The sequence below is a fragment of the Pan troglodytes genome, chromosome X (genome assembly GCF_028858775.2).
Source record: "Pan troglodytes isolate AG18354 chromosome X, NHGRI_mPanTro3-v2.0_pri, whole genome shotgun sequence".
NCBI classification, from domain to species: Eukaryota; Metazoa; Chordata; class Mammalia; order Primates; family Hominidae; genus Pan; species Pan troglodytes.
Window position 1 is genome coordinate 127,615,227 of NC_072421.2, and position 144,179 is coordinate 127,759,405.

The following is a 144,179-nucleotide window of genomic DNA, read 5'->3' on the forward strand; positions in this document are numbered from 1 at the left end:
AGTGATCCAGATCCAGTTTTTCCATGAGTCCGAGGCGCGGAACCTGGCTTCCCAGATCCGGCGTGTACTTCCATCTTTTACCAGTTGCCGGCTCTTTCCCACCCAACCCGTTTCCCGGACAAGTAATTCTGCGCTCTTCTTCCCGCCTGTCACCTTTATTTATTAGTTCAGTTGTGTGTCCTAGATGCTGTATACCAGGTGCTACAGATACACACAGTCTCCTGCTGTGGTTTCCGTGCTTGGGAGCAGGATGTTAGCAAAAAGCGTTCGTGCTTCTCGGACTTTCTGGGAAGAGAAGTCTTCTAAGCAGAACTTTCAGTTATGGGAGTAGGGTGAGGGGCTGAGTGTAAATAAGTGTTTTGACTCTGCCAGATATAAGCTAAATTGGAAATAATGTTTTGGCTGCATGCAGAACATACAATGTGCCTGTTTCAAAGATTCAGCTTGCATATTCATTTAACAAGTATTTATTGAGCACTTACCTCTTGGATTGTACTATAAAAGGGGCTCTGTTGGGTATGAAAAGTACGGATGGTCCCCGACTTACCCCTCACAATGGTTCGACTTACAATTTTTCGACTTTATGATGGGTTTAATGAGACCTAACCCCATGTCAGTCGAGGAGCATCTGGACTTAAGCATGGTTCAACTTACGGTTTTTTGACTTTATGATGGGTTTATCAGGGTATTAAATGCAGTTTCGACTTACGATATTTTCAGTTTACAATGGGTTTATTTGGACGTAGCATCTATATAGGAAGTGGCCACTGTCTAGTTGGGGAGATGACATATACCGGTCATTGAAATAATATCTGGTGTAGTGCCGGACAGAGCAAGAGAGAAGACTATGGGATGGAATCGCTATGGTAGAACTTCATATAAGAAGTTATTTGAGTTGTGTCTTGAAGGATGAGTAGTAAAATTCAAACAGTGGAGGAAAAGGATTGATATTTCAGATGGTGAATACTTTCGGACCAAAGATAACATTTTTCATTGTTAAACATGTTGACCTTGGATCCAGACCAACCCACATTGAATCCTGGCTCTGCCACCTGGGCAAGTCACTTAATTGTGCCTCATTTTCCTCATCTACAAATCTCAGGAGGGTGTTTGGAAGACTAAATGAGCTAATATTTGTAAAGTGTCTTAGAGGAAGCACCATGCTGTTTGTTAAATGAAAAGGCTTGGAACTGTTTTAAAAAACCAAAACCCAGCACATTTTCGGGGGACAATGATAGAGAGTACATACTAAGAAGTATTGATGTGGTCAGGCTCCGTGGCTCATGCCTGTAATCCCAGCACTTTGGGAGGCCTAGGCGGGTGAATCACTTTAGGTCAGGAGTTTAAGACCAGTCTGGCCAACATGGTGAAACCCCGTCTCTACAAAAAATCCAAAAATTAGCCGGGCGCCATGGCATGCGCCTGTTATCCCAGCTACTAGGGAGACTGAGGCAGGAGACTCGCTTGAACCTGCCAGGTGGAGGCTGCAGTGAGCCAAGATTGTGCCACTGCACTCCAGCCTGAATGATGGAGCAAGACTCTGTCTCCAAAAAGAAAAAAATAAAGAAGTAGTGATAAAGACAGGCAAGTATGGTGGGGGGCCAGATTTGAACTGGCAAGAGTTGGGCCCTAACTTTGGAGGTAATGAAGTTACTTTTTTTTTTTTTTTTTTTGGTGGAATGGGGATAGAGAATGAAATTACAGGGCCGGGTGCAGTGGCTCATGCCTGTAATCCCAGTACTTTGGGAGGACGAGTGGGAAGATTGTTTGAGGCCAGGAGTTCCAGACCAGCCTGAGCACATAATGAGACCTCATCTCTACCATTTTTTTTTTTAAATTAGCCAGGCGTGGTGGTATGTGCCTGTGGTTCCAGCTACTCAGGAGGCTGAGATGGGAGGATCACTTGAGCCCAGGAGATCGAGACTGCAGTGAGCAGTGATTGCTCCCGTGCACTCCAGCCTGGATGACAGAGCGAGACCCTATTTCAAAAAAGAAAAAGAAAGAAGTTACAAAGATACTTTTTTTTTTTTTTTTTTTTTTTTCTTGAGACGGAGTCTCCCTTTGTCACCCAGGCTGGAGTGCAGTGGCAGGATCTCGGCTCACTGCAACTTCTGCCTCCCAGGTTCAAGCAATTCTCCTGCCTCAGCCTCCCGAGTAGCTGGGATTGCAGGCACATGCCACCGCGCCCTGCTAATTTTTCTATTTTTAGTAGAGACGGGGTTCCACCATGTTGTCCAGGCTGGTCTTGAACTCCTGATCTCAGGTGATCGCCTGCCTCGGCCTCCCAAAGTGCTTGGATTACAGGCATGAGCCACCTCGCCCGGCCTACAAAGACACACTTTTATGAAGTTTAACCCAGGAAGTAGTTTTGTTTTTTGGTTTTCTTTAAGAGACAGTCTCATTACGTTGCCCAGGCTGGTCTTGAACTCCTGGGCTCAAGCAATCCTGCCGCCTCAGCCTCTCAAAGTGTTGGGATTACACGTGTGAGCCACTGTGCCAGGCCTAGGAAGTAGTCATTATGTGGTGAAGATGATCCAGGGCTCCCTTACCCATTAAGCAGAGTAGATCAGTGTTCAGAAATTCAGGCAATGGGTGACATTTTATCTAGAGCTCCTTTGGATAAATATTGAAAATGTGGTCAGGCTCTGTGGCTCATGCCTGTAATCCCAGCACTTTGGGAGGCCGAGGAGGGTGGATCACTTTAGGCCAGGGGATAAATATTGAAAGTATCAATTCCAGGCCGGGCACGGTGGCTCATGCCTGTAATCTCAGCACTTTGGGAGGCCAAGGCGGGCGGATCACGAGGTCCGGAGATGGAGACCAGCCTGGCTAACACAGTGAAACCCCGTCTCTACTAAAAATACAAAAAAATTAGCCAGGCGTGGTGGCGGGCGCCTGTAGTCCCAGCTACTTGGGAGGCTGAGGCAGGAGAATGGCGTGAACCTGGGAGGCGGAGCTTGCAGTGAGCCGAGATTGTGTCACTGCACTCCAGCCCGGGTGACAGAGCGAGACTCCATCTCAAAAAAAAAAAAAAAAAAAAAAAAGTATCAATTCCAAAGTAAGGTAAAAATTATTTATATTTACTTAACATTTTAACAGCCTTGCATTGATTTTTATTGATATTTGTAAAAACCAATAATCATGGATTGATTAAATACAAAGTTAATTATATCTGATGGCAAAAGAGACTGGAAAACACTGTCAAAATCATGATAATCAGGTACCTATGAAAACAACTGCATGTATTTGAAAGTCAGTAATTTAATAATGCACAATTAACACAAAGGGCATTGTACAGTACATTTAATTTTTTTACAATAGGTACAATAAGGTAGTTTTCCTGTCCTTTTAATTAAAAATTATATTTTTATCTTTTTTCAAAAGCAATATATACTCATTGAATTAATTCCAAAAAATATAAGTGGAAATCCCCCAAAGTCTCACCCCACAGAAGTAACAGACACCTTTTATTAGGGCAAGAAGCCCATTTTGAGATATCATATTTTCAGAAATCAAAGTTTCTTCCTTACAAAAGTAGACTCAGTGACAAGTTTTTGCTAGAAGCTTACATTGAAATAATCTTATTATGTACATATGTTTTTTTTAATATCTCTCAGGAAGTTAGCATTAATTCTAGCTGTGAATTGGCAAAGGGCAAAGCCCCTTTCTACTTTGTGTACAGGATGTACCTAATTAATAGTTACCCCTCTCCACCTTAAAGCTATTCTGTAGATAAAGATCATCAGGGGCATTAACTTCCAATACAGAGGGGAACGATCCAGCAAACTAGGCATCAGACTAATCAAAACCAAAAATACTGTACAATGATGATTGATACATAATACAATGAAAATTGGTATTCATAAGGATGATTTTGGATTAGCCAACTAAGAGGAAATCCTTATCTGGGTAGTTTTAATGCTGAGTAGTATAATGTAGGGTTTTAGAAATGGGCGACCCACATATATGATAAAAGGGTTAGCTGTAAATATATCTGCTAGCTCAGCTAATAAACTTATTAACTGGAAGACGCCATTCTGAGTAACTTGGACGTCCTTGAGTAGTCACATTCCAATTTGCTTTCAGGTATATCACTGATGCACTGAATTGTTTTTCTCTCAGCAGAAATGGATTTGGTCATGTTTGTCTCTTCCTGCAGCTCAACCTCCCAAATAAGATGGCAGCTCAACTGTGCTGTTTGAATCCCTGACCTTAATGGCATTAGCAATAACTCACGAGTCAGTGCTAGTGACATGTGTCAGTGTTACCTTAGCTTATGAAATATGTAGGGGGAGAGGTAAAGTCTTAAAAGAAACAAATGGGTGCACTTTATCGTATGTAAATTGTACCCCCAGTAAAGTCGATTTCAAACAAATTCTGAACCCGCGAATGACTAGGGAGAAGGAATACTGGTCTTGACCAAGATGTGTGTGATGATTAGTAAGCTTTGGGCAGCAGCCCCCTAATACTGTAAGGAGGTTGTGTTCATTTATCATCTTCCAAGCATAATCTAGGCTTCTGGCAAATTAGACCCAACCACTTTGTTCTACATTCAGCTGCAGGGGGAGGTGAACCCTCCTAGGGATTCCCAACTCCCTCTGAAACTCCAGCGTTCTGGAGGGACTTATGGTTATATGGAGGGCTTGGGAATGGAAGGCACTGTGGAGCTTATGCCATTGTCCCAAGATCCTCCACCTGGGCCAGTAATGGCTAGCCCCGTAAACAAAGTCCCCTTTTGCTGGAACTGCCACCACTAGCTTCCCCCCCTTCTCCTAGCCTCTGTGTGGCCCTCTCCCGCGGCGGGCCTTCCCCATTGGCCAGCCAAACACAACCGACTGCGGCAGCCAATAGGAGCCGCTCTCCTGAACATTCAGAGGATGGGTGCGCGTGGTGTGATAAGGGGATGTTGGCGCCTGGTACGCGCCCCCCTACATCTGGCAAGTCTGTAACAGAAACAGTTACACCCCCTACACACGCACACGCGTGCCCGCTGGCTCCCTCCTCTCAGCTGTACAGGCCCCGGACAACCCACTGCGTGTCTTGGCAGCGGCCTCCCAGGCTGCCTGGGGCCCGCGAGTGCACCTGCTCACTCATTAAGACAGAGCATCCCTTTATCCCAAGGCGCGAGTCGGGTAGAGGGTGGGGGTAGAGGGGACGGGGTAGCGGGGACCGGGAAGGCGCGGCTCAGTTGTCCGCTGCTCCCGAGGTGAAAGAGGTGCCTCCGCCCCCACCCCATCCCCGCAGAGTTGCGTTGCTCCAGGGAGGCCGAAGTGATCCAGTGATGTCTTAAGGTGCAGCTCTTTGTCCTCCGCAGCTGTGCTCCCTGCCCGCTGACCCCGTGCGCTCGAGCCAGTGGGGGTGGGGAGCCCGAAAGCTATAACATAAACGGGGGCAAGGAGAAAGAAGTCTATCCCGGGGTGGCGTGTGCCGCTGTCCCCACCCCGTCTCTTTCCTCCTGAGGCTTCTTCCCTCGGGTCCGTCCCGGGAATGCAGGCAGGGGAGGGTGTGGGCCGAGGCGCGGCGGCGGCTGGAGCAGCGCGGTAGGGTCCTTCGCCAGAGCATCCGGTCCGAGGGCGCACACAGGCAGAAGGCTCGCGGCTCGTCCACTCTCCTCCCTCTCTCCTCCTCTCCCTGGCTTTTGTGTTGGTGCCTCCGAGCTGCAAGGAGGGTGCGCTGGAGGAGGAGGAGGGGGGCCCGGAGTGAGAGGCACCCCCTTCACGCGCGCGCGCGCACACGGTGCCGGCGCACGCACACACGGGCGGACACACACACACGCGCGCACACACACACGCACAGAGCTCGCTCGCCTCGAGCGCACGAACGTGGACGTTCTCTTTGTGTGGAGCCCTCAAGGGGGGTTGGGGCCCCGGTTCGGTCCGGGGGAGATGGCGCAGCCCATCCTGGGCCATGGGAGCCTGCAGCCCGCCTCGGCCGCTGGCCTGGCGTCCCTGGAGCTCGACTCGTCGCTGGACCAGTACGTGCAGATTCGCATCTTCAAAATAATCGTGATTGGGGACTCCAACGTGGGCAAGACCTGCCTGACCTTCCGCTTCTGCGGGGGTACCTTCCCAGACAAGACTGAAGCCACCATCGGCGTGGACTTCAGGGAGAAGACCGTGGAAATCGAGGGCGAGAAGATCAAGGTGATCCAGGGGGTCAGGTCCAGGAAGGGTGGGACCCGGGAGGGGACCTCGCCCGAGGCATAGCTCTAGCGGTTGTCGTCGTCCAGCGTCCAGCGCGTGGCAGTTTCGCCTCTTGCTGAGCCGAGGACCCTCGGCTCCTCCTCACCCCTTTTCACCTCTCTCAGCGGGGCCCCGTCCCCACCTCACTCAGTTTTTTAGGGCGGTTGAGAATGGGGTTGCATTCTTACCCTTAGCCCCTGCCTGACAGGTCCTGCCAGGAAAAGCATGTTGGATTCCCATCCATGACCCCTACCCCGAGCAGCGGCACCTGTGGGCAGAGGGAGGCAGGAGGCATCTGTGGGTCCTAGTCTCTGGGATGGATCCCAAAGCACTTTACACATCCTGATGTCTCTTCTACCGCTTGGGTGCCGATAGGCTGCAAAACCCCACTTTGGCTAAGCCTCAAGGCGTTAGAGGGAAGGAAATGATGGAAATCCATGGAGAATGAAAAAGCTGCTTTATTTTAAATTGCAGTTTATAGTTAAAAAATTAGGGCTGAGTTGAGATGGCGGTGGAGTGGGGTGGTTCTGGCAGAAAGCCATGAGCCCTTTTAAAGAAATTGAGGCAGGGTCCAGCCCTTCGTAATAGACAAAACTTGTTTTTTTGTAACAGCCCCCCTGGAATGATATCTTCTTTACTTGTCTGGGGTATCTAATACATGAACTGCTCCTTATTCATTCTGTTGGTATTGTCTTCAGGTCTTTGTAAAAATGCAGTGACTTAACCGAGGGCCAGGGGAATGTTCAATCCTCCCCCTCCATGAGTTTATGTAATAGGCTAAGTGCAAATATTCTTGTCTGACCATTTGTGCTCACCTTTAATTCAGAAAAGGTAGAAACCTGATATGACAGGAATATGTCAATGTGCAGGGGATGGCGGGAGGGAGGACATAACAAGGGCAACTTCTTGTGTCAGGGGAGCAGAGGGGGGCCTCTATAAAGGCACTGGGATCACTGAAGACAACTCCTCTAGGCTCACAGCTGGCGTTTCCTTGAGCGTATGGTTGGACCTTAGACAGAGTCAGGGGTGACAGTAAGCCTCCTTCTTGCTGGTCAAACTGCCAAAGTGACCACAAGGCCCCTCCTCTGAGTGACGTGGAGAGAAGGGCTGAGTAACTGATGAAACTGATGAAACACTTGAAACTGTGCGAGACTCCTGACTCCTTGATTATTAAAATGAACGTGTTCTAAAAATGGCTTCAGAAACTAGGCCAACGCACTAGATGTCAGGAAGATGGACAGCTCAGTACTGATAAGGGAGAGCCCCAGGGTAGGAAGATAGAACATTATTTTGAAATCGTGATCTTTTTTGCCCCTTGCATTTTGGAAGGGAAGTGCTACATTTCCTTTTAAAGTCAAAGGCGGTATCTGTCTCTGTCCTTTCCTGGGGCTGTTGACATTTGCTTGGTTAAGACTTCCTCTAGTGTGTCTAGCTTCTTTAATGTAAGGCTATAAGATTCTAGAATTTCTAAAACATGCCTTTGTAATCCAAAGTAGAAATATCTTTACAGATGGGCTCTTAAACCTCAAAAACCTAATGCTCCCATTTGCTTAAAATGAAGTGCTACAGTGAGCCAAAGAGTTCCCTGGATTTAAAAGGTGGGAAATAAGTCCATCTGAAATTTAGATGGAAAAAATGAAGTGTTTGGGAATCTAAAGAAGAAGGGAGGAAGAAGCTAGAAAGTGAGGGATGACAGATGAACACGAGTGGAAGAGTCACCACCCAGTGGCCTTGAAGGAATTTTTAAACTATTCCTTCTCTTCTAACACCCCAGTACTTAGCCAAACTGGACTTTACAGTCTCTGGCAAAGATTCCAGACTTTTTCCCAGAGGGCAGAGCCTGTGACAGTGTGACTCACTAGAAACAGAGCTCAGCACAACACCACGTGCAGATAAGTGCTTAATACAGGCTTTTTTGGGGAAGATGATATTTTCAAGAGGACAAAGCCTTGTGACACTGCTCATGGAGGAGTCCTCTGAGGGCAGATTCCGAAGGAGCTCAGAGTGGCGTGTGGGAGTGGGGAGATGGTGACCCTGCTTCTTGTAAAGCTGCTGCAATCTCAGGACCATGCTGGCAGGCGAGAGACCAGCATGTCTGTGGGAAGATGGCAGAGCCTGGCGGCTAGCACGTGATCTAGATAAGAGAAGATTTGGCCTCGCACTCTGGCTAGCCTGAAGTTGTTCAAGGAATACATGCCAAAGCCATGCTTGGAGATGACTGCCAAGGGCTTCGTCCTTTGCGAGAGAGAGAAAAGTCCAGTGTGACAGTCCGAGGTCTGGCCTAGACCATGGCCAGCAATAGAAGGCTTTTGGGCTGTAACATACCAGCCCTTGGAGGAGAGTGGTAGAGAGGTCTCAGCCAGCTCTTCTCAGTCTAAGAGCAAGGGTGTGGCCTCTTCTGGGCTGCCTGCCTGTGTCCCGGGGTAGCACATACATGAACCCCTGCTAGGGACAACTGATTTGGTGTAGTTAGAGCCACACTGTAATTAATTATCAAGGCCATCCCTAGGGTATTGAAGCCCCATTTGCTGTCTCCAATCATTATGTTCCCCACCCTCACCCCATCAAAGCATTTACAATTGAGTCCTGATGAACTCAATTGTATGAACATCAAGAAAAGCCTCCAGTGAGTAGGCAATAATAATAATAATAACAACTATGTATTGAATAAGCAAAGAGCCCAGGCTAGGCACTTTACATGCGTTATCTTATTTACTCCTCACAGCAGCTTTATGAAATCAGCAGTATTGTTATCATTCCCATTTTATAGATAAGGAGACTGAGGCTAAGAGAGATGAAATAACCCAGTGGCACATGGATCTGAGCTTCAGCCTTTGACTCTTGAGCCCAAGCACTTCGCCACCTCACTATCCTACCTTTCCTGTTACAGGGCCACGATTTCAACCCAGATTCAGAGACCATGCCCTTTACCACTGCATTTCACTCTACAGGGCAATATTCAGTCCCCTAGATTGGGGGAGTTTGACAGGGGGAGATAGAATGCCAGGCAGCCAGTCTTGCTCTTTCTTCTAGGCCAGGGACTTAGGGTTATAGCCCAAGGCCCCCAGGAGCCTTTCAAATGTCTCCTTCAATTTGTATCCAGGACACACAGAACTCAACTGGGTTTACTTTTTTTTTTTTTTTTTTTTTTTTTTTTTGAGAGGGAGTTTCACTGTTGTTGCCCAAGCTGGAGTGCAATGGCACGATCTCAGCTCACTGCAACCTCGGCCTCCTGGGTTCAAGCAGTTCTCCTGCCTCAGCCTCCTGAGTAGCTGGGATTATAGGCACCTGCCATGATGCCCAGCTAATTTTTATATTTTTAGTAGAGATGGGGTTTCACCATGTTAGCCAGGCTGGTCTCGAACTCCTGACCTCAGGTGATCCACCTGCCTCGACCTCCCAAAGTGCTGGGATTATAGGCAGGAGCCCTGGGTTTACTTTTTGCACCTTGATTATCTCAACTCAGGTGTGAGATGCAGAAAATGTTCAGAGATAAAAGAGATGTTACAGATTCTGTAATCCAGTGTCCTCCTCTTGCAGATAGGAAACTGAGACTCAGAGAGGGAAAGTGACTTGCCCAAGATCACACAGGGCCAGGCCTAGAACTCATGTCTCCTAATTCCCTTTCTGGTGCTCTTTCCACACATCATGCTGCCTGGCACAAAATCCTCTCTCCAGCCTAGCTCCATGGTCCATCCAACCCACAAGGCCACCTATGACAAGAATCCGGAGGGACATCATAAGAGATAGCTGACAGTCTTTCCTGACATCAGCCTAGGAAGGGTGGAGGCATCCCCCAACCCCCAAAGGAAGAGTGGAGCTTCCCTTAATGACTATGATGTGTCTGTCACCTACAGATGTAGCTAAATTTATTGAGTCTGTCTCCTAAATGCATTGGAAAATGCCGAATAGGGGTGTGTGTGTGTGTGTAGAGAGGGAGGGTATGTAGTAGAGGGGAGGCTAAGAAACTAATTTTTGAATCATTCTTTGTATATTTGCATGGAAGCTGCACTTCTGTCTATAATAGTTTGGTTCCTCCCACAGGCTGGGCACTCCCTGTGCCCCAGCCCTGGGGACAAGACAAACTGCAGGTCAGCTGTGGCTATGGGCAGGTACAGCTCAGGACTGTGAGTTTCTGTTCCTCTACTGATCACTGGGGGAAAAAAATACCTTCCTGTGTTACATTATCAAGTGGATGGAGGCTGAGCTAAGTGTTCCTTGGAAGCTGCCTGCAGTCAGAATGACATCATTTCTTCCTTAGGGCTTCTGAGCTTCTATCTTCTGCCAGTTAGCTTAATGGTTAATTATCCATCAGTGTGAGTTTCTCTGTCTCCCTTGCTGCTTCTTTCTGTGTGTGAGTTTCTCTTTGTCTCTGTCCTCCTTTGCCATTCTCTGTGTCAGCTTTGTGTGTGGATCTTAGATGCAGATGGGACAGTCCAGCTAGTTGAAAACAGGTTTCTTTTAAACTTTTCCCATCATCCACTGGGGCATGCTCCAAAGGTTACAGATGTATTTGTCTCCTTTTTTTGCACTTCTACCCTCCCCCATCGGCCTCCAACAAAAGCACATTCATGCCTCATCTATAGAAAGATGCCAGTTAATGTTTCCTAGGGAAAAGAAATCCCCCTGTCAGCTAAGAGCACATGCAGGGGGTTGGGGGCTTGCTGAAGCTCGCCCAGAAAATAGTTCAAAAGGTTAGATATCTCTTTGGCAGTTCCCCATGCTGTGCCCCTCCATCCTCCTCCAGCACCCCATCAGTTCGGGCCTGCCCCCGGCCACCCATGGCATGTTGCCAGTATTCCTCTCTCCACCCCCTCCCCACTGGATGGCCTTTAGCTCTGTCTCACCTTCGAGAAGCCAAGCTTTCTGTGATTTCCAGGATGAGAGACCAATGGACCCAAGGAACCATACCGACAGGAGAGGGCTTGATGGCCTTTCTGAGACCAGAGCAACAACTAATATTTGCAGAGTGCTTGACATTTTCCAAAAGTCCTTTCTCATGTGTTATTTCACTGGATCATCCCAGCAACCATAGGAGGATCAAGGTCCCATTGCAGAGATGAGAAAAACAAGGCTCAGTTCAGGGAGGTTAAAAGACTTGTCTGGCATTTACTCAGCTTCTGAGCAGAAGAGCTGGGATGCTTGCTGCCTTTCCAACAGTGCTTGCTCAAGTTGTTGCCCATCTAGACTTAATGGTGGAGGTTTCAGGCCATGAAAGAAGGGAGAGTGTATATTAGGCACTGGGTCACGTACTTACAAGGACTACTAATCCTCATAGCATCCCTACCTGATTACTATTGTTATCATCACTTTCCAGATGAGGACACTGAAGACAGAGAAAGTAACTTACCTAAGGACACCTAACTTATCTAAGGACACCTAACAAGTCATGTACTAACATGACTTGGGCCGAGATCTGCACCCAAGTTGATTTGACTCCACTATACCCCATTGGCCATCTGACAGAAACAAGGATCTGGGGTACATGTATGTGGCTGTGGCTAAGAGGCAGTCTTCAACCCCATCCACTGTATGGATATGGTGCCCACAGGAAAGGAGGAAAGGGTGAGAGGAGAGGCAGCTGCGAAAGAGGAAGGAGATGCTTTCACTGCTTGGCGGGGGCCAGGGGTTTATGAAGATGCTGAGAAAGGAACACCTAACTCTCAAACAAAATGAGATCACTGCTAGGTAAGGTGGCTTGCCAGCACTTTGGGAGGCCGAGGCAGGATGATTGCTTAAGCCCAGGAGATCCAGACCAGCCTGGGCAACATAAGGAGGACCCCATCTCTATGAAATAAAAAAATATGAAAATTAGTTGGGTGTGCTGGTGCGTGCCTGTAGTCCCAGCTACTCCGAAGGCTGAAGAGGGAGGATTGCTTGCGCCTAGGAGGTTGAGGCTGCAGTGAGCCATGATTGCACTGCTGCACTCCAGCCTGGGTGACACAATGAGATCTTGTCTGGAAAAGAGAGAGAGAGAGAGAGAAAGAGACCAGGCGTGGTGGCTCACACCTAGAGTCCCAGCACTTTGGGAGGCCCAGGCGGGCAGATCACTTGAGCCTAGGAATTTGAGACCAGCCTGGGCAACATGGGGAAACCCCATCTCTACAAAAAATACAAAAATTAGCCGGGTGTGGTGGTGCATGCCTGTAGTCCCAGCTACTCGGGAGGCCAAGGTGGGAGGATCACCTGAGCCTGGGGAAGTTGAGGCTGCAATGAGCCGAGATCATGCCACTGCACTCCAACCTGGGTGACTGAGTGAGACCATGTCTGATTTTTTAAAATTAATTAATTAATTTATTTATTTATTTATTTTTGAGATGGAGTCTTGCTCTGTCGCCCAGGCTGGAGTGCAGTGGCGCGATCTCGACTCACTGCAAGCTCCGCCTCCCAGGTTCACGCCATTCTCCTGTCTCAGCCTCCCGAGTAGCTGGGACTACAGGCGTCCACCACCATGCCCAGCTAATTTTTTGTATTTTTTAGTAGAGACAGGGTTTCACCGCGTTAGCCAGGATGGTCTCGATCTCCTGACCTTGTGATCCACCTGCCTCGGCCTCCTAAAGTGCTGGGATTACAGGCATGAGCCACCGCGCCCGGTGATTTTTTTTTTTTTTAATGAGATCATTTCATGTGTTTAGGGAGCCTGCCTGCTGTGATCTTCCTTTCTGATGGTTCTGAGGCCACACCACTGGTTCTTCTATTTTCTGCTGCGAGCAGCCTGCTTCCTGGCTCCCCTCTCACGACAGACACATCTGCAAAGAACTCAGGGTGGGGTTTACAAAGAGCTGGAAGGGAGCAGTGCCTGCAGTTTAAATTCGGAGCCTCCAAATAAAAGCTTCAAGGCTCCCAATAGCGTTGGAAAGACAGAGGAGGTCTCCAGCAGAGAGGGCCCTCCTGGCAGTTCCGGCAATTTGGGCGGCATACGCAATTATGAAGCCAAAGAAAAGCCAAATGGCCAACCTCACTCAGCCTCAAACACCTCACACACTCCCACCCGTGTTCCTGCTAGTGGCAGGTATTTTTAGAGTCCTGAGCTCATGGTGTTAAAGCATCTGCCACATGCCTGAGGGCTGGTAGGGATTCAGCCTTCTTCAGAGGCAAAAGGCAAGAGTGAAGACTCCTGGGGGGTGGGGGGAGTGGGGATCAGGAGCCAAGTGGTAATGATATTCCTGGGCTATGCCTGCTGTCTTCCTACTGACCTCCATTCCTCCTGTGGTCTGCTCTCCCTTTCTTCCTGTTCGGAACACCACGGAGAGGTGGAAGAAATGAAAGTATTTTCTGTCTCTTGCTTGCAGAAGCAAATCAGTCTTTGAGGACTTATGTTTTTTCTGTGTGATCACAGTCAGACGTTCTCTCTGAAATCGCCTTGGCACATATCTAGGATGCCAGACTGCTTGTAGTTTTAGTGGTTCAGGCCATCACTGCCTTTTGATAATGTGTCTGCTGCTGATAATGATGATGATGACAACCTCAGTGACGAGTGTGGTCTGATGCAGGAAAAGACTGCTTACAGTCTTGCTGGAGAGATGCCAAGAGCACTGACGAGACAATTAGAAAACATAAATCTATTCAAAATGGTATGATGCAGACTCAAAGTGCAACAGAGATTCCTAAGAAAAGAGAATTGAAGGGAAGTTGGCGAAGGTTTGAGGAAGAAGCCTGAGGCATGAGCTTAACCTTGAAGAATGGGTGAGATTTGGATAGGGCAATGAGGGGGCAGCTGATTCTATAGGGGAGGAGTGGACTAACATGACCCAAAGTACAGAGGAGGGAATCAACCAGGTGTAGCTGAGTAGTTTGAAACCAGGTTGGGAAGGGTCAAATTATGGCAGACAGAATTCCACATGTGGAATCCATGTGATGCCACATACAGTAGAGGGCTGCAGTAGTTTCCTGAAGAGGTGAATGGCATGCTGATACAAGCAGGGATTGAGTAAAGCTAGTCAGAAAGCCAGTATTCAGAGATCAGGCACTGGGGCTCACGCCTGTAATCCCAGCACTTTCAGGGGCTGAGGCAGGTGGATCGGCAGTGATTGGGCCTCCCAACATGCTGGGATTACAGGAGTGAGCCACTATACTCAGACTCCAATTTATTTTTATTTATTTATTTTTTATTTTGAGATGGAGTTTAGCTCTGTTGCCCAGGCTGGAGTGCTGTGGCACCGTCTCGGCTCACTGCAAGCTCCGTCTTCCGGGCTCATGCCATTCTCTGGCCTCAGCCTCCTGAGTAGCTGGGACTACAGGCGCCTGCCACCACACCCAGCTAATTTTTTTGTACTTTTTGGTAGAGACGGGGTTTAACTGTGTTAGCCAGTATGGTCTCGATCTCCTGATCTCGTGATCCGCCCGCCTCGGCCTCCCAAAATGCTGGGATTACAGGCGTGAGCCACCGCGCCTGGCCTCCAATTTATTTTTAAGTTCACTTTTTTGTTACCTAAGGTCAGGAGTTCGAGACCAGCCTGGCCAACACGGCAAAACCCCGTCTCTACTAAAAATACAAAAATTAGCCAGGCGCAGTGGCACACGCCTGTTATCCCAGCTACTTGGGAGGCTGAGGCAGGAGAATCGCTTGAACCTGGGAGGTGGAGGTTGCAGTGAGCTGAGATTGCACCACTGCACTCCAGCCTGGGCAACAGAGCAACAGTCCATCTCAAAAAAAAAAAAAAAAAAAAAAAAAAGCAAGCAAGCGAGCAGTGTTCAGGAGACCCTGCAATGGAAACATCCACAATCCAAAATACTTTGCTCTAGTCCAGGAGTGAGGAGAGGAGAGGCTGGCCGAGGGCCGAGGGACACAGAAATCAGAATAGAAGAAGGGTTCAATCTGAAGGTCTTGCCAGAGGAACTTGGAAGCTGTGTCAATAGAGGGAGATGACGGGGAGCCTGGACAATGAAAACTGATATTCGGAATGATGACTCTAGGGCCCTGTAAAATCTTCACTCAGCCGACAGATTCAATTATATTTACTAGATTATACTTACTGACTGCTAACTCCAAATAAAGGCTATACTTCGTTTTAAGAGCCATAGCAGTCAATTAGTGGCCATAATCAAATTTTCTTTGATAACTGAGAATTGTATAGGGCCTTGGGACCATCATTCTGAGCATGAATCTCCCTTGTCCAAGACGTTGGATATATAAAGGGAAATAGATTGGGCTGAATGTATATCTCCTGGGAGTTATGTCTTTGCATATGTTACAGATAGCAGCTTTTTCTTCATAATTTGGCCTTTATCCCAAAAGCTGAGATACAGAAGAAAAATCCAGTGAATTAAGTTACCTTTTACATAACCAAAAAGTGAACTTAAAAATAAATTGGAGGCTGGGCATGGTGGCTCACGCCTGTAATCCCAGCACTTTGGGAGGCTCGATCGTTTGAGGTCAGGAATTCAAGACTAGCCTGGCCAACATGGTGAAACCCCATCTCTACTAAAAATACAAAAATTAGCTGGGCATGGTGGCGCACGACTGTAATCCCAGCTCCTCAGAAGGCTGAAGTGGTAGAATCTCTTGAACCCAGGATGTGGAGGTTGCAGTGAGCTGAGATCGCACCACTGCACTCCAGCCTGGGCGACAGAACAAGACTCTCATCTCAAAATAATAAATAAATAAATAGGGCTTGAAGGTGAGATTTTAATACTAACTTTGTTTTCTTTAAAAAGTTATTCAGGCTAGTGGCTCATGCCTGTAATCCCAGCACATTTTGAGGCCGAGGCAGGAGGATTGCTTGAGGCCAAGAGTTCGAGACTAGCCTAGGCAACATAACAAGATTCTGTCTCTACAAAAAAAAAAAATATATATATATATATATACACACATACACATATATATATAACATATATACACACAATATATATAACATATACACTATATATAACATATATGTAATATATATAACATATATATGCATACTTGTAGAAGAAAATATGGAAAAATATTTAAAAAGAAGAAAATAAATATCACTATAGTCTCATTGCTGATAAATAACCATTAATGTTCTGATGTGTACACTTCCAGTCTGTGCTTTGCATATGTTTATGTTTAACGTTTCTTTAAAAAAATTGGGACCATAGCATATGAAAACTTTTGAGGCTGGGCGTGGTGGCTCATGCCTGTAATCCCAGCTCTTTGGGAAGCCGAGGCAGGCGGATCACCTGAGATCGGGAGTTCAAGACCAGCCTGACCAACATGGAGAAACTCCGTCTCTACTAAAAATACAAAATTAGCCGGGCGTGGTGGCACATGCCTGTAATCCCAGCTACTCAGGAGTCTGAGGTGGGAGAATTGCTTGAACCCAGGTGGCAGAGGTTGCAGTGAGCCGAGATTGCGCCATTTCACTCTAGCCTGGGCAACAGGAACGAAATTCCGTCTCAAAAAAAAAAGAAAAGAAAAGAAAAAAGAAAAATTCTGTATTCTGCATTTTCACTTACTTGTATTTTGTGAGCGTTTCTCTTACAATTTAGTCTTTGAAAACATTATTTTTAATGGCTGCATAATATCCCACTGTACAGATATATTTTCCTTTTTATTTATTCTTTTTGAGACGGAGTCTCACTGTGTTGCCCAGGCTGAAGTGTAGTGGCCCGATCTCGGCTTACTGCAACCACCGCCTCCCGGGTTCAAGCAATTCTTGTGTCTCAGCCTCCCGAGTAGCTGGGACTATAGGTACACACCACCAGGCCTGGCTAATTTTTTTTGTATTTCTAGTAGAGATGGGATTTCACCATGTTGGCCAGGCTGGTCTCGAACTCCTGACCTCAGATGATCCACCCGCCTCAGCCTCCCAAAGTGCTGGGATTACAGGCATGAGCCACTGTACCTGACCCCACTGTATAGACATGAACTTTAGCTATTCCTTTTCTGATGAGCATTTAGGTTTTTCCTGTTTTAAAAAAATTCTCAGTGGCTCAAGCCAGTAATCCCAGCACTTTGGGAGGCTGAGGCAGGCGGATCACGAGGTCAGGAGATCGAGACCATCCTGGCTAACACAGTGAAACCCCATCTCTACTAAAAATACAAAAAATTAGCCAGGCGTGGTGGCAGGCACCTGTGGTCCCAGCTACTTGGGAGGCTGAGGCAGGAGAATGGTGTGAACCTGGAAGGCGGAGCTTGCAGTGAGCCGAGATGGCGCCACTGCACCCCAGCCTGGGTGACAGAGCGAGACACGGTCTCAAAAAAAAAAAAAATTCTAAATAACACTGTAAGATATTAGTACAGAATTTTGACCACATCCCTATTTCTTTTGTATAGATTTCTGGAAGTGAGATTTCAGGTCCTAAGAGTTATGAACATTTTTGAGGTTCTTGATAATATTGCCGAATTGCTCTCCAGAAAAGTTGACCAATTTACATCCAGTTTTTCAACTAAAAATCTTAAGATTTTTTTCAACTCAAGATTTTCAGTTAACAATCTTAAGAAAAACTTGACAAATCCTGAAACTTCTCTTTATGCTTTGATAAGTCCATTCTGCTCATCTGTCAAAGAACCACTTCCTGTGTCACGGCTTGTCACTTTTTTTTTTTTTTTTTGAAATGGAGTTTTGCTCTTTTTGCCCAGGCTGGAGTGCAATGGCGTGATCTCGGCTCACTGCAACCTCCGACTCCCTGGTTCAAGCAATTCTCCTGCCTCAGCCTCCCCCGTAGCTGGGATTACAGGCATGCACCACCATGCCCGGCTAATTTTGTATTTTTGGTAGAGTTGAGGTTTCTCCATGTTGGTCAGGCTGGTCTCAAATTCCTGACCTCAGGTGATCTGCCCGCCTCAGCTTCCCAAAGTGCTGGGATTATAGGCGTGAGCCACCGCACCCGTCCTGTCACTTCATTTTTATAGTGCTACAGAACCATGTTTTCCCCTCTCTGTTCATGTTCCCTTTTCTGACTCCACCTTTGGGTTTTTGTATCTTCCAGGTTCAGGTGTGGGACACAGCAGGTCAGGAACGTTTCCGCAAAAGCATGGTCGAGCATTACTACCGCAACGTACATGCCGTGGTCTTCGTCTATGACGTCACCAAGATGACATCTTTCACCAACCTCAAAATGTGGATCCAAGAATGCAATGGGCATGCTGTGCCCCCACTAGTCCCCAAAGTGCTTGTGGGCAACAAGTGTGACTTGAGGGAACAGATCCAGGTGCCCTCCAACTTAGCCCTGAAATTTGCTGATGCCCACAACATGCTCTTGTTTGAGACATCGGCCAAGGACCCCAAAGAGAGCCAGAACGTGGAGTCGATTTTCATGTGCTTGGCTTGCCGATTGAAGGCCCAGAAATCCCTGCTGTATCGTGATGCTGAGAGGCAGCAGGGGAAGGTGCAGAAACTGGAGTTCCCACAGGAAGCTAACAGTAAAGCTTCCTGTCCTTGTTGAAACCAAACGGTATAAATACAAGATAAATTATCACTGGAGTTTTTTCTTTCCCTTTTTTCTGTGCCTGCATAATGCTGACACCTGCTTGTTTCCATACAAATTGATATCAAAATAAAATTTGTATAGATTATCACATGGCTTTTTGTCTTGCTTTCCTCCAAGACATTCCTGATTGTGATGAGCAGAACAGGCAGTTTGCCCTACTAGAGTGATATTCTCCATGCCAGTGGCACACTCCCTACCAGCTTTCTAGGCTCTCTGAAATTTTCATCGTTTGAGTCACTTCTTCAGGACTAATTCATTCTCTCACTCAGTGTAATCAGTGGGCAGAAACACCCGGTGGGGTTGGGACACAAGCCCGATATGTTTTTCTAGAGAGCAAGTGCAGGTGGAGTGATAGAGAAGTCTTGAAAGGAGATGTGGACTCATCAGTATTTCCTAGGTTCCCTAGATATGTGCCTTGAATGTCCAGATAGACTACTCTCTCCCTATTTTCCAGTTTAAAAGTAAAAAGTATGGCCGGACGCAGTGGCTCACGCCTGTAATACCAAGACTTTGGGAAGCTGAGGCAGGCAGGTCACTTGAGGTCAGGAGTTAGAGACCAGCCTGGCCAACATGGCGAAAACCTGTCTCTACTAATAATACAAAAATTAGCCAGGCATGGTGGCACATGCCTGTAATCCCAGCTACTCGAGGGCTGAGGCAGGAGAATCACTTGAACCTGGGAGGCGGAGGTTGCAGTGAGCCAAGATTGTGCCACTGTGCTCCAGCCTGGGTGACAGAGTGAAACTGTGTCAAAAAAAAAAAAAAAAAAAAGGAGAGTTGGTCCAGTGGGCCCAATTACTTCCAGAATAGTTAGATTCTGCTTCCTATTTTTCACCAATCAGTCTTGAACCCTAAGGCTGTTCCGACTGTGACCCCCACCCCCATTCTTTCTTGGATGGGCAGGGCTCAAGCAACAAATATCTATCATGTCCCCAGACCTTTGCTAGGTGCTAGGGAAGAAATGTTACAAGAGGACACATTCTCTATGTTCAGAGACCCTATGATCTATTTGCAGGAACGATGTACACACTGAAAGTACGTGCAAACAAAAACTAGACAACAACATCACCAAGTGTGAGGTTGTGCCACGGGAAGTGAGAGCATTATGTATTCAATATCAGGGAGGGCTCATAGGAAAATACTTAGATTTGTTTTGTTTGTTAAATAATGTGTAAGGTTTAGATTGGTAAAGGAGAGGGAAGCGGGCAAAATCGGGGCAAAATCAGGGGGGCAGGAATGACCTTGGAAGTTGGAAGAGAGGACAACTGGGGGTCTGGCCCAAGGAGAGCTGAGCAGTGCTAACAGGAGCCGAGGTTGGGAAGGGCTTGTGCATCAGGCAGAACAGTTTGGAGACTTTTTTTTTTTTTTTTTTTTGAGACAGAGTCTCGCTCTGTTGCCCAGACTGGAGTGCAGTGGTGCGATCTCAGCTCACTGTAACCTCCACCTCCCGGGTTCAAACAATTCTCCCTGCCTCAGCCTCCTGAGTAGCTGGGATTACAGGCACCTGCCACCACGCCCAGCTAATGTTTGTATTTTTTAGTAGAGACAAGGTTTCACCACTTTGGCCAGGCTGGTCTCAACTCCTGGCCTCAGGTGATTTGCCTGCCTCTGCCTTCCAAAGTGCTGGGATTACAGGCGTGAGCCACCGCACCGAGCTCGGACTTACTTTCTGAGCCGATGAGAGCTCTTGGTAGTTTTCCAGCAGGAGAGTCCTATAGTTATTTCTCATACATCTGGTCTTATTATTGATACGAAAGCTCCTTGTCCAATTGTGAAAGTAACTAAAAGTGGCTAGTAAAGGCTTGTCTACAATAGCTCCAGGTGGATTTCTTTGCATGAAAGATGGTGTGCTCCTTTAGGGGTCTCTCTTGTTGGAATCCCGCTGTGAGGGGGTCTCGGGAAGACAGCTCTTGAACACTTTCCTCTGTTAGGCATATGGAGCTCTGCTCCTAGACAGCGAAGGGTAACACACACCAGATGTTCTTCCCACCCAAATAAAGAGCTTGTCTAGTCCTGCCTGGCTCATCCTTGCAGCCCTCTCCACCCCATCCCATCCCCCTCTGGCCTCAGACTCAGTTCAGCCCCCAGTGGCCTCAGACTCAGTCCAGCCCCCAGTCTGGTTCTCGTCACTTGACTTTTGCCTGGATCTCAGTCTTTGGAATCTGCCTAGCACTCCAGTTAGAGCTGCTTTTCTTACTAGTTGTCCCCATCCAACTCCCAGCCCCAGAATCTCCCCCAAAGGGCTGGGCTCCCACTGTCTGTGGATGAGCTGCGTGCTGGAAGCCTGGTTGCTATACCTCTCCCAGATGGAACATCCCATGACCTTGTCTCACACTCCAGACACTGACTCCTTGCTCAGGACACAACCTGTTGTTGTGTCGCCTTTTGGTTGCCGTCACCTGGCTTGCAGACCTAGGCTACTGCTCAGTTACTACAAGTGCATTTGTCTGTCCTAATGGGTGCATTTCAGTTTCGGTCCAGGCCCCTCTTGGTCAGGCCTCTTTCTTCAGTTACAGGGGCCAAGGATGACAACATTCCTAGTGTTATGAGCCCTCTAACCAGGATTGCCTCTGACAACTTCTAGGCTTCTAGGCTTTCTTTCCTCCCCTCCCCTCCCCTCTCCTCCTCTTTCTTTCATTCTTTTTTCTTTCTTTCCTTCCTTCCTTCCTTCCTTCCTTTTCTTTCTTTCTTATTTTTTTTTGACAGAGTTTCACTCTCGTCGCCCAGGCTGGAGTGCAATGGCACAATCTTGGCTCACTGCAACCTCCACTCCCAGATTCAAGCAATTCTCCTGCCTGAGCCTCCCGAGTAGCTGGGATTACAGGTGCCCACCACCATGCCCAGCTAATTTTTCTATTTTTCTAGAGACGGGGTTTCACCATGTTGGCCAGGCTGGTCTCAAACTCCTGACCTCAGGTGATCTGCCCACCTCGGCCTCCCAAAGTACTGGGATTACAGTCATGAGTCACTGCGCCTGGCCACCTCCTAGGCTTTTAACAAACATTCACTGAGAGCCCACTATGTGCCACTGTTCTGAATCCTGGGGTTACATACATGAACAAAGTCCTGCTCTCCTAAAGGAGACAGACACTAAACAAGAAATGAGGACCCTAAATAAGCTCATTTGAGAGAGTGATAAGGACTCTGGGAGCCACAAAACAGGGTAAATGAATTGAAGGTGACAGACGTGGGGGAGGGTAACATATTGCTGGAGTGGCACAAAAGACATCTTTGAAGAGATGCCACTTGAGCTGAGAACTGAATGAAGAAAAGCAACCAGGGACAGGTGCAATGACTCATGCCTGTAATCTCAGAGCTTTGGGGGGCCAAGATGGGAGGATTGCTTGAGCCCAGGAGTTCAAGACCAGGCTGGGCAATATGGTGAGACCCTGTCTCTAGAAAAAAAAAATTAAAATTAGCCCAGTGCAATGTTGCGTACCTGTAGTTCCAGCTACTCGGAAGGTTGAGGTGGGAGGAACCCTTGAGCTGGGAATGTGAAGGCCCCAGTGAGCCAAGATCACACTAGTGCCCTTCAGCCTGGGTGAGAGAGTGAGATTCTGTCTCAGAAAAAAAAAAAAAAAGAAATAAAGAAAAGAAAAAGGGAGAAGAGAACCCCAAGCAGCAGAAACAGCAAATGTCAAGATCCAGAGGCAGGTGGTGTGACATTGGCGTGTTTGAGGGACAGAAAGGGGGCTACTATGGAGATGGCTGGAATAGAGCAAGCAAAGGAGAGAGTGGCAAGAAATAGGTAAGGCCAGGTCTATGGGGGCCCTATGGGCCATGACTGGGAGTTTTCTTTTCTTTTTCTATTTTATTTTATTATTATTATTATTATTTTTATTTGAGACAGAGTCTCACACTGTTGCCCAGGCTGGAGTGCAGTGGCACAGTCTCAGCTCACTACAACCTCTGTGTCCCAGGTTCAAGTGATTCTCCCGCCTCAGCCTCCTGAGCAGCTGGGATTACAAGTGTACCACTACACCCAGCTAATTTTTGTATTTTTGGTAGAGACGAGGTTTCACCATGTTGGCCAGGCTCAAACTCCTGACCTCAAGTGAGGCCTTGGCCTCCCAAAGTGCTGGGATTACAGACGTGAGCCACCATGCCCAGCCTCCTATTTTATGTTTTTGAGACAGGATCTCACTCTGTCGCCCAGGCTGGAGTGCAGTGGCACGATCTTGGCTCACTGCAGCCTCGACCTCTCAACCCAGGCAACTCCCCCCTTCCATCTCCCGAGTAGCTGGGCCTACAGGCATGTACCACCATGCCCAGATAATTTATTTTTAGTTTTTGTGGAGATGGTGTTTCTCTATGTTGTTCAGCTCGGTCTCAAATAGCTAGTGAGATCTCTTTTGCAGCCCCAGAACTGAATGATGGCAACAGCACGGTTGTATGATGGTGCTCAGGCCTCCCTCAGATTGAGGGAGAGGATATGGGAATAGGCTTGACCCACAGCATACCCAGTAGAAGGGGACCCAGGAGGCCAGAGAACCATGAGACTCTTGTTTCTGTGAGGGTGGTGAGGAGTGGAGGGATTCAAAGGAAGGACAGTGCCTCCAGCATCATTTGGCCTTACTGTGTCTCTGGAACTATTCATGTTGGTCCCTGCCTTTCTTCTATGGCTCCCCTTCACTATCTAGATCTGTACCTTTGGGACTTTGCCTGTGCTACAGACAAAGAACCTGGAGAAATAATTACTAACATTTGAATGCTTATAATGCACCGGGCACCGCGCTGAAACACTTTACATTCATTCACTAGCTCATTTAATGCTCCTTCAACCCTATGGAGTGGAATAATGATTTCCATTTATTTATTTGTTTGTTTGTTTGTTTATTTATGTTTTGAGACGGAGTCTCACTCTGTCGCCCAGGCTAGAGTGCAGTGGCGTGATCTCAGCTCACCGCAACCTCCGCCTCCAGGGTTCAAGTGATTCTCCTGCCTCAGCCTCCCGAGTACCTGGGATTACAGGTGCACACCACCACGCCCAGCTAATTTTTGTCTTTGCTTTTTTTTTTAGTAGACACGGCGTTTCACTATGTTGGTCAGGCTGGTCTCAAACTCCTGACCTTGTGATCTGCCCACCTCAGCCTCCCAAAGTGCTGGGATTACAGGCATGAGCCACCACGCCCAGCCTCCATTTTAATTTTTTATTATTTACTTTTAGTGACAGGGTCTTGCTGTGTTGCCCAAGCTAGAGTGCAGTGGTGTGATGACGGCCCACTGCAACCTCAAACTCCTAGGCTCAAGCGATCCTCTTGTCTCAGCCTCCTGAGTCGCTAGGACCACAAGTGTGTGCCACCACACTTGGCTAATTAAGAAAAAGTTTTGGCTGGGCGTGGTGGCTCACGTCTGTAATCCCAGCACTTTGGGAGGCCGAGGTGGACAGATCACCTGAGGTCTGGAGTTTGAGACCAGCCTGGCCAACACGGGAAAACCTCATCTCTATTAAAAATACAAAAATTAGCTGGGTGCGGTGGCGCGCGCCTGTAGTCCCAGCTACCCGGAAAGCTGAGGCAGGAGAATAGCTTGAACCCAGGAGGCGGAGGTTGCAGTGAGCTGAGATGGCATCACTGTACTCCAGCCTGGGTGACAGAGCAAGACTCTGTCTCAAATAAAAAAAAAAAAAAAGAGAAAATGGTTTTTGTATAGAGATGGGGTCTTGCTGTGTTGCCCAAACTGGTCTTGCACCCCTGGGCTCAAGTGATCCTCCTGCCTTGGCCTCCCAAAGTGTTGGGATTACAAGAGTGAGCCACCATGCCTGGCTGATTTCCATTGTATGAACAAGAACATGGATGCACTGAGACTTAGTGACTTGTCCAATGTAGTAAGCGATGAACGGGGATCTGTCTCACATCAAGTCTAGGCTCTTTCTGTGATATTACACTGTCTTTCTAGCCAGTTCCCAGCTCTGGGACTCTTGTAGGGATGCCAGGTTTACCCCAGCCAGTTTCCCTGACCCATGGGGGCCTGGCCAGCAGGCCATTCACTACCCAGGAGGCCCGTCTAGGACATTCCTCCCTGAATCAGATGCCGCAGACTGGATACCTCCAGGAAGCCCAGTGGGTTGACACTTATGTCAACTCTGGGCCAAAGGAGTCTCCGGGATGTCCTTGCCTTGGGCAGAAGCTGGGGACCACACAGCCAGCTGACTCTGCTGCCCTGCCTTTGGGGCTATAGCATCTTGCCACTGGGCCCCCCAAACTATCCTTTCCCTCAATATCTGCTCATTTGCTCAGGCCCCCGGATCCAGCCTGGGGACTGTCTTGCCAGGGTCCTTCCATCAGAGAGCCCAGGACCAGATGCTGCTCTGAGCACCACCACCTAGAGTAGTGCCAGGGAAGGATGCCCAGCCCAGAATAGCTGGAGCAGCCCCCACCCCTTGAGGGAAGCTGACTCAGCCCACCCTCAGTGTGTGCTGGGGGCAGAGGGGGGCATGCAGATGTGCTGAGAGCTCCCTGGAAAGCAAGGCTCAGCTTCTTCTGCAACTGTCACCAGCAGATGCAGAGAGAGGTCAGTATTTATCCTCTTGTAACACCTGAGGGGACATAATTCTTCCTTACCTTAAAGAGGCCCCTCCTTTATACAGCATCCCTCATTGCCTCACTGGAAGGGGCCTTGCTCCCTAAGGGCCTCCCTAGTCTCCTGAACCACTTCCAAGTCCCTTGAAAATCCCAGCATGATTCAAGTGGCACAGCCACATGAGTTAAAACCTTGTTCTGGGCCGGGTGCAGAGGCCGAGGTGGGTGGATCACCTGAGGTCAGGAGTTCGAGACAAGCCTGGCCAACATGGTGAAATCCTGTCTCTGCTAAAAATACAAAATTAGCCAGGCGTAGTGGTGCATGCCTGTAGTCCCAGCTACTCGGGAGGCTGAGGCAGGAGAATTACTTGAACCAGGGAGACAGAGGTTGCAGTGAGCCAAGATCACACCACTACACTTCAGCCTGGGCAACAGAGCAAGACTCCATCTCAAAAACAAAACCAAAAACCAAAAAACAAAAAACAAAAAAACCTTGTTCTGATTCCAAGTCCCCTTGACTTCTATGCCCCTAAGAGGCTGTGCTGGGGCAGGAGGACTGAGACAGGTTCCCAGAGATTCCCCTAGATTAGTGGTTCCCAAATGCCAGTTCACAGCTAACAGCATGAAACCAGTGAGGGACTTGTTAAAGTACAGACTCCTGGGGCCGCAGCCCCCAACACTCTGGTCAGGCAGATCTTGGGGGCAGGCCCAGGAATTAATTTGTATTGTTAGAATGTCCACAGCTGATTCTGATGTGCCTCTAGGTCTGGGGTGGGGGTGGGGTGGGGACGGGGTCGTTACCCCTAGGCTTCCTAGTGAGCCCTAAAATCAGAAATGACTTTTCCTGAGCCAGAGCTTCAAAACCAGCTGTATGAACCCCAGGGCGATCTGGGTAACCAGGGAACTCAGCCTGATAAAGTGGATCTTTTCAGGCCCTAAACTTAGGGTAAGTGAAACGGTTCCAGTTATACCCAACGTCCTTGGGTTGTTTCCTTGAAACTAGAAAGCAAGAGCCTCTTATCTATAAGAGACAACCGAAGACTAATCCCGAGTATAACCTGAGTATCAACCTCTCTGGACACAAGGCTCAAGATGTGAGAAAAAATAGATTACATGTCTGCCGCGCGCCTCCTGCTGGTAAGACTAATTAGTGAAGGCAGGAGGCAGGAAAGTTTATCAGTTTTTTTCTGACCAGTACTGACCATTTCCCGGGATGGACGCTCAAACAGAAGGCGCTAATCCTGGTCCCAATCTGTGCATTTAAACACCTGGAACTAGAGGGGTTACTCATAAAAGGGAATGGGCTGGGAGTGCCCTGCAGCTACCTCTGCCAAATCACTAGGGCTTAACTCTCCTAAGGGGAGTCTGTGAAACCTACTAGACTGGTAGAAGGGAGGGACAGAGAGGAGACATTGAGAAACACCTCACCTGCCCAGGGAGACAGATTTTGAAGCTGGGTAGGTAGGCAGTCCTGGTAGTCTTTTTTTTTTTTTTTTGAGACGGAGTCTCCCTCTGTCGCCCAGGCTGGAGTGCAGTGGCGCAATCTTGGCCCACTGCAAGCTCCGCCTCCTGGGTACACGGTGTTCTCCTGCCTCAGCCTCCCAAGTAGTTGGGACTACAGGTGCCTGCCACCACGCCCGGCTAATTTTTTGTATTTTTAGTAGAGACGGGGTTTCACCGTGTTGGCCAGGATGGTCTCGATCTCCTGACCTCGTGATCTGCCCGCCTTGGCCTCCCAAAGTGCTGGGATTACAGGCGTGAGCCACCGCGCCTGGCCAGTGGTCTCTCTTAAAGACTACCAGGATTGGCCGGGCGCGGTGGCTCACGCCTGTAATCCCAGCACTTTGGGAGGCCAAGGTGGGTGGATCGCGAGGTCAGGAGATGGAGACCAGCCTGGCCAACATGGTGAAACCCCTGTCTCTACTAAAAATACAAAAATTAGCTGGGTGTGGTGGCATGCACCCATAATCCTAGCTACTCAGGAGGCTGAGGCGGGAGAATTGCTTGAACCCGGGAGGCAGGGGTTGCAGTGAGCTGAGATCTCGCCACTGAGATCACGCCACTGCACTCCAGCCTGGGCGACAGAGCAAGACTCCGTCTCAGAAAAACAAACCAACCAACCCACCAGAGGGCATAGAGAGAGGCCCCTAAGCCATGATGTAGTTGAACTAGAATGAGAAATGGACCTCATAACCTGATTTGAATCTATAGGTGGTACTTAATCCCTTCCCCATCGATAAAGTAGGTACTGTGACCCTCTGAATTTAATCTTAAAGTACTGGAGAAAGTTTCAGGTACAAGCATAAATAAAAAAACCTGGGCCAGGCACGGTGGCTCACACCTGTAATCCAGCACTTTGGGAGGCCGAGGCGGGTGGGTCACCTGAGATTGGGAGTTTGAGACCAGCCTGGCCAACATGGTGAAACCCCATCTCTACTAAAAATACAAAAAATTAGCTGGGCCTCGTGGCCCTTGCCTGTAATCCCAGCTACTTGGGAGGCTGAGGCAGGAGAATCGCTTGAACCTGGGAGGCAGAGGTTGCAATGAGCCAAGATAGCGCCATTGCACTCCAGCCTGGGCGACAGAGTGAGACTCCGTTTCAAAACAAAACAAAACAAAACAGGCTGACCTGACCCCTACTCACCAATTCCAGGTAGAAACCCTGGCACTTCAGATAAAGGAGAGGTACCCCAGGCATTGTTGTTCTCCCTGTCTATTTAGGGAGATCACCAAATGAGAAGGATGATATCAGACCACATCTAGTTTTCAGTCTCGATGCTTCCAACCGAAATAATGACAATTATTAATAGCAGCTAACATTTATCGAGTGCTGTGTACTACTAAGTACAATGTTATATGCTTAATGTGGACCGTCATGCTTAATCCTCACATCACAATTACCCTCTGAGGTACAGAATGATGAAAGCTTCCTGCCGAAGGCCACATGACTGCCAAGTGTTGGAGCAGACTACAACTGAATGGTCTGAACCACAATGTTAATTTCCCTTATCTTTCTCTATTTCTCTCAACCCTGAGAGGAGGATGTGCTCCTGGGCCTGAAGTTAATGGTCCCATCTCTGCTTCATTTAGGATTAACTAGTAGATTAGATGGGAGTTGATGTTAGATGCCAGATATTATTTTATTGAAATTCAAGAAAATCCTGTAAAAATGATTTTCAATTCCATTTTGCAGAGGTGGAAACTGAGGTAATTTGTCATTCAGAAAAGAAATGGTTATCAGGAAGTACTGACCTGTTCACATTATAGAGCACCATTTTCCTTGCCCTGGTTTTAATCAAATCAGAGCATTTTCTTTAATGGAAGGTCTGTACTATTCAAAGCTGACTTTTGATCTGTCGACAAGTAAACAATCCTTATCCGGAGTTCGACAACTTCATTCCCTTCATTCTTAGCTGAATTCATTCTTAGGTCAGGCTTGGGCCCAGAACGTGGGGGTAAGGGTTGAGCAGGCTCCTGAGGAACAAATCATCCTCCCAGGAGGGGAGGGCAAGGCAGGGGGATGGAAAGTCTAGGAACGGATGGGCCAGCTTGAACAACTGAAACTTTTAAAAAAGAGGTATTTTAGAGGAGCTTCCTGCACCATTTGAAGGATGGGAAGAAATGACCTCCAAGGTCCTTTTCAGTTCTCCATTCCTCTGAACAACAAAAATAGTGATTGTGCACTGGTTTCTATGGCCATATGCATGTTAAGACAGCTATGAAGAGAACGAAGTTTTAGGTCTCTAGATAAGGATTGTTTACTTGTCAACAGATCAGAAGTCAGCTTCGAATAGTATAGACCTTTCAGTAAAGAAAGAAGGGAAGAGGGATTAAAACCAGAGCAGGAAAAATGGTGCTCTATAGTATGAACAAGCCAGTACTTCCTGATAACCATTTATTTTCAGAATGATGTTACCTCAGTTTCTGCATTTGCATAATGGAATCGAAAATCACCTTTATGGTATTTCCTTGAATTTAGATAAAATATAAAATGTATTTTATGCATAAACATTTGTGTATTATTCCTTATCCAATTCCCCTGACATAAAGGACACTTGTAAAGAATGAAAATGGAAGATCATTCATGTAGCGCCCAATCATTCAGTTTTAAAAATGAAGCTGTGCTGAATATGTCCTTCTTTTAAATTATTCAAAACTGAGGTAACTTGACCGCAAAGCCACTTGGAAGTTACCAAGATAACTAAATCAACTGTTTGAAATTACTTCAAATTGTGGCCTTTAAGGATTTGACTCAATCAATAAGACAACTTGTTAAGTAGCTGAGTTTTCCAAGCTTGGGGTATCTACTAATTTATCAAGGATTCTTATGTTCTGAGGCACTGAAGATTTGCTAGATAGAAATACCCTATTCTGTTATTTTATCAAGAGAAACACTTACACAACTTAACACTTTCCTTCGATTCTGTGTTATGATAATCTAGTTAGGAGAACATACTGGAGAAGATAGACGAGGGGAAAAATGGAGATAAGGGGAAAACAGAAAAGGACGATTTCAAGACTGAGTGAAAATATCCCTACTCTCTTGAGAAAGCAAGGTATTTCTCAATCATTTTAAAAGTCCTACAAAAGGAAAGAACACTTTACTACTGCTATTTAAAATTACATGTTTTTGGCCAGGAACGGTGGCTCACGCCTGTAATCCTAGCACTTTGGGAAGCTGAGGCGGGTGGATCACCTGAGGTCAGGAGTTCGAGACCAGCCTGACCAACATGGGGAAACCCCGTCTCCACTAAAAATACAAAGAAAATTAGCTGGGCGTGGTGGCGGGTGCCTGTAATCCCAGCTACTCAGGAGGTTGCGGCAGGAGACTCGCATGAACCCGGGAGGCAGAGGTTGCAGTGAGCCAAGATCGTGCCACTGCACTCCAGCCTGGGTGACAGAGCAACACCCTGTCTCAAAAAAAAAAAAAAAGAAAAAGAAAAAGAAAAAGAAAAAAATTACATGTTTTCATATAATTAATTGTATTGAATAAGTACCCAAGATTTCATTGATTCAAGATTCCTTTATTTCTGGAAGTGAATTCCTGGTAATAATGAATAAAGAAGTTTCTTTTAAAGAAGGGTCTTTAGCACAAAAGGAATGCTTCCCTCCAGAGCAGACAGGATTCCGTAGTAGTTTTCAATAAGGCAGTGTCATTTCGTAGTCCTTAGACAGAAAAAGCCAGAGCTACACTCATTTCCGACATTAGAGAATTATGCCATATGTAATTGAAGCACTGTGATAAGATGTCATCCACCCGACAGTTTGAAGGAATGTACTTCAAGACCTGGGAATTATAAGCCAAAGTTATGAATAACCACAATGTTGATGGATTGCCACTAAAACTGTCAGAGAAGATTCCACTGATGTGTTGTTTCCAGGGTCTCAGCAGTAGTGATAGTAACAGCAGTAACAGAATTAACAGCAATAACAGCTGAAGCAGCAGCAGGAGTAGCAGTAACATCAGCATTGTTTATTCATTGTCTACTCTGTCACGCCAGAGCCAAACGTTATACATATATAATATACAGATGGTCCTCGAGTTACAATGGTTTGACTTATGAGTTTTGTTTTGTTTTTTGTTGTTGTTGTTTTTTTGAGATGGAGTCGTGCTCTGTTGCCCAGGCTGGAGTGCAGTGGCGCCATCTCGGCTCACTGTAACCTCCGCCTCCCAGGTTCAAGCAATTCTCCAGCCTCAGCCTCACAAGAAGCTGGGATTACAGGCACACGCCACCATGCCCAGCTAATTTTTGTATTTTTTTTTTTTAGTAGAGACAGGGTTTCACCATGTTGGCCAGGCTGGTCTTGAACTCCTGACCTTGTGATCCTCCCGCCTTGGCCTCCCAAAGTGCTGAGATTACAGGCATGAGCCACCGTGCCCGGCCAGACTTATGACTTTTTTTGTTGTTGTTGTTGTTGTTGAGACAGTCTTTCTCCCTCGCCCAGGCTGGAGTGCAGGGGCACCATCTTGGCTCACTGCAACCTCCGCCTCCTGGGCTCAGGTGATCCTCCCACCTCAGCCTCCAGAGTAGCTGGGACTACAGGCGTGCACCACCACACCCGACTAATTTTTGTATTTTTAGTACAGACGGGATTTCCCCATGTTGGTCAGGCTGGTCTTGAACTCCTGGGCTCAGATGATTTGCCTGCCTCTGCCTCCCAAAGTGCTGGGATTATAGGCATGAGCCACCACGTCCAGCCAACTTATGATTTTTTGACTCTACAATGCTGTGAAAGGGATACACACACCTTCAGTAGAAACTGTACTTCAATTTTTTTTTCTGGGCTAGCAATATGCAGTAGGAGATTCTCTCGTGATGCTGGGCAGTGGCAGCGAGCCACAGCTCTCAGGCAGCCATGAGATCACAAGGGGTAAACAACCAAAAACACAGTGTACTGTGTTGCCAGTAGAGTTTGCCCAACTGTAGGCTAATGTAAGTGTTCTGAGCACATTCGAGGTAGGCTAGGCTAAGCTACGATGTTAGGTAAGTTAGGTGTGTTAAATGCATTTTCAATTTATGATATTTTCAATTTAGGATGGGTATGTCATAATGCAACCCCATTGTAAGTTGAGGAGCGTTTGTGTATATATATTCCTTACAACTTTGCAAGAATATCACCATTACATGCCTCTCACTGATGAGGAAGCTGAGACTGAACAAGTTCAGGTAATTTACTCAAGGCTACACAGCTGTTTAGATACAAAACCAGGATTGAAACCTAGGACTGTTATTTCGAGGCTACACTCTCTTCAGCAGCCCCCCAGCCACCGTATATCACAGTGGTATGGATAAACAGATATTTTTCAGTGTGGAGGATTAGAAACAGTAGAAGTCATGCACAGCAGCCTCTCCAAGTTTGTTGATGATAATAAGCTTTTTCAGGTGGTCAAATACCAAACTGACAAGAATCAGACTGCAGAAGGGTTTCAAAATCAGAGAAGAGAGGTATATGAATATGAGCATGAGGTGAACTATGGTGTGGCCAAGTATAAGGTAGTATAATATAGGGGAAATATCTTAATACTATTAGATTGGTGCAAAAGTAATTGCGGTTTTTGCCATTGAAAGTAATGGGAAAAACCGTGATTACTTTGGCACTAACCTAATATTTATAAATGACAATTACGACTAAAGTGAACCCAGGAGCATTAATAGACATTCCTTAAAAATATTAGTCTGGTGAGCTTGAGAAACCAAGAAATATAATGGTATGCTTATCTTTAGTACTATGTGCTTCAACAGTGACCCTCAAGAAAGCCACTGGGTTAGGAAAAGAGAGTTAATAGTCATTGATTGCGAAGGTGGTGTGAGGAGGCTGGAATGAAAAACTGGGTGAAGATTCGAACTATTTCTATCTGAATAAAATTAAGACAAATAAAATCAGGAAAGGTAGTCACAATGTAGCAATAATCCTAACAATGTTGGATTGCATTCCTGTGTGCCAATCACTGTTCTAAGTGGGATATACATATACTGTATTAACTCAATTAATTCCCTCAATTCTGAGTAGATGCTGTTACATGCAATTTACAAATAAGGAAAATGAGACACAGAGCCTAAAGTCACACACACAAATCTAATCACTGGTAGGGGAGGAATTCCAACCTAGGCAGTCTGCTGCAGAGCCTGGGCTCTAACCACTCCACTGCACTGCACCTGTAAGGGTGCAGAGAGGGTTTACTGCAGAGTCAGGTATTGAATCTTGGACCTTGTAATCCTAGTATTAAGACACTCTCTTGAAGCTGTTTAAACAGGAAGTAAGACTTTACAGACTAAGAAACTCTTTAATGGATAATAGGCTGAAAATAGTTCCAAGAAAAGTAGGTAGATTAATAAGCCAAGCATGAGTTACAGAGAAGCTAGATACGATTAAGTCTGAAACTTCTCGAGTTTGAAATCATGTAAAGTGACTGTCCCAGTTATGTATTCCTTAGATTTTATGAACACAATGGCCATACTATTTTTCCTGATATAATTTCTAAAAATATGAAAATGATTTTTTGAGAGCCTTGCTCTGCCACCCTTGAGTGCAGTGTGTGGGTTTATTTCTGGACTCTCATTCTATTCCACTTCTGTTTTTCTACCCTGTGGCAGGACCACACTGTTCTGATTACTTTAGCTTTGTGCCAAGTGTTTTTTCTTTTTTCTTTCTTTTTTTTTTTTTTGATGGAGTCTCACTCTGTCACCCAGGCTGGAGTGCAGTGGTGCGACCTTGGCTCACTGCAACCTCCGCCTCCCGGGTTCAAGTGATTCTCCTGCCTCAGCCTCCCAAGTAGCTGGGATTACAAGCGTGTGCCACCACACCAGGCTAATTTTTGTATTTTTTAGTAGAGACAGGTTTTCGCCATGTTGGCCAGGCTGGTCTCAAACTCCTGGCCTCATGATCCACCCGCCGCGGCCTCCCAAAGTGCTAGAATTACATGCATGAGCTGCCGCGCCTGACATGAAAATGATTATTGCTAGCCTCCAGTTACATGTTCCACCTTACAAGTGGTTCATGAACACCCTCAACAGTGTCTGTTGTTGTTCCCTTGTGTTCATGAGTTCTCATTTTTAGCTCTGAGAACATGTGGTATTTGGTTTTCTGTTCCTGCGTGGATATTTCATATAAACGGAATCACACAACATATGACCTTTTATCACTGTTTTCTTTCACTTAACATAATGTTTAAGAGGTCCATACACACTGTAGCAAGTATCAGCACTTCGTTCTTTTTTGTGGCTGAAAAATATTCCGTTGTATGGACACACCATAACTTTTGAGACAGAGTCTTGCTTTGTCACCCAGGCTGGAGTGCAGTGGTGTGATCTCAGCTCACTGCAACCTCTGCCTCCCAGGTTCAAGTGATTCTTGTGCCTCAGCCTCCCCAGTAGCTGGGACTTCAGACACCCACCACCACACCCAGCTAATTTTTGTATTTTTAGTAGTGACGGCGTTTTGCCATGTTGCCCAGGCTGGTCTCAAACTCCTGATCTCAGGTGATCCACCTGCCTCGGCCTCCCAAAGTGCTGGAATTACAGGCATGAACCACCGCGCCCGGCAACACACCATAATTTATTTATCCCTTTATCTGTGGGTGACATTTAGGCAATTTCTATCTTTTGGCTATTGTGAATAGTGCTGCTATGAACATGCATATACAAAGTATCTGAGTCTCTGCTTTGGATTCTTTGGAGTGAAACTGCCGGGTCATATGGTAATTCTACACTTAACCTTTTTGAGGAACTGCCAAACTGTTTTTCATAGTGGCTGGACCATTTTACACTGCCACCAGCAATACATGAGGGTTCCAATTTCTGCTTCAGGGCTTTTGCACTTGTTTCCCCTCTCTAGAAAGCTCCTCTGACAGATACCCAGGTGGCTCACTTCCTCACCTCCTTCAGGTCTTTACTCGAATACCATCTTCTCAAGAAGGCCCAACTTGACCATCAAATTTAAAACGGCAACCTCCCAACCACCAACCTGTATGTTGCTATCTCCCTTATTTTCCTCCATAGACTTCATCACCATTAACATACTATACGTTATTTACTTTCTATTGTCTGTCTCCCAACACAGAAATGTAAGTCCCATGAAGGCAGAGATTTCAGTTTGTATTTCCAACAACTACAACAGTGCCAGGCACATAGTAGGTAATATTTACCGAATAAATGAGACTGAGGGGCTGGGCGCAGTGGCTCAAGCCTGTAATCCCAGCACTTTGGGAGACCGACGCGGGCGGATCACAAGGTCAGGAGATCGAGACCATCCTGGCTAACATGGTGAAACCCAGTCTCTACTAAAAATACAGAGCTTGCAGTGAGCTGAGATCGCCCCATTGCACTCCAGCCTAGGCGACAGAGCGAGACTCCATCTCAAAAAAAAAAAAAAAAGAAAAAGAAAAAAGACTGAAAGAGGTGTTTTGCCAAAATGTGACACAAAGAAGGGCAAGAATCTAAGTCTTTGTCATTTAGTGTTTTTTTAAAAAATAATAATAGTGATGGACTGAAACTGAGCCAACCATACCTTTTATTCAGTTGAAAACAAAAAAGGACACAAGCATGACATGGCTATTTCTGAATCAGGTGAAATAACTAACAGTCTGAAGGTGAAGAGGGATCAGATTGTCAAGCTAAAACTCACTAACACCTATTAAAACTCAACTGCTTATAACAAGTAAGCTTAGTACTGACTGCATAAATAGTTTTATTTAAACAAAGTTTAAAAAGTGATGCTATGGGACACATAACTTCCAGAGCATTAAACTTTAAAATAACTTGATACATAGTATAAGAAACAGAATCCTATGGAAGAACACAAAACTGTACCTCTACCTAAAATACTGCTATAGCAAGAATGTGGTTTTCTGTATTTTTGAACTGTGATAGAGACAGAGAAAATATCTGTAAATAAAAAGAAGACCAATGCTAAAAATGCAAATAAGTTGTTATTTCTGGGAAAAAGTTTAAAACTTAAAGTTGGGTGTCATTAATGCTGCTGAATGAAAATGATTTTAAATGGCAAATTTCATACATTTTACCACAATAAAAAAAGTAAAAAAAAAAAAATGGGTAGAAAAATGGTGTTTGACAAAACATCCTAGAGAAAGGTATGGAAAGAAAAGGATTACCAAGTCCACGACTATGACATAAGCCCCTTTTGGAGATTTGGGAAAATCATTTAGAGCAGAAATCTGTTTGGAAAATTAAAATTAATGGATTCAACTCCTGACTATGAATTGCAAGGAGTATACTACATAGCAGTGGCCAATGACACTGGCTTTCAGTGTTTCAAAGTATATCAAAGCAGTTTTAATTTTCTTTTTTTTTTTTTTTTAAAGCAGGGTCTTGCTTTGTGGCTTAGGCTGGAATGCAGTGGCATGATCATAGTTCACTGCAGCCTCAAACTTCTGGGCTCAAGCGATCCTCCTGCCTCAGCCTCCTGAGTAGCTAGGACTACAGGCATATGCCACCACACCCAGTTTTTTTTTTTTTTTTTTTTTTTTTTTTTTTTGTGGTAGAGACAGAGTGTTGCTATGTTGCCCAGGCTGGTCTTAAACTCCTGGCTCCCACCTCGGCCTCTCAAAGTATTGGGGATTACTGGCATGAGCCACTGTACCTGGTCCAGTTCTAATTTTGGAGTTAAAAAACACCCATATTGAGTCAAATGACTTCAGAGCCTGCCCACCTTCATGATTATTAAGATCACAAAGGGGGCTTTTGCTAGCTGCTCAAGAAATTAGTAAAGTGTAAATAGTTTGCTTTTAACTGTGCTGGAGGAAAAAGTACAAGATGTGCTCAGCAGATAAAGCTTTCAGTCTGCAGGTCAAGCAATCAGGCTCCACGGAACTAGGAGCAAAGCAATGCTCCTATAGTTATATGATAGCTTTTATATGAAGTTATTTATTAGAAATTTCCAAGGCACTTTAACAATACAAATTTTATTAAAAAAATAACATCAAAACTGTTCAGCAAATCTGTATTCAATGTAACCAAAATAAACACACAAGAAATTAAAAAAATATACATCTATATATATATGAGCAAGAAACAAGTGCATTTTTTGGTCCCAATATTTTTTGAATATATTATCTTTATCCAGAGGAATTACATTAATGGCTAAGAAGGTATTATGTATTAGATGTATAGAAATGTAACTTTAAAACTTGTTTTAAGTTCTGTAAGAAGAGTTTTGCCAATTCTTTATGTCTTTGAAATCAGAATCCCTAAGCTAATGTTAATGATAGGCCCAAGACAGAGCATGTAATAATGTCTAATGGTCTGGACAAGTATGAAATTAAGAAGCTACCAATAAGTAGCTACACGAAATCTGTAGGCAATTCTAAGAAATGTCTTGGAGTTTGTAATAAGAACAAAACAAACACAAAGAGAAGAGTTCAAAAGTAGACATAAAATGGACATCAGCAAATTTCATGAATCTGGGACAAAGAAGTGATGGAAAAATAAAATAGAGTAAAATAAATTTAAGAACAATATAAAACCAAGCTACCAAAATAAAATTAAAAAAAATGTTTAAAAATGTGAATATCGGTCGGGTGCAGCGGCTCACACCTGTAATCCCAGCACTTTGGGAGGACGAGGCGGGCTGATCATGACGTCAGGAGATCGAGACCATCCTGGCTAACATGGTGAAACCCTGTCTCTACTAAAAATACAAAAAATTAAAAATTAGCCGGGCGTGGTGGCAGGCGCCTGTCATCCCAGGTACTTGGGAGACTGAGGCAGGAGAATGGCGTGAACCCAGGAGGCGGAGCTTGCAGTGAGCCAAGATCGCGCCACTGCACTCCAGCCTGGGTGACAGAGCAAGACTCTGTCTTAAAAAAAGAAAAAAAATAAAGTGAATATCAGTATTGCTGAAAATTCCTAGAATATTGGATAAAACTTTAAATGAAAACGTGAATAACTGACTTTGGGAACTGTAATGGTAGAAATTTTGTTTTTCCAAAAACAAGAAAAGTAACCTTGGTTCCCAATACAACCAGAATTTTGATATTCCTTGGACTGCATGCCTGCTAGAGGAAGATTAAAGAACAGCAGCCAAAATGGCTAAACGTCAGCCTGGATGTTGAAGCACTGATCTAAAAACAATATAAAACCAAGCTACCAAAATAAAACAAAATAAAATGTAAAAAATGTTTAAAAATGAGAATATTAGTATTGCTGAAAATTCCTAGAATACTGGATAAAACTTTAAATAACATGAACAACTGTGTCTTTGGGAACTGTAATCGTAGAAATTTTCTTTATCCAAGAACAAGAAAGTAACCTTGGTTCCCATACAATCAGAATTTTGATATTCCTTGGACTGCATGCCTGCTAGAGGAAAATTAAAGAGCAGCAGCCAAAATGGTTAAACGTCAACCTGGATGTTGAAGCACTGATCTCATGGACTTTTCTTGGTTAGAATCGACCCATAAGCTTAAGATCAAAAGCCAAAGCTCCCAATGGGAAGCTGTGCTCTATTTGGTGGGCCTTGAGGTCATCTCTGGCCAAATCAGTATCAGCCTTATGGGAGGTCAGTCAGGTAGGAAGGGACTCTCCCCAAGATCTGATTTCTGAAGGCCACAAACTAGAGGAGGTCTCACAGTCAAATAATTCACATTTCTTGGAAAGAAAGAACAGGTATCAGTTGTGTCCATCAAAAGGGGACACTGTCCAGGAGTACCCTGGATATTTTTTGAAACTTATGTGTTGCTTCTTCATTTGAAAAATATGAAAAATAGAACAGTAATGAACAAGGAATGAAGAAAAAATGGTTATCTGACCTAAACATGTAAGACTTATAAGAAATTAAGAAAGCAGACAAAACAGACAGAAAAAGATGAACAGTCATATTACCTGGAATGTAATATTCTGAAGGCAAGTCAAGTATAGCAGAGAAAAACAAAAGGCATTTTTGGAGAGAGCCAACTGGAGAAAAAAATATGTTAAAGATATGTTAACCTGACGCAAAGATAAGGTGGAATAACAATGTAGTGGCATCTGAAAGCTGAAAAGGGCTGAATAATGAGAGCTAGTGTCATAAACTTGGCTGTTTAACTGCCCTTTGTGTGAGAAAATACTTCAGAACTTTGAACTTAGGAACTTCCAACTTGTCTTGCACCAGGTTGCATGAACTCCATGGAGCAGGAATCTATTTCAATGAGCAGCTTTAAAAAAAAAAAAAAAAAACTTTAATATTTTTCATTTATATTAATATTAATGATTCATTAAAAAATACAACAGTGCTAAAGTCCATCAAAGCAAAATGCACTGAAGGAAAATTAAACTTACCCAGTAGTGGGTTCAGAAGTTGAGGTACTTTTGGAAACTGAAATCAAAAGAGTTTTACATTTACAATAGCATATATGAAGAGTGAGACTATCAATTTAATACATGGGTCCATATGGTGTCCGATCAAAAGTACTGAAATAAATATCAGAAAATCAAAGAAACACAATTATATATACGTACCATTCTCTATTATAACTTGGCAAGTATGAGTTTTACGTTGACTTAAGTGTTTAGCCATACGATCTAAGCCAGAAGAATCAGCTAGGAAATCACATTTAAGGCACACTAGAGTAATGCCCCTATGAAAAAAAAGAAGACAGTAAGAAATATTCTTATCATTTATGAAAATCCATATGAGCTCAATTACTTTTCCATGTACTAACTTGATTTGCATTTTAGTCTCCACAACCGTCATTTTCCAATTTTGTTACATAAACTTGATATATTTAAAATAGTTCTCTAGAAAATGGCATCGCTGGCCAGCGCAGTGGCTCACGCCTGTAATCCCAGCACTTTGGGAGGCAGAGGTGGATGGATCACCTGAGGTCAGGAGTTCGAGACCAGCCTGACCAATATGGTGAAACCTCGTCTCTACTAAAAATACAAAAATTAGCCAGGCATCATGGCGTGAGTCTGTAGCCCCAGCTACTCTCAGCTACTCGGGAGGCTGAGACAGGAGAATTGCTTGAACCCAGGAGGCGGAGGTTGCAGTGAGCCAAGATTGTGCCACTGCACTCCAGCTGCGAGACTTTGTTAAAAAAAAAAAAAAAAGGAAAAGAAAATGGCATCGCCACATTCAAATTACGCTAACATTTAGTGCTTTATAAATTGTCACCTCTCAACTTGTTGCTGAAAGCTAGGCATCAAGAGACTCAAAGCCAAGTCTCCCTTAACAACTTAAGTAATGTGTGCAAGTTATTACTTACAAAGCAAGGATATAATATTCATTCACTGAAATATATAAATATTCATTTGCTGACAACCTTCTTCACCCACACTGTACTACTAGGTATTGTAGATATAACAGTAAACAAAAAAGGTACAGTCTGTGGATTCTGCAATCTAGTATCTTAGTCAAATGAGGATAAAATTAGAAAAGAAATGTGAAGGTTTTAAAATCCTGTAATTATCAGTTTATTAACAAAGCATACATATACTTCTGAAGTTCATCAGATACTTTAAATATTTCACCTCTATAGGAAACCAGTGCATACCTTGGATTGACTTCTTTAGTTTTTTTTTTTTTTTTTTTTTTTTTTTTGAGACGGAGTCTGGCTCTGTTGTCCAGGCTGGAGTGCAGTGGCACAATCTTGGCTCACTGCAAGCTCCGCCTCCCGGGTTCATGCCATTCTCCTGCCTCAGCCTTCCAAGTAGCTGGGACTACAGGTGCCTGCCACCACGCCTGGCTAATTTTTTTGTATTTTTTAGTAGACAGGGTTTCACTGTGTTAGCCAGGATGGTCTCAATCTCCTGACCTCGTGATCCACCCGCCTCGGCCTCCCAAAGTGCTGGGATTATAGGCGTAAGCCACCGTGCCTGGCTACTTCTCTAGTTTTAACAACCTGTTGTGGATTTACACCTAGCCAGAACTCCTGCACATCAAAAATTATCTTCATAAAACTGGAATCATGTGCTTTCCCCATGAAATTTAGGGGGAAAGTCTCTTTTATGATGCCATTTCCCTAATACTGAGGCTCAAATATGTAGTTATCTCTGACTTTCTTCTTACGTAAAACATTCAATATTTCAAACGTTTTATGATGTTAACGATTTATCGAGTACTTACTCTATGCCAGTCTGAGGGTTTTAGACATTATTGCCTGATCTAAATCTTATGGCAACCCAAAGAGATAGGTGCTATAATTATTACCTTTTTACAGAGGACAGAATTAGTTTCAGTAATCTACTGAGGCCAGGATCAGGTTGGAAATGGAGCCCTTTGATTCTGAAGCCCATGCTCTTAAATATGATGTGATACCACCCCACCACCTCAGCCCAGGGCATTATTAAGTAAGTCTTAACCACTACAATAGCCTTAACCAGCCTATGTGTCTCATGCAGCTGCAACTCATCCTGTATACTCCTCCAAAGTGATCTTCCTTCTGCACCCTTGATTCTACTCAAAACATCAATGGCTTCCCCAATGTCTTCCAAATGAAAATTAAGCCCAAACTCCCTAGCCTTGTTTTCAAGGATTCAACAATCTGCATCTAAGTTCAAAACTATCTCCCCAGACTGATCTTTTTTTATTTTTGGAATGGAGTCCCACTCTGTCACCCAGGCTGGAGTGCAGTGGCGCGATCTCGGCTCACTGTAACCTCCACCTCCCGGGTTCAAGTGATTCTCTTGCCTCAGCCTCTGAGTAGCTGCGATTACAGGCGCACACCACCATGCCCGGCTAATTTTTTTTGCATTTTTAGTAGAGATGGGGTTTTGCCATGTTGGCCAGGTTGGTCTTAAACTCCTGACCTCAGGTGATCCACCCACCTCAGCCGCCCAAAGTGCTGGGATTACAGGCGTGAGTCACCGTGCCCGGCCAACTTTGATCTTAATATAATACTATGCTATATGAACTTTGTGCTTCATCCAAATTTTACTCCTAGTTATTCACTGTGATTCCGGAGAATAGAATGTGTATAGTTTCTGCATTTTCCTTTCTGAACTTTCATTCATGTTATTTCTTCCAACTAGAATGCCCTTGTGCCTCTTCTTGTAAGTAGAAACCTTTCTCCCCTTTGAAATCTGTATCTCTCACTGCACTTACTAGAAACCTCTTTGAATTACTGTAGTTATTTATGTTCACACCTTATATCCATACCCCTTTAATAAATTGTACATTCCTTGAAGGTTGGTACAAGCCTTCTTCATCACGGTCATCTGTATAGGACTTCCTACGCTGTGTTATACACGATAGGTACACAATAAATAGCTAAAGAATATTTCATTTTAACAAAATAGTAATTATGAAAAAATTGTTTATAGAAATACAAAATGCTATGTCCATACACAGATTTTTTTTTTTAAATTTTTTGAGACCGAGTCTCACTGTGGCCCACGCTGGGGTATAGTGGCGCAATCTTGGCTCACTGCAACCTCCGCCTTCCAGGTTCAAGCAATTCTCGTGCCTCAGCCTCCTGAGTAGCTGGGATGACAGGCATGCACCACCACGCCCGGCGAATTTTTGTATTTTTAGTAGAGACGGGGTTTCACCATGTTGGCCAGGCTGGTCCTGAACTCCTGGCCTCAAGTGATCCACCCGCCTTGGTCTCCCAAAGTGCTGGGATTACAGGTGTGAGCCACTGCACCCGACCCATACACAGAATTTGACCAATTTTCTATTTAGATGTGAGATCCACTCAAGTTGAAAAAAAAGCACCTCAGATCTTTCAAATCATACAGTTAATTTAAAAACCAAGCATACAATTGAGCTTGACCATAATGTGGTAAAAATCAAATCGAAGTCTCATCTTTAGAATTAAATCTCTTTTCATTCTTATAAGCATTTTTCAGTAAAGGTAACACCTAATATATTTTACTCTTTTCTAATTCCTCGAATTCAATGCTTTAAAAATAGCATAATTTTTTTTTTTTTTTAGATGGAGTTTTGCTCTTTTGCACAGGCTGGAGTTAAGTGGTGCAATCTCGGCTCACTGTAACCTCTGCCCTCCGGGTTCAAGCGATTCTCCTGCCTCAGCCTCCCAAGTAGCTGGGATTACAGGTGCCTGCCACCATGCCCGGCTAATTTTGGTATTTTTAGTAGAGACAGGGTTTCGCCATGTTGGCCAGGCTGATCTCGAACTCCTGACCTCAGGTGATCCACCCGCCTCAGCCTCCCAAAGTGCTAGGATTACAGGTGTGAACCACTGCACTTGGCCTAACATGAGTATGTTTTAAAAATACAATAAAAATTTCCTCTATGAGCTGTTGGTCCAACATTATCCACATAATTCATTTTCAACATATACATTAACTTATTCAACAAATATTTACCAAGTGCCTACTATGTGCCAGGTACTATGTGCCTGGCAAACATCTGTCAACATGAGCAAAATAATTAACAAAGGAAGATGGAGTCAAAAGATAACAAAATAATGTAAAAAAACAGATGTTTAGTTGATTCTGAGCTAAATGTGTGTGGTGTAACCAATGGTAATTATCAATGCCTTTAGAAATATTCATCAATTTTTTTCTGTACAGTAAACAACTTATATACTTTAATTCTAAAAACATTAACAATTATGAAGGCTATATATTGATTTCAAGTATTATGGTATTTTCATAAACTTACTTCTATTCAGATATGGTTGGAGAACCTTATTTTTGTTATTTTACAAACACAAATGCATGAAGGTTTCATCTTAATGCTTGGCACTACAGAGTTTAGTCAGAGATGATAGGCTATCCCTCCAACTTTGGTCCAAGGACATAATAAACAGAACTCTATCATTTCCAAAGCAGGCACTCCAACATCAAGTTTTAAAAAGTTACTGCAATATTTCAATTGAAAGAAAAAAAAAAGATCAATGATTACCTGAGAGTTCCTGAATGCTTCTTGAAAATACAAAACCGTTTACCTGGATGGTTGCTATGAGAGCTGGAGAAACACGAGACAAACAAGATTTTATTAATTTTATTATACAACGCCATATTAATTTTCTGACATTTCAAGCCAATGCTTAATTTCTTAGTTTTGAATAAAAGATCATGATCTAAATAATAAAATTCTGTTGGTTAAAGCTATAATCTGAATTTCTGTGTCACCCCAAAATTCATATGTTAAAATCTTAACCCCCAAAGTGATGGTATTAAGAGGTGGGGCCTTTGGGAGGTGATTAGGTCATGAGGGCAGAGCCCTTATGAGATTAGTGCACTTATAAAAGAGATCCTAGAGAGCCAGTGTGCCCCTTCCACCATGTGAGGACGCAGTGAGAAGGTGCTGTCTATGAGGAATGGGCCCTCACCCAGACACCGAATCTGCCGGCACCTTGATCGTGGACTTTCCAGCCTCCAGAACTGTGAGAGATAAATTTCTGTTGTTTATAAGCTACCCAGTCTATGGTATTTTGTTATAGCAGCCTGAATGGACGAAGACAGTCATCTCTGTTTAATTCAAGAATTTTAACTTACATTCCACTTTACCTGTATATTTTCTAATGACATATTTCCCTGAGAATTTTCTTAGATGATCAGTACCTCACCATTACTAAAAACAATGCTTGAGTTAAAAATGCAGTGTCAAATTCAAGTTTTTTAACTATTAAGAGATCAGTTTAAAAGATATTTGATAATGTATTTTGCCATGATAGAAATTGTTATAATAATTATTATTTTTTGTTTCAGACAGTCTTGCTCTGTCACCCAGGCTGGAGAATAATAATTATTTATTACATTTTAATCTTAATATGTTTGGGGAGGGGGATAATCTGAATGATCCTGGAAGTAAACACTACTTGAGATAAAGGCCATTGCTTAATTCAATAAACATGAAACATTTAAAGAGTCCTTTGCAATTACCAGGAGAACTTTCAAAGAGAGCAAATTAAGGAAAGCAGAGCTCATGAATTAAAACAATGCTTCTCCTACACACAGATCAGAAAACCACTAATCAAGCTTCACAGCCAATGGTAATAGCTTTTATGCCTCCCTTTAAAATGATAAGGAAAGCCTTCCTGTGTTAGACAACCAGGCAAGATTAGCCAGGATTAGCCTAGCACAGTATTACTCAAAGTGTGGTCCATGGACCAGCATCATCAGCATCACCTAGAAGCTTGTTAGAAACACAAAGTTTCAGGCCTTACTGCAAACATAGTGAACTAATCTCTGGCAGTGGGGCCCAGAAATCTGTTTTCCCAAGTTTTCCAGCTGATTCTTATGCAAGCTAGTTTGAGAAGCACTAGCCCTATCTTGCACTGACAGACCCAACACAGCAGGTCAACAGTTACCCTCAGACACAAGGTAACCATCACCAGCTTACTATATATGCATGGGAAAATAAAGATTCTGGCTAGCTGTAATTCCAAGAAAATATCCTCAGAATAGGCACCATGGTGAATACAAAGAAAGAGCTTCTTTCTCAAAGAGGTAATAGAGACACATGTGAGGCAGAAGAGCAGAATGTTACGGAACTCAAAGAAAGGAATGATTCTTGTGACTGGCTGTGCTGATCAGATACTTCACAGAGGGTGAAATGAGAGGAAGGAGAGGGGCATTCCAGAGAATAATCAAGAATAAGAAAAAACTACTTTAGATACTGAATATGAAGAGCCTATACATTGGGGAAGATAGATCAATTTTGAGGGCCTGTCTTCTCACAAGAGTTGGCATAGCCTGGGAATAAAGGTACTCAACCTCTGAGAAAATGAAGCCTCTGAACATACAGAACTCAAACCTATGACAAAAGTCCACACCGAGTAGGAGTGAGGGTGCACCATTCAGAGGAAGGTACCTGAAGCAATGAGGGAAACAGTGTACCCTTGAAGTAGGGGAAAAGCAAAGGGACCTACGAGGCCCTTAGAAGAGTAGAAGTGGAAGCTTTCAGTTCTAGATGAGGTTAATGATGAGTAAGAGCTCAATGTGTGTGATGACAGTGCAGAGGCTCACCAGAAATTAGGAAAATGTTATGAAGGTAACTTTAGGTCAATTGGGAATGTCTGGGGATAGAATGGGGCTGAAGGTTCTACAAGACAGTTGGTGAGCCTATGGAAAATGGGAGAGGGGAGGACGGAATGACACATGGGTTTAAGTAATGCCAAAAATATTTTCCAATTTAATCCTCTATAAATTAGTGGCAGAATTAAAGCCTCACTAGGGCAGCCAAGTGTTTAGCACAGAATAAGAGAACAATATTAATCACAGCAGTGTACTGGGGGAAGGGTTGGCTAGGGTCTGCTTTAGAGAAACTGGGGTATAGGTGCAGAACCACTGTAGTAGTGGAAGAGGCAGACTGGTAAATTGCAAAAGGTGGACTCTCCGGAAGCTAGGATGTATAGTGGCAGATCAAGAGAACTCCATGGGCTTCAGAAACTTGGGATAGTAAATTATTTCTAGCTGGTGCTTCATGTTTATGCAAATGATGCCCTGAAACAGACTGAGCTTAAAGGGTATTGAAGTAAAAGTGGTTTGAATCCTAGTTAGAAACAAACAGTTGGGTCTCAGGGAAACTCGGCTTTGAAATCAGAGGATTTACAGTTGAAAGGTAAAAGATAAAACTTTAAGAATGGTTAAGGTACCAAGAAAGGGATTATAAGGGGACAAGAACAGTTGAAGGGAGAAAAGATAATTATATAGAGGAGGAGTAGCCAAAAGGAAAGAAGAAAAATGGTGGTAACAGTTTAACAGACAGAAGTTGAGAAGAGTTCCAAAAGTAAGTGATCAAAAATGTCAAATACTCTGAAGAAGTCATAGAGGAGTAAGAATGAAAAATAATGAGTACATCCAGTAGTTAGGATATGACTGATAACCTTTAAAGGAGAAGCTTTAGCTGTATATAGGTGGCGTTGGGGGGTGGGGGGGTGACACTCAAATCACAAAGAGTCAAAAAATGACAAACAGGCTAGTAAAGAATACTCTTTATAAATGTTGATGGTAAATGGAGGAACAAGAAAACATGCAAAGTAAAGGCAGATCTTCCTCATCCTAAAAACAAGCCTGAAAATATCTACAGACACAATGAATGTGGTAGAGAGAAAGAGATGAACTGAAGGTCCAAAATAATGAAATAAGGGTGTGGAGGAAATGCAAGAGATGACGAACAGGGTTAACTTAAAAAAAGTGGGACATGTCTGTTTTTTGAGATTAATGTCTGAAGGAAAAAAAACCTTGAGACAGGAAAAAGTTAATCTTGAGAAAAACGAAAAGTATGACCTCTGAGTAATTATTAGGCAAGGTTAACAACTGAGGGACTAGAATAAAATCTGACAGATGTTGTAGATAAAAACAAAGTGGTATTTTTGGCTGGGCGTGGTGGCTCACGCCTGTAATCCCAGAACTTTGGGAGGCCGAGGCGGGCGGATCATGAGGTCAGGAGATCGAGACCATCCTGGCTAACATGGTGAAACCCCCGTCTCTACTACAGATACAAAAAAAATAAAAATAAAAATTAGCCGGGCGTGGTGGCGTGTGCCTGTAGTCCCAGCTGCTGGGGAGGCTGAGGCAGCAGAATGGCATGAACCCGGGAGGTGGAGCTTGCAGTGAGCCGAGATCATGCCACTGCACTCCAGCCTGGGTGACAGAGCAAGACTCCATCTCAAAACAAAACAAAACGAAACAAAAACAAAGCGGTATTTTTAAAAGGGCAGGACCAAATTAAAGATCATGAATTCAGAGCTGATTGAATCAAGCATGGTGTGGTAGTCTAGAACTGAGCATAGGGATACATCAAAAAGGATAAAAGATGCAAAGATAGCAAGACTAAGCATGCCTGAAGATATAAAGGATTTTAGGACAGAAACAAAGCAGCATTCAAAACAGAAGACCTTGAGGGCATGGTTGGCTACAAAATTGAATTGATACTACTGGACTAGAAAAAGGGGTCAAGACTCTGAAAGTCATGGGGTAATGAGAATTCAAAATAAGTATTGTCTACAATGAGGTAAAATGGGATGGTGTTAAGAAAGGGGATACAACAAAGCAGAAAGGATGTAAAGTGCTAGCACTAAAGAAGTAAAGGTATCATAAGGTCAGGCTGACCACCAAAGGGAAAAAAACCCCTGCAAGCCAGGTGCTGAAGCCATCAAAAAATGTGGGTGAATCCTTCAAAGTGGTAGCTGATTATGAGCAGAAAATAATATAGAGGTCTTGTTATAATCTGCAAGAAAACAACTTTTATTGGTTATACCTATTTCTTTTTTAAAAAATAGAAATGAGGTCTTGCTATGTTGCCCAGGCTGGTCTTGAACTCCTAGGCTCAAGCAATCCTCCCTCCTTGGCCTCTTAAAGTGTTGGGATTACAGGCATGAGCCATTGTGCCTGGCTAGTTGTATCTTATTTCTAACTGAAAATAAATGGAACTATCTTAATTAGAATAATGAACTTATATCTGGAAACTTTTTGGTTATTTAAAATAAAATCCAATCTGAAGGAATAAAGCAAGCCCCTGTGAATGAGGTTCAAATGAAAGTAAGGGGGGCTCTGAAGTCTTTCCCTTGTGTAGAGTAGATCATAGGTGCTCAAATTAAGTTGAATCAATGCATGAAAAGGAATTCTAACGGTAGCATCATGACTGGAATATTCCTACGGTCTCTTATGTTTCATTGAATGAATGCAAAGATGGATGATCATAAAGACAAATGGACAGACAGATGCGGGAGACAGAGACAGGATAATGTTCTTAGCATCATTAAAAAGCCTGGAGCCTCTCAAAGTGATCGCTGTGAAGAGGATAACACTCAGGAAATTACATATACAGGGGTCCCTGTATCCATGGGGGATTGGTTCTAGGACCTCCTGCAGGTATCCAAATCTGCAGAGACTCAAGTCTCTGATATAAAATGGCATAGTACTTGCACATAAACTATACATATCCTGCTGTATACTTTAAATCATCTCTAGATTTGTGAACCTATGATACCTAATACAACGTAACTGCTATTACATAGTTTTATACTGTATTGTTTAGAGAATAATGGGAAAAAGGTTTGCACATGTTCAGTACAGACGTTAATTTTTTAAAAACACTTTTATCTACAGTTGGTTGAATCCACAGATGTGGAATGAAAGAGCTGATCATATTTATTTGATAAATATATTGAAAACACTTAACATTTTATGTTAAAAAATAACCACTTTTTGAAAGACATAAAAGAAAAAAAAGTCCCATAGAAAAAACAAATTTCCCTAACAAACTCATTTTAATTTCATTAGTCTAATTGTTCTCAGAGTTTTTGTCCCAGTAATTTTATGAGTTACTATGCTGGAAAATAGTACAAGGAACATCTTAGAAGTTCCCTATTGCTAGACCCTTTTAGTTCCTTGATGAGACAAACTTGCTTTCAATAGGATAACTCTGTTTTCAAAAAACAAATGACCCAAATGGAAATTCTGATTGGCAGTTTACATGTTTAACTTACCTCATCATATGATTTACAAAGGCTTTGTTACAGTTAGTATTGTACTTGCAAAAACTGCAGCGGATGTATATAGAAAAGTGGCTTGCAAAATCTTTTATTTTGGAATGACATTCAATGCACTTGTGAATTCCCCGACGACACCTTATGGAGACGGAAAAAAAAAGATAAAAAGTGATTATAAAACAAAAATAACAGGGGGAAATCTTATTAACATTTTATTAACTGAAGCCAAAATGTTTAAATTGGTATCTTTAAGTAGACTCATAATTTCAAAATTTGCTTTGAAACAAGCTAGAGTAAGTGTAAAAAATTTAACACCAGTTAACATTTCCCTGGAATAAAAGGGATCAAATAAACCAATTAATCTATCATAAGATAAAAGCACAAAATATAAGTTTAGTGTAAAAGATGAAAATTAGAGAATAAACACAATGACTCAAGTTCTGCTCAGCAGTTGTAAAAAGTACCTTTTTCTCATTTGCTTGGTCTTTATGCCAGATAAGTGATTATCATGTAAATGTGTAAGAGGGTTTTATGATATGATAAATTATATACATAAGATTAAATTTGTATTGTATATCAGGAATAAAAGATATTACCTTATGTTCTTCAAAGCAAGGCTCATTTTATTTTTTCTGTTGCGCTGTCGCTTTTGCTTGTAAGAGGGTTTTGCTTTGCACTTAGCTATACGTCGCCTTGGCTTACTTGTATTAGCTTTACTTGCAGTGGATGTAGTTGCATGAGGCTTACTTGTAGCTATACGTCGCCTTGGCTTACTTGTATTAGCTTTACTTGCAGTGGATGTAGTTGCATGAGGCTTACTTGTCTTAGATCTACTGGCATTAGATTTTCTAGGATTTTTAGCAGTTGTATTTTGAGATGTCGGAGGTGTGACCTGAAGAAAAGAAGTGCCTGGAGCACAACCGAAAGATGCAGTTGGTAATTTTGACTGGAGAGGTCCAAGTGAAGCTCGAATAGTAACCTATAAAAACAAAGCCAATACATATTTTTAGAAAAGTAACCATCGCATTAGTATTAAAAATATCATTGTAAGCCGTAAATATCACATTTATGGTAAACTGGCAAGGGTCCCAAAACATTTCCAATGGGGCAAAAAATAGTCTTGATGAATGCTGCTAGAAAAACTGATATCCATGTGCAAAAGAATGAATTTGAACCCTTACCTCATATTATATACAAAAATTATCTCAAAATGTATTAAAGACCAAATTCTAAAAGGTAAAACTATAAAACTCTTAGAAGAAAATACAGTAGTAAATTCTTGTGAGCATGAGTTAGGCAACGGTTTCTTATATATGACACCAAAAGCACAAGCAACCAAAGAGAAAATAGATGAATAGGCATTTCTTCAAAGAAGATATACAAACGGCCAATAAGCACACAAAGAGATGGTCCACGTCATTAGTCACCAGGGAAATGCAAATGAAATCCCAAATGAGATGTCCCTTCACCAACCAGAATGGCTATAATAAACAGACAATAACAAGTATTGGCTAGGACGTAGAGAAATGAGAACCCTCATACATTGCTGGTGGGAATGCGCAACAGTGTAGTTACAATGAAAAACAGTTTGGCAGGCCGGGTGTGGTGGCTTAGGCCTGTACTCCCTGAACTTTGGGAGGCCGAGGTGGGCGGATCACTTGAGGTAAGGAGTTTGAGACCAGCCTGGCCAACATGGTGAAACTCCATTTCTTTTAAAAATACAAAAAATTAGCCAGGTATGGTGGCAGGTACCTGTAATCCCAGCTACTCGGGAGGCTGAGGCAGGAAAATTGCTTGAACCCAGGAGGCGGAGGTTGCAGTGTGCCAAGATCGCACCACTGCACTCCAGCCTGGGCAACACGGCAAGACTCCGTCTCAAAAACAAAACAAAACAAAAGAACAAAAAAAGAAAAACAGTTTGGCAGTTTCTCAAAATACTAAAGGTAACAGTTACCATTTGACTCAGCCATTCTACTCAGAGGTATATACCCATGAGAAATGAAAACATACGTTCACACAAAAACCTGTACATGAATTTTTACAGCACCATTATAGCCAAAAAGAGGAAACAACCCATATGCCCACCAATAGATGAAAGGATAAAATGTAGAATATCTATACAGTGGAGTATTACTCAGCCACAAAAAAGAATGAAGTACTGAAACATGGTACATCAATGAACCTACAAAACATTATGCTAAGCGAAAGAAACCAGTCCCTAAAGATGACATATTGTATGACTCAATTTATATGAAACGTCCAGAATAGGAAAATCCATAGACACTAAAAGCAGACTAAAGTTTGCACAGGTCTAGTGGAGGGGAAATAGTGAATGCTAAAGGCTATGAGGTTTCTTTTGAGGGTGATAAAAATGTTTTAAAATTTATTGTAGTGATGTTTGCCCAAATCTGAATATACTAAAAACCACTGAACTGTGTACACTGTAAATGGGTGAATTGTGTGATATATGAATTATATCTCAATAACACTGTTACCAAAAAACCACTGCAATACAAAAAGTTAAAATCATTATTTTGAAAATGGCAAGTATAAACTACAATCAGATAAGCCTTCTACTTATTCTAAATGGTCATACTGATTAAATGAAATTTATCTTGATATTTACTTACTGTTGTAATATTAGTTTTATATTGATAACAGTTGTATGTTAACAGATATTAACGAATAATTAGGAGTAAAAATTAGATAAATATCAAAAGAGCACATTCCATAGCTATTTTATGCTTTGATAGAATTAAAAAGGGCTGGGTGTGGTGGCTCATGCCTGTAATCCCAGCACTTTGGGAGGCCAAGGTGGGTGGACTGCCTGAGCTCAGGAGTTTGAGACCAGCCTGGGCAACTCATCTCTACCAAAAATGCAATAAAATTAGCTGGGCATGGTGACATCCGCCTGTGGTCCCAGCTACTTGGGAGGCTGAGGTGGGGGGATCGCTTGAGCCTCGGAGGCAGAGGTTGCAGTGAGCTAAGATGGCACCACTACACTCCAACCTGGGTGACAGAGTGAGACCCCCGTCTCAAAAACAAACAAACAAAAAAACCCAACTAACTAAAAGGCTTTCACAAATAGAGAGGTCAAAATGTAATATAGAGGCCTGAAATAATAACTCTGGAAAGGCCTGCATTACCCTCTGGTAACTATAAAACAGATTTTCAGTAAATGTGACCTCTTCCTGGGGGATCAGGGGGCATGATTTCTGCTTCCAAGGTTATGGTGGAGCTTATATCAATTCATCACACAGCATGGTGGTTATAATAATGCTCAGAATTTCCTTAATGGTAACATATAAAATTTATCATTTACTATTTGGAAAAAGAAAATGTTTGTATCTATTGGTTAATAATAGAAAAGTCATCCACTAACATTTTCTTTAATCATTTGATTACACTCCCCCCATGTACTTGAAGAACAGCTTCTATGAAGTCCTATGAAATATATGTGGTATAGAAAAAGGACTGAAGCAGAACTTGTTAGCTTGCAAAAAGAAAATACATGTTTTGAAAGCACTAGAGTAGAAGTCAAAAGACCTGAGTTTAAGAATCTTAGTACTACCTCTTCCTAGCTACATGACCTTGAGTAAGGAATTTAGCCTCTCTGAGCCTCTTCATTTCTAATATGGGGATAATACTTGCCTTGTCTATATCACTGGATCACCACATAGGTTAAATAATAAAATGTATGGAAAGGCACACCGAACACTTAATTCTAAAGTGCTATAAGACATATAGTATCATTATTATCAATATTATCATTACTACTGGTATCTTATTAATAAGGGAAGATGTGAGAGAGGATTGTACTGCCTACATTAATATTCTGCATGTCTAATACCAACATGGAACAAATGGATTGCAGGGAAGGATGCCAGATGGTTTATCTTACGCTAGATATTCAGATAATTGTTTTATATTATTTTTGTTAATTTAAATAGCAGACATACTCGCATTCAAAAGCATGTACTCAAAGTGAAATACAAATGTTTAGGGATTATCTCACCTTGGATTATCTATCTCTTTACTGGAGAAAATATTCAAGAGCTAACTTTATGTAAAGAAGTCAGAGGGCCAGGCGTGGTGGCTCATGCCTGTAACCCCACACTCTGGGAGGCCGAGGCGGGCAGATCACTTGAGGCCAGGAGTTTGAGACCAGCCTGGCCATGTTGGCGAAACCCAGTCTCTATTAAAAATACAAACAATTAGCTGGACATCATGCTGCATGCTTGTAATCCCAACTACTTGGGAGACTGAGGCACGAGAATCACTTGAACCCGGGAGGCGGAGGCTGCAGTAAGCTGAGATCGCGCCACTGCACTCCAGCCTGAGGGATAGAGTGAGACTCTGTCTCAAAAAAAAAAAAAAAAAAAAAAAAAAGTCAGCGAAAACATATGTATATAAGGCAAACAAGGAGAAAGAAATTTGTAGTCTGATGTGTGCTTGCTCATGAAAAACAGCAATGCTATGCTATCCAGGAGCAAAACTTGCTTCTCTGAGAGTAGATTAGTAATACTAACTTCAACAAACCTATGGCATTCAAGGCACTGTGACAGAAGCTGGGGACACAAAGATAAATTAAATATAATTCCTGATCTTAAATATCTTATAGTCTAGCAACTGAAAAAGACATACACACTGACAACTGGAATAGCTCAAAAACAGCCTACAGAACACTGAAACGACCTGCCAACTTAGTCTACAATCTAGTTGCACTAGATCCAACAAACCACGTCAATCAACTAAAAAAAACAATGGTTAGAAGTTTTTCTTTACAAGCATAAGAATGATAAAACCTAAAATTAAAGTCTTAATAACAATCAGAGGTCAATTTTAATATTATATTCAATAGATAAAACCAGGCAGTAGTTTGTTTCTATTATCATACAAAATGTTAAAAATACAGCATATTTAAAACTCACTTTTGGGGTGCATGGGATATTTTGATACAAGCATACAATACATAATGATCAAATCAGGGTAACGGGTATCCATCACCTCAAGTATTTATCATTTATTTGTGTTAGGGACATTCCAATTCCACTCTTTTAGTTATTTTGAAATACACAATAAATTATTGTTAATATAGTTGCCCTAGTGAGCTTTCTAACACTAGATCTTATTCCTTCTATCCATAATAAAAAAAAAATAAAAAAATTAATAGAATGTGCAAAAAACCACCAAAAACTCCCTCACAAACTCACTTTTGCTCCAGGAGGCAATCCTTCTAGTTCTTTAGGCTTTATAAATGTACGATGCTGCGCCTTATGTTCAGCTTTCTCCTTCCTGGTCAAAAATTGTAGTCTGCATTTTGGGCAACGATGAACTCCTTTTTTCTGTTTACAGAAAATATTAGATATAATAACTTCCACCACCACAAATCCTAGGAGCTGAAATTGCTCTTAATTCTAAAATCTAAATAAATTTACAACCAGAATTTTACCATCTCCCACCACAGACAATTCAAAGTGATTATTTAAAAGTACTCCTTGTGTTAGTATTTGAGTTTCAAAAGCATTAGTTACCATATAAGGATCAAACATAAAAAGTATATAATTAGATTTTAATTGGAAAAGTTCTATACTGATTGTAGAGGCATAAATACGAATGGATCCCAATCTATTGTTTGAGAAACCCTTGACTAAATCCCTCCTCAAACCTAGTCCCATTATTATTTTACCAATGGGAAATGGGACCCAAGAGAAATTTGCACTTGCCCATAGCTGGTTAGTGTTCTTTCTACTATACAATCGCCATCTTTATGCATATGTTCTCATTAATTAAAATATATTTTATATTTATTATAAATTTAGAACAACATACAAATACAAAAGAAAGCTTTCTTTAAAGATGTATCTCCACCAGCTCATCATTTGCATATAAAACACAAACAATCTTTTAGGAAAACCAAACGAGGTAACATGTATGAAAGTATCTAGTAGTTATTGGTGCATAAAAAGCATTTGCTAAATAAAAGCTCTTTACAAAGTTCAAAGCAATATATAAAGATAAGGTGTTTGCATTACTATTTTAGTTTGATCTTCAGACTATTTTAGAAGTGTGGTGTACTGGATCATACCATAGGTACAGTAAACACAAACAGATTTACCTGTAGGTGCTCAAGAGAGAAGGGGAAAGAAGAAAATCTCAGCTAAGTAATAAACAGCAAATTAAGATGATGGATAGAATGTTCCCGCAGAGTACAGTTCCCACAATTTTTTTCTCTACTTATACCTATACCTCATTCAGTTTCATGGCTTTAAATAGCATCCACCCACCGCCTACTTGACATCTCTTGATGCCTAATAGGTATTTCAAATCAACATGGACAAAAAGTTGAACTCTAGATTCCCTCTCATTCATCCTGAGTGGGGAAGGGCACAAAATCTGTTCCTTCCCTACTCTTCCCAATATCTCAGTATATGGGATCTAAATTCTTGCAGCTGCTCAGGACAAAAAACACTTGGTCACTCTTAACTCTTCTCTTTCTCTTACATCCCACATTCAACAAATTAATAAAACCTGTCAGTGATACCTTAAAACAAAAAACATTTATAATCTTTCAATTTCTCATCACCTCCAATCACTGCTACTATACTTGTCTGAGCCACTTACGCGGACTCTTGCAAGAGCCTATCTTCTCCCTATTTCCATCCTTTCTCCTAGTCTGTTCTTCCCATAGCTGTCAGAGTGATCTTAAAATGTTACAGATCTTTCACATGGTTAAACCCTCCAAATGGCTTTCCATAACACTCCAGAATTCTGACTCTGGCTTACAAGTCCTCAAATGATCTGGCTTACATTCTCTTGCTACAATTTCATCTCCTACTACTTTTCCTCTCACTTGTTTACTGTGCTCCAGCCACACTGGTCTCCTTGCTCTTCCTTGAATATCCTAGGTATATGTTCACTTCACTGCCTACCTATTGTTCCCTCTACCTGGAACATTCTCTCCCAGATGAGTAAGCCACATGACTTACTCTCTTATTCCCTTTGGAGAAGCCCTCTTTGACCACACCATTTAAAAAACAGAAACCACTCCTTCACCTGAGCCCTGGCACTCTCTATCTACCTATATTTTCTTCCCATGGTACTTACCATCAGCTGGCATACATATACATTCAGACACCACACACACACACACACACACCCACACACACACCCTTCTCTACCATGATGCATTATTTCAGTGAGTACAAACCTTGCTTTGCTTACTTCTGTATCCCCAGTACCTAAAACAGTCCTTGGCATATATTAGGCACTCAAATATTTCTTAAATAAAGAAATAAAGTGAGGCAAGAGACTGACAGAGTACAAATGAGCAGCAGGCACAATTTAACTAGTTCAAAGTGTCTGCCATTTCATTCAGTGAGTATTTATTTGTCCAGAGCCCCAAGATGGGAGACATTAATCTACTATTCCCTTAGTTGGACTCAAGTCCTGGATATCCCTCTTATGTATGTATGCTTGCATTGTGCTAATGATCACAGATGATACTTTTTTTTGTTTTTTGAGATACAGTTTTGCTTTTGTTGCCCAGGCTGGAGTGCAATGGCGCAACCTCGGCTCACTGCAACCTCCGTCTCCTGGGTTCAAGCAGTTCTCCTGCCTCAGCCTCCCAACTAGCTGGGATTACAGGCACCTGCCACCACACCTGGCTAATTTTGTATTTTTAGAGATGGGGCCGGGCTGGTCTCGAACTCCTGACCTCCAGTGATCCACCCTCCTCGGTCTCCCAAAGAGCTGGGATTACAGGCGTGAGCCACTGTGCCCAACTAATACATTTTTAAAATAATGTTTAACCAAAGAAACAGTAACTTGTTCCAAGGGTAGAGAAAAAGTTAAGTGTTGAACTTCTTGACATGCATACTATATGGTTTTTGGGTTATATGAGGAATTTTTTTTTCTTTTGAGACGGAGTCTTGCTCTGTCTCCCAGGCTGGAGTGGCATGATCTTGGCTCACTGCAAACTCTGCCTCCCGGGTTCATGTGATTCTCCCCCCTCAGCCTACGAGTAGCTGGGATTACAGGCATGCACCACCACACCCAGCTAATTTTTTTTATTTTTAGTAGAGACAGGGTTTCACCATGTTGGCCAGGCTAGTCTCAAACTCCTGGCCTCAGGTGATCCGCCTGCCTTGGCCTCCCAAAGTGCTGGGGTTACAGGCATGAGCCACTGCACCTGGCCAATTTGAGGGATTTTCAAGGGTAACTATCTGTAATTTCTGCCTTTAGACCTAATGCCAATGTGGAATATGAGTCTGCGGTGGAAGCTTGGGCTATAAATCAATTTTGGGCTCCACCATTTATTAGGGAATGTGACACTGGGCAAATTACTTTCTATAAAGCTTTGTTTCCTCATCTATAAAATGAAAACAATCATATACCTGCCTCCTAGGGTGGCTGTGAAGATTAAACAAGATAATGCATGTAAAAGCACCAGTGGCTGTCAAATGGTAAGTGATTATTATATGTTAACTGCTTATTGTTGTTATTAAAGAGCTAATGAGGATATTTAACACAAGTGGAGTCTTTCGTCCTTTGTTAAAAAATGTATAAACTGCATTGCTAACTCCAAAATCACTCAAGACATAATAATATATTATTTTTAGGGAAAAGTTGCAATCAAAGTTTTCAAAAAGAATAAAATAAACCATAGAGTCAATAATTCTTATTACACAAAATTGCACTAATGCCATCTAAATTATAAGCTTATAATATTGGTCAGCTCAGGTTTTTGAGTCTTTTGTGAATAATTATGCAAACTGCAAATACCTTCAGAGAAGTCTGATGATCCTTCTTATCAATAGAATCTTACCTCTTCACTGCTGACTGTTTACTCTTCAGGTACTCCAAACTTAACAAAAAAATTCAGCACCTGAAATGGACTGAATGCCTGTGTCCCCTCCGCCCCCCAATTCATATGGCGAAATCCTAATTTTCAATGTAATAGTATTGGGAGGTGAAGCCTTTGGAAACTAATTAGATTATGATGGTGGAGCTGTCATAAATGGGATTAGTGTCCTTATAAAAGGGACCCTAGAGAGCCCTCTCCACCCCTTCCCCCATGTGAAGACACAGTGAGAATATGGCCATCTATGAACAAGGAAGCAGGTCCTCACCAGACACTGAACCACTGGTGCCCTGATCTTGGACTTTACAGCCTCTATAACAGAGAGAAATAAGTGCTTGTTGTTTAAGCTTCCCAGTCAATGGTATAATAGCATGTTATAGTAGCTCAAACAGACTAAGACAGCACCTGTGGCACCTTGGTGGTCCCTCAGACTACTCCCAGATGTGATGATTCAGCAGAAGGATCGATAGGACTTAGTGTTATACTCACAGCTATGTTTTATTACAGTGTAAGGGTACAGAGCAGGATTAATAAAGGAAAACGGTGTACTGGATAGCTTCTAGAGGATTACCAGGCGCCAACTTCTAAGAGCTCTATTCCAATGGAGTCACATAGGACACACTTAATCCCTCAGCAATGAACTGCAGCAACATGTATAAAATCCCTCAGCAATGAACTGCAGCAACACGTATAAAGTGTTGCTTGATGGGAAAGCTCTCTTGAGTCTAAGAGCTTAGGTTTTTTATGGAGGTAAGCCACCAAATTTTCAGACGACTCCTCCCACTGCAAGAAAAGCAGGTGGTCACCATAACCGTATTTTTTTGTGCGAATTTTCTTGACTAACTGGTACAACATGGCTCAAGGTTCCAGGCATGTAAACCACTCTCATCAGTTAATAACATAGAGAACATTTTAGAAGCTCAATTTCCAAGATTTAGCCAAGGGCCAGTTATACAAGCAGGCACTTCTGAAATTGTGCAATATTTGAGCAACTCAGACCTGTTGGGTAACTCTTTCCAATACATACAGCAAGTTAAGGCATACAACTTAGGATATGAAGAATGACTACAGATCAGATAAACCACTTATAAGACACAGCTCACAAAGTGGGTTCATTATGTCTTTCTTACCTTTCTAAGCATGTTATCACTCCCTTCAAATCTACATCTATATCACTCTGGAGCTTAGTAAAGCACAGGGGAAAGAATTATGTTAAAAAACCCATAATTAGACAGTCAGAGATACTGCTTTATGTTCCATTCTTCTTTTCAAAATTGAAGGCCAAAAAATGAAATACAGACCACCAAGAATAGTGTTTCCCAAACTCTATACCTCAAGAAATGTTAATAGGTATTGTGCAAATAAAGGGCTCAAAGGTTAAAAATGTTTGAGGACTATTACACACTATGTCCCTTGCTTAGAGATTTACAGTATTAGCATATTAAAAGCTCTGAAAAGTCTTGTTGTTAAAAATAAACAAAAAACACCTCTATGAATTTCGTAAATCCAGCCATTCACTAAATTTCTTTTACCAGGAACAAGTTAAGAGGGGAACACTTATTAACATCTGAGTGAACACTGTTGGTGGAAACCCTAGAAAGATTTTGCCAAAGGTTTTTAAGGGTGAGATGGCCTACCAGGATAAAAGAAAAAAAAAAAAAGACACTGATACCATCCAAGTCATAACACAGGTAATCTGAATGTGTTTGGAAATTCTATTTTTATGACTTTTTTTCCAATTAACAACTATAAGTTGATTTCATGATCATCCAATGACTACATTCAAGGGCGACGTTAGTGCCAGTACTGAATGAACTTGCCGAGACAATGCAATCAATACTACGAAAATGTAATGAGCTGATCAGTGAGGAGGCAAAACTTGATTACATGACCAGACTTAGTAAATCCGTTGACTTCTGATTTTGGCAAAGGCACTATTGCTGTTTCAAACACTCAAGAATAGGCGCCCACTGTTTCATCAAAGTTTTCAGCCCACAGGATGCTCGAATTGAGGAAAAGAATCAGTAAGCATAAAATCAGAATTCAAGGGAAAGATGCAAGCATCAATACTGGTATCCCAGAAATTATATAGCAGAACTGGCAAAAGTCACAAAGTAAGTAAGTTATAACCTAAATATAGTTCTCTAGTATAGTTCACATATCTGGTCATAAGTGTTCTTGCTGTTTCCTTTGTTACTGGCTGCTACAAAAGTCAATTCTGGGTCACTGACGACAACCACATGTCTCATAATAAAAAGTGGGCTAGAAAGTAGAAATAAGATTTCAAGAGAAAGAGGAAAATACAAGGTTATGAGTCCTTAATCTTATGTTCCTCCATTCAAACTTATTCTTTTTCCTGCTCTTGATAAGCACCTTCAAAGTCATTCCCAGTCCCACCACCCTTAGGTCCTGAAATATCTAACCTAAATATTTCATGAATCTTCTGTTTTTTCCTCCACTTTGGGGTTCCTATTTCTAGCTATCTTTCAGAACTTTGACTATTTATGATTCTCAGTGTCACCAGAAAGCAAGCAAGGAAAATAAGTGAAAGTTTCACAAGTTATTCAGCATAAATTATAAATTAATTGTGTCATTCAGAACAACTTTGCTTTCTGTCCAGAACAAATCTAACCAATGTTCTACGTTATAGATAGATATAGATGTAGCTATAGATCTATACATATAGATCTACATCTTTTCACTAAGACAACATGAACAAATAAGAACTGCTTAATCTCACCTGATGCTTCATGTAATGATTCATGTAGGGGGTTGCCATTTTACTAACTTTGAGGCAAAATGGACATAGCAAGTTCTTAGTGTTTTCATGGGCTGCTCTAAAATGAGCTTCTACATCAGAAAATGTTGATGATCTAAACTGGCAAACCTAGAAATATAAAGAAGGCTTAGTTTAACTTGATATTTTATAACTTCTTGCAATTACAATCAAAGTAGCAATAACGGGTCATCTGTTTGGAAGAACATGTACTACTAGTCCAGCTCTGCTGCCTATACAACCAAGAATCATATTACTGCAAGTAATAAAGATAATCTTTGAAAGATATCTTTCAAAGTTTAGGCATATATTCCAAAACACAGTAAGACTCTCTTCTTTTCAAATCTACCACCCCCTATCTTGATGTGAATTTTCAACCTCTGCCAAATCTTGTTCTAAAAAGTTTTTCCTGCTATATAAAACAGAGTATTCTCTTCTTTAGATTTTAAATAGCATCCATGCTATGCCAGTGTCAATTTATCTTCATCTCACTTCCTCGTTACTGGAAGCCACTTCAAATTCTGGAACACTGATCCCAAAGCATTTAATTTGGTTTTCTATAACTAAGAGATTTTCCTATTTCTCTAGCATATCTATAATTTTCCCTATATGATAACCCACATATTTGTCTTTCTCTAGTAGGGCATTTCCTCATCTAGCACAGAGGTCAGCAAACTACAACCCACAGGCAAAATCTACTCCACCCCTTTACTTACAATGCATGAGTCAAACCCAAGGGGGTTTCCACTAATGAAGAGGGTCTTCAATTTTAGCATAGTAACTAATTTTATTTAAATGGCTTTAAAAAATCAAAAGAACAATACTATTTCATGGCACATGAAAATTAAACAAACACTTAACTACACAATAAAATGTGTGTGTACCTGGCAAACATATGGCATTTCACCAGGTTTATGGGTGTCCTTCATATGTTGTAAAAGAATATGCTCTGTTTCAAATGATAATTCACAGATTTTGCAAATAGCTGAAAGTGGAAAAAAACACATTATACCATTTAAGGATGTATATAAAAAAAGATTCATTTTGTACATCCACAACAAGTAATAATAATAGTAGAAGTAACAGTGATGTGGTTCTAACAATTCTATAGCTGTTGACTCTGTAATGCTGTTCCAAGGATATATTAGCTTATTTAATTCTCGTAACATCACTGAGGAAGGTACTGTTATTTTTATTCCTATTTTTCAGATGAGGAACCAGAAGCACAGAAAAATTAAGTAACTTGCTTGAGATCTCACAGCTGTAGTAAGAGGCAAAGTTGGAATCTGAACCAAATTTGTCCGCGTCTCAGACTCTAAATCTTAACATTGTAGTTAACTTTTGTCTAAAGTGTAAATCAAGACAATTAACTTCAAATTTGAAAACCATGGAATCTGGGTGTTCTAATTTAGTCCCCTACACCAATGCATGTGCCAAGGAAGTTTCCACTAATGAATTATTTATAAGAAAGATTTCAATTATTTTATTTTATTTTATTTTTTTGAGATGGAGTCTCGCTCTTGTTGCCCAGGCTGGGGTGCAATGGTGCCATCTCGGCTCACCGCAACCTCTGCCTCCTGGGTTCAAGTGATTCTCCTGCCTCAGTCTCCCAAGTAGCTGGGATTACAGGCGTGCACCACCTTGCCTGGCTAATTTTGTATTTTTAGTACAGATGGGGTTTCTCCATGTTAGTCAGGCTGGTCTCTAACTCCCGACCTCAGGTGATCAACCCACCTCAGCTTCCCAGAGTGCTGGGATTACAGGAATGAGCCACTGCGCCCGACCAAGGGACTTCAATTTTAACAATTTTTTTCTTCTACTTTTTTTTTTTTTTTTTTTGTAGAGGCAGGGTCTTACTATGTTGCCCAGGCTGGAGTGCAGTGGCTATTCACAGGTGCAATTGATCATAGCATTCTATAGTACTGAACTCATGGGCTCAAGTGATCCTCCTGCCTCAGCCTCCTCAGTAGCTGGGCGTATAGGCATGCACCATCACACCTGGCTTTAGAACACATTTCATCTAGGTTTATAAAAGTTATGATTTTTTTTTTTCAATTTTGCCCTCATATGACAAAGTCTACTTCTTATTTTTTTCTGTCAGAATTTTTAAGGTTTCCTCACAGTTCGGATGATCAAAGTCAACAATATTCAGGATTCCAAATAAACTTTCACTTACTAGAAAACTCATGGGGAGTGTGTGTACTCTCAATGTGGCACTGCAGTTGGAAGGGTGTGGGATATTGCCGGTAACAGTGCTGGCAGGTGGTGTGGTTTTCCCAGCTTTCACTGTTCTGCTTCTCAAGTTCCAAGTGATGTTTCATGTGGTTCATAAACCTACAAACAATTTGCCAGTAAGAGCAAAAATTCAGACTTATAACCAAAGAAAAACCTCACAAATAAGTCTCTGAAAATAAATTTTTAAAATGTAATTCTATGACTCAAAATAACATCTCCAAGGCCTGAAAGCCCTCTAGAAAGTGTGTACTTTAAATAATTTACTTTCATTAAGTGGCTCAGTAAGGTTTTTTTATCTTTGTTTCTAAAATAATCCATTAATGTAGTAGTATGAAACATCACTAATTTGCTGTAACACTATATCATTATTTTAGATTTAAAATTTTTTTTAGCAAAGAAAAATAGCAGGCTTCTTTTCCATACATGAAATACTATTTACATTTTAAAATAAAATACTGAAAGGATGGAAACCCTACCACCAAAAGCAGCTACAGTGAAGAGACAAATCTTTGAAAGCTTTGAAGGTTTCAGCTGCTCAAAAGACAAACTGCTGGTATATTTTTATTTGTGTCTTGGTTTCTAAATGCATGCAATAGCAATTTTAATGACTATAATTACAAGAACCTTTTGTTTTATCTAATTATACTGGCTTACTGTTAGCACAAACTATTCATTTTTCTTAGCAGGCTGTGCCCTTTGTAGCACTGTCTATTTTTCAGTTTTACCTTCTGCTATTTTAGCTTCTCTAAAAGGCTTCTGAAGAGAAGGAACTATGATGTTCAATGGCAGAGAGTACAATATAAATGGACATACCATTTTCAAAGGGCTTACTAAAACTTTTTGCTGAATTTCAAAGTAAAGTTATTCAATGTAAACAACAGTTTTAAGACTGGGTCAACTACTTACAATTATTATGAATCACTAAAGAAAATAATCTTGAAACAAAGTGATAATGTCATCAACCTACATAGCAATCATTGTGAAGGTTTGGGTTTTTATCTTTTTTCACACCTCCAAAACACTTCTCTTTGGTTTTGGTAAACGCCTGCAATTTATTTTAAAATGGAAAAATTTGAGCTTTAAATAAGGTTAGTATGGAGGAGGTCATGCTGCATAGGGTTCTTCTTGTGACATGAAGAAAAGTAAGATTCAAAGTCAGCTAGAAAATATAAGTTTCTCATGAAACCGCCTAGTTCAGTAATAAATGTAGGGAAAAGAAGTAGTTTTCCCCTAAATTAAAATACATTTTGTCTTTTCTTAAGCTATCTGAAAACAAAACAACTAGGTGGATCCTGGAGTCAAACTCTCAAAATACAAGAAGAAACAAAAGCTTTTCAACATGATAATCTGCCACTGTTCTTAGTAGAAAGTATTAGAATTAATTACCGAGGATGGCAGAGCAATGTAAAGATACTATATTCTTATCTGTCATATCCCAACTTTCAAACAGAAATAAAAATAAATATTTACATACCTAATATTATTTTTAAGAACTTTCGAGCAACTGAAGCATTTAAAGGTTGTGTAAGTCTTTGGCTCTTTCTCAGTGACTCCTTCATGCCTTCCATAATAAAACTCATTGACTAACATGATCAACCTTCCTGTCTCTGAATCAGTCTTGTCTTCATCACATGGACGTTCTGATTTAACAATTACTCCCAAAAATTTAGTTATCATGTCTGGACAACAACGCTGAAAGAGGAAAAAAATATGAGCCTTGTCTATAGCTCTTTTAAAGATTAGATACCAAAAAATGATTGTGTTTACACATCTAAGGTCAGATGATATAAAACTACGCTTGGCAATGTATCTAGAAAGATACTCACCAAAATTGTGGCTTCCATTTTTACATATTCTTAAAAAATTCAAACAATAAACACCTACTATCTTAATAAAGGAATAACTTCAAAAACAAATTGAAAACCTTAAGATCAGGGGATGTTTATATATCTAATATTTTTTCCTTGCAATTTTTCTTTTTAGATGTAAATATTTAATAATATTTTTCTTGGCCCAAAATCACCCATTTCATATCTGTGTCAAGATACAGCTTACATGCTTATACACCACTGGTAGGAATGTAAATTAGTTGAGCCACTGCAGAAACAGTTTGGAGATTCTCAAAGAACTAAAAATGGAACTACCATTTGACCCAGCAATCTCATCACTGGGTATATACTCACTGGAAAATTAATCGTTCTACCAAAAAGACACCTACACTTGTATGTTCATTGCAGCACTATTCACAATAGCGAAGACATGGAATCAACCTAGGTGCCCATCAACAGTGGACTGGATAAAGAAAATGTGGTACACATACACTATGGAATACTACACAGCCATAAAAAAGAATGAAATAACGTCCTTTGCAGCAACATGGATGCAGCTGGAGGCGATTATCCTAAATGAATTAACACAGAAACAAAAAACTAAATATCTTATGTTCTCACTTATAAGTGGAAGCTTGTAAGTGGAAGCTAAACATTGGGTATACACAGACATAAAGATGGAAACTACACTGAGGTCTCCAAAAGTTGGGAGGGAGGGAGGAAGGCAGGGGCTGAAAAACTTCCTATTGGGTACTATGTTCACTATTTGGGTGACAGGATCAGTAGAAGTCCAAACCTCAGCATCATGCAATATACCCTTGTTAACAAACTTGCACATGTACCCCTGAACGTACAATAATTAAAAAAAAAAAATAGCTTAGGCTGGGTGTGGTGGCTCATGCCTATAATCCCAGCACTTTGGGAGGCTGAGGCAGGCGGATCACGAGGTCAGGAGTTCGAGACCAGCCTGGCCAATATGGTGAAACCCCGTCTCTATTAAAAATACAAAAAAATTAGCCGGGCGTGGTGGCACGTGTCTGTAGTCCCAGCTACTCAGGAGGCTGAGGCAGAAGAATTGCTTGAACCCGTAAGGCGGAGGTTGAAGTGAGCTGAGGTCGCGCCACTGCACTCCAGCCCGGGTGACAGAGCAAGACTCCGTCTCAAAAAAAAAAAAAAGCTTAAAAGGTAGTTTTACATGCCATTATGTATAAGCTTGATTATCAAATAACACAGTAATATTTAAGTGAAGCCTGGTTGGAACTAGACTTTGAGCACAGCTAAACTGCCATTCTCCAGACTTACCATGCTAGAAAATGTGTGGGACACAAAAAAGCATCAGTTACATTTTGAATATCTCAACATATTCTATCTAGAATGCCTAAATATCTGAAGGGGAAATCAAGACATCATATAAACTGATCCTAATGTGGAATACTTTCATATATAAGCCTTTTTTATCCAATGAGATGAAACTAATTTATTTATTGTATATATTTTACAGTTGTAGAATTTATCTAGAAGAATTCTCTAAGAATAACTGGATAAAAAAATAGGAGAAACTATCTGAGAAAGGGTTAAAATCCAAAATATATGAGAAATTCCTACAACTCAATAGCAAAAAACCAAATACACTAATTTAAAAATGGGCACAAGGAATTGAATAGACAAAAGACGACTTATGAGTAGCCAACACGTATGTGCAAAGGTGCTCAACATTGCTAATCATTAGGAAAATGCAAACCAAAACTACAATGAGCTATCACCTTACACCTATTAGAACAGCTATATCAAAAAGACAAAAGATAAGTGTTGATAAGAATGTGGAAAAACGGGAACCATTTTACACTGCTGATGGGAATGTTATTGGTGCAGTCGCTATGGAAGACATGGGAGGTTTCTCAAAAAGTTAAAAATAGAACTACCATATGATCCAGTAATCCTACTTCTGTATATATGCCCAAAGGAATTGAAATCGGAATCCCAATGAGACATCTGTACTCCCATGTAGGTAGACTTCATTGCAGGGTTATTCATAATAGCCAAGACATGAAAGCAATCTAAATGTCTATTAATATACAAATGGATGAGGAGGATGTCGTATATACACACACACACACACACACACACACACAAATGAAATATTATTCAGCCATAAAAACAGGAAGAAATCTTATTTGCACCAACATGTATGGATTTGGAAAACATGCTAAAGAAAATAAGACAGTCACAGACAGACAAATATTACATGATTTCTGTTATATGAGGAATCTAAAATAGTCAAACTCATAGATGCAGAGAGTAGAATTGTGATTGCCAGGGGCTAGAGGGAGGGGAAAATGGGAAGGTATTAGTCAAAAGGTACGTAGGTTCAGTTATTCAAGATGAATAAGTCCTAGAGATCTACTATATAGAATAGCGCATATAGTTAACAATACTGTATTACATACTTTAAAAAATTTGGCCAGGTGCAGTGGCTCATGCCTGTAATCCCAGCACTTTGGGAGGCCAAGGTGGGCGGATCACCTGAGGTTGGGAGTTCGAGACCAGCCTGACCAACATGGAGAAACCCCATCTCTACTAAAAATACAAAATTAGCTGGGTGTGGTGGTGCATGCCTGTAATCCCGGTTACTCAGAAAGCTGAGGCAGGAGAATTGCTTGAACCCGGGAGGTGGAGGTTGCGGTTGTGGTCAGCCGAGATTACACCATTGCACTCTAGCCTGGGCAACAAGAGTGAAACTCTGTCTCAAAAAAAAAAAAAAAAAGATTTGCTAAAAGCATAGATTTTCTATTGTGTTCATATCACAAAAAGGTAATAATAATAAAGAGGGTAGGAGGAAACTTTTGAAGGTGATGGTTATGTTTATGACACAAATTGTAATGTTTTCATGGATGTACACTTAGCTCCAAACTCATCGAGCTGTATACATTAAATACAGATTTTTATAGGTCAATCATACCTCAATAAAGTGTTAAATAAAGACAAGACTACATACTAAATAAATACTAAATAAAGTGTTAAATAAAGACAAGACTACACACTAAAACAAGGGTGGAAAACAAAAGAAAAACTTTCCTAAAATCACAAAGTGAAAGACATTTAAAAAAAAAAAAAAGGACAAAGAAAGCATAACAAAGCATTGTGACAAAACTAAGACCAATTAAACCTATCAGACCAGTTAAATTTATCCTACCAATGAATATACATGGGTTTAACTCAACTTCTAAAAGAAAAGAAGTTTTCATATAGGATCACAAAAGAAAAAACTCTGGTGAAAGCAAGAAAGAACAAAAACAAAGTGATTTGGGAGGGTTGAAAGTAAAAGGATAAGCAAAGAATATAACAGGCAGGTGGAAACAATAAGCAAGCAAGGGTTGTGAGCCTGATATCAAACAAAAAGCACTGAACAGACAAAAAGGACACTATAAAAATGCTAAAGGGTGCACCCACAATGAATCGTAAGAGATGGATACATCTATGTCCTAAAGAGCAACACCATGAAACAGCATTGGAAGATATCAAGGGAAACAGTGGTAATGTGAGACTTGGATTCCCCTTTCCCAAACACACTCAGGGAGGTGAAAACAGCCAAAGACTCTAATACAGTTTTGCGTCAGAGTAAAGATGTTTGTATTTGCAATTTTAGAATTCCTTTTTTGTAAAATGCCGAATTTTAATAAAAATTTGCCAATCTGTGAAATAGTGAACAATTCCTTTTTCTAAGTTGCTTCTTTGCTTTGCACTCTTCTCATCACTTCTTTCCCACATATAATCAACACTGACTTTTTTCTTGCCTCCTTTGCCCCTTCCTGTTATTTACACTGGGCATGCAAAGAGAATACAGACTATCTTTATACACACATAACAGAATACTGTAATATCTACTAAAATATTTTAAGTGGCGTGTTACCTTAATCCCATACTCCATTAGTACTGTGAAAATTACCTAAAACCTAATTTCAAAGAGCTTCCTATATTAATAGAAAGCTAGAATTCATTTATAACTATATAAACTATATTATGGATTGAGTTAAAACTATCATTTCATATGAAATGCTCCATCATTAGAAGTTTATTTCTGAGTGTTGAAAATTAAAATGTAAGACTAAGGTTTTCATAGGGTAATGTGACATGCATTAAGTCACCACGGGCAAAAGTAAGGTTTTCACAGGGTAATGCGACATGGATATGTCACCATGGGCAAAAAATAAGGTAAACAAAAGGAGCTTTCACTTTACACAAAAGATTAAGCACCTAATAAAACACCTGCTTTACAGGAAGTTTGAAGAATGTCATAATTTAGTCAATAAAATATTGCAATTTGTACATTATTTTCATTTAAAATTAAAATGCAGGCCAGGCGCAGTGGCTCACACCTGTAATCCCAGCACTTTGTGAGGCTGAGGCCAGTGGATCCACTTGATGCCAGGAGTTCGAGACCAGTCTGGCCAACATGGCAAAACCCCGTCTCTACTAAAAATACAAAAATTAGCCAGGCATGGTGGTGCTATGTGTAATCCCAGCTACGCGGGAGGCTGAGGCAGGAGAATCGCCTGAACTGGAGAGGCAAATGTTGCAGGGAGCCAAGATTGTGCCACTGTACTCCAGCCTGGGTGACAGAGCAAGACTCTGTCTCAAATAAATAAATAAGTAAAAATAAAATACAATATGCATACACTGTACTGCATATGAACTTAATTAAAAAATTTAAATTGATACATAATGTTTATAAATTATTATGGGGTACATGTGATATTTTAAGTGCACAGAATATGTAATGATCAAATCAGGATGTCTGAGGTATCCATTACCTCGAGTATTTACCATGTCTCTGCGTTGGCAATATTCTAAGTGCTCTCTCCTAGCTATTTTTCACTCTACTTTGCACCAAACATTACAACTTATTCCTTCTATCTAACTGTATATTTGTGCATAATAACCAACCTCTCTTCCTCTTCTCCTACCCCTCCACACATACCCTTCCCAGCCTCTGGCAACTATTGTTCTACTCTCTACCTCTATGAGATCAACTTTTTTAGCTCTCACATATGAGTGACAACGTCCATTTGTCTTTCTATGCTTGGCTTATTTCACTTAACATAATGGCTTCCAGTTCTATCCATAACTTTATTTTAAAAATTTCATCATTGGAAAGGATTTTAAAATCTTATATAATCATTGTGAATATCAATTTTAACTTAAGTTACATGGAAATGCCAATACGAGGTTTCTTCTCTAAATATCTGGATAAACCAGCATTTACTGTATATCAATTTTCAATATTTTCAAGGATCTATAAAACATTTTTAACAATTGAACTTTGAAAAAAGTTTTACCTTCATGTGGTATTTCAAAGGATCCAAAAGATTGAACTGAACATTGCACTTTGGACAAGCTCTTAGGTAATCTGCTCCAGCATCATATGGAGGTGAGGTATTTGTACCTACAATAAATTAAGAACTTTTAAGACTCAAATCCATCTTTTTAAAACCTTAAATGACCACTAATAATGGTTTTAAAATTCATCACAATTTCTAAAACGTATATATAAATAATACTTTTTTTTTACATGTCAGATTTCATGTTTACCTTTTGACAGCATAACTTTGGAGGATGTCACTGGAGGAGAGCCAGTTAAAGGCAATGAAGTGGGGGGATTTATCTGAGGAACATCTTCACTGGTCTTTGGTTTTTTTGGAGTAACACTGTTTACTTTAGAAGTAGAAGGATGTTTTAACACATATGAAGTATTTTTCATACCTACAAAGATTTAAATAGTGAGAAAGATATTTGTAAATATTTCAGTATGGAATATTGCTGATGTAAAACTGCTACCAAAATGGCTTTACATTTAAAACTGAGCAAAAACAGTTTGGAACTAAGTTAAAGGTAATATAATTTAATAAGCATATCATACAAATGACAATAAAGAATGATTAAAATTTATATGAGCAAGCAGAAATTGCACTAACAGCTACTACTATGAACTACATATCTTTACTTCACAAAATATATACCCAAATTCTAAAAATGCTTTCAAATAAAGAAAACAAACAGGTATCATGAAAAAAGTTAGACCAAAAAATTCCAAGCTAAATAAAATAAATAAAATTTATAGCACAGGGAATACTCTAAGTTTCTACACATCAACTTATATTTAGATGCTTAAATACATTTGAGTTTGTAAAATATTTAAAAAATTTATTCCAAACGTTTAGAGAAACATTTTTAAATGTTTTTTAAAAAACTTAAGATGTGTAATGGAAAATTCAAGTTGGTTCTTTTTCCACCGAACAACCTAACAGGTGGTTTAAATTATCTTGTTTACTCCCTATATACAAAGTAGAAACAACTAATGTTGAATGATAATACCTCACTCATTCATATGAAAAGGTTTAGAGTTAGTATAATGACTTTCAAAGTATGTTCCCCTTAATCCAATGGGTCTATCTTAGAAAATGTAATGGGTATGTCAGATAAAGAAACTCTGCTTTTACGTTTTATTAATTTCTGCATAAATTTTATCTGAGTAAGAATTTCATTGCTAAAGATAGTTCTGAGTTTGAGAGCCACCAACCTTAAAGACCAAAGGATTATATAATTCAGGGCATTCCCAAGACATGTGGGGCTATTTAGGCTATAACCAGACCCAGCAAAAGTGATTTTTGAAAATAATATACGATTGTACTTTGTGATAAGGGTTCTAAAACTGCATGTCGTGTTTTAAAAGCTCACAACTGTACATTAATAGGAGAAGCAGTAGAGTAGATATATGCCAGGAAAGTAAGTATTACATTAATGGGTTCCTCTGTTAAATCTGTGTTTCATTCTTTGAGATAAAAATGATTTTTTCCTTAAACAGAAATGATTTTTTCCATCCTCAAAGCACATAATTACTGCCAGCTATATTGAAGGCACCTAAGACTAATTTTTGTGTAATCACTAACATTTTTTCTGAGATGCTTAGGTTACTTTAACAACCAATGAGTGCTAGTACTTTGGACTAGGCAACTGATTATATAACCAGCTGGATAACAGACTGTTTTAATATATGCTTATTTTAAGCATGATGAATCTAAGTTAAATAAAATCAACCTGAGCTCAATAGTTTTAAATTCTGACCCTTATAGCTTACTTATTTGTGTTGTGTTTGGCTTGCGGTGTTCCCTACCTCAACTCTTCTTATCTGTGCTAATAAAAATCCTATCCTCATTCTTCAAAATCAAGTTCAAATCCAACTTTCTCTAAGAACTCTCCATGATCATCTTAGACAGGAGTCCATTAATCATGCTTCTGAACATATAGCACATATTATCATGCATGATTATCATTCTAACAACTGTTTATTGTCAAATCCTTTAAAACTGATAATGCATTTTTCACTTTCCACTTATTTTATTTGGGCCTCAAAGAAGCCCTGAGATAAAGAGAGCAAGAATTAACATTTAATATCCAAATGGCTGGCTCATTTCAGGTCTGGAGAATAAATGCTTTATGTGAGAAAAATGAAAGTATTTTAATAATGTGAGAAAACTGAGGTATAAAGAGGTTAGATGACTTGATAAAAGCCACAAAAATCTTTAGAATAAAGGCTTAAACCTGTACCTTCCCAATCAACTATAATCCTATTTACTATTCAGGACAAAGTTCCACTCTCTGCTGTATTAATCTTAGAGAGAGAGTAGGAGTCACTGTCTTTACCCTTTGGAAGCTTCAAGAATTCAGACTTTTTCCATGAATAAAGATCATGTGCTTTGCAAAACCCGAGTTAAAACAACTGTTTTATCTCCCTGTTTGTTTCGGTTCTTGGCTATTTTACTATCTAGATAAGTGACACCTAGATAGGTGAATATCAAACCAAGTAATATAAAAATGGGAAAATATTTTTGGCATTCATATGACTATAATTTTTTTGTTTTGGTTTGGTAAAGGTTATATACTAATTTATGGGTAAATAATTACATATGCAAAAAAATTGTGTTCCTCTTTCCATTTAGTGAAACATATCAAACTAGGTAATATAGAGAACAGTAATTGCTTTGATTATAGGGAATTTTTCAATGAGACAAAATTCCTTTATTGGCATACTATTTTAGGTTAATGAAGAACTTTGTTATGGTGGACATCAAAGAACTGTAACACTTCAATTGGAAAATTTCCATTATTACTTCAAAGTATATTTACTGAGTACTTACCATGTGGAAATCACTGTTTCTTTAGTTCGTTCATTTTACAATACTACTCTATAATCATATTTAACTATCATATCCACATCATTTATTTGAATAGAAAGACATTAGCATATTGAGAAATCAACTATAACCATGCACGTTTTCTCATATTAAGTGTCTTCCAAATAATTACTACTTGTTTTCGCAGAGTATTTAAGGCATCAGGGGACTTCCTTGACTCACAGAAATTATATTAAGATTGTTCAGTCCATGGCTGGTTCCAAGTGAAAAAGAGTGCAAAGAATATGTGCTAGCCAACTTAATAGAAATAAATAAAACATTCTATCACTAAATACAATTTTCTATATCACCCAAGAAAGGCATTCAGGAATGATTAGCTCTATTCCATGTTATAATATATGAAAAACTTAACATGAAGGTATGGGCTTCAAAACAGAAATTCAATTCCATATGTATATTCGACAAGTCTCTTTTTATAATTTTTATGAAAGAGTGCTAAACCAAACCTTCTCTAAAAATTGCTGGTATGTCTTGGGATGGTGATAGTGATTCCTGGGTCGAGTCAAACAGTAAAATTGAAGAATTATCCGATCCAACTTGTGAATTCTTTGTAAAATCCTGTAAAAATTTACAATTATTTTGTTTCATAAACTTTTATAGAGATAAATTTAGCTGTATGTCAATACTATAAAGAATCTTAATAACTCAATTACTAATGTGGTATAAAACACAAAGGTAATTATTAGTCTCTGCCAAAATTAGCATCTACTGGGTGAGGAGTATATGGGAACTCTGCATTATTTTTGTAATTTTTCTGTAAATCTAAAATTAGTTTGAAATAAAATGTTAAAATTTAAAAATAATATTACGGGCAAAGTAGAGGTTATATTTTGGAACAACTTTTCTGCAAGGAAATTTTAGCAGTATCTATATCAAGGGCTTTTTAAAAAAAGTTCATATTCTTTGGTCCAATTATTCCAATTACTCCATTTCTAAGAATCTATGCTAAAGAAATGAAAATGTTTAATGAAGAATGATTTATAATAGCAAAAATTGAAAACCTGTATGTATAACAATAAAGAAATGACTAAATAAATTAAATGATACTATCACATAACATCATGTTTTTGGGAAATACCCAATGACAAAGAACAATGTTCCCAGTACAATGTTCAGTGAAAAATGAGGAATAGATATCAAATATATATTAATATGGTCCCCTGACTGATATACTCTAATGTCACCCTAACCATCTACAGAAAACGAAAATCAAAATACAGTATATATTCTTCCCTGTCTCTTTTCTAACCTATCCCTCCTTACACGATACTTTTATAATGAGGATATAAAGATTTTGCTTGCTTGTTTTGTGCTTACACTTTGAGAGATGATTAGGTTTTAGACTATGACTTAATTGTAACCAAGTGCAATCTTACCACAAAGTAAATATTTTCTCTAAATATTTTTTATTTAAAAGTTTAAAAGTGGAAAATATCCATTTGCAATTTCCAAAAATAGTTAACAGAAGTTCCTCTGAATAAAGGTAACACTTTCAACCTTTTCTGAGGTGACATCTCTGATAAATTAAGTACCACAATTTCAGAAAGCAGACACATTATTCAACAAACAACCTGTTAAATAATTCTCCAATTGGGAATTTCTTATGTCTCATAAAATATTTCAGAAAGATAACAAATGTAACAGTAAGGCAGACTAGGCAACAGGCTGAGATTCAGAAGACCTGTCCATTTATTTAACTATGTTACCTTGGGCAAGCCACTTCTGAGCTTCAAGTTATTTACCTTTCCAACTGAAATAAGAGCCACTAATAATTATGTATTTAAAATGTACTTGCCTCTTTCACAGTACATGTATTTTATTAATAGTTGTCATAACAGTATGAATAAAGACCTAATATTATCTCACATTTTATAAATAGGTAAACTAAAATTTCTCGTAGTTAAGGTTCCCAGTACAACCCAGCCTGTTACAGATGAAGGAGCTGGAATCAGAACTAAGGTCCGCCTGATTACAAAGCCTGTGTCCTTAAGCTATATCTTTAAAAGAGATAATAATAATACTCACTTTGAAAGAGATAATAATAATACTCTCCTTCCCTGCCTGAAAGAACTGAGATACAGATAATGAAATAGATTTAAATTTTTAAATAAAATTTCCTTATGTAGGATTCTCAATTCATTCGAGAATATCTGTCTGTCATTCTCAACTCTGGCTGCACATTACAGTCACTTGGAGAGTTTTACAATGTCAACACAGTGAAGAGCACAAATGTCTACGACAATAGTTTTAATCCCACAGATCCCTGAAAGAGACTTAGGGAACCGTAAGGGTACACCACTGCTCTAAGGCAATGCTTCCATTTAAAAAGTACATACTTAATGGGGCTGAGTGCAGTGGCTCACGCCTGTAATCCCAACACTTTGGGAGGCTGAGATGGAGGATAGCTTGAGGCCAGGAGTTCAAGACCAGCCCGGGCAACACAGTGAGAGCCCCATCTCTAAAAAAAATTAAAAGCCAAATTAGCTGGGCATGGTGGTGCACGCCTGTAGTCCCAGCTACTTAGGAGGCTAAGTGGAAGGATCGCTTGAGCCCAGGAGTTGGAGGCTGCAGTGAGCTATGATCATGCTACTGCATTCCAGAGTGCGTGACAGAGCAAGACCCTGTCTCTAAATAAATAAAGTATATGCTTAAATGTATAAATGGATGTGTGTATACACATGTTTAAAATTCTGGGTTAACCTGGATTGAAATACCAGATCCATCATTTACCAGCTGTGTGTCCTTGAGTGAATCATTTATCCTCTCTGAGCCTGAGTTTCCTCAACTATAAAATGGTAATAATAATAGTGCCCATCTCAGCTGGGCGTGGTGGCTCACGTCTGTAATTCCACACTTTGGGAAGCCGGGGGGGGGGGGGGTGGCAGATCACCTGAGGTCAGGAGTTCGAGACTAGCCTGGCCACCATGGTGAAACCCTGTCTCTACTAAAAATACAAAAATTAACTGGGTGTGGTGGTGCGTGCCTGTAATACCAGCTACTCGGGAGGCTGAGGTAGGAGAATCTCTTGAACTTGGGAGGCAGAGGTTGCAGAGAGCTGAGATCACATGACTGCACTCCCACCTGGGAGACAGAGCAAGACACCGTCTCAAAAAAAATAAAATAAATAAAAATTGTGCCTACCTCATAAAGATGCCATAAGAATTAAATAAGATTAGCACAAAGACTTGTACATATTAACAGGCCAGTAAATGTTAAGTATTATCATTATCTATTACTTTTATTAAAAGTTTTTAAAGCTAAACTATGAAAGTATGATTTCAGAATAAGCAATAATGACTTCAGAACACTCTTTCCAATTTAAGAACACTTGTTTCAGTTTATTAACTTAAAAATGTTGCCATTATGCATTATTCATGTTGCGATACATTTTAATTTTTTATTTTGTTGTTGTCTTTTTGAGATGGAGTCTCACTCTGTTGCCTGGGTTGGAGTGCAGTTGTGCGATCTCGGCTCACTGCAACCTCTGCCTCCCAGGTTTAAGCAATTCTCCTGCCTCAGACTCCCAAACAGCTGGGACTACAGGCATGCGCCAACACGCCTGGCTAATTTTTTTTTTTTTTTTTTAGTAGAGACGGGGTTTCACCACGTTTGCCAGACTGGTCTTGAACTCCTGACCTCAGGTGATCCACCCACCTCGGCCTCCCAAAGTGCTGGGATTACAGGCATGAGCCATTGCGCCCAGCCTTTATTTTTTTTATTAAATAGAGACAGGGTTTCACCATGTTGCTCAGGCTGATCTCGAACTACTGAGCTCAAGCAGTCCACCTCCCTCAGCCTCCCAAAGTGCTAGGATTACAGGTGTAAGCCACTATGCCCAACCTGATCATACTTTTTCACTCATATTTAGATAGTATAGTTTTCAATACTGTATTTAAGCATATTAGCTGATTTATTAATATGTTGGACAATTCCTGCAGTTATTATTTTGGGTTTTGGTTGAGTTATATCATAAAGATGGGGATTATTTTTCTACTGAAATGGTAACTAGCTATGATAGTTCACAATTTTTGGGGTTTGTTTGTGTTGGCTTTTGTTTTTTTCTTGAATCAGGATCTCACCCTCTCACCCAGGCTGGAATGCAGTGGTATGATCTTGGCTCACTGCAGCCTTGACCTCCAGGGCTCAAGCAATCCTCCCATCTCAGCCTCCCGAGTAGCTGGGACTTACAGGTGGTGCACCACTATGCCCAGCTAATTTTTTGTATTTTTGTAGAGATGTGGTCTTGCCATGTTGGCCAGGCTGGTCTCGAACTCCTGGGCTCAAGCGATCTGCCTGCCTTGGCCTCCCAAAGTACCAAAGATTACAGGCGTGAGCCACTGTGCCCGGCTGACAGATCACAATTTTAACTCAGTATTATAATAGCCAATGTGTCCCTGAATTAATTGTGTAATTTTATAAACACTTACAGGTTTAGATGCATTCTCAACAGTAACAGAGCTTTGTGAAGATTTAGATACAAGATGAAATCTAGGCGAGGCAGCCACTGGAGTCGATGGTGGGTCTCTGCAGCGTTGACTTGCAGTCCTGAATATTTTAGGAATACCTGTATTTTAAAATTATACAACATATTGAATATATTTCTATACAACCAATTATATCAAAATTTTTAACTTTAAAATTGAAATACTACAGTAATACTGTACCTGGACTGTGTGGCTCACTCTTTATTCCTTTTGAAGATGAGCTGGAGTGGCCTCTGTTCAAAATATCTATAAAATTATATTTATTTTAAAATTTGTTATGTGAATGAACTATATACTAATAGAAAAATTCCTCCAAAAACGTATCTTTGCATAACCAATAATTGAAGTATATTTCTTTCCTTTAATGGTGACAGGGTTGTGTACAGATTCTGATTCCCGTGACTTGAAATCAAACCCTTCCCCAACCCTGTGCCACATTCACACCTCTAAAAATCTGGAAGTTTCATGATGGGAGGGCTGACTGGATTAACTTTCTGTACCATTACTCTTGAGTTCTGAATAGGAAATTATCAGAGACTACAGACTAAATTAAACCTGGAGTTCCAGAGTATCTGATTAGACTAAATTAAACCTGGAGTTTCAGAGTATCTGATTAATGTAAGGGGTTTCAAATCTATTACTACGCTAGAAGTCAGTTTGAGCCTCACAAAACCCTCTGGATCGGTTTAAGACTGCACACCCTTGTACCCATATGAACTCCATAACTTCTAGGTTACTGAGGAGTCAAATTGAAATTTGGAAGAATAGTGATTTGCTTAAAATTGCTTATCAGGAAAAGGTACAAAGCATTAACAAATCCCATAAAACCTCAAACATTTTCCTTTTTTCTCTCCTAGTAGAAAAGAACCAGATCCTGGCCAGGCGGGGTGGCTCACACCTGTAATCCCAGCACTTTGGGAGGCCGAGGCGGGCAGATCATGAGGTCAGGAGATCGAGACCATCCTGGCTAACATGGTGAAACCCTGTCTCTACTAAAAATACAAAAAAATTAGCTGGGCATGGTGGCAGGCACCTGTAGTCCCAGCTACTTGGGAGGCTGAGGCAGGAGAATGGCGTGAACCCGGGAGGTGGAGCTTGCAGTGAGCCGAGATCGTGCCACTGCACTCCAGCCTGGGCGACAGAGCGAGACTCCATCTTAAAAAAAAAAAAAAAAAAAAAAGAGAAAAGAATCAGATCTCATGAAACAATTCTATTAAGTGAAGGGTCACACCAAAGTAGGGTTGCTTTCTGATCATAGAAATGCAGTACTCTATGAGTAAACATTACGGAAGTCTTCTAAAAGAAAAATCTCCTCAAACAACTTGATAATGTTTTCATTCAGAAATTCAAGATAAGTATTACTCAATCCACTAAGAGCTATTTTTACTTGTTGGTGGTTATAGTCTACCAATCACAAGTTTTTTGCTCTCCTTCCCCTGCCTTCATTGTTGTTCTATATAAACATTTAGATGAGATCCCATATGCTAAAATATTTTATAGCTCACAAATAAAACATCAATAAAATCACTTAAATTCTGAGTTATCAATATAGAAAAGAAATTCTAGTGGGCCCAATACCCTTTTTGATAGAATCTCTTGAAACGAATACACATTGTTTTGGTTGAGTACTGCTAAGTCATCTACAATCAATATAAATCCAACTTGAATCTTGTCATGCTTCAATAAGATGATTTGAGTAATAATTTTGAAATATGGTAATATTTCAGCATAAAAATTGTCACAGTGACTAGAAATAATAAGAGAATATTCTATTCTACTATCAATAATAAATATGCCAAATATATCTAGCTCATTTAATAATTTAAGTGGCTCTCCACTTAGAACCTCCCAATTTGCCACAGGAAATGATACTGAGAATTCAACTGGCTAAATTATTCTGCCTCTGATAAAACTGAGTAGAAATGCTATTCCAAGTTTAGAGCCAAGAGAAGTAAGAACTAGGCTTTCAGAAAATTTAAAACTCATCTCTTAACCACACTATTACTCGTTGCCATGGTAAGAAAGAAGACTGGTATGCTGGCTACATTCCTTGACTTCTCCAGGCCTAAAATAAGTAAATAAAATGAAAAAGGATCTGTTTTCCTCTTTCTCTCCTGAAATTCAGTTATGTTGTCCCTTGCACTTTAGACATATTTGAGGACTTTTTTTTTTCTTTTTTTGAGATATAGTCTTGCTCTGTTGCCTAGACTGGAGTGCAGTGACGTGATCTTGGCTCACTGCAACCTCTGCCTCCAGGTTCAGGCGATTCTCATGCCTCAGCCTCCTGAGTAGCTGGGACTACAGGCACGCGCCACCATGACTGGCTAATTTTTTAATCTTTATAGTAGAGAGGGGGTTTCACCATGTTGGCCAGGCTGGTCTCAAACTCCTGGCCTCAAGTGATGTACCCACTTCGGCCTCCCAAACTGCTAGGATTACAGGGAGGAGATATTTTATTTTAATAAACATCACCAGTATCTTCACTTTAACATTGTAATAATGCCAAGTCTAATTACTCTAACAGAAATCTAACAATCCACAAAGGTATTGGACATGTTTTGCTAGAAAGCCAAAAAGATTTACGTGTGCTGACTGCCTGCATTGTCCAAGTATAGTGTTGGAAAACGAGGCCCTCCCTCCTTCATGAATATGAACAGTAGTTGCGGAAGATGGTGTGTATGGGTGTAGCCAGAGGCTACAGCACATGCTGGTAGACAGACCAGAGATTCTATAATCATGCAGCACCTATGAATTTTATAGTCATATATCAAGATGATACTTTGATGAGGCAGTTGCTTAGACATCCGAACCCCCATCAGACACTAACACAAACTTATTTAGCATATCAGGATATTTTAAGAAAAGTATTCCAAATACTTCCTTTTCTGTAAATCTGAGTTTAAGGGAGAAAAAAAATTAACAAATAAATAGGCTACTTGGTTCCATTAAAAATTATGATTTCCAATCTCAGAAGGCCTACAATGCTGTTCAGGTCATCTTAACCCTCAATTAACTTAGTTATTTCCTTTTGCTCACATCTGATATTTTAACCTCTCACCTCCTTACTCCAGTCCCCAACTACATTCCCGCTTTGATTCTCACAAGTTCTTACTGACCTTTACTCTCCCTCTTACCTCTAACTCCTTACAGAAGAACAACAGTATGAAGGACAGATATCTCATATATTTTCCATTAGAAACAACCATCTTATGAAACGTTACTTCACTGAAAGTAAATGCTTACTTGAAATGGCTGGTTTTGAACTTGATATCTCTCCAACAAAGATCAGTTCATCGTCATCCTCATCCTGAGTTTCTTCTACTTTCTTCTGCCATGGCTCTAGCTCTTCTTCTTCACATTCCATAAAGAGTTCTGCCGTTTTTGAAATGTCTAATTTTCAAGAGGAGAGAAGCTAACTTTATTTTCAAAGAGAAAAATATTTTCTGTGCAATACATAGTATGATATTTAAGATGCACTGTAATAATCCTAATAGCAATTACTGACTTGATATTTGTTTGTTTTTGTGACAGAGTTTTGCTTTTGTTGCCCAAGCGTGATCTCGGCTCACTGCAACCTCCGCCTCCTGGGTTCAAACGATTCTCCTGCCTCAGCCTCCCAAGTAGCTGGGATTACAGGCGCCCACTGCTACGCCCAGTTAATTTTTGTATTTTTCATAGGGATGGGTTTCACCATGTTGACCAGGCTGGTCTCGAACTCCTGACCTCAAGTGATCCGCCTGCTTCAGCCTCCCAAAGTGCTGGGATTACAGGCATGAGCCACCATGCCCAGCCTACTGACTTGATTCTCGTGCCTCAGCCTCCTGAGTAGCTGGGACTACAGGCATGGTCTACAGTGGACCCTTCCCCACCCTGAGCGGCCATCTCTGCCTTGTAATCAGTACATGGTAGCAAAAGAAATGAGCTCAGAACTAAATCTCTAAGATCTAAACCAGTTAAACTTGGCTAGACAGATAGATAATGAAGGATAGTAGTCATTTACAGTGGCCAATACATTTTAGGATCAAATCCAAAGTGAGTTTTAGTTATAGGACTAGGATGATTATATCTACAAAAAAGACTGTAGCTATTATCTGAAAAAAAAATCCACTTGTATAAACAAGGGAGATAAACTAAGAATAAGAGAAAATACATAGGAGATATACTAGAAAAACGGAACCAGATTCAGGTATATCAGGCACAGGGCAAAGCAGGCACGAGGTACTAGACTGAAAATAGGGAAATTAAGTGAAACTTAATTCTGTTCCAGGACAGATTAGACATTTCTCATTTGAAGAAACTAAGTAAAAAATATACTGTGAGTATCACCAGCCTACAAGTTCTGACCAAAATCAGATCTCCTGGGAAGCATTTTAGTGCCTCACTCTTAAATATGGGTGGACAACCAATGCGTACCAGAAAATTGAGGAAAACCTTCAATGTGAAACACCAAAGCAATAAAACAGATTAAAGGATTTTAAAGAAAACCGACAGCCAGGCAGGATGGCAAACTAGATACAGACAGGTGGAACAGCTGCCACCGAGGGACTGTGCACTCTTAACAGATCTTCAAAGGGGAGGTGCTGAGTGGGCTGAGGGAAGACACAGAAGCTAGAATGAAGCGGGAGGAAACTGCGAAGCCTGTATGGGGCTACTGTGCACCTGGATTGGTTCCTGGCCCCCAATGACTACGGGGGAATGGGTGAGTTGAACTGGCAAGGAACAACTCACTCTTGCCATGGACCTCTGGGAATCCCGGCAGGAGAAGACCCTTTGATCACCACTGACACTTTAGTTGGCAGGGAGAGCTGCTTAGAGAAGTGGTAGAGGCAGCACACGAGCCAGAGTGGAGCCCAGAGGGTTTGTTGCAGGAACATCTGTATTCAAGCACAGCCTGGGATGCCCATCCCCCTAGGCGCTGCTTGTTTCCATAGGAGACTGTAGCACTAGGGGAACTGTCAGACCTGAACTCTGCAGGGTGGTCTTGCCCATCTGACCTGAGCACTCTTTGGTCTGCTGTCCTCTCCTGGAGCCCCAGTCTGCCCATTCCCTCTTGCAGTACAGCCTAGGGTGCCCTGATGGCCCGCATCATAGCTCCTGAGCTGGCCAACCGGGCTTGACCAGCGGAGAGCTCCAGCAGGGTTGCCCCTGTGGCCATGCACTGGCCCACCTGCTCATTCTCCCCACTCCAGCTTACCCTGGGTCCATGGCCACCCTCCACATCACTTTGCCAGTCAGTGCGTATGTGCACAAGTGGATCTTGCCTTCCCTGCCCCGTAAGCACATATGTGTATGTGCACCCTTCCCTGCCTGCTGCCAGTGGGAGTGCACTCCGCCCACCCTCCTCTGCCATACTACCATTGTAGTCGGAGCCTTGGTGAGCACAGAGCCCGCAAGACCTGTGCCCACCAGCACCCTGCCCCTGAGCCACCACTGCCACTAGAATGTAACTACGCACAGAGAACAGTGGACCCTCCCTGAGCGGCCATCTCTGCCTGTATCAACATGTACAAAGAGTGCATACAGTCCTGCAACGGCCAGTGCCCCATCCCCATGCTAATGCCACCACCAGCATGACCATACACACAGTTGCCACCTGGGGCCCCTGCACCCCTGAGCCATGCTGCCTCTGCCACTTCTGCGAAAGCCCACGCAGAAGCCACTAGCACCCTGCAGCAGCTGATGAGTGTGCACTCTGCTGTGCTGCTGCTGCCATTGGCATGTGTGAACAAGAATGGGCCCTGCTGTCACTGCCCTACAAAACAGTTTGGCTGGCACCACCCATTGGCGTGCTGGGACAAGAGGTCCACGAGCACCTCAGTCCCCCTAGCACAGTGAGTTCCTAACCTTGAGAAGCCAGAGAAAAAAGCAGAGGCCCAATATCAGTCCTACAAAATTAGAGCATGCACTCCAGGAGTTGTAAGCTGAGCCTTGGCCCCCTAAAATCTTCTAGAAATGAAGCCAGTTGACTGAATCTACCTTATACCACAATCAAACCCTTAAGGTCATCAGGTAGAAGAAAAAAATAATCCAAAGGACAGTGACTTCAAAGACTGAAGGAACATCAGCCCACAAAGAAGAGAAAGAACCAGCAAAAGAACTCTGACAACTCAAAAAGCCAGAGTGCCTTCTTTCCTCCAAACTGCATTCGCTCTCCAACAAGGGTTCCGAAGGGGGCTGAGATGGCTGAAAGGACAGAAAAAAGAATTCAGGATATGAACAGGAATAAAGGTCACCGAGATGCAGGAGTACACTGAAACCTAATCCAAGGAAGCTAAGAATCATAGTAAAACAATACAGGAGCTGACAGACAAAATAGCCAGTATAGAAAAGAACGCAACTGACCTGATAGAGCTGAAAAACATACAAGAATTTCAAAATGCAATCATAAGTATTAATAGCGGAATAGAACAAGCGGAGGAAAGAATCTCAGAACTTGAAGACTGGTTTTCTAAGATAGCCAAAAAAATAGAGAGAGAAAAGAATGAAAAGGAACAAACAAGACTTCTGAGAAATATGGGATTATGTAAAGAGACTACTAAACACCCACATCAAAAAGACAGATCTCAATTTAACATCCTACCATGACAACAAAAAGAACTAGAGAACCAAGAGCAAACCAATTCCAAAGCTAAGAGAGAAGACAAGAAATGTCCAAAATCAGAGCTGAACTGAAGGAGACTGAGACAAGAAAAACCATTCAAAAGATCAGTGAATCAGGGAGTTGTTTTTTGAAAAAATTAATAAAATAGGCCACTAGCTAGACTAATACAGAAGATCCAAATAAACACAATAAGAAACAACAAAGGAGATACAACAACTGAACCCAGAAAAATACAAATAAACATCAGACAATATTATGAACACCTCTATGCACACCAACTAGAAAATCCAGAAAAAATGAATAAATTTTGGGACACATTCACTCTCCCCAGACTGAACCAGAAATAAACTGAAGCCCTGAATAGAATAATAACGAGCTCTGAAATTGAACCAGTAAAAAGAGCCTACCAATCAAAAAAAGGTGAGAACCAGATGGATTCACACTTGAATTCTACAAGATGTACAAAGAAGAGCTGGTACTATTCCTACCGAAAGTCCTTCCTAACTCATTCTATGAGGCCAGCATTGTCCTGATAACAAAACCTGGAAGAGATACAACAAAAAAATAGAACTTTGCTGGATGCGGTGGCTCACACCAGTAATTCCAACATTTTGGAAGGCGGAGGTGGGTGGTTAACTTGAGGCCAGGAGTTCGGCCTGAATAGGTAACATGGTGAAACCCCCATCTCTACTAAAATACAAAATTAGCCAGGGTGATGGTGAAAGCCTGTAATCCCAGCTACTTGGGAGTCAGAGGCAGAAGATTCACTTGAACCCAAGAGGCAGAGGTTGCAATAAGGTGAGATCACACCACTGTACTCCAGCCTGTGCGACAGAGTAAGACTGAGTCTCAAAAAAATAAAAAAATAATAATAATAATAAAGAACAGCTTAGCCAGGCATGATGGCAAGTACTTCTTTCCCAGCTACTCAGAATGCTGAGGTGGGAGAATCACCTGAGCCCCAGGAGACTGGCGATGCAGTGAGCCATGATGGCACCACTGTACTCTAGTCTAGGCAAACGCAGTAAGGACCTGTCAAAAAAAAAAAAAAAAAAAAAAGACCAGCAATATTATACAACATTTCCCTCTCATTCACCCTTTCTTTCTCAGGAAGAATCCACCAAAACGGGACTTAAGAAGGAGGACAATGCAGGATGCAGAAAATCTGACATTCGGCACAATACAAAAACAAAAGAAAATCCCAGGACAACAGCTGTGCAGTAGGTCTACAGAGCAAACAGCCAGAGTAGCGCAGGAGAATATCATTTCCAGGAGACCGGCCAATCTTCCAAAATATTAAGCATTAAATTGTTAGATAACCTGACAAGTTTCACAGTGTAACAAAAGTGAATTAAGAGGCCATGGGGCCGGGAGCGGTAGTGGTGCATGCCTGTAGTTCCAGCTACCCAGGAGGCTAAAGAATGAGAATCTCTGGAACCCAGGAGAGAACGAGAATCTCTGGAACCCGGAAGGGGAAGTGCAGTGAACTGAGATCGAAACACTGCACTCCAGCCTGGGAGGCAGCGCCAGACTTCGTCTGAAAAAAAAAACAAAAAAACAAACAAAAACAAAAACAGAGGTGACAGAAGGAGCCAGGCGTAGGGGCTCACGACCTTAATCCCAGCACTCTGGGAGGCCGGGGTGGGCGGATCACTTGATGTCAAGAGTTTAAGACCAGCCTGGCCAACATGGCGAAACCCTGTCTCTACTAAAAACACAAAAATTAGCCAGGCATGATGGCGCACACCTGTAAGCCCAACTATTTGGGAGGCTGGGGCAGGGGAATCGCTTGAACCCAGGAGGTGGAGGTTGCAGTGAGCTGAGATCGTGCCACTGCACTACAGCCTGGGTGGCAGAATGAGACGCTATCTCAGAAAAAATGAAAAACAAAAAACGAAAAAACCAATAATCAAAAAACCAAAAAGCTTTCATGCCAACATCTTTGATGAACATGGATGCAAAAATCCTCAACAAAATATTGGCAAACCGAATACAGCAGCACATCAAAAAGCTTATCTACTACTATCCTGCAGGCTTTATCCCTGGGATGCAGGGTTCGTTCAACACATGCAAATCAATAAATGTGATTCATCACATAAACAGAACTAAGGACAAAAACTATCTGATTATCTCAATACACGCAGTAAAGGCTATCAATAAAATTCAACACCCCTTCGTGTTAAAAATACTCAATAAACGGTCAGGTGTGGTGGCTCAGGCCTGTAATCCCAGCATTCTGGGAGGCCGAGGTGGGCGGATCACGAGGTCAAGAGATCAAGACCATCCTGGCCAATATGGTGAAACCCCGTCTCTACTAAAAATAAAAAAATTAACTGGGTGTGGTGGCGCGCATCTGCAGTTCCAGCTACTTGGGAGGCTGAGGCAGGAGAATGGCTTGAACCCAGGAGGCGGAGGTTGCAGTGAGCCAAGATCGTGCCACTGCACTCCAGCCTGGTGACAGAGTGAGACTCCGTCTCAAAAAAAAAAAATTCTCAATAAACTAGGTATTAAAGGAACATACCTCAAAATAATAAGGGCCATCTATGACAAACCCACAGGCAACATCATACAAAATGGGCACAAGCTGGAAGCATTCCCCTGGAAAACCAGCACAAGACAAGGATGCTCTCTCTCACCGTTCCTATTCAACACAGTATTGGAAGTCTTGACTAGAGCAATCAGGCAAGAGAAAGAAATAGACGGCATCCAAATAGGAAGACAGGAAGTCAAACTATCCCTGTTTGCAGACAGCATGAGCCAATATCTAGAAAACCCCATAGTCTCTGCCCAAAAGTGCCTTAAGCTGATAAACAACTTCAGCAAAGTCTCAGGATACAAATCAACGTACAAAAATCACCGGCATTCCTATACACCAACAACAGTCAAGCCAAGTGCCAAATCAGGAACACAATCCTATTCACAACAGCTACAAAAAGAATAAAATACCTAGGAATAGAGCTAACCAGGGAGGTTAAAGATCTCTTCAATGTGAATTACAAAACACTGCTGAAAGAAATCAGAGATGACACAAACACATGGAAAAACATTCTACGCTCATGAATTGGATGAATCAGTATCGTTAAAATGGCATACTGCCCAAAGCAATTTATAAATTCAATGATATGCCTATCAAACTACCAATGACATTCTTCACAGAACAAGAAAAAGCTATTTTCAAATTCATATGGAACCAAAAAAGGCCTGGATAGCCAAGACAAACCTAAGCACAAAGAACAAAGATGAAGGCATCATGCTACCTGCCTTCAAATGGTACAGGGCTACAATAACCAAAACAACATGGTCCTGGTACAAAAACACATATATAAACCAATGGAACAGAATAGAGAGCCCAGAAATAAGGCCACACACCTACAGCCATCTGACGTTCGACAAAGCTGACAAAAACACACAATGGGGAAAGGACTCCCTATTCAATAAATGGTGCCAGGATAACTGGCTAGCCATATGCAAGAGACTGAAACTGGACCCCTTCCTTACACCATACACAAAAATCAACTCAAGATGGATCAAAGACTTCAATGTAAAACCCAAAACTATAAAAACCCTGGAAGACAACCTAGGCAATACCATTCTGGACATAGGAATGGCCAAAGACTTCATGACAAAGACGTCAAAGGCAATTACAACAAGAGCCAAAATTGACAAATGGGCTCTAATTAAATGAAACTATAGACAGAGCAAAAGAAACTAGAGACAGAGTAAACAGACAACCTACAGACAGGAGAAAAATTTTGCAAATCATGCATCTGACAAAGGGCTAATATCCAGTATATATAAAGAACTTAAACAAATTTACAAGAAAAAAGCAAACAACCCCATTGAAAAGTTGGCAGTGGATGTGAACAGATGCTTATCAGAAGAAGACATACATGCAGGCAACAAGCATATGAAAAAAAGCACAACATCGCTGATCATTAGAGAAATGCAAATCAAAACCACACTGAGATATAATCTCTCACCTGTCAGAATGGCTATTCAAAAGTCAAAAAAAAATAACAGATGCTGGGGAGGTTGCAGAGAAAAAGGAACATTTATACACTGTTGGTGGGAGTGTAAATTAGTTCAACCACTGTGGAAGACAGTGTGGTGATTCCTCAAAGAGCTAAAAACAGAACTACCATTAGACCCAGCAATTCTATTACTAGGTATATACCCAAAGGAATGTAAACTCTTCTATCATAAAGACACATGTATACATATGTTCACTGCAGCACTATTCACAGGAGCAAAGACATGGAATCGACCCAAATGCCCATCAATGGTAGACTGGATGAAGAAAATGTGGTACATATACACCATGGAGAACTTTGCAGCCATAAAAAAGAGCAAGGTCATGTCCTTTGCAGGAACATGGATGGAGCTGGAGACCATTATCCTTAGCAAACTAATGCAGGAACAGAAAACCTAATACCACATGTTATCACTTATAAGTGGGAGCTAAATGATGAGAACACATGGACATATAGAGGTGAACAACAGATGCTGAGGGCCTACTTGAGGGTGGAGGGTGGGAGGAGGGAGAGGATCAGGAAAAATAACTCATGAGTACTAGGCTTAATACCTGAGTGATGAAATAACCTATACAACAAACCCCCAAGACATGAGTGTACCCATAACAAACCTGCACATGTATCCCTGAACTTAAAATAAAAGTTAAAAAAAGAAGACACAGATAATACAGAGCAAGAGACAATAATAGGATATAATAAACATCTTTAGACAGATAAGACAACGATATTATATAAAGACAGCCAAAATTCAGTTAAAAAAAAAAAAGTCAAATGTCAAAGTTGAGTAAATGTGAAACCAAAAGACAAAAAACACATATATTAAACACAGAAAACAAGATTGGTAGAAAAATCATTTTCAAAGGTATAAAATGCACCTAACAAAAGCTCCAGAAAAAAAAAAAAAGAGAGAGAAAAAGGAGAGGAGAAGTAATCAAAGGAAAATACAAAAAAAATTCCTAGTTCTCATGGATATAAATCTACAGAAAGAAAGGGCCCACTAACAGCCAGCACAATGATCAAGAATAAAAACTACACTAGCGGGACATACGAAATTTCAGAATATCAGAAATTGCCAGGTGGCTGAGTGTGGTGGCCCAGGCCTGTAAACCCAGCACTTTCGGAGGCCAAGGCAGGTGGATCACTTGAGGCCAGGAGTTCGAGACCAGCATGGACAACATGGTGAGACCCCGTCCCTACTAAAAATACAAAGATTAGCTGGGCATGGTGGTGCGCACCTGTAATTCTAGCTGCTTGGGAGGCAGAGGCACAAGAATCGCCTCAACCCAGGAGCCGGTGGTTGCAGTGAGCTGAGATCGGACCCTGCCACTGCAATCTAGCCTGGGTGATGGAGAGTCTCACTCAAACAAACAAACAAGAATAAAGAACAGCTTAGGCAGGCATGGTGGCACGCACTCTAGTCCTAGTTACTCAGAAAGCTGAGGTGGGAGAATCACCTGAGCTCCAGGAGATGGGGCTGCAGTGAGCCATGAAGGTGCCACTGCACTCCAATCTAGGCAACAGAGTAAGGGCTTATCTCCAAAAAAAAATAAGAATAAGAATAAAGACCAGCAATATTATACAACATTTCCCTCTCATTCCCCCTTTCTTAGTAGGAATCCACCAAAACAAGATTTAAGAAGGAGAATGGCACAGGATGCAGAAAATCTGACATTGAGCACAATACAAAAACAAAAGAAAGTCCCAGGACAAGAGCTGTGCAGGAGAATACCACTCCCAGGAAGCTGCCAATCCCCCTAAATATTATTAAAATATTAAACATTAAATTGTTAGATTACCTGACAAGTTTCAGTGCAGGAAAAGTGAATTAAGAGGCCATGGGGCCGGGCGCGGTGGTGGTGCACGCCTGTATTCCCAGCTACACGGGAGGCAGAGGTGGAGGCATGAGAATCGCTGGAACCCGGGAGTGGGAGGTGCAGTGAGCCAAGACTGCGCCACTGCACTCCAGTCTGGGCGACTGGGAGACTTCATCTCAAGAAAAAAAGGGGACAAAGAAGTGGGGGGGCGCGGTAGCTCACGACCTTAATCCCAGCACTTTGGGAGGCTGAGGCGGGCAGATCACTTGAGGTCAGGAGTGTGAGACCAGTGTGGTCCATATGGCAAAATCCTGTCTCTACTGAAAACAAAAATACAAAAATTTGCAGTGCATGGTGGCGCACACCTTTAATCCCAGCTAGGCGGGAGGCTGAGGCAGGAGAATTGCTGGAACCCGGGAGGTAAAGGTGCAGTGAGTTGAGATCACGCCACTGCACTCCAGCCTGGTTAACAGCGTGAGACTGTCTCAGAAAATAAAATAAAAGAGGGCCAGGCGCGGTGGCTCACACCTGTAATCCCAGCACTTTGGGAGGCTGAGGCGGGCAGATCACGGGGTCAGGAGATCGAGACCATCCTGGCTAACATGGTGAAACCCCGTCTCTACTAAAAACACAAAAAAATTAGCCAGGCATGGTAGCAGGTGCCTGTAGTCCCAGCTACTCAGGAGGCTGAGGCAGGAGAATGGTGTGATCCTGGGAGGCAGAGCTTGCAGTGAGCCGAGATCACGCCACTGCACTCCAGCCTGGGCAAGAGCGAGACTCTGTCTCAAAAAAAAAAAAAAAAAAAAAAAAAAAAAAACGCTCTGGAAGGGTGTGAGTGGCTATAGGTTTTAATAAACTTTGCTGACTTATAAAATGAAAATTTTAATTGAACAATACATAGAAAAAGAGAAAAGGAAATGTATCCATCATAATACATTAATACAGTACCATGCTCACCCGTGAACAGTATTACGGTCATCATAAAATCATCGAATATGATTTACTGAAAAATTCAGATATAACTACATTGAGAGATGCTTAAAAGGAAGAAAAAGCTTTAAGAAAACTAAAATCCTCGAATATGATTTACTGAAAAATTCAGATATAACTACATTGAGAGATGCTTAAAAGGAAGAAAAAGCTTTAAGAAAACTAAAATCCTCATCTTCCTTGATAGAAAATCACTAGGTAATGGCAAAACTTGATGATTCAAGAGACAACATATGTACATATGAGTTTTAAAAATTGAGAAACGTGGAATTATTAGAAAAACAGCTATACAACTGAAAGTACATGCTTTCAGTTTTTTAGCTTGAAAAAACAGGGAGTATGTAGGTACCTGCATGTGCTCACACATACACACCTATCTCTACCTCTCTCTCTCTCCTTCACTCCCTCCCTTCAAGAGACTGTGCTTAAGTAACTTAAAGCCTTTTCAAGTTGTTTGACTTTAAAAAAAGATAAGTGTATTGTTTAGGTTAAAAAATAGTGAAGGAGATGTAAACTAATGTAACAGCAATGGGGTCTGGGCACAGTGGCTCACACCTTTAATCCCAGCACTTTGGTAGACTGAGATGAGGCCAGGAGTTCGAGACTAGCCTGGCCAACATGGTGAAATCTCGTCTCTACTAAAATTACAAAAATTACAAAAATTAGCTGGGAGTGGTGGGGCACATCTGCAATCCCAGCTACTTGGGGGGCTGAGGCAGGAGAATCACTTGATCCTGAGTGGCAGAGGTTGCAGTGAGCAGAGATGGCACCACTGCTCTCCAGTCTGGGCCACAGTGCTAGACTCTGTCTCAAAAAAATAAAAAATAAATAATAAATAATAAAAATGGGAATGTATATAAGTGGTGGAGTGACATGTGGATTGTCGGGGACAACTATAAGAATAAATAAAAACAAAATAAAGCTTCTTCAGGGTTCTGGCTTAGACAATGATATCTTTGTTTTTCAAATGCAGTCATTCCTAACAGTAATTTTACTATATTAAAATAATGCCATTTCTACTTTTGACTCAAAATTAAGACCATCCTTTAGCATGGCCTTAACATGTAAAACTTGAAAACAATGATTTGAGGACAGTACACAAACAAAACCTCTTAACAAATTGGTTCCATTCTTTTAAAACATTTTGATTTCCTCTTCTATACAGATATGCCAGATATCATGGCTTGGCATAACATTGTTTGATGTTCAGTAGTCTGCCTACCAAACAAAGAAACCCCCAAAACAAAAAATCTTCACATTCTCCCAAATGTAACCAATATTATGAACTGACCCTTTTTTCCAAATACCTCAAAAAACATTACATAGAATGTTGTAAGTCAGACAATAAAAAGTATTAATTCATATTTCAGTATTTGTATATTCTGAATACTTGAAAATACCGCACTCATTGTGTCCTTTGAAGTCCTCATTCGTACTGCTTCTTCCACCTGGAATACCCTTTCTCCTTACCTTATACTGTCCACATCATTCGAGTATAGTGGAAAGAGCATGCACTTGACATCAAATTGAATAGTTCAAATCCTCACTGCACCATTTTTAATTATGTGACTCTGGAGAAATTACTTGAACCTATTTTCTCACCTCTAACATGAGCACAATATCTACCTAATAGAAGTGGTAACAGAGATTCAGGAAAATGCCATATTAATAAGTATCTAACTTCAAACAGATATCCCCCCAAATTGATTCCTTGCCCCTTTCCAACTCTTAGTTCAATTATAACTTCCTCAGCAAACCATTAGATTTGTTTTTCTTTAACCTCTTACTGCACTGACAGTCTATGCTATGCAATTCAAGATTTAATATATATGATCTCAAACTGCCTATTTCTTAGTGTGTCTTAATTATACATGTTCAACTCCAAAGTAAGCTCCTTGAGAGTGAAGAACATATTTTCTTTCTTTGTATTTCCTCCTACACACAGTAGTGTATTGGATATGTAGTAGGTACTTAACACATGATTATCTATGGGGTAAGAAACTAGGTAAAGCCAGGCAATGCCAGATTTAAAGAAACAAGGGAGACTCATATATACTGATGATTGAAAAAATAATTTACATTCATGCTGACACCATTGTGATATTATGGGAACAAATAAATAGGTCTTCCCCATTCTTTTAAACTGAGTACTGTCATTGTTAATTTCAAGATATGCTACTGAGCAAAAAATTTTAAAAGGCACATAATAGCATATATAGTATGATCTTATTTAGAAATTATTTTTTGTCTATGCACAGAAAAAAGTTTGTGATTATGTATACTAAACCTACAACAGTAGTTATCGCTGGGGATGAGAAGGAAACATTTCATATCTATTACTGACATGTTTACTGTATTTTTTTTAAACTAGGAATATGTATTACTTTAATAAATATTTGTTTTGGCCAGGCACAGTGGCTCACGCCTGTAATCCCAGCACTTTGGGAGGCCGATGTGGGTGGATCACTTGAGGTCAGTTCGAGACCACTCTGGCCAACATGGTGAAACCCCATCTCTACTAAAAATACAAAAATTAGCCAGGCGTGGTGGCGGGTGCCTGTAATCCAAGCTACTTGGGAGGCTGAGGCATGAGAATTGCTTGAACCTGGGCAGCGGAGCTTGCTGTGAGCCGAGATCACGCCACTGCACTCCAGCTTAGGTGACAGAGTGAGAATCTGTCTTAAAAATAAACAAACAGGCCAGGTGCGGTGGCTCACGCCTGTAATCCCAGCACTTTGGGAGGCCGAGGTGGGTGGATCACGAAGTCAGGAGATTGAGACCATCCTGGCTAACACAGTAAAACCCCGTCTCTACTGAAAATACAAAAAATTAGCTGGGTGTGGTGGTGGGCGCCTGTAATCCCAGCTACTCAGGAGGCTGAGGCAGGAGAATGGCGTGAACCCGGGAGGTGGAGCTTGCAGTGAGCTGAGATCATGCCACTGCACTCCAGCCTGGGCGACACAGTGAGACTCTGTCTCAAAAAAATAAAAATAAATAAATAAATAAATAATATTTGTTTTTAAGAAAATGTGCCCACTTCTGTCTCTAATCTTTTCTTTTGAAAGGTTTACAGTACAAAAACCATGCCTATTAGTATCAACTACAGCAGAAATACTTACTTTTTGGTTGAAAAGGTTTGTCGTCATCCATGAAGTTGCAAGGTCACCTAAGTACGAACACATGACATCAATCAATGTTATGAGTCACTTTAAGTAACACCAAGTATTGAAACATGAAACCTGAGATCCAAAATCTTTGGGTCTAATTTTGATCTCCAGCACACTCACCATATGACTCCAGACAAGACAGTAAGCTAGGTCTCAGTTTTCCACCCTCTAAAATAAAGATGTCTACTACTAGTGTGGATTTTGTTAAATTAAATGCACATAAATTTAGTCTTTTTCTCCTACAAAAGCCCACCTTTTGAGTTTGATATGTTTAATACACACAGGTAATTCATTTTCCATAATTGGTTCATTTCCAAACGAATACATTTAACATATAGTTAAATGTATTAAACATTTACTACTTGAAAAAATCGGAGTTATCAGATTACAAATAAACTTCAAAAGGGATCTTTATGCAAAAATGAGTAATTATCCTGTAATATATGTTTTAGTAAATCTGAATTCTGAAATGCTAAGTGACATTAATCTTTAACTGATTCCTATTCTTCACATTTCAGAAATATTATTACTATAAGAAAACACATACATTTAGATATTTTTAGTTTTTTGAAAAGTAACAGAAAAGTAATTGGATAAATTGCGTAATAAAACAATTCATTTATAAAGTAACTGTTCATTGCCTTTTGTGCTCAGGGTAGTATGCCAGGTTCTAGGGAAAATACAAAGATGAATAAGCCATAGTCCTTGCCTTCAGAAGTTTACAATCCGTCTACGGTTCTTTGGGCTTTTCAAAAAGCTGTTACATTAAACGTTATCAAAAAAAATGTGAATTGCTTTCTAAAACAGGAATTTGTATCCTGAGTTCTCGTGCACTGAGCATACCATATATTCTACATACAGAATAAACACTTTTAAAATACTATTTAAGTTATAAAAAAAAAGGTAAAAATCAGACATCAGAAATCTAAAGTAGGATATACAGAGCTAATTCAGTCTCCACATTTGTCTTTATCTTCCAACTGGCAAAAGCAAACTCCCTAATTCCAAATTATTTGGACGGAATTAGAGCAAAGGGGAAAATATTACTTTAACTCCAGAAGAAGTTACTTGTATAAATGTTTGGATTTCTACTACAAGAGTCTCTAGTGAATTCTGTAATTCAGTAAATGTCCCTGGTTTTGAGGTCTGACTATTCAAATCTCTTTAAACTCAACTACTTGGATAGTTAGTGCTTGTTCCTAAATTAGAATTAAGGTAATACATATGCCACGCAGATAAATACATGACCATTCTTGCTCAACATTAAGGATCTATTGCTACCAAGAGCACAGAATTTTTTAAAGTCACAATTGCACAGCCTATGAGATTCATATAACACTTTTTTAAAAAAATTTTTATGTTTTAGAGACAAGGTCTCACTATGTTGCCCAGGCTGGAGTGCCGTGGCTATTCACAAGCACGACTGATCATCGCATACCACAGCCTTGAACTCTTGGGCTCAAGTGATCCTCCCAAGTAACTGGGACTACAGGTGAACATCACTGTGCCTGGCTTAACACTTTAATTAAATGATCATATAAAATATTTATTGGCATAACCATCCTAAAGTGATTACTAAATGTACAAGTAGTCTATATAAACAAGTCATATTTACTGCCTATGGCTATAGAGATAGCTTTTGAGGCCCAATGCAGCCACCAAAGAGTCTCAATTGGTACGCTCATAAATGCTCTAAAAAGTCAGAAATCTTTAGATGCCATTAGAGCCATAACTTCAGTCCAAAGCTGTGCTATCCAATGAGGTAACCACTAGCCACATGTGGCTACTTCAACTTAATTAAAAAATAAAAATCCAGCTCCTCAGTCACTCTAGCCATATTTCAAGTGCTCAAAAGCCACAAGTGGTTAGCGACTACTATAGTGGATGATGCAGCTATGGAATTTCTATGCGACGACACGTCAAAAGAATACTACCATGCTTAGTTCCAGTTTTTAAAATAAACAAATACATACAACTTCATGGATTCCTTTGGGGAAGAATTGCAGCCTTCTAAAACTATCACAAAAACCCCTAAAGTCACCACATCAGAATTTTGGTGGCAAGGGAAGGAATTGTATGGGGGATTAAGTCAGCTGTCAGAGAAATGGAATATCCAGCAAAGATATGCAGTGGGCATCTTAAGAGCTCCTATAATAGCAACTCCAGAGGGTCTCTAGGTTCTACAACTCAGAGTTGGCATCAAAATAGGCACAAGAGGAAAGAACACCCCATATTTCAGCTACTGATTCAGGTGGAGACACTATACCCATGTTTAATACACTGTTCTTCTGGGGGAAAAAAATGAATTCTGAGTAACTGACTGAGGAAACACCTACTGAACACAACCCATTCATTTTTTTGAAGACTGCCTGTATAAATAATTATAATTCCTATTTATTTTTTGGTTTCAGCTTTTATGTATCTAAAATTCAACTATGTTTTACAAGTTTATTCTACAAAAAGTTAAAAATAGATTGACACAGTTAAAATGGTAAATAGTATATGTATTTTGCCACAATAAAAAAACATTTAAATAGTTAATGGATGTCACTTTACACCCACTAGGATGGCTAGAATTAAAAGACAGATAATCACAAGTGTTGGCAAGGATGTAGAGAAATTGGAACCCTCATACACTGCTGGTGGGAATGTGAAATGGTACAGCCACTGTGGAAAACACTTTGGCAGTTCCTCACAAAGTTAAACAGAGTTATCACATGACCTAGCAATTACACTCCTAGAGACAGACAATTGAAAACATATGTCCACACAAAAATTTGCACACAAATGTTCACAGTGGCATTATTCACAATAGCCAAAAAGTGGAACCAACTCAAATACCCATCAACTCAGGAATGGACAAACAAAATGTGATATATCCATACAACTGAACACTATTTGGTAATAAAAAGGAATGAAGCACTGATACATGTTACAATATGAATGGTCCTTGAGAACATTATACTAAGTGAAGGAAGACAGTCAAAAAGACCACATATTGTATGATTTCATTCATACCAAATGTCTAGAAATGTCAAATCCATAGACAGAAAGTAGAGTGGAGGCTGCATATGGTTGGGAGGGTTGGTGGGAAATGGGGAGTGACTGTTAATGGGTACAGGGTTTCTTACTGGGGTGATGAAAATGTTCTAAAATTAACTGTGGTGCTAGCTGCACAACTGTGAATATACTAAAACCACTGAATTGCACACTTCAAATGAGTAAATTGTATGCTATATGAATTGTATCTCAATAATGCTATTAAGAAAATAATAAGGGCCAGGTGCGGTGGCTTACGCCAAAGTAATCCCAGCACTTTGGGAGGCAGAGGCAGGTGCATTGCAAAGTCAGGAGTTCGAGACCAGCCTGACCAACATGGTGAAACCCCGTCTCTACTAAAAAGATAAAAATTAGCTGGGCGTGGTAGCATGTGCCTGTAATCTCAGCTACTCAGGAGGCTGAGGCAGGAGAATAGCTTGAACCTGGGAGGTGGAGGCTGCAGTGAGCCGAGATTGTACCACTGCACTCCAGCCTGGGAGACAGAGTGAGACACCATCTCAAAAAAAAAAAAAAAAAAGAAAGAAAGAAAGAAAGAAAGAAAGAAAATAATCAGCTGGTAGGATTTAAGCTTGGGAGTGATGTGGAGAAAAAGTACCAAAGAAAGAACCTAACAAAGATAGCAAAGCTGTACGATTCTGGAGTAGAGAAAGGGAGAGTAGGTAAACATTCGACCGGTCCTGATGATACCATTTAAATACCTGAAGCTAACCATGCCTGAAGCAAATTATCCACAACAGCTTTTCAGTTAAGAGAGAAAATAATTATTCATTTTTGGTTTAATCTACTTTGAGCTAGGTTTCTGGCAACTGTGTTTAAAACTACTAATAAACTCATCAATGGATTACCCCATTTTTCAAACCAGGGTCAACAGACCTCTCAGGAAAATAGATATATTCCAGGTTGTGCAAGAGAGCTCTATAACAATATAATTCTTTTTGTTTTGCTATTTAACTTTTGCTATCTAAAAAAATTAACATAAGCCTGCTCTGGGGATTCCCTGGGTGACCAACCTTATATACCTAAATGACGCATTTGCACTAAATGAAGGGCAATGACCATATGGTTAGCTATAGAAATGAAGGTACTGAAAGGGTTCAAATAAAAAACCTTGCTATTATTTATATATAAGTAGGGAATATATTATATATATAGTATATATAAGTAGGTATGAAAAACTCAATAGAAGTAGGTAGGCAGTGACTCAGCAAAATACTCATTCAATATATGAAAGCTGATTCAAATGGCAATGGTTTTGTAGTTTCACTTGACTGCTTTGTTTTATGGTTGTGTAAGAACTCTGAGAATGTTTCAAACATTTTAAGTTCAGGGGTGTCTGTGAAATGTTTTTCTTATAACAAGAATTGGTATAGTACTCAAATCCAAGAAAACTGGATTATATCTTGGTTCCTTAGACAATTTGACCGGCATCTCAACGATTCAAACTTTCAAAGTAGGTTTTGGGAACAAATTACATACAATTCAGAAAGAAAATAGAGGCTCTTCATATTTTCTTTGTCCAAGTTTTTATACTATGCAAATTATCTTTTTTTCTGAAAGCCTGAACACATGAAGTCCAGGTACATTTTGAGAAGACATTTAATAACTTTATTATTTTATCCTAATTTATTCATTTTCAACTTTTGTCTCTGTTTTCATACTTCATCTATTTGTAGAAAATAGCTGGTTTACACTAAGATTTAAAACTCACTAGCATAATACTTTGCAAAGTTTGCCTATATTTTAAAACATTTTATGTCAGCTTTGGGATGGGGCACTATAATAAAATATACTTCTACAAAGAAGTTTTACTTTATACTCAGGGTATAGACTTTATAGGCATACGCTTTTATTATAATTCATATGTAAAAGATATAATATGGGGAAAAGACTAATGTACAATTACTGGCCTTTTGAAGCCAATCTGTATAGTAAATATTTTATATAAGTTTCATAAGATATTCTATAATCACTAATTCCTAAAGTAACCTTAAGAAGTATGTATTATTAATCAATTTGCTTTTTATAGGAGTAAAACTTATCCACCAGGGAAAATGTAAGTAAGTGCATTGATGGGAACACTGGACATAGGGGCTGAAAACCTGAGTGGGAATTTCTGGTCTACCACTTCCTGGCTGCCAAATCTGCAAGTATAATCAACCTCTGTAAGCCTTAGTTTTTCTATCTGTAAAACGAAAACAGTAATACCTTCCTTGCAGCACTACTGTGAACATTAAATAAAGCAAGTGAAATATTCCTGAACAGTACTTTGCACTATTTTTCTCAACTTCTCCTTCCTTACCTGAAGTCATACCGTTAAGTTGATGAATACAAGCACTTAAAGAAAACAAATCTAGTTCACATGAAGAGCTCAATTAAAATCATATCATAAATAAACTGCATCACATCAGTAGTTCTCAAACTCTTTTATCCCAGGATTTCTTTTCACTTAAAACTTAATGAGAACCCCAATGAGCTTTATGTTTATATGGACAATATGTGTTGATATTTCCCATATTAGAAATTGAAACTGAGACAGATTTCAAATGTTTTTATTTAAAATATTTATAAGCCCATTACAAGTTAATAAAAATACTTTTAATGAGAATAACTTTTAAAAAACAAATCTAATGAGAAAAGTAATATTGGTTTACATTTTTGCAAATGTCTTTAATATTTATCTCAATAAAAAGCAGCTGGATTCTCTCAGTCTCTGGGGAAAAATACTGTATGATCTCACATGTGGAATCTAAACAACTTTATCTCATAGAAACAGAGAGTAGAAAGATGGTTACCAGAGACTTGGGAGTTCAGGGGTGGGACAGATGGGGAAAAGATGTTGATCCAAGAGTACAAAGTTTAATTAGATGGGAGGAATAAGTTTTAGTTATCTATTGCACTACAAGGTGACCACAGCTAATACTAATAATGTATTGTATATTTCAAAATTGCTAAAATAATTTCTAACATTCTCATAACAAAATGATAAATTGGTAAGGTGATGGCTATGTTAGCCTCTTTCAATAACGTATACATATCAAAACATCACATTGTACCCCATAAATACGCACAATTATCATTTGCCAATAAAAAGTTAAAAAGGAAACAAAAAAATGAAAAAAAAAACTCCTTAAAAGAAAACTACTTTGCAGCAAATGAATAAAGTCTAGACGAATACTCTACTTTCAGGAGTCATTTCTACAGTTCATTACTAGTGATGTTTCTCTGAATGTGCAGAGCACTGGGAAAAAAAGTCTAGACATATATATTTGATTCAAATTAGTGAGGAAGGCTGGGCATGGAGGCTCACTCCTGTAATCCCAGCACTTTGGGAGGCCGAGGTGGGTGGATCACGAGGTCAGGCGTTCCAGACCAGCCTGGCCAACATAGTGAAACCCCATCTCTACTAAAATTACAAAAATTAGCCGGGCGTGGTGGCAAGGGCCTGTAACCCCAGCTGCTCAGGAGGCTGAGGTAGCAGAATCGGTTGAACCCGGGAGGCAGAGGTTGCAGTAAGCTGAGATCGCGCCACTGCACTCCAGCCCGGGCGACAGTGCGAGATTCCGTCTCAAAAAAAAAAAAAAAAAAAAAAAAAATTACTGAGGAAATCAAATCTTTTTGAATCACTACTTAAGACAAACTCACTGAAAACCAAGTAGCTGAGATTTGGAGTTATTCAACCTAAGAACTTTTTCAATAGGATATTCTTCAACTCTTCAACATGCTTAGAAATAATATTAAAGTATGAAAAAGTCGAAAAAAAATGAAGCCTTAAAAATAAAAATATAAAGGAAAAAGGAATTGAATAATACTTCTTAAAACTTTTAAGTGAGCCTCCTTGCTTATTCTCCGTGACCACCTCACTCTCACAAAAAGTGAGACATAATACAGCAAATTGAACATTGGATGAGGGTCAGAAAGCCTAGGTTTAAGAATTGGTTCCATCACTTCCTAGGCACATGACCTCGGTAAAGTTCTGTCCTTGAGGCTGTTTCCTCATCTTCAAACAGTTCTAACGACACCCTACAGCCCATCTCAAAAGGGGTGCTACCAATGAAATATACAAATGCAAGATACGATTATAATGGAATCTGTACTGCTGTAGAAACATCAAAGGTACACAGTCTTAATTTTACAAGCAAATCAGTGCCTTTGTAGGCTCAGTGAAGTTTCTGCGTAAGGAGATTAAGTTTGCACAGTAACCCCCAAACCAGGACACCTCACAAATACTAAGAGGAGACTTTTGCAGTTTAAAACTCTACTTCTAGGTTTTAATTTTATGTCTAGGGGCACTAAAAGACATTACAACTCATAGTCCAAACCTGAAAACAATAGTAAAAAAAAATTTAAGGTCGCAGATTTAAAAAACTCCACAAAACTAACAAATCTTTCCAAACAAAGAGAATCCCCTGGATGAAGGTCTCCCGTGCTTGCAGAAGCTGGTTCACTTGACAATTTCCTCTCGAATTTCTCCTTAAAAAAGCATTAAAACCTGAGAGAAGTTGAGAGGAACTCCCTCCATCTCTAGAGCAGGAGTATACCTCAGCATAATTTTTTCCATCTCTTTAAGTAAAACCTGCAAACCTCCTAGTTAGAATAGTGTATTTAACTCCACGTTTCTCCTCAGGGCTCTTATCCTCTAGACAATAACGGAATAGAGCACGATTTCTGTGACAGAGAAGGGAAGTCCCTTTGGCCAGAACAAGGTTGTGGGCATGGAATGACCGGTCCTGTGTGGGGGGAACCTGCGCAGAAAGAAGGGGTCACAGGGTCTCTGATGCCTGAAAGTTCGGAATCCCCTCAAGTCTCTTTTCGTTTGATTGAAGAGACTTGAGGGTGGGCGGGTCTCCGTCAAACATCAGTATCAACCGTACAAAAGACGAAAGGGAGTTGCCTCCAGAATGAAAAGCCCAAACCGGGTTGGAAACAGACCGACAGGACTCAGGAGGTGAGAAGGCTGCCGCAGCTGCCGCGGCCCGCGAAACCACTGCCCGCCGCGGGCCGCCAGGCTCTACCTCCAGAAAACCCTCCCCCTTCAGGGCCCGGCGCAAGATGGTGGCCCACCAGCGACCACGCCGCCAAGCCTGTCCCCTCCCCCGCACCCCCGTCGATCCGCACCGGCATAGAGACCCTCAGCCAGCCGCCCTCAGAACCGCCCTCTGGGGAAGGCTGCCTCAGCCGCGCGGGAGAGCCGCTGCCTGCTTCCGCGCGGCACAGGCGGGGGCGGGGGCCGCTTACCGAGAGCAGAGCAGATCGGTCTGACTGGGGTTCGGATAAGGAGGAGGAGAAAGAGGAGGAGGAAAGGGAGGAGCGCGAAAAACCTCAGGCGACAGCCTCAGCAACAGCGACTCACCCGGAGACTTCCAGCGCAGAACCAACGCCTCAGCCGGGAGCAGAAGTATATAACTGCACGCGCTGCCTCATGGGTAGACGCCGACTCCGCCCCCTGAACATCCGGGGCCTTTTAACCGCCCACGGACGGACGGCTGGTACTTAAATGAGCTCAAGTGCAGCTACTTTACTAACCGTCGAAGGCAGCGGAGGAAGTGTAATTGACTAGCGTGGATGTAGCTTTTCTAAGCAAACGCTCGATTTAACCTGGAGTTGTCATCCCAAAAAATACATTGTACCTGACTACAGAGAAACATGAATTCTGGGTCTTCCTTGTGTGTGAGGGCTACAGACACGAGTTAAAAATATAAATATATTGTTTTCTGGAAATACTGTACTTGAAACACGTCTCAAAATACTAGTTATTTTTACCTTTTGTTTTAAACATATGGTTTTGCTTGTCTCTCTGTTACTTCTAATTGCCATATGGATGCCTATAGTAGTTACAAAAAATGCTAAGGAAAAATACATTTACTCTCACACACAAGGAAGACCCAGAATTCATGTTTCTCTGTAGTCAGGTACAATGTATTTTTTGGGATGACAACTCCAGGTCAAATCGAGCGTTTGCTTAGAAAAGCTGCATCCACGCTAGTCAATTACACTTCCTCCGCTGCCTTCGACGGTTAGTAAAGTAGCTGCACTTGTGCACATGTAAGTACCAGCCGTCCGTCCGTGGGCTGGCCGCGGTGGCTCACACTTGTAATTCCAGCACTTTGGGAGGCTGAGGTGGGTGGATCACCTGGGGTGAGGAGTTTGAGACCACTTCCCTTTCCTCCTCGCCTTTCTCCTCCTCCTTCTCTGAACCCCAGTCAGCCTGACCAACATAGTGAAACCCCATCTTTACTAAAAATACAAAATTAGCTGGGTGTGGTGGCACATGCCTGTAATCCCAGCTACTTGGGAGGCTGAGGCGGGAGAATCACTGGAACTTGTAAATACATTTACAAGAAAAACACTTGCCAAAATACTGCTTACAGAAACATTTTCTAGACATTGTGCTTTGAACTGTAAAAGTTTCTCCTCCCAACTTTCTCCTCAAGGTTTATAGCAGTACTGGTTCATCTCTCTTTTTCTTTTTTCAGACGGAGTTTCGCTCTTGTTGCCCAGGCAGGAGTCCAATGGCGTGATCTCGGCTCACTGCAACCTCTGCTTCCCGGGTTCAAGTGACTCTCCTGCCTCAGCCTCCCGAGTAGCTGGGATTACAGGCATGCGCCACCACACCCGACTAATTTTGTATTTTTAGTAGAGACGGGGTTTCTCCATGTTGGTCAGGCTGGTCTCGAACTCCCCACCTCAGGTGATCTGCCTGCCTCGGCCTCCCAAACTGCTGGGATTACAAGCGTGAGCCACCACGCCTGGCCCAATTCATCTCTTAAGAGTTGCCCAGACTGAAAATATCGTGTGGCTCACATAACACACACGTAAATCCTGTCACTGAATCCTACCATTTTTTTTATTTGAGCTAGTTTTTTCTTTTTTATTTATACAGCTATTTGCTTCTGACCCTGAAAATAAGCTTTACAGGAAAAGACAGAGAATGATCAAAATAAAAAAGTGAAAAGTCCCAAAATCCTGGAGCATGCATAGTTGGTCCCTGCTTCCGGTCAGGGTGATAAGAAAGTCCGGGCACCTTTTCCTTTGATGCCAGCAGGAAATTTAAAACTAGCAAATCTACAGCCGCATGACTCTGTTTTTGGCTGTAGTGGGAAATTTAAAACTTGTAATTCTCCGGCCTGCCTCCTTCTTTGGCATTGGTGGGAAATTTAAAACTGGCAACAAAAATTGGTGCAGTTGAGAAATTTAAAACTTGCAAATCTACAGCCTGTGCGGCATTTTCACCAGCCCCACTTCCTAGATGCTATAAAGGCCCATCCAACTTCCTCTGCCTCTGAAACCAGCCCAGACCTGTTTGCAGCACCCAGCCCTCCCTCACTTACCCCCACTAGTCCCCAGGGTAATAAAATTTCTCTCAAATTCTCTTGTCATATCTAGTGTCACGAGTGTCCACATCCAACCTAAAATTAGGAGGAGGAATGGTCAAACTGCCTCAGCAGGATGACCAGAAAACACTTATACACCCAAATTTCAATCTAACTTATTGTTTTTTTCGTGAAAAATACAGCCAAGAAGACCAGCGGGCTCTGGTCCGTTGACTGTTTGCAGACTCTGGTCAGCAAATTTTCTATCAAGATGAAAATTTGAGAAACTAAATAATAACAATAATTAAAAGGATGTCTGGTGAGAATGGAATTAACACATGGGATATTGTTTGGGTGATTTTTAACTGTTCTTAAAACTCTTCCCCAGGCTTCTAGAAAAACACTCTATATTGGTTCTCTTGACTGGCTGGCCGTACGTTCTTTTTTATTTTTCAGCACTTCCAGTAAATGAGGGCTTACTCCTGTATAGGTTTTTCTGACAATTTTAAAAATTGAGACAAATTTACGTGAAAAAAATCTACCATTTTGAAGTGTACAATAGAGTGATTTCTTATATATATTTACAGTATTGTGCAACCATCACTGCTATCTAATTCCAGAACATTTTCATTACCTCCCACCAAAAAACCTGCAAACCTATTAGTAGCCACTCCTAATTTCCTCCTATTTGTATCCTCTCACCAATCATTAATTAACTTTTTGTATCTATGGATTTGCCTATTCTGGATATCACATATAAATGTAATCATACAGTATGTAGTTTTTCATGTCTAGCTTCTTTCATTCACTATAATGTTTCTGAAGTAGGTTCATCCATGTTGTAGCACATATCAATTCGTTCTTTCCTCCCTCCCTCCCTCCCTCCCTTCCTTTCCAGATGGCCTCTGGCTCTGGCTCTTAGGCTGGAATGCAGTGGGGCGATTTCCAGTCACGGCAACCTCCACCTCCCAGGTTCAAGCAATTCTCCTGCCTCAGCCTCCTGAGTTGCTGAGATTACAGGGTCCTGCAACCATGCCAAGCTAATTTTTGTATTTTTAGTAGAGATGGGGCTTCACCATGTTGGCCAGGCTGGTCTTGAACTCCTGACCTCAAGTGATCCACCCGCCTCAACCTTCCAAAATGTTGGGATTACAGGCTTGAGCCACTGCACCCGGGCCACTTCATTTCTTTCTATTATTGCATGATATTTCATTGTACAAACATATCACTTTCTGTTTATCCATTCTTCAGTTGATGGACGTTTGGGTTGTTTCTGCTTTTGGGCTGTTATAAATAATGTAGCCATAAATATCAGTGTATTAGTCTGTTCTCACACTGCTCTTAAGATATTACCTGAGATTGGGTGATTTATACACAAAGGAGGTTTAATTGACTCACAGTTCCGCATGGCTGGGAAAGCCTCATGAAACTTATACCATGAAGGAAGAGAAAGCAGGCACCCTCTTTACAAGGTGGCAGGAGAGAGAAAGAGTGTGTGTAGGAGGAAATGTCAAACACTTATAAAACCATCAGATCTTGTGAGAACTCACTCATTATCATGAGAACAGCATGGGAGAAACTGCCCCTATGATCTAATCACCTCCCACCAGGTCTCTCCCTCAAAACCTGGGGATTACAATTCAAGATGAGATTTGGGTGGGGACACGAAGTCTAACCATATCAACTGGTGTACAAGAATTTTTTTTTTTTTTTTTTGAGATGGAGTTTCACTCTTCTTGCCCAGGCTGGAGTGCAGTGGCATGATCTTGGCTGACTGCAACCTCTGCCTCCTCAGTTCAAGCGATTCTCCTGCCTCAGCCTCCTGAGTAGCTGGGATTACAGGCACCCACCACCATGCTCGGCTAATTTTTTAGTAGAGACGGGGTTTCAACATGTTGGCCAGGCTGGTCTCGAACTCCTGACATCAGGTGATCCACCTGCCTAGGCCTCCCAAAGTGCAGGGATTAGAGACATGAGCCACCATGCCCAGCCGGTGTACAAGATTTTTTAAAAAGCTTTATGAAGATAAAGTTCACATAAGGTACAATTTATGCACTTAAGTGTGCAATTCAGTGGTTTTTAGTATATTCACAGGTACATGCAACCATCACCACAGTCAATTTTAGAACACTTTCATCACCCTAAAAAGAAATTCTGGCCAGGCACGGTGGCTCACACCTGTAATCCCAGCACTTTGGGAGGCCAAGGCGGGCGGATCACAAGGTCAGGAGATCGAGACCATCCTGGCTAACACAGTGAAACCCTGTCTCTACTAAAAATACAAAAAATTAGCCGGGTTTGGTGGCGGGTGCCTGTAGTCCCAGCTACTCGGGAGGCTGAGGCAGGAGAATGGTGTGAACCTGGGAGGTGGAGCTTGCAGTGAGCCGAGATCATGCCACTGCACTCCAGCCTGGGCGACAGACCAAGACTCCATCTCAAAACAAAGAAAAAAAAAAGAAATTCTATGCACATTCGTCACGACATCCTTACTCACCCTACCCCTCTTTTCAGCTACCCTCCTGCCCTACACAACTACTAGTCTACCTTTTGTCTGTGCAGATTTCCCTGTTCTTTATATTTCATATAAATGGAAGTATATAATATGCTGTCTTTTGTGACTGGCTTCTTTCCCTTAGCATAATGTTTTCAAGGTTCACTCACGTTGTAGCATGTGCTTATTTCCTTTTTATGGCTGAATAATATTCCATTGCATGGCTATAGTATATTTTGTTTATTCATTTGTCAGTTGATGAACATTTGTGTTGTTTCCACTTTTGGGCTATTATGAATATTCCTGTGCAAATATTTGGGTGAAAATATATTTTCAATTCTCTTTGTTATATAACTAGGAGTGTAATTGCTGAGCAATATGATAACTATAATTAACTTTTTGATGGACTGTTAAACTTTTTCACCATGGCTGCACAATTTTTCATTCCCACGAGGATTTATTATGATTCCAATTTCTCCACAAACTCACCAACACTTGCTATTTTCCATTTTTGTTTTTCTTATTTTGGTTATAGCCACCCTAATGAGTGTAAAGTAGTACCATGGTTTCTGCTGGCTTCTGATCTCAGAATTTCTGCCACTTCCTACAGTCAGTCCACTGGTCCCGGGTTTTACCCTTTGATCTGCTGTGGTGGGCCCACTTGTTCTCCATTCAACATCCGTGTTACACAGGAACTGGGAACAAGTCAGGGAAACTAAACCTCAGATCTGCCATCTGCCTGAGCCTGAGGCATTCTCATTTTTATTTTGATATCACTGTGCTTTAGGATGGTACACAGAAGCCCAATAAACAGCCTCTTTCTAGAGCAAGATGGCATGGGTGAGGAGTTGGAGGAGGTAAAGGAAGAGAGGGGGTGGAGAGGACGGAGGAGAGGACGGGGGATGAGGATGAGAAGGGATAGAAGGAAGGAGAAGAGATAAGAAAGGATGGAGAGGAAGGGAGAATTATCCATGACCTGAAAAAGTTGAACCCCTTCCTCTAGTTACATTTCCAGTTTCTTTCCTGGCCTGAATTTGGGCGGAGCCTGATGCCCAAGGCAGGTGTTTTGTGTACATCTAGCAGCTATAATGTTACCAAGCACAGAGAAGTTTGAAGCAAGTCACATAGGAATATTTATTGGGCTTCCCAGGCAGCATCATGAAGTGGGCTGACAGATTGTGTTTTCAATTTACTCTACGTATTACTGTTAAAAAGTCCTTAAGATTGTTGTTTTGTTTTCTTTTTTCTCAGTATGAGTATGGATCCTCAGTGGCTTTTGGTCAACTCATTCTCCTTCTGAATATGGAGACAGTTTGGAAGCAAATACACGAAGTGCTGAACCCCTAGTCATATGCCCTCAAAAGTGACATTGGCAAAATGTTAAAACTAACTCTTGTTATCTTTCTTTTAAATATCTTGGTCAGGCGTGGTGGCTCATGCCTGTAATCCCAGCAGTTTGGGAGGGCGAGGTGGGAGGACCCTGAAGTCAGGAGTTTTGAGACCAGCCTGGCCAACATGGTGAAACCCTGTCTCTATTAAAAATACAAAAATTAGCTGGGCATGATGGTGGGTGCCTGTAATCCCAGCTACTTGGGAGGCTGAGGCAGGAGAATCGCTCGAACTGGGAGGTGGAGGTTGCAGTGAGCTGAGATGGCACCACTGCATTCCAGCCTGGGCGACAGAGTGAGACTCCATCTCAAATAAATAAATAAATATCCCTTCCCATCTGGCATCCAAGAGCACATATCACTTCCCCACCTTCTGCCTATCCACGAAAACTCCAAGTCCCCTAAACTCTCGTTGGCTGGAATATAAAAGTCTAAAAGTGCTGGAGTTTCCCCCTACTCACGTTAGAAGAGCTGACTATAGATATCTCTTCTTGACTTGTTCAGTTATGTCACGTTGGTAGGTTGAAACTTGCCATGATGAAAGTATTAACACCACAGGAAATCAACAAACACTACTAATGAGAGCTGGATTACCAGCATAAACCCCTGGTTGAATTCTATGGCTTCAGTCTCTATGGCCTAATGCTTAAGTAAAGGTGCCTCAGAAAGCTCCTCATATTCTTTTAAACCAAAGCAGCAATTCCATGTTTACATTTTGAGCTTCTACCTAATATTTTTTTGAAGAAAAGTTTCCACTTATACGAAATAAATGATAAACATTTGAAAGCTATTGTTCTAGGCCAAGCCACCAGTTTTGAAGATGTGTTCATGGAAACCCAGAAAGGTTAAAATAGTTATTCAACATCACACAAGGGACAAGAGAAAAAAAGCAGGGCAAGTACTGGGACCTAGGTTTCCTTAATCCCAGTCCAGTGCTCTTCCCATCTGTACTTAATAATACTGCATTAAAATGTTTCCTGTTCTGTTTCTCATCCCATCGAAAATGGGTTTGTCAAGTAGTCTGTCTAATAAAATAATCAACGTTCCCAGGAACGTATGTTTATTATGAGTGGGGCCTTCTAGAGAAAATGCCCCCTCAGAACACTTTAGTGAATGGAAGGTATTCACTTTAGTGAATGAAAGGAAAGAAAATAGGCAGGAGTAGAGATACCAGATATACACAAATGATAAAAATTGTGGATAAAAATTATACAGCACTTATTGTGTGCAAAGCACTGTTCTCAGTACTTTATAAATATGAATTATTTCATACAACAACTCTATCAGTAAAGTACTCTTATTACCATCCCACTTTACAGATGGCACAGAGATATCAAATAAATTGTTGTCACAAAACTGGAAAGTGGTAAAACTAGGATTTTAACCCAGGCATTCTGGTTCTAGCATCTGGCATCTTAGCCATTATGCTATCCTGTCTCTTTAGGTGATCAATAAATATATGTCTCTTTAGGTGATCAAATAAATATAAATATATAGCTGATCAAAAAATATATATATATAATTATACTATCCTGTCTCTTTAGGTGATCAATAAATAAAGATAGTGAATGAATGAATAAGCATATAAATAGCATGAGACACCAAGATCGGAGGTTTTTGGGGTGTGTTTTAAATAACAGAGGGAATATCACACCATGCTGTCTTCATGTAGAACCAAATATAAGTGAAATAGAGTAAGTAGCCAGTAGAATGTATCTCCCAGGAAGAAAAAGTCACTCCTATCAAAGGTTTGGTGGAAGAGATATGCTTAATCACCTGGGTCTCTAAGATTTCAATTAATGCCTTTCTATGCCTCTCACATTTCTGATTAAGCCACTTAGTGGTAGAGGACTCTTGAGCTAGTCCCAAGGATGATCAGGCCACTTATATAATTTCTAGGAAAAGAGAGTTTTCACACTCCTCTGGTAACTGTATACATAGATTGACTTAGCCTTTCAAAGCGAAAGGTTTAAATGTATGTAATCAGGACTTTGCATTATGCTATATGTCAGAGGAAAGGCACAAGTAAGTATGCAACATAGACGCTTCTCTTATGGCATTAACATCTGTTGGCAGGTTAGGCCCAAAACCCCAGAAATGATGAGTGAGCAATACAAGAACATGTATAATCAACTATTAACTTTGTGTGGTTCAGACTGTCAAGTACAGAAAAAATTCAGAGAAATGGAAAATTACAGCAGATGGAAGTAGACATGGAAGGCTTGCTCTTAAGCTTGAGTTTAGACCAAGCAGGATCTTGAAGGTTGAATACAATTTAATAAGGCAAAGAAGAGGCATTTCAGGTAAGAACAGTGACAGGAGAAAAGGTAAGGAGACAGAATTGAAAAGAATGCTTCTGTGAGACAATAATGGGACCAGTCTGATTAGAGGAAATGTTGTGTATGAGCAAGGCAGGAGAATAGGGTCTGGAGGCAGGGAACCTAAGGCCGTTTCCTGCTGACTTCCTAGAAATAAATTGAAAGGAAAACCCTAACTTTCCACGCCTAAGTAACAAGAGGACTAGAGGATACTCCCTTTGCAAACCTTTTCTGTGCAGCAGATGGAACATTGAAAGCACCTCTGATTGGTTGCTTTTTCTCAGGCCTCTGAGCCCAAGCCTGCATGTATACATCCAGATGGCCTGAAGTAACTGAAGAATCACAAAAGAAGTGAAAATGGCCAGTTCCTGCCTTAACTGATGATATTACCTTGTGAAATTCCTTCTGGCTCAGAAGCTCCCCCACTGAGCACCTTGTGACCCCCGCCCCTGCCTGCTAGAGAACAACCTCTTTTGACTGTAATTTTCCGCTACCTGTCCAAATCCTGTAAAACTGCCCCACCCCTAACTCCCTTTTACTGACTCTCTTTTTGTACTCAGCCTGCCTGCACCCAGGTGATTAAAAAGCTTTATTGCTCACACAAAGCCTTTTGGTGGTCTCTTCACATGGACGCGCATGACATTTGGTGCCATGACTTGGATTGGGGGACCTCCCTTGGGAGATCAATCCCCTGTCCTCCTGCTCTTTGCTCCGTGACAAAGATCTGCCTACGACCTTGGGTCCTCAGACCAACCAGCCCAAAGAACATCTCACCAATTTTAAATTGGGTAAGTGGCCTCTTTTTACTCTCTTCTCCAACCTCTCTCACTATCCCTCTACCTCTTTCTTCTTTAAATCTTGGCACCACCCTTCAATCTCTCCCTTCTCTTAATTTCAGTTCCTTTCCTTTTCTGGTAGAGACAGAGGAGATGCTTTTTATCCATGAACCCAAAACTCCGGCGCCAGCCACAGACTCGGGAAGACAGGCTTCCCTTGGTGTTTAATCACTGCGGGGATGCCTGCCTGATTATTCACCCATGTTTCAGAGGTGTCTGATCACCGTGGGGACACCTGCCTTGATCCTTCACCTTAGTGGCAAGTACCACTTTCCTAGGGGGCAAGTACCCCCCCACCCCTTCTCTCCATGTCTCTACCCTCTCTTTTCTCTGGGCTTGTCTCCTTCACTATAGGCAACTTTCCACCCTCCATTCCTCCTTCTTCTCCCTTAGCCTGTGTTCTCAAGAACTTAAAACTTCTTCAGCTCACACCTGACCTAAAACCTAAATGCCTTATTTTCTTCTGCAATGCCACTTGACCCCAATACAAACTCGACAATGGTTCCAAATAGCCAGAAAACAGCACTTTTGATTTCTCCATCCTACAAGATCTAGATAATTCTTGTTGTAAAATGGGCAAATGGTCTAAGGTGCCTGACGTCCAGGCATTCTTTTACACATCAGCCCCTCCCTAGTCTCTGTTTCCAATGCAATTCATCCCAAATCTTTCTTCTTTCCCTCCCGCCTGTTCCCTCAGTCCCAACCCCAAGCATCGCTGAGTCTTTTCAATCTTCCTTTTCTACTGACCCATCTGACCTCTCCCCTCCTCCCCAGGCTGCTCCTCACCAGGCCGAGCCAGGTCTCAATTCTTCCTCAGCCTCCACTCCTCCACCCTATAATCCTCTATCACCTCCCCTCCTCACACCTGGTCTGGCTTACAGTTTCATTCTGCAACTAGCCCTCCCCAACCTGCCCAACAATTTCCTCTTAAAGAGGTGGCTGGAGCTAAAGGCATAGTCAAGGTTAATGCTCCTTTTTCTTTATCTAACCTCTCCCAAATCAGTTAGCATTTAGGCTTTTTCATCAAATATAAAAACCCAGCCCAGTTCATGGCTAGTTTGGCAGCAACCCTGAGACGCTTTACAGCCCTAGACCCTGAAAGGTCAGAAGGCTGTCTTATTCTCAATATGCGTTTTATTACCCAATCCGCTCTCGACATTAGAAAAAGCCCCAAAAATTAGATTCCAGCCCTCAAACCCCACAAACAGGACTTAATTAACCTCGCCTTCAAGGTGTACCATAATAGAAAAGAGTTACAATTACTTGCCTCTGCTGTGAGACAAAACCCAGCCACATCTCCAGCACACAAGAACTTCAGAACGCCTAAGCAACAGTGACCAGGCATTCCTCCAGGACCTCCTCCATCAGGATCTTGCTTCAAGTGCCAGAAATCTGGCCACTGGGCCAAGGAATGCCTGCAGCCCAGGATTCCTCCTAAGCCATGTCCCATCTGTGTGGGACCCCACTGGAAATCGGACTGTCCAACTCACCAGCCAAGCAAGTAATTACGCTGAACCCCCTTGGGCGCTCTGTAATTGGATGTCCTGGGTCCTCCCAATTCTTAGTCCTTTAATACCTGTCTTTCTCCTTCTCTTATTCGGACCTTGTGTCTTCTGTTTAGTTTCTCAATTCATACAAAACTGTATCCAGGCCACCACCAATCATTCTATATGACAAATGTTTCTTCTAACAACCTCACAATATCACCCCTTACCACAAAATCTTCCTTCAGCTTAATGTCTCCCACTCTAGGTTCCCACGCTGCCCCTAATCTTGCTTGAAGAAGCCCTGAGAAACATTGCCCATTATCTCTCCATACCACCCCCACAAATTTTTGCCACCCCAACACTTTACCACTATTTCTTTTTATTTTTCTTATTAATATAAGAAGACAGGAATGTCAGGCCTCTGAGCCCAAGCCTGCACATATATATCCAGATGGCCTGAAGTAACTGAAGAATCACAAAAGAAGTGAAAATGGCCAGCTCCTGCCTTAACTGATGATATTATCTTGTGAAATTCCTTCTCCTGGCTCAGAAGCACCCCCACTGAGCACCTTATGACCCCCGCCCCTGCCCGCCAGAGAACAACCCCCTTTGACTGTAATTTTCCACTACCTACCCAAATCCTATAAAACTGCCCCACCCCTAACTCCCTTTGCTGACTCTCTTTTTGGACTCAGCCTGCCTGCACCCAGGTGATTAAAAAGTTTTATTGCCCACACAAAGCCTATTGGTGGTCTTTTCACACGGACACGCATGACACTTTCTGTAACCAATCAGACATTTGCACAGGAGTGTGATCTTTGTAATTTCACTTCAGCCTCTGATTGTGGGCCACCACTCATTTATGAGGTACCAAGTGGCCAATGGGAAACCTCTAGCGGGTATTTGGACCTGAGAAGATTCTGTATCTGGGGCCCTTGAGCCACTGCTCAGGCCCGCTCCCACACTGTGGAGTGTACTTTCATTTTCAATAAATCTCTGCTTTTGTTCTGTAGTTGCTTCATTCTTTCCTTCCTTTGCTGTGCATTTTGTCTAATTCTTTGTTCAAAACGCCAAGAACCCTGGACAACCTGCAGTCAAGACCCTCTACCAGTAACATATTTTGGCAAGCTGGCCAGGAGAAAGCAGGTCCAAAGTTTGGGATTTATTTTTCTCCTTTCCCCTTTTACATACAGGGAAATCTTTCTGTCTCTCTCTTTTCCTTTCTAACTCAGGACCCTCAGTAGGCAGCACCTAAGAATGCAGACAACTGCAACTTTCTGGCCAGGTCCACTCTCTGGTGAAACTGAAAGTCTTCCATGTGGAAGTGCCTGACCACCACCGCCTGGTTTGGGTAAGGGACCTGAGTCCTTTTCCTTGTTTTCATTTTTCTGAGTCCTATTCCTTTCTTCCTTTTTCTGAGTTTTCTTTTTTCATTTTTCAGTCTTTCAGCGGCCTTTTCCTAGTAGCTCCTTGGTAATTGAGGGGAACTGGTTGGGTCCACTCTCCGTTGTTGTCTGAAGGCCAAGGAGAAAGCAGGGATGGCTGCCCTTCTCAGAAGGGGGAAAGACTCTTTTCTATCCTTTTCAGTGATAGTCCCTGATCCCTATGTGTGAAGCAGTTGGCAGTGGCAGTTCATCCAGGGTGAACTCACACATGTTTCAGGCGACTTAAACCTCCTTTTCTTATGCTAAATTCTTCCCTTCCCCCACTCGACTGGCTAAGGACAGAAAACCCACCTAGCTATGCCAAAAAAAAAAAAAAAAAAAAAAAAAGGTTATACTAGTCAGAGGGTCTGGGATTGTCCCAGGTAGTCTGTGGGGGGTGGGGAGGTTAATTCATGAAAGGGAATTTATTATTGCCTCAATTGAGAGTTAAAGGGTTGCTTTCAGTGGGATAGAAAATCCTTAAGGAAAGAAAGTTCACAGTAGGTCCTCAGTGGTAGAGGGAACCATTCCAAAGTGGTGCTGCCATACATCTAAGGTCAGATATCTGACAGGCTAAGTCAGGGCCTTTAAGGAGGGACGCCCTCAGGGAACCCAGTCTGGGCCCAGAATTTTTCCAAGGGGACACCCGGGCAAAATTTGGGTCACCTAGTGAGCCCTCCACTTTTCAAAGTCCTCTTTTCCAGACCACTAAGGGCAACTGTCAGTCTATTCCACCTGATTCCACTGTGGGCAACTCTCCACATATTCCACCTGATTCCCTGCTTGGTTACATCATCTACCATCGGAATCTATTTGACAATCTAAAGAGAAAATGTATACTTTTTTCTGCAATACTGTCTAGCCGCATTATAAGCTGCCCAGCCCAGAACAATGGGCAGTCAATGGTAGCTTAATTATGACATCATCCTGCAATTAGACCTATTTTGCAAGGGGTAGGGCAAATGGTCAGAAATCCCATATGTAAAGGCTTTCATGACCCTATTCCACACCTAACCATCTGTGAAACTCCCAGAACCCACTCCCATAAAGGAAAGTTCTAAGGCAGAACTAGATACTATAGATGACCCCCTTTTACGAGGGCCACCTGTCTGTCAGGGTGAACAGTGACCACCCCCATATGGCCCCTTGCCAAGTGCTCCTGAGGCTAAAACCCAGGAGCAAACACCGGAGACCCTACTAAATCCCCCTCACACTCAGAGAGGAACACCGTATTTAACTCTCAACCCTGCTACCTTTTAGGGAATTAGCAGGAGCCAAGGGGTCAGTCCTAGTGCAGGCCCCCTTCTCTATAATTGATATACAATAATATAAGGAAAAGCTGGGAAGCTATTCCGAGAATCCTAGGAAATTTGCAGATGGGTTCCAAACTTTGACCTTAGCCTTTGATCTCTCATGGAGAGATGTTCAATTCATTCTAGCAACCTGTTGCACTCCTTCAGAAAAGGAAGGAGTCATTGAGGCCACCCACCAGGAAGCAGACGAATTATTTGCCCAAAACCCTCAGGGCAATTGCTCAGGCCCAGACACAGTTTCCATTACGGATCCTAACTGGGAATATAACACCCCTGTGGGAATGAACAACCGGGTTAAATTTCTTGAGGCTTTCCTTTGAGGAATGAGAAAGGGAATAACTAAGACAGTAAATTATGATAAAGTAAGGGAGATTATGCAAGGCAGGGAGGAAAACCCAGCCATGTTTTATGGCAGGCTGGAGGAAGCCTTTAAAAAGTACACTAATCTGGACCCTTCCTTTTCCAAAGGCAAAATATTAATGGCACAGCATTTCATTAGCCAATCTGCCCCAGACATTAGACATAAGCTCCGAAAGCTACAAATGGGGCCACAAACTAATCAAAATCAGCTTCCTGATACCACCTTTATGGTGTATAACAATTGTGACCTGGAGGAAGGAAAAAAGGGAACAGAATGAAGAAGAACGGCAAGCCAGAATTACGGCAGCCATCATTGGCGATGCCTTGAATGCTCAAAGAGCATCTAAGGGAAATCCAAAGGGCAATAAGGATAATGCCAGCAAAGGCTCTTGCTTCAAATGCAAGAAAAATGGGCACTGGGCAAAGGAATGTAGTAAGCCCCTGCCAGGCCCCTACTGTCAATGCGAAGGCACCAGTTGTGGCCCCTGGCACTAGAGAATTGACTGTCCCTTCTCCCACCAAGGGTCTCAGTCAGGCAAAACTCTAGTTTTGCGAAAGGAGGAATTAGATGAAGACTGAAGGGGCCTGGATTCTTCCTCACTGCCCCTGCCCAGGAACATTTTAATTACTACTGAGGAGCCTCAGGTAACTCTGGACATCACAGGCACCCAAATTCAGTTTCTTTTCGATACAGGGGCAAATTACTCTGTTCTTACTGCTTATGCAGGAAAACTTTCCTCCCAGTCCATGAGTGTTATGGGAATGAAAGGGAAGCCACAGACAAGATTTTTTATTCCTCCTTTGATTTTTCAATTTGAGAGACAAATCTTCCAGCAGGAATTCCTAGTAGTACCAAGCTGCCCAATCCCCCCTCTTGGGAAGAGATATTGTGGTTAGAACAAGGGCACTACAATAATTTAAGCATCACCCAGTGAAATTGCTAATAGTCAAAATTACAGACAATGTCCCAGACCACATTAATAAACAGGCTAACCCACTGGCATGGTATACTGGAAAACCGGGGAAGGCTAAAATGGCAGTGCCAGTCAAAATACAACCTAAAAATCCCAGCTATTTTTCCAATTGAAAACAATACCCAATTAAGCAGGAAAGAAGAAAAAGCCTTACGCCAATAGTTAAAGTATTACTTACCCATGGGCTCTTAAGACCCTGTAATTCATTGGGCATGGTGGCTCACACCTGTAATCCCAGCACTTTGGGAGGCCGAGGTGGGCATATCACCTGAGGTCAGGAGTTTGAGACCAGCCTGACCAACATGGAGAAACCCCGTCTCTACTAAAAGTACAAAATTAGCTGGGCATGGTGGCACATGCCTGTAATCCCAGCTACTCGGGAGCCCGAGGCAGGAGAATTGCTTGAACCTGGGAGGCAGAGGTTGTGGTGAGCCGAGATCATGCCATTGCACTCCAGCCTGGGCAACAAGAGTGAAACTCTGTCTAAAAAAAAAAAAACCCTGTAATCCTCCCTGCAATACCCCCACCTTACCCATTCTAAAACCTTCAGGGGAATACCGATTAGTACAGGACCTCAGAATAATTAATGAAGCTGTTATTTCCATATACTCTCCTGGCTTAGGTGCCAGGGGATGCAAAATGGTTCTCAGTCCTAGACCTAAAAGATGCTTTCTTCTCCATTCCCCTGGCCCCAAAGTCCCAATACCTTTTTGCCTTCTAATGGGAAAATCCTAATACCAGGGAAAAACAACAATACACTTGGACAGTGCTCCCTCAGAGCTTTTGGAATAGCCCCCATTTCTTTGCCTGGGCTTTAGAGAGGGGACTGAGGTATCTGCAATTAGAGAATGGGAGTATACTTCAGTGTGTGAATGAACTTCTTGTGTGTAGCCCAACTCAGGAGTTTCTGACCAAAATACTATAAAAACTTTGATTTTCCTAGCAGACAGGAGATATAAAGTGTCCAAAAAGAAGGCACAGATTACCCTTTAATAGGTCCAATATTTAGGGTATGTCTTAACACTTGGAGCCTGACAAATAGTCCCAGAATGAGTGCAAGCCATATGTGGTTTGGGGGCCCCCCACACCAGGCAACAGCTTCGTTCTTTTTGGGGAATGGCCGGGTTTTGCAGAACATGGGTACCAAATTTAGGACTCAGAGCAAAGCCCCTGTATGAAGCAACAAGGGGGCCTGAAAATCAGCTAATGGAATGGACCCCGGAAATGAGAGGAGCCTTTGCCAAGTTAAAACAGGCTCTCGCCCAGGCTCCCGCTCTTGGCATCCCGGACCTAACTAAGCCCTTCTTTTTGTATGTAGCAGAGAAGAGGGACATAGCTGTGGGAGTCCTAGCACAGAAATTTGGATCAGAACACAGACCAACCACCTACTTTTCAAAGAAGTTAAACGGAGTGGCCTTGAGGTGGCCAAGTTGCCTGCAGGCAGTAACAGCCACTGCTATGTTAGTGGATGAAGCCACTAAAATTCCCCTGGGCCAACCACTGGAAGTTCTAGCCCCTCATCAGGTACAGTTAGTTTTAGAGCTAAAGGGACACCTCTAGATGACAGGGGAAAGGATAACCAAATACCAGGCTATGCTCCTAGACAATCCAGATGTAATCCTTAAAACCTTTAACACTGAATCTGGCTTCATTGCTGCCCATAGGCCCAATAACTGATCATTCCTATGAGCAGGTCATTGCACGTATGTTAGCTGTCCTGCTTTGAAAGATCAGCCTCTCCCAGATTCTGAGGATGACCGATTCACAGATGGCAGTAGTTTTGTGTCAAATGGGGAGTGCTGAGCTGGATATGCAGTAGTGAATCATAACACAATTACTGAAGCCCAGCCACTGCCCCCAGGCACATCAGCACAAAAGACTGAAATCATTGCTCTTACTCGAGCATTAATGTTGGGACAAGGGAAAAAGCTTAACATCTATACAGATTTTAAATATGCATTCTTTGTGGTTCATGCTCATGCTACAATCTGGAAAGAAAGGGGATTACTAACTAGCAAACACTCCCCCATAAAGCATGGGCCTGAAATTCTTCAGCTACTGGAAGCAATACACCTGTCAAAGGCCATAGCTATAATCCATTACAGGGGACATCAAAGGGACTTAACCCCTATAGCACAAGGGAACAGAAAGCCTGATAGAGAAGCCAAAGCTACAGCCCTCAGGGTGCAATCCCAACAGATCCTAGCGCTACTTCCTTTCTATGATTCCCCAATATAACCGGAGTACACGCTACAGGAAGAACAGTTAATAAAGGAAGAAGGGAGACAAAAACAAGGATCCTGGTGGTATTGGGGTCAAAAATATATCTCCCTCAGACAGCTCAGTGGAAAGTTATAAAAGCCCTGCGTGTCTCTTTCCATGTGGGGAGAGATGCAACTCTGCCCATGGTAAATAAGCTCTTTACTGGATCTAACTTGGCTTCAGTGGCTAAGCAGGTCTGCCAAGCCTGCTCACTGTGTGCACTTAACAACCCAGGAAACAAAATGCCTCCTCCAATAGAACCAGTCCAGAAGAGAGGAACTTATCCAGGGGAAGACTGGCAATTAGACTTCACCCATATGCCAGCTTGAAGAAGATACAAGTTTTTGTTAGTGCTAATGGATACCTTTACTGGTTGGGTCGAAGCTTATCCTACCATAACAGAGAAGGCTAATGAGGCCATAAAGTTTCTCTTAAAAGAAATAATCCCCTGGTTTGGGTTACCTCAGAGCCTCCAAAGTGATAATGGCTCATCCCTTATCTCCCAAACAACTCAAGGGGTTGCTAAAGCTCTTGGAATCAAATACTATTTACATTCAGCATGGAGGCCTCAATCCTCCAGGAAAGTAGAAAGGGCTAACCAAACTCTAAAATGAGTGTAAGCTAAGCTATGTCAGGAAACATCAGAAACTTGGGTCAGCTTACTGCCCATAGCCCTCTTAAGGATCCATAATACCCCTAGAGCAAAAATTAACATAAGCCCATACGAAATGTTATACAGAAGGCCATTCTTAACTAATGATTTAATTATTGATCCAGAAACAGCCAGTTTAGTAAAATACCTAGTCAACCTAGGACAATTTCAGCAGGCTTTACAAAAGCTTGGAATTCAAAGGCTTTCCACACTGGGAACTAATCAGTAACCCCAAATCAGGCCAGGAGATAAGGTACTTGTTAAAACATGGAAGGAAGGATCACCTGCTCAACAATTACAACCCAAATGGAAGGGACCATTTTCAGTAACACTGGCCATGCCTTCTGTGGTCAAAGTACTAGGATTAGATAGTTATATATATCTTTCAAGGACCAAACCAGCAAAACCAGAGGCCCCGGACCAGGAACCTGAAGTTCCCATCAGCCACTACACCTGTGAACCTGTGGAAGATCTGAAGTACCTGTTTAGAAGACAGCCGAAATGCCTACCAACTTTCCTTGGTGTCTTTGTTGCATAGTTACTGTAGACTGGATAATAGTAGCCATTTATTTTTAACTATTGCAGTTTAATTGCCTTCTTCCAAATGGATGGAATCACTACCTTTGTAGTAATTAAGCAGAATGTTTTTAATACAATTCTGCAACAAACATTCCTGACAGCATAGGTATCCACCCCCAAAGTTCCCATTAAATCTTTTAACCAAATTCATTTCCTCTCACATAGAGGCCATCAAACTTCAGATGCTTGTGTGACAAAGTTTCCAGACAGTTCCAGGTGAAGACACCACCCCCAGCCATCAAGAAGCCACCCGGTCTCCACTAGACAGAGTAGGGCAAAAGTTCCGTGATCTCCAACAGATAGGGACTATGCCCCAAGTCAGCAGGAAGCAGTTACAGAAGAAAGACCGTCAGGCCCTCTGCCTCCTCTAGAGATTTATGGGGATCACATCTTTCGGGGAGAGATGAGGCAGAATAGGTTCTGGAGGCAGGGAACCTGAGGCCATTTCCCACTGACTTCCTAGTAATAAATTGAAAGGAAAACTCTAACTTTCCATGCCTAAGTAATGAAAGGACCAGAGGCTACTCCCTTTGCAAACCCCTACCTTTTCTGCTCAGCAGATGGAAAATTGAAAGCCCTTTCTGCAACCAATCAGACGTTTGCACAGGAGTGTGACCTTTGTAACTTCACTTCAGCCTCTGATTGCGGGCCACCACTTCATTTACGAGGTGAGCACCAAGTGGCCAATGGGAAACCTCTAGAGGGTATTTGGACCTGAGAAGATTGTGTATCTGGGGCCCTTGAGCTGATGCTCAGCCCGCTCCCACACTGTGGAGTATACTTTCATTTTCAATAAATCTCTGCTTTCATTCTTTCATTGCTTCATTCTTTCCTTCCTTTGCTGTGCTTTTTGTCCAATTCTTTGTTCAAAACGACAAGAACCTGGACAACTTGCAGTCAAGACCCTCCACTGGTAACACAAGTGTTATGGGAAATGAGTTTAAATACTTATTCATTTATTCATGTACATAATCATCCATGCAGCAAATGTTTATTGAGCACCATGTCACATGTTTGGAATACTGAGATAAATGGGACACAGTCTCTGCCTTCAAATTGTTTACATTCAAGTGGTGAAAACAGGTTCACAAACATAAAAGTACTATGATAAAAGTAAGCTACAGGTGGCCTCCTGCCTCAGCCTGGACTGAGTCATATTTCATTTAAATGCTGTGATTTCACTTCTGCTACATCTACCTTCTTGGACTCATATTTCAGGACCTGCATTATGAATTGGTTTCTTTCAGGATAAATTAGACACCAAAGGTCCATGATACCATCTGAAGAAGAACCTTAATTGGTAGAACATACAAAAGCAGTTTTTTGTTTTGTTTCTTTTTTTTTTTTTTTTGAGATGGAGTCATGCTCTGTCACCCAGGCTGGAGTGCAATTGCGCGATCTTGGCTCACTGCAACCTCTGCCTCCCGGGTTCAAATGATTCTCCTGCCTCAGCCTCCCAAATAGCTGGGACTACAGGTGTGTGCCACCACACCCGGCTAATTTTTGTATTTTAGTAGAGATGGGGTTTCACCATGTTGGCCAGGATGGTCTCCAACTCCTGACCTCAGGTGATCTGCCTGCCTCAGCCTCCCAAAGAGCTGGGATTACAGGCGTGAGCCACCACGCCTGGCCACAAAAGCAGTTTTGTATTTCCATATAGTGTAGCACTTTTTTTTGAGAGTCCTTCCTCTTTTTTTTTCTAAGAGCAAAAATGGGAATATTAAACGGGTGAATTTTGAAATGTAAAAAAGAAATTATAAATCTATTTTACTATATATCCTCAAGCAAGTATAGCCAAAGGAGGAGGGGTAGGTAACAGTAAATATTTTATCTCCTAACAATGTATCTATAAACCATTCTGCTGAAGAATCTGACAGATTACTAACTGTGAGAAAAGAAAGGTTAACAACTCTGATAATACATAAACTCAGATCAGATATAGGCCCAATTTTTGTTGTAATCATCCATCCATAACCTGTTCAGATGACAAGCCCTGTTGTTAATAAAGCATACTGTACTACGAGTACATTGCTCTGTGCTCTGCTTATCTTTGTAGAAACTGTAATTGTCTAAAACAATGGCCTCAGTGAAAAAATGTGATATGTTATTAGTTGCGTAAAGATTAAAATAATTTAAACTTATAATAGTAGTTGTTTTGGAAGGATTAAGACATGAGTGATGCTGTATAGAGTTAATAACTCAGCATTGGGTTTTTTTGTTTGTTTATTTTGACATGGAGTCTCACTCTGTTGCCCAGGCTGGAGTGCAGTGGTGCCATTTTGGCTCACTGCAGTCTCTGCCTCCTGGGTTCAAGTGATTCTCCTGCTTCAGCCTCCTGAGTATCTGGGATTACAGGTGTCCGCCACCATGCCCAGCTATTTTTTGTATTTGTAGTAGAGTTGGGGTTTTGCCATGTTGGCCAGGCTCGTCTCTAACTCCTGACCTCAGGTGATCCACCCACCTTGGCCTCCCAAAGTGTTGGGATTACAGGCATGAACCACCGTGCCTCGCCAGCATTGTTGTTAAGTTTGTTACCATTCTGGTCCTTGTGAGAGAGCCATAAATTTCAAGCCACATCTTGTGGGAGAGACAAAGTTACCCCAACAGAATGCAAGTTCCATGAAGGCATGGAACCATGGCTCATTTACCAATATCTACCAAAGACATAGTGATTGGAATAGAGTTTAATATTTGTTGAATGAATAAATAAATGAATGGGAGTATTCAAAAGAAATGGAACAAGTTTCAGATTCAAGCCAAGTCATTTTTAGAGTTCCTCCAGGATGGGGCACAGAAAATTAGAGTGGAATCCAATCTCCATAGGATTGGGACTGTCAGGGAGCAGGGGAGAGGGGATGGAAGCAGACCCCAGACAAGTGGCTGAGGATACCACATGGTATTTTGCATCCTAGAGTGGGACAGAGAATCCTTGTGTACAGAATCCTGGAAGTAAACAATAAAGCATGCTTCTGGTCCTTGCCTTCCCACCCCTACTCCTGCCTCACCTAATAGGATTCGAAAGTGTTCTTGCATCTTTAAATCTGGATTCTCCTGGAAAAAAGGAAAGAGCATCAGATCTCTTCTGATTATCACTAATGGAGTGACAAGTAGAACAGGATGCAGGTGTGGTTCAGGGACCTGTGTGAGGGGCTAGGACAAGAACAGGGTCAAGGATCTATGAGGTAGAGAGATAGAACACTAGGTCTTAAAATGAAAGGGGGATTACCACTCCTCTTGAGATACTAAAGAATCTGGGTGAAGATAGACCAATTTAAAGGTGATAAAGAGGGGTAGGTACAGAAACATTTTGCAGTTAGGGGAGTATGTACAATTATGGTTTAAGAGGAGGAGAAAGAGGGTGAAAAGATTTGTTAGGTTCTAAGCCACAGCCATTTTTCCTTATTTATTTCTGGCAAAATTTGGTGTTGTTTGGAGCCTACCCTACCACATGCTCTGGGAAAGTGATGAGGCGTGGATTTGATTAGTTTCATTCTCCTTAGGAATTAGTTTAGGATAGATGTGTGACACAATTTTGCCTAATGGGACCCAAGGAAAATTCTGCTAGAGGTCTCTGGAAAGGACTTTCCTTCCTTTGTTGAGAGATAGAGATAGAGACAGAAACAGAAATAGAGATAGATAAGAGAGACAGAGAGAGAGAGAGAGAGAGAATGAATCGTAGGTATAGAAGATAGTATCCCTTTTCTTTGCTAGGTGCTCCCATTTGTATCTGACACCAAGCAATGCTGAAGCCATGTTACAGCGCTGACAGGAGGTAAGAGGAATATTACCCACACACTGTAGGTGGCAGAGCGGAAAGAAAATTCACTTGGGTCCTTGATGACATCCTTGGTTTACTCGATTGACCTACCATGGAACCATCTTTCCCCAAACTTATTTTATAAGATAATAAATAATTATTTTTAAAATAAATACTTATTTAAAAAATAAGTCATCTCTGGTTAGGTCTTCTGTTACATCTTGCACTTGTGTTGATGCCTCCATCTTTTCTAGTAAGGTAGGAAGAAAGAGCATGTGTTATAAATATGAAGTGTGGGATTTGAAAAGTTGGAAACAGATATTTCAGTTTTCATCAGTTTTCAGCTATAGCCCCATCTTCCTCTTTCTTCCCCAACCCCATCCCCACCCCATCTCCCGTAAGACTCAGACGAGGGCCAGGAGACACAGGACTGGACTCAGAGAATCTCTCTCTTCTGATGACCTAATCTTTGTTTTTGGTTCAAGCTCATTGTGTTTAGCTCCTTCTTCCTTGAAGACATTCTTTCCCAGGAGGCTCTCCAATCACTGGAGTAAACAGACTTCTGGGATATTGCCTCTCAGACATGTCTAAACTCTAAGCTGTAGCTTAGGATCAAGTGGGAAACCCCAACTACAGTGCTATTTTGTGCCTGTATCTAGCAATACTCTGCTGCCTTTGAGTATGAATACAGAAATAATAAAAATGGCTCAGACTCAGCATTGGAAACTGCTTCAGGCATTATTGGGACCTGATTTCAATGGGCACCAGATATCAGGGAAACCAGCCCCCAGTATTTCAATGTAGGTTCTTTTCTATTTTCCCTAAGTGTCAGCTGGTCTGAGAAATAAAGATAAAGAGTACAAAGAGAGAAATTTTACAGCTGGGCCTCCGGGGGTGCCATCACATATTGGTAGGACAATGACGGTGACCCCGAGCCACAAAACCAGCAAGTTTTTATTAGGGATTTCAAAAGGGGAGGGGTGTACGAATAGGGAGTGGGTCACAGAGATCACATGCTTCAAAGAGCAATAAAAGATCACAAGGCAAGGGCGAAATTAGAATTACTGATGAGGGTCCATGTCCTGCTGGGCATGCATTGTCTTGATAAACATCTTAACAGGAAACAGGGTTCGAGAGCAGACTACCAGTCTGACTAAAATTCACCAGTCTGGAGTTTCCCAATCCTGGTAAGCCTAAGGGCACTGCAGGAGACCAGGGCGTATTTCATCCCTTATGTCAATCGCATAAGACAGACACTCCCAGAGCGGCCATTCATAGACCTACCCATGGGAATGCATTTCTTCCCCAGGGTTATCAATTATTAATATTCCTTGGTGGGAAAAGAATTCAGTGATATTTCTCCTACTCACACATCCATTTATAGGCTCCCTGCAAGAAGAAAAATATGGCTCTATTCTGCCCAACCCTGCAGGCAGTCAGACCTTATGGTTATCTTTCCTTGTTCCCTAAAAATCGCTGTTACTCTGTTCTTTTTCAGGGTGCCCTGATTTCATGTTGTTCAAACACCCATGTTTTACAATCAGATTTCATATTGTTCGAACACACATGTTTTACAAACAATTTGTACAGTTAATGCAATCATCACAGGGTCCTGAGGTGACATACATCCTCAGCTTACAAAGATGGTGGGATTAAGAGATTAAAGACAGGCATAGGAAGTTATAAGAGTATTGACTGGGGAAGTGATAAATGTCCATGAAATCTTCACAATTTATGTTCAGAGACTGCACTAAAGACACGTGTAAGAAATTATAAAAGTATTAATTTTGGGAACTAATAACTGTCCATGAAATCTTCACAATTTATGTTCTTCTGCCACGGCTTCAGCCAGTCCCTCTGTTCGGGGTCCCTGATTTCCCGCAACAAGACATGGGAGAAGGTCAGATTATGCTGCAGTGTGCGTGACTCCAGTAGACTACAACTCCCATAAAAGCCACATAGCATACAGCACAGAATGCAGCATATACAGAGTTAGTTCTCAACAAATGTGTACTGAGTTTAGTTGAAATGATTGGTTTCTGGAATGAAGGTCAAATGGCTTCCTTTTACTGAATCTTCCATTCAGAGAGTGCATTTCATCTTCTATCCCTTTAACTCCCAAAACAAAACCTTTAGTATTTTCACCTCAGTTGTTTAAGTTTCTTTTTACAACATACTTGTGACGTAGGGAGTGGTGAGAATAGTTTTATTTAATTTACTAGGAAGAAAGAAAGACAAAGAGATGATCTGACTTAGCATGAGTACCAGAGGGTGTCTGTGGCAGAGCTGGGATGGCCCATTAAATCTCTCGAGCCATTGTTCTGATGTCCGTGTGTAGTGGTTTTGATAGCACTTTCTTCTTTCTGTCTTACTAGGCTGCTAATTATGCATGCCAATTATATTCAGGAACACCATGGGCCTAAGGGTCAGCCACAGTCTCAGGAGGATGTAATCCAAGTGAGAAAATAAGGCACAATACAGTATTTCCCTCCTTCTGATGTGCATATTAATTGTGGCCTTATAAGTTTGAAAACTTGTGCAGGAGAGTGGTGCTGGTTTTATTCCCCTCCAGATATAAAAAGAAAAATATATAAGTGCTCTGAATGGACCACAGCTGAAAATCAAGTGAGAAACCCACCAGCTTGATATCCTCTTAATAGAGAACACTCGAGAATGTGGAAAGAGTTCTCCACCAGTCTCTAAAAAAAATCAAGATGGATACTCATTTTCTTCCTCCTTATCGAGGCACTTCTAGGGCATCACTCTACATGCAGTCTTTTAAGAAAGCCTGAAGATGGTGGAAGGTTTAGTATAAACTTTGACAAAAATGCTAAGATTTAGTATAAACTTTGACAAAAATGCTAATTGCTATTTGCAAAAAAATGCTAATTAGCTAAAGAATTAGCTAATTGCTAATTCTAACCAACACTGGCATTTTTCCTAATTTATTTTCACTTTAGAAAGCAATAGCAAGGTGTTCAGAAGACAAGATCCAAACCTGGAGAAGGTCCAAAGGAGAACGCGGGGGAAGAGAGAATGCAGGATGAAAAGGGAACATGCGTGGGAGTTGAGGCTATTTGGGTGAGGCGATTGTGAACTAGCCCTAGGCTAAAGTCCTGCCACTCATCCTTGCAGACAAAGGCTCTGATGCCCTGGACTTCATGCTGTGCTGGACCACTGTCCCTTCTCTGGGGCTGTGGGTGCCACCTAGAGCCTGGGGGCAGAGAGATGCAGGTGGACTTGACCCTAGCTCTTCTCTTGGGGCCAGACTGGAGTATTTCACTCACCTAGGAAAATAGTATTCTACCATTATGTATGATACTCTTTTATCATGAAGCACAATGTTAGTTGTAGGTTTTGGTAGATATTCTTTATCAAGTTGGGGAAGTTCCCCTCTATTCCTAGTTTACTGAGTGCTTTTATATGATCATAGAATTTTTCTTTTTTAGTCTGTTGATATGGTTGGAAATGTTGAATGATCTTTAAATGTTGACCCAGCCTTTCATATGTGACATAAATCCCACTTAGTCATACTATGTAATTCTTTTTATACATTGTTAGATTCAGTTTGTTAGTATTTTTTTGAGAATTTTGCATCTAAGTTCCTATTAGATCCTAGTCCATAATCTGTAGTTTTCTTTCTTTCTTTTTTTTTTTTTGTACTGACTGGTTTTGGCATCAGGGTAATAATGATCTCATAAAATAAGTTGAGAAGTATTATCTCCTATTCTGTGTTCTGGAGGAGATTGTGAGAATTGGTGTTATTTCTGTTTAGGTGTTTGGTAGAAACAAACAAAACCATCTGAGCCTGCAGATTTCTTTTGAGGTTTTAAATTATGAATTCACATTCTTTAATAGTTATAGGAGTATTCAGATGATCTATTTTGTCTTTGGTGCATTTTGTTAGTTTGTGATTTTCTTTTTCTTTTCTTTTTTTTCTTTTTCTTTTTTTTTTTGAGACGGAGTCTCGCTCTGTCACCCAGGCTGGAGTGCAGTGGTGCGATCTCAGCTGACTGCAACCTCCGCCTCCCAGGTTCAAACCATTCTCCTGCCTCAGCCTCCCCAGTAGCTGGGACTACAGGCGTGTGCCACCACGTCCAGCTAATTTTTTGTATTTTTAGTAGAGATGGAGTTTCACCGTGTTAGCCAGGATGGTCTTGATCTCCTGACCTTGTGATCCGCCCATCTCGGCCTCCCAAAATGCTGGGGTTACAGGCATGAGCCACCGCGCCCGGCCTAGTTTGTGATTTTCAACAAATTGGTCAACTTCATCTAAATTCTAAAATATATTTGTGTAGAATTGTTTGTATTATTATCTTACCAACCTTTTGGTGTCTTCAGCATCTGCAGTGATATTCCCTGTTTCATTTTTTACATTGGTAATTTGTACCTTTTTTTCTTTGTCACACTTGCTAGAGGTTTGTCAATTTTATTGATCCTTTCAAAGATCTAGCTCTTTGTTTTTATTGATTTTTCTTTATTGTTTTTCTGTTTTAAATTTCATTGATTTCTGCTCTTAGACACAGATCTTTTGGGAACTCACCATCTAACAGCAAAAACTTGTGTAACAAATAATTATAATTGTATAATCTTATTTACTTGAAATGACCAGAAAAAGAAAATCTATAGACACAGAAAGTAGATTAGTGGTTATCCGGAGTTGGAGGTGGATATGGGCATTAACTGTAAATGGAGCCTGAGGGATTTTATTAAAGAGAAGAAAATATTTTAAAACTTGATTATGGTGATGGTTGCACATTTTGGTAAATTTACTAAGAGTGATTGAATTGTACACTTGAAATGGGTGAATTTTATGATGTGTAGTTTGTACATCAATGAAGCTGGAAAAACAAATAATAAGGATATAATATGAATAAATGCAACAGTAAAACGATGTAGTTGTCTTAGCCCCCTCTAACTGCCAAGGAAACAGAGGACTAGTTATTATAGGGTTAGCATATGAATCTAGTCCTATTGTGCTAAGATTAGTCATCAGCTGAGGCAATAATAAGAGACATAGAGGTATATGCCAGGAAATAGATATCCTTCCTACAAGTGGAGGTTATTCCTCTTTCAGAATGGTCCTCACCCAGTGACGCAGAGATTACCCTGAGTGGTGATTCCACACACATACTGCTAGCTGTACAAGCCAGTTAGCCTCTGGCAGACGCTTTGGCTTGATCAGCGTTCTTAGTTTCAAGCAACAAATACCAATTCTGAGTGATTGAGGTGGGAAAGAAATTGGACAGCTCACAGAATCTTGTGAAGGTTGAGAACCAAACTCAAAGCTCTGTAGCCAGGAATGTTGCCCAAAACCATGCTGTAGATTCAGTCCAGTGAGAAGACTGCTTTAACTAATGCTACTGAGTGTCCTGGACTCTGCCCCTTCCTCTCCACCACTACTGCTCTGGGAGATCAATTTGCCCACGACAGTGGCTGTTGCAAGACAGAGAACTCACTGCTATCCTAGCTTTTATGTGACTAGCTCCTTACTCAAATTCCTATGCAGGTTTTTTGATTGGTGGGGTGTAGGCCACACAACTACATCCAGGCTGTGTGGGAGGCTGGTAAAGTGAGTATTTGATACCTTCTATCAACTTCCATAGTGTGAACCAGGCTGAACTTTTCCTCAAGACTCATATGTTGGTTAATTCCCTAGACGCAGAGAGTGAGTTCCGATATTGGACCGTAAATACACACACACACACATACACACACACACACACACACACACACACACACCCCTTTCCACTGCAACCTTGCTCAAACTGTAGTAGTCCACAGACCAGCAGGTTTGGCATCAATGGGAAGCTTGTCAGAAATGCAGAAACTCTGGTCCTGCTCTAGATTTTCAAAATCAGAATATGCTTTTTAACATGCACCTCAGATAATTTGCATGTACACAAAAGTTTAGAAGTGCTGCTCTGCTTTATACAATATGTAGTCCTCTTTAATTTTCAAAGATCAGTCACCACTACTCTCTACTGATCCACAGGGTTGCTAGAGTTACCAAATAAAAATACAAGACTCCCAGTTAAATTTGATTTTCAAAATAATCAGCGAATCATTTTTTTGGTATAAGTATGTTCTGTATTTTATCTGGCAACCCTACTTATCCACATACCCCTCCCCCCATGATTAACAAAATGAACAAAAAGAAACAGAAATAGACAAAACAGCCTACAGGAATGCATGCACACCAGTTTTCTATTTTGGCATAGGAGATTATAAACAGCATGTCAGCAGAACATGTACACTCTACACACTTTCAAGCACACTGAGTTCTGCGTAAGCATTCCATGCCTGAGGTCCCTATAATTTGAAGGGTGAGTCACTTCCTCTATTAACTCTTCCATAGGTTAAGGTCATTTCTGTTTCTCAAAAATATACCTATTAATTGCAATTACTTTTACTTAATGAATTTTGACCAAAAGTACTTTTATCCCACAGACTTTAGTTTCATTCCTTCAAAACAGGAATAAACTGGATCTTAAAATAAATACAGAGAGTATGTGTAAATAAAATATGAAAAAATATGTGCTGGCTTCCCTCTGGAGAATGCTTCAGTTTTTCCTAAAGAAAAGAGTTGTCATCCATGTCCAGGAGTCTTAGAAAAATAGCTTTCAAATATTCTAGCTAGGAAAGAGGCAGATTGCATGATGTATCAATTAGAATTAGAAGTATCACGTGCAAAAATTAAAGAAAACTTTCAGTACTCCAAAATACCTGCCAATTGCCTTTATGCATAAGGTGGCTCAATTCACCCTAATATTTTAGCTAATACAAATATTGCTAACCAAAGCAACCAAATAGGTAGTTTTGAGTGGTTGGGAGAGAATGACTTTCTGTTTACAATTCTTAAGAGTAAGGAAGTCATTTTCTAGATAGCAACTTCTTGCACAGGTGAACAAGAAATAAGCCACCTTCAATGAAGCCTACCAACAAAAATCTTTCAGTAATCATATTCTCATAAAGTCTTATCCTCTTGACTGATGATGAAATGTCCAGGAATTGTCAGAGGGATTATAGTTTCAAGAAGCAGAATATCCTTAGGGGCTAATGAGTATCAGGGATTAAATATATACATATCCTCCCTCACCACAAAGAGGTTTTATTTCATGTCTGTTACCACCTTTTAATTCATTGTTTGTAAGCCCCATTTTAGAGGCAGATGTCTCTAATAGGCAAATGATATACCCTAGTTTATTTTATGTGCCAGGCCATAAATGAGCCAATTGACTAGGCTTTCGTTAAACATTAAATAGAATTGAGGTAAGATATTACAAGATACTCCTGGAACATCCTGTCATACCAGAAATTAAGTACCAAAGACCACTGAATCATGTCAAAAAGGACTCAAGGGCCAACTTGAAGATTCAAAGAGAGGACAACTTGAATATTAATTAGTACAATAACTTTAATGAATTAGAACATATCAAATCTATTTCAATGCATTTGTTCAGATTGATATTCTAAAACAATGCTAGGGAATCAGCTTACTATTTTGAAGACTACAAAATAAAAGAGAATGAAACAAGTAATTATTCCACCTTTCATACGCATGATGTACCTCAGATTAATCATAGTTACTAAAAGGACATTTCTCTTCACAGAAGTATTCCAAATAATACGTGAAGAAGAAACGATAGAAATTATTATCCCCAATGAAACAGTGTGGATGGAAAGAATCTGCAATGGTGGTTAACTTCACAACAACAGACAAGCAGGTATTATTGCCCTGATGGCACATATACAACACCACATATGAAGTATTCTTGCAAAAATTCAAACTAAACTCTGATCAAGCCTTTAAATGTACATAATAATTTACAGAAAATACAGAGGATAAATAACACATTAAATGATAATTTTTTTAAACCTAGACTATGGAAAATTCTATAGGACAGACATTCTAGTATTGCCTCAACACATAAATTGAAAGAGAAGGAGGGAGGCATTCTAGATTCAAAGATGCTTAACACATATCAAACAAACATAGTGTGTGGTACTTATTTGGATCTCAATTTGAACACATCAACTGTAACAAAATTATTCACGATACAGTTGGGGGAAATCTGAACACTGTTGATGTTATTAAAAATTATAAAAATTATAGGTATATTAATGGTATTATTGTTATTTTTTAGAGGTGTCCTTATCTTTTAGATATGTATGTGAAATATTTATGGATAAAATTGTTACCAGATCTTTAGGGTATTAATTTTCTTCCCAGAAACCTCTGTGACTGGTGGCACCTTTGCCCGAATTCTTGACCTGTGTCCAGGAAGAATGAGGTATGCAGACAAGTGAAGGGTGAATAAGATGAAGAGGAGCTTTATTTAGTGTTAGAACAACTCAGAGGAGACCCGCAGTGGGCAGATCCTCTCTAGGCAGGTCATCCTGTGGAGTGTTCAGCTCTCAACAGAGAAGAGGCCCTGGAGAAGCTGGCTCCTCTCTGCTGGCAGGTCATTCAGAGGTCTCTGCGGGTCTCTGAAGCTCTCAGCAGAGAGGGTAGCTCCTCTCTGCCACTGGTCATTCCATCATCTCTCTGTCCTCTGCCCTGCTCTGGCTGAGCCTGGGCTTTTATGGAACTCAGAGGGGAGGAAGTTCATACCGATTGGTCCATGGGCGGCCATGGGCAGCCTGGAAGAGGCACCACAAGACCCCACTCTGGTCAGCAGGTCTGGCAGGCTGGCCTCCAGCCTTCAGGTTCTCCCTGGCCTGAAGTTGGGGCCTTACCCGGGACCCATCCCTTCCTGCCCAGGAGCCTGTCTGCTTCCTGCTGCTGCCTATGGCGCCCAGACCGCTAGAGCCAAGGGGCACCTGCAGGCCAGTGCTGAGCTGCCCCCAGCCCCATCTTGGCCTCCCTCTTGTGCTCATTGGTGCCTAAAGTTTGGAGGGTCCCAGACGGCAGGGGGCCTGCGTGTCAACACTGCACCGAGCCTGTGCACACCAGTCCAGGGCGGGACAGAGCAGGAGCTCAGCCCCAACCCGGCTCCAAGATTAGAGGGAGTACTGGGAGCAGAGAGAAGCCAGGCAGCGGCAGAAAACACGCACGAGCCTGCGGGGACACAGGGGTCTAGGGCCTTCCAGACCCTCGAGGGTGAAGGTTGCAGAGCCGCCAGGGTTCTGCACCTAGGAGCATGGCTGCAGCTGCATCCGGGGAGCTCCAGTCCAGCCAATTCAGAAGGGGCGGGACTTCCGCTTGTCCCCAGCTACTGTCTGTGGAGTGGAGAGAGACGCCCGGGTTTACAACCACAGGTCAGGCAGCTGCAGCTGTATTTGAGAGGGCAGAGATCCTGCCTGCTCCTGGCACCCACCAAGAGCACAGGGAGGTTCAGATATACAGCTACAGTTTGGGCAGCTGCAGCCCTACCCAGGAGGGTGGGGCTCCTGCCTGCTCCATGGAGTGGGCAGCCCCAGCCACGCCTCCCTGCTGCAGCCGATACCATCAATATGAATTGATATCTGGGATTTGCTTCAAATTAATCAAGAAGTAAGGAGAAGGCAAAATTGGCTGTGAGTTGAATATTTGTTGATCTAAATGGTAGGTACACAGAGGTTAATTATACTGCTGTATCCACATGATAAGGGTATAAATTTTTTCATATAATATAATTAGGTTATAAACTCGTACTTAAAATAAGATCTCATTTTCAGTTTTGAAATATATGCTATATGTGTACACACACACACACACACACACACATTAGAAGGAAAAGAAAATATACCAAAAGTCCTTACTGGCTGTTTGGTGGGATTAGAAGTAAAACATAAGTTTTTATTGGTTTCTATATTTCTCATTATGGAAAACATTTTTAATTGAGACATAAAATTCACACACCATAAGAGTAATCATTTTAAAGTATACAGTTCAGTCGTTTTTAGTATATTCAAAATATTGTGCAACTGTCATCAATCTAATGCCAGAACATTTTAACCACCCTGAAGAGGAAACTTATACCCATTAAGTAGTAGATTACTAACCTCCTTTTCTTCCCCAGCTATAAGCAACCTCCATTCTTGATATTTCTATAGATTTGCCTATTCTGTACATTTTATATAAATGGAGTGGTACAATATGTAGTTTCTTGTCATTGGCTTATTTTACACACCATCATATTTTCAAGGTTTTCTGCAAAAAAGGGGGGGCCATTGGCATTTTGATAAATCTTGTGAGTATTGCCATCTTAACAATATTAAATCTTCTAATTCATGGAACCAGATATCTTTCTACTTAAATCTTCTTTAATTCTTCTCTGTAATATTTTGTAGTTTTCAGCGTATTCATCTTGTACTTCCTTGGTTATATTTATTCCTAAGTACCTTATCCTTTATGAGACAAGTTTCAGTGCAATTGTTTCCTTAACTTTGGTTTTGGGTTATTCAATGACAACATATAAAAGAGCAACCATTTTTAGATATGTATGCATTTTATTAAGATATAATTCACGTACCATAGAATTTACCCACACAAAGTCTATAATTCTATGTTTTTTATATAGTCACAGATACGTGCAAACATCACCACAGCCAATTATAGCACATTTTCATCACCTCAAATAGAAGCTGTGCACTTTATGTGTGATTCAGTGTCTCTCCATTATCCCAAAATGTGATCTACCACTAATCAACTTGCTGTCTCCCTAGATTTGCTTATTCTGTACATTTCATATAAGTGGAATTAAAGAATATGCAAGTTTCGTGTCTGGCTTTTTTCACTAAGCATAATGTTTTCAAGGTTTTTTTTTTTTCATGTGGTAGCATGTAGCTATACTTCACTACTTTTTATGGCTGTATAATATTCCATTTTATGGCTATATCTAATTTTGTTCATCCATTTATCAGATGATCATTTAGGTTGTTTTTACTTTTTGTCTATTAAGAATAATACTGCTTAGCAAAGACATGGAACCAACTCAAATATCTGCCAATGATAAACTGGATTAAAAAAATGTGATACATATTCACCATGGAATACTATGCAGCCATAAAAAAGAATGAGATCATGTCCTTTGCAGGGACATGAATAGAGCTGGAGGCTATTATCCTTAGCAAGTTAATGCAGGAACAGAAAACCAAATACCACATGTTCTCACTGATAAGTGGGAGCTAAATGATGAGAACACATGGACACATAGAGGGGAACAACACACACCAGGGCCTTTTGGAGGATGGAAGGTGGGAGGAGGGAGAGGATGACTAAAAATAATTAATGGATATTAGGCTTAATATCTGGGTGATGAAATAATCTGTACAGCAAACTCGCATGACACATGTTTACCTATGCAACAAACCTGCACATCCTGCACATATACCCATGAACTTAAAATAAAAACTAAAAAAAGAATAATGCTGTTATGAACATTTGTGGATGCATTATTGTTTGAAAATATTTTTTTAATTCTCTTGGGTGTATACCTAGGAAGTGAACTGATGAGTCACATAGTAACTCTATGCTAAACTTTGTAAAAAACTGTAAAAAATTGTTTTCCACATCAGCTGTACTACAGAATGTTCTCACCACCCTCGTATTAGGGCTCCAATACTCCACATCCTTGCAAATACTAGTGTTGTTAAAAATTTTTGATAATAACTACCATAGTGGATGTGAAGTGGTATCTCATTATGGTTTTGATGTGTATATCCCTAATGACTAATGATGTTGAGCACCCTTTCATGTGCTTATTGGCCATTGGTTTATCTTTTTTGAACAATGAGAACACATGGACACAGGGAGGGGAACATCACACACCGGGGCCTGTCGGGGGGTGGGGGTCAAGGAGAGGGAGAGCATTAGGACAAATACCTAACGCATGTGGGGCTTAAAACCTAGATAACGGGTTGATAGGTGCAGCAAACCACCATGGCACATATACACCTATGTAACAAACCTGCACGTTCTGCACATGTATCCCAGAACTTAAAGTAAAATAAAAAATAAATAATAAATAAATAAATAAATAAAGGAATCTGAACTTGAAAAAAAGAAAAAATGTCTATTCAAGTCCTTTGCCCATTTTTTTCTGAAGTTGCCCATTTTTTTTATTAAGTTACAAGTGTTTTTATGTATTCTGGATACTACAACTTTATGAAAATATGTGTCTTGCATATATTTTCTCCATCCACTAAGTTGTCTTGTTACCTTCTTGATAGTTTCCTAGAGGCACAGAACTTTTACAATTTGATGAAATCCAATTTATCTATTTTTTCTTTTGTCGTTTGTGATTTCAATATTATATTAAAGAAATCATTGCCTAATACAAGTTCATGGAGGTTCACACCTGTGTTACTTTCTAAGAATTTTAGAGTGTTTAGGTCTTACATTTGAGATCTTTGATCCATTTTGACTTAATTTTTGAACACAGTATGAGGTAGAGGCCAAATACATTCTTTTGCACATGGATATCCAGTTTTCCCAGAATCATTTTTTGAAAAGGTTATATTTTCTCTATTGAATTGTCATGGTAACAAAATTTAAAATCAATGTACCATAAATGCATGGGCTTTTTCCTGGACTCTCACTATATGTCACTGCTTTGTTTTTCTTTTTAATCCCATGGCATGACCACAGTGTTTCGATTACTGCAGGTTGATAATATTTTGGAATTGAGAATAATAAGTTCTACTTTGTTATTCTTTCTCAAGATTGTTTTTATTCTTCAGGATGCTTTTCAATTACATATACATTTTAAGATCAGGTCATCTATTTCTGCATAAAAACCAGATCATATTTTGATAAACCTTGAATTCAAACTGTAAATAAATTTGGGAAATATTGGCATTTTAACAATAGTAAGCCTTTTAGTCCATAAAAATAGATGTCTTTTCAGTTAATTATGCCTTCTTGAATTTCTTTCAACAATATTTTGTAGTTTTCAGTGTACAAGTCTTGTACTCCCTTGGTTAAAATGATTCCTAAGCAGTGTACCTTTTTAGAAACTAATTTATTTTTAATGCTTTTTAAATATATTTTTTAAAAATTTATTTTTAATTTTGTGGGTACACAGTAGATGTATATATTTATGGGGTACATTAGATATTTTGGTACGGGCATGCAATAGATAGTGACAATATCATGGAAAATGGGGTATCATCACCTCAAGCATTTATCCTTTGTGTTACAAATAATCCAATTACACTCTTCTACTTACTTTAAAATGTACAATTAAATTATTATTGACTATAGTTCCTTTGTTGTGCTGTCAAATACTAGGTCTTACTCATTCTTTCTAACTATTTTTTTGTACCCATTAACTATTCTTACCTCCCACCCCCTCCCACTACCCTTCCCAGCCTCTGGTAACCATCCTTCTCTATCTCCAGGAGTTTAATCGTTTTGATTTTTAGAGCCCACAAATAAGTGAGAACATGTGATGTTTGTCTTTCTGTGCCTGGCTTATTCACTTAAAATAATGACCTCCAGTTCCATCCATGTTGTTGCAAATGACTGGATCTCAATCCTTTTTATGGCTGAATAGTACTCCATTGTGTATATGTACTACATTTTCTTTATCTATTCATCTGTTGATGGACACTTAGGTTGCTTCCAAATCTTAGCTATTGTGAACAGTGCTGCAATAAACATGGGAGTGCAGATATCTCTTTAATATACTGATTTACTTTCATTTGGTATATACCCAGCAGTGGGATTGCGGGATTGTATCATAGCTCTATTTTTAGTTTTTCTGAGGCCCCTCCAAACTATTCTCACTTCTTCCTATTTTTAAATTTACTTTCATAGGGGAGGACTTTTTCCTGAAGATGTATGTATGATGTTGTTTCGGTAGGGTACTTCAGCTTTGATTCTGGGTACATGCAGTAGTGTAGTCTTTGTATGATTTATTTGGCTGTCAACAGTGTTAGTAATACCCGTGATTTTCTTGGTGGGTAAGAGTGTGATTATTAGTGGAGGCTGTGGTGAAGTTGTGCTGGGGACTGAGATGGCAGGCGGGCCAGTCTTCAGGGCCCAGTGGTGGTGGTAGCGGGCTGAGTGAACTCATCTTTGTGCTGCAGGGCAGAGTGCACTGGAACCTTTGTTGGCAGTCTGGCAGGTCTATTCTTTTGCCTTAGGATGGCTTGATCAGATGCCAGTACTGGAAGCAGTGGACTGGGCAAGTTGGCGAGTTCTCAGGTTTCTGGGCAGCTGGTGTGGCTTGGGCAATAAGAGTAGCAATGGTGAAATGATTCTCTGGGTCACAAAGTGTGTGGATTGATATTGGTGGTGGCTGCAATTGGCTTGGTAGGACAGTCTCCAGGCCTGCAAGTGGTAGTGCCTGCAGGTAGGTGCCAGCTGAGGTGGTAGCAGCTGGGAGTTTAAACCCAACGTCAGGCACCCAGGAGGAGTGCTCAGGTGTCCAAGGTATTGGATTGAGTTTGGCAATTCCTGGGACCCCAGGCTATGTCCTCTGTCTTGTGGGAATTGAGGGAGAACCTGGGCTAAGAAGGTTGTGCTCAGGTCCCCCAGTGGTGAGAGTAGGCATCAGCCATGGAGGGCAGGGGCAGGAAGTTCCTCAGGCCCCATCTGTAGTGCTTGAGTGAGGGGTGGTAGCAGCTATGCAGAGGCTCTGCTACTGGAGAGGATGGGGCCTCCCTTAGTGGTCATAGCCTGGGCTGAGGAATAGGGAATGTGTATTTCCTTCACACCCAAGTCCCTGTGGGGCTTAACCCCCCCCCCCATTCCCCTATCCCTGGCTGTAGGAGCCCACTGTCAGCTTGTGATCAAGTCCCAGCAGCAACTTATGTCCTGCTTATGTCCCTGTCTTAGATTCCAGCACCAGCTGCTGCTGCCCGGGTATTGGTCACTTCCTAACCCTGGCTGCAGGAGTGCTTCCAGCTCACTCCCACATCTCAGCAGTGATAGCCCAAGTTTCCCTAACACCTCAGTTCCGGTGTTTCCAGGACTTATTATTTTCTTAATTTTTGTTTCAGGTTGTTCAATGCCAGTATATAGAAATATTACTGTCTTAAAAAAAAAAAAACAGCTTTGGGCTGGGTGCGGTGGCTCATGCCTATAATCCCAGCAACTTTGTGGGGCTGATGCGGGCGGATCACCTGAGGTCAGGAGTTCAAGACCAGCCCGGCCAACATGGTCTCTACTAAAAATACAAGAAAATAGCCAGGTGTGGTGGCGGGCGCCTGTAATTCCAGCTCTTCAGGAGGCTGAGGCAGGAGAATAGCTTGAACCCGGGAGGTGGAGTTCGCAGTGAGCTGAGGTCGCGCCATTGCATTCCAGGTTAGGCAACAAGAGCGAAACTCTGTCAAAAAAAAAAAAAGGTATTGCCTAGGTTTTCTTCTAGGGTTTTTACGGTTTTAGGTCTAAATTTAAGTCTTTAATCCATCTTGAATGAATTTTTATATAAGGTGTAAGGAAGGGATCCAGTTTCAGCTTTCTACATATGGCTAGCCAGTTTTCCCAGCACCATTTATTAAATAGGGAATCCTTTCCCCATTTCTTGTTTTTGTCAGGTTTGTCAAAGGCAGGGGAAGGGATACCATTAGGAGAAATATCTAATGTAAATGACGAGTTAATGGGTGCAGCAAACCAACATGGCACATGTATACCTATGTAACAAACCTGCACGTTGTGCACATGTACCCTAGAACTTAAAGTATAATTAAAAAAAAGAAAAAAAAAGTTGTATTGGCATCTAAATCAAATATACACACATTTGACGCATCTAAACTATAAAATTTAATTGTTTTTGCCTAGTTGCAGATATACTACCATAACCACACGCAGTTGCCAGAGACTAGTTTTCAAAACGGTGCCTGACTGTAGCTGCTTAGGTCTCAGCAAGGGTATGGGACCCAGTGTGATCTCCCTCCCTGGAACAATTCTGACCCACAGTCTCCCAGCAGCTTCCTATGTTAGTTTCAGAGGTTGGGAGGGACAAGGATTTCTGTGGCCGGGATTGCATGGTTCCATGTTGTGGATGTGGGTCACTGGTAGACTCTTACTCACCCCTTCTCTGCATTGGGAAGTCACTCCTGGCTCCCAGCCAATCCTGGCCAGGGAGGCTGCCTCTCCTCCTTCTCCTTTCCTACTTTTGGTATTTTCCTTGATATTGTCTTTGAGGCCTAGAGTTTTTTCTTTTGAAGAATGCTAATCATCTAGTTTTTCTTTTGTTCCTTGTGATTTTGTTATATTGAAGAAACTGTTGCCTAATCCAAGATCATGAAGATTTACACCATGTTTCCTTCGAAGATTTCCATATTTTCAGGACTTACATTTAACTCTTTGATCTATTTTGAGTTAATTTCTGTATGTAGTCTGAGGTAGGGACCATGTCATTCTTTTGCATGTATTTATCCAGTTGTCTTAGCACCATTTGTTGAGGAGACTATGTTTTCCAGATTAAATTTTCTTTTCTCTTTTTTTGAGATGGAGTTTCACTCTTTGCCCACGCTAGAATACAATGGTGCAATCTTGGCTCACTGCAACCTCCACCTCCCGGGTTCAAATAATTCTCCCGCCTCAGCCTCCTGAGTAACTGGGATTACAGGCATGCGCCATCACACCCGGCTAATTTTTTGTATGTAGTAGAGACGGGGTTTCACCATGTTGGTCAGGCTGGTCTCGAACTCCTGACCCCAGGTGATCCACCCACCTCAGCCCCACAAAGTGCTGGGATTACAGGCGTGAGCTCCTGTGCCCGGCCCAGATTAAATTTTCATGGAAACCTCATCCATCAAAAGTATTTGACTACATATGTATGGGTTTATTCTTAGACAATCAGTATCCCACCAGTCTGTTTATTTTTTATCCTTATGTCAGGACCACAGTGTTTTGATTATTGCAGCTTTCAGGTACACTTTAAAATTAGAAAGTGTATCCTCGTACATTGTTTCTCTTTTTCTAGATTTTTGGCTGTTCAGTGATCTTCACAATTCCATGAAAATTTTAGTATCAGCTCACCCATTTCTGCAAAAAGGCTGGTGATATTTTTATAGACCTTGCATTCAATATGTAGACATATTTTGGAATATTGCCATCTTAATATTAATTCTTCTAGTCCCAAGAAGAAACCACAATGTGTTTCTCCTTATGTGGGTCTTCTTTACTTTAAAAAAATATTTGCACCTCTCTATGTACAAGCCTTGTACTTCCTTGGTTAATGGTATCCATTTAGGTACTTTTTTTTTAGATGGAGTGTTGCTCTGTCACCTAGGCTGGAGTGCAGTGACGCAATCTCGGCTCACTGCAACTTCCGCCTCCCAAGTTCAAGCAGTTCTCCCTGCCTCAGCCTCCTGAGTAACTGGAATTACAGACACCTGCCACCACACCCGGCTAATTTTTGTATATTTGGTAGAGACGGGGTTTCACCATGTTGACCAGGCTGATCTCGAACTCTTGACCTCAGGTGATCTGCCCGCCTCAGCCTCCCGAAGTGCTGGGATTACAGGCATGAGCCACCATGACCAGGCCCTATTCCATTTTTAGTTAAGTGAAATTATTTTCTTAATTTTTGTTTCAGGTTGTTCAATGCCAGTATATAGAAATGCTACTGGCTTAAAGACAGCTTTATTGGCATATAAATCAAATGCACACATTTGACACATTTAAGCTGTAAAATTTAATTGCGTTTGTTTAGTTCCAAATATACTACCATAACCACAGTTTTTTTATGGCACCATTCAATTGCTTCAAAAGAAACCCCATGTATTTTAGGTATCATTGCCCTCTTCTTCCATTCCACAGCTCTAATGAATCACAAATCTATTTCTTGTCTCTATAGATTTGTTTATTCCAGACATTCCTTATAAATGACATCATAAAATGCATAGGTTTTTGTACCTGGCTTCCTTCACTTAACAGATTGTTTTCAGGGTTTACCCTTGTTGGTAGCATTAGCAGTCCTTCATTCCTTTTTATAGCTGTATAATATTCTATTATATCAGTATATCTCATTTTGTTCATTCATTCATCAATTGATGAACATTTGGGTTGTTGCCACTTTTTCTGTATTGAGAATAATGCTGGTGGCTCATGCCTCTAATCTCAGCAGTTTGAGAGGCCGAGGTGGGAGGATCATTTGAGTCTAGGAGTTTGAGACCAGCCTGGGCAACATAGTGAGACCTTGTCTCTACAACAGAAAAAAAAAGAAAGAAAGACAGAAAGAAAAAAAGCTAGCCAGCTGTAATGGCATGTGTCTGTAGTCCCAGCTACTCTGGAGGCTGAGGTGGGGGTATGACTTGAGCCCAGGAGTTTGAGGCTGCAGAGAGCTGTGACTGTACAATACCACTATGCTTCAGCCTAGGCAACAGAGCAAAACTCTGTCTCAAAAAAAAATAATGCTTCTATGAACATCAGTATATAAGTTATTGTGTAAACATGTTTTTAATTCTCTTGGGTATATACCTAAGAGTGGAATTTCTGGGTCACATGGTAAATCTATGTTTAACTTTGTGAGGAATTGCCACATGTGTTCCACATCACTTGTACCATTTTATATTCCTCACAGGATTGTAGGATGGCTCAAAACATTCCACATCTTAGCTAACACTTGTTTTATTTCCTTTTAAATTATAGCTATCCTAGTGGGTGTGAAGTGGCATCTCACTGCAGTTTCTATTCACATTTCCCTATTGACTAATGGTGTTGATTATATTTTCATGTATCTATTTGCCATTTTTATGTCTTTGGAATAGTGTCTAATTGGGTCCTCCACCCTTTTTTTTTTTTTTTTTTTTTTTTTTTTGAGACGGAGTTTCACTCTTGTTGCCCAGGCCAGAGTGCAATGACACGATCTTGGCTCACCGCAACCTCTGCCTCCTGGATTCAAGCGATTCTTCTGCCTCAGCCTCTCAAGTAGCTGGGATTACAGGTGTGCGCTGCCACACCCGGCTAATTCTGTATTTTTAGTAGAGACAGGATTTCTCCATGTTGGTCAGGCTGGTCTTGAACTCCTGAACTCAGGTGATCCACCGGCTTTGGCCTCCCAAAGTGCTGGGATTACAGGCATAAGACACTGTGCCTGGCCCCTCCACCCATTTTATACAGGGCTGTTTTTCTTTTTGTGTTTGAGTTGAGAGATTTCTTTATATATTCTCATAGTAGAGTCTTATGAGACTTAGAATTTGCAAACATTTTCTCCCTCTATATGGGTTGTATTTTCACTTTGTTGATAATATTTTTTGAGGCACAAAAATTTTTACTTTTAATTAAGTCCAATTCATGTGTTTTTTCTTTTGTTGCTTCAGCATTGGGTATCACACTTGAGAAATTGTTGCCTAATCCATAATCATAATTATTTACATTTATGCTCCTTTTAAAGAATTTTTTAAAAACTTTTATTATTTAAAAAATAATAATAGTAGTAAAAACAGAGCAAGCTCTTATTCCCTGTCCCTGCTCCAAAAATCCCCAAAATACGGAATGCTTCACAAATTATCGTGTCATCCTTGCTCAAGGGCCATGCTAATCTTCTCTGTATCGTTCCAATTTTAATATATGTGCTCCCGAAGTGAGCACTCTTTTAAATAATTTTCTGGTTGTAGATCCCACATTTAGTTCTTTGATCCATTTTGAGTTAATTTTTCTATATAGTATGAGATAGGGGCCAAATGCATTCTTCACATGTGGATATTCAGTTGTTCCAGAACCATTGGTTGAAAAGACTTTTTCCCTATTGAATGATTGTGGCATCCTTATAAAAATCAGCTTTCCATTGATGTATGGGCTGATTTCTGGACCCTTGTTCTGTTCTACCACTGTATATTTCTGTGCTTATGGCAGGACTATAAGGTTGTGATTACTGTAGTTTTGTAGAGGTGTTGTGTTGTAAGTTTTGAAATCAGAAACTGTGAGTTCTTCTACTTTGTTCTTTTCCCAGACTTTTTTTTTTTTTCCGGACATTCAGGGTCCATTGCAATTCCACATGAATTTTAGGATCAGTTAGTTCATTTCTGCCAAAAACAGCATCTTGTATTTTTATACACCTTGCATTTCAACTGTAGATCAATGAGGACTATTG

At 41.3% G+C, this 144,179-nt stretch overlaps 2 protein-coding genes and 1 non-coding gene across 6 annotated transcripts; 1 reads left to right on the forward strand and 2 right to left on the reverse strand.

The window, feature by feature from the left end:
* The first annotated feature begins 3,298 nt into the window (after positions 1–3,298).
* Positions 3,299–18,672, forward strand: RAB33A (RAB33A, member RAS oncogene family). Its single transcript, XM_016944285.4, has 2 exons — positions 3,299–6,143; positions 18,084–18,672. The coding sequence occupies exons 1-2, from the start codon at positions 5,886–5,888 to the stop codon at positions 18,537–18,539; spliced, it is 714 nt and encodes a 237-aa protein (XP_016799774.1). The 5' UTR covers positions 3,299–5,885; the 3' UTR covers positions 18,540–18,672.
* Positions 18,673–36,511: 17,839 nt separating this feature from the next.
* ZNF280C (zinc finger protein 280C) lies at positions 36,512–102,494 on the reverse strand. 4 transcript variants are annotated; one of them, XM_016943894.3, is made up of 19 exons: positions 102,403–102,494; positions 93,945–93,991; positions 80,633–80,779; positions 77,570–77,635; positions 77,333–77,469; positions 73,352–73,463; positions 70,243–70,413; positions 69,990–70,096; positions 64,299–64,516; positions 62,766–62,923; positions 61,474–61,574; positions 60,554–60,700; positions 54,164–54,295; positions 49,547–49,929; positions 48,948–49,088; positions 43,412–43,474; positions 39,061–39,179; positions 38,881–38,917; positions 36,512–38,756 (listed from the first exon to the last, which is right to left on the reverse strand). In XM_016943894.3, the coding sequence occupies exons 2-19, from the start codon at positions 93,973–93,975 to the stop codon at positions 38,741–38,743; spliced, it is 2,286 nt and encodes a 761-aa protein (XP_016799383.1). In that variant the 5' UTR covers positions 93,976–93,991; positions 102,403–102,494; the 3' UTR covers positions 36,512–38,740. The 4 variants fall into 4 exon arrangements, with proteins under 4 accessions (XP_016799383.1, XP_016799382.1, XP_063660951.1 ...); XM_016943893.3 differs by having other exon boundaries at positions 102,288–102,425; XM_063804881.1 differs by lacking the exon at positions 60,554–60,700 and having other exon boundaries at positions 102,403–102,468.
* Positions 102,495–143,570: 41,076 nt separating this feature from the next.
* LOC112207124 (U6 spliceosomal RNA) lies at positions 143,571–143,677 on the reverse strand. Its single transcript, XR_002941594.1, has one exon. It is a non-coding gene; the product is annotated as a U6 spliceosomal RNA (small nuclear RNA).
* Positions 143,678–144,179: the final 502 nt, after the last annotated feature.

Coding starts and splice junctions, on each gene's coding strand:
- RAB33A (XM_016944285.4), top strand. CDS start 5,886: ATGGCGCAGCCCATCCTGGGCCATGGGAGCCTGCAGCCCGCCTCGGCC. Junction 6,144..18,083: donor TCGAGGGCGAGAAGATCAAG/GTGATCCAGGGG, acceptor TGTATCTTCCAG/GTTCAGGTGTGGGACACAGC.
- ZNF280C (XM_016943894.3), bottom strand. CDS start 93,975: ATGGATGACGACAAACCTTTTCAACCAAAAA. Junction 70,414..73,351: donor ACCAGCAATTTTTAGAGAAG/GTTTGGTTTAGC, acceptor AAATCTTTGTAG/GTATGAAAAATACTTCATAT. Junction 49,930..54,163: donor GATTGCCTCCTGGAGCAAAA/GTGAGTTTGTGA, acceptor TTGTTTTTATAG/GTTACTATTCGAGCTTCACT.